Source organism: Lissotriton vulgaris, unplaced genomic scaffold (genome assembly GCF_964263255.1).
Source record: "Lissotriton vulgaris unplaced genomic scaffold, aLisVul1.2 SCAFFOLD_781, whole genome shotgun sequence".
In the NCBI taxonomy this organism is placed as follows: domain Eukaryota; kingdom Metazoa; phylum Chordata; class Amphibia; order Caudata; family Salamandridae; genus Lissotriton; species Lissotriton vulgaris.
In genome coordinates, this window is record NW_028252768.1 from 4,746 (window position 1) to 148,924 (window position 144,179).

Consider the following 144,179-nt stretch of genomic DNA (forward strand, 5'->3'; position numbering starts at 1 on the left):
GAAAGGCAGCGGCTTCTCTCAGCGCGTCGAGGAAGGAGGGGTGACAGCGTCTGCGGGCAGCTGGGCTGGATGTCTTCGCAGAGGACGGCTGCACGGCTCCTCAAGCGTACTGCACCATAGGTCGCGCTGTAGCGGCGATAATGGTAATCAGTAGCTTCACCACCACAGGATAGCAGGCTGCAGCGACAGAGTGCTAGTTTTTACCAACACGGGGTCATGCAGGCAGCTGGCATCAGCAACATGTTCGCTCTCAGCTAACAGCTCACAGCTTCGCATTGCTTAAGGCAACGTTGGTAATATTTATACCTGACAGGTGCCGGGTTTGACGCAAGTTTGCTGGACATAAGACGTCAATTAAAGATGTCACTAGGAAGTGATAGTTATCAGTTGCTCATTAGAGTTCCATTACTAATCAAAACATAGCAAGCGGGGATTTCCAGGTTTGCTAAGTTTTTATCTTGTTGAAGAACTCGGAGTGTTATCTAGGAATATCAGATAGTGACTGCTGCTCTGTCATTGCACTAATTGGTCGCAAAGGAAGTAGCAGAGAGTCATGCTGGAATGTGGCTCTGTGGCTCTGCTCGTGTGAGGCCAGAGATGACTTTACAGAAAATCGCACTTGAACGGTTATGCCAATATAGGGAATAAATGGATTTATAGCCGAATAGGGGCATAAGGTCACAGTATCGATCAGGAACCTAGATAAGCACGCAACACCCACTCCACGTATACATGTCCATCAAAATTACTAAAACTAAGCAATTAGATGTATGTGTAACATTGCCCACCCCAAAATACATAAATGCATTCGAAATAGGCGTACTTGTAATTCATGGAATTTAGGTACTGTACGTTTCTTAAAGCATAGTAATCATTCAAAGAATTATTGCATTTGAAATTAATGAACGATTATGCAAAAGGAATTACACATGAAGTATCTCTGACAGAAGAAATGCGAGATAAATCATCACATAAAAATGCATTGTAATAACATGTGTGCTAGAGGCTGGTGTTATGTTGTTATGTCTCTAGATGTGTTTAGAAAAAGAAGTGTGAAGCTTCTGTTCTCTAAGAATAGTTTTTACGTTAAGCAAAGAATTGTTCGTGCCAAAGGGAAAGGGTCAATATTTTTTTTTAAAAATTGTCCAATTCAAAGAAAAAATCAGTTTACCAAAGCTCCTGGCAGTTTTATGTTGATCAAAACTGAAGGCCGAATTCAGAGTTCATGGGAACGCTGTGTGTCGGAAAGCTTCTCAAAAGTTATTGTTTCTCTGTGGGTGAGAACATCGTATCAGACAGGCTCGCAAAGAATTGGTCTACAAAATCAGGTGATAGTTCAACCAAATTAGATAGCGCTGTAACTTGGCAGGTGTGAGAATGATTGCTGTCATCGAAGGCAGAACCAGCAATGCTCACAGAACGTTGTACCTGGATGATGTTGCTTTTGTCACTCGCTCCACTGTTACCACTTGGCTGTAGTACAGGAGTCTCCACGAATGCCGTCATCAGGATTGGTAGCCGCTGGGGACAACACAATGCGTGAGCCGTTATTGGACTGAGCAAAGTATCGACGTCCATTGGTACTGCTGATGGAAGTGAAAGACAGATGTCCAACACGCATTCATCGCCGCAAAGCATACACCGTAGCACAGGTAAAATGCAATTTTGCCATATTGGTCTGAATGAAAGGAACCAGGTCATGTTTAGATCTCTCAGCCTGGCCAATCCGAGGACGTTAGTTATCCTGTCCCTGTAGCGCATTGCTAGGATTGTCTCTTCCATTCCCATGGGAGCTATGTCTGAGCCGAGGCTTGCCATAACGTAGCAGGATGGTCAAAAATAGAATCCCTGCGATGAGTCCAAAAAATAGTGGAATGCCGCCAAAAATGGAGTGCACAAAATTAGGAAAGATTCCCAAAATTGCCTGGAAGGGTGTTAGCAGTCCCGTAAAGACTGTCTTAAATATGCCTGGGATGCTTGTAGCACTAGACATGTTAAGGAGTTGGTCGAGCATTTGTACGAAATGCACGGGGCAATTTGTTGATAAAAGGTCATGGACCTCAGTAGCCGTCCTTGCGACTAGAAGATCATACGTCTCTTTAGATGACGTTATAGGCACTGTTGTCTGTAAAAGCACAGATTTCATTTTGCTTAATGTATCAATTCGTATAGAATAGAGATTCAGACGAGGCCAGAGGGGAGTCACTAAGTCTGGAGGCCCGCTCGGGAACAATGCTTGCATGCAACATTTGACCATGGACGTTACTTGTACTAGATAACTTTTTCCGGGCGCGAGGCCACAGCACCTGTGATCCGTTCTTAGAATGTAACTCCCGTTTGCGAGTTGCATAAAGAAGGGCTCTATCTGAGTTGCAGGTGTGACTAGCTGGTGGCATGAAAGGTTGTTTGAATTTCCATCACATGCTCCGTGTAAATTAATACCCTGACACAAAAGTATACCGCTTAGTGAGTGTTTACAGTTGTCACCACTAAGAAATACATTTTTGTCGCTGTCACTATAGCAAGAATGAGTGTACGGTAATTTCCATTCGGATTTAACATATCCCTTACCCAATTGTTCATATTGGCCAGCAGGTATTTACTCAAGGCACTTTTTAAAGCGGAAAGTTGTTATCGGAATTGTGATAATTCCGTGTATTATCCATTCAATGACAGGACTCTCTGACATTGTCAATGGTAATCTCTCGAGTTTCTCGATGCTCAAGATTGTATAGTCTGCTCCTTTCTGTGCCAAACTGATCTGTTTATCAGTAAGGTTAAAAATGGAAAATAATGACGTTGTGTTTATCAGACGCCAAGGCACATAGCCTGAACGAAGATTTTGCAGCGTCCAGCCTAGTTCTATAATAGAGCGTAATTGAGACTGGCCATGTTGTAACATTAGCAAATCTCTGTCTATCACATCAAAGGCAGAGGATACAATATTGTCCAAAGAATATATTCTGGAAGACAGAGTCATTAACCCATTGTCTACTACAGAAAGTGATTTTTCCAAATTAATACGATCAATTTCTCGTATCTTTTCAGCAGTTTCAATTTGCTTTACTTTCCAAGCCTCGTTGTAAGCAGCATAGATGCTGGTCGCTATGAAACGCTTTTGACGCTGTTTGCGTGGTCCAAGAATGAAATCGCGCAAATCAGCACCATCTTTTAATAAAGACAAGTGTTGCTTAATTTCAGCCAGTGTGGATGTAGTTAGCCATTCTAGGCAGAGTTTCCCTACACTGTATGTGGTTATAATCCCTGGATGTTGTCTCTGGGAATATCTTGAGTCTAATCTGGTCATTTTTAAACCCTGTGTTTTATTCAGGAATCTATCTTGACAGCTATTTGTGTCTGTAGGCCAGATTAACCACTTTTTCCAATCAGGATGTGTTCTGTTGAAATGTAAAATGTGTGACACGTCTAATTCAATATCAGCTGTTGCATTTTCAGGTATTGGCTTTGGTATAGACGGTGTTTTCAGGTCTTTGTTCTTGGCTAGGCCAAGACAAGATGTTTGGTGTACAGTGTCATTTAAAAATAACATTTGTTCTGGTATCATGCAGGTTCTAAATAGTGCTTCAATGCCTTGCACCTGCCAATCTTTTGTACCCCAAATTGTTTTTGTTTCAATATTATTTTTCCAATAATCAAAACCAAATGTCATCATTTTGTCATAAAATGCTTCTGAATATATAAATTTAGAATTTGTCAGCATTGTTTTCATGCCTGTTTTATCTAACAGTTTATAATAGAACGTTTCTGCATCACTGGTGTTAAACCCTGAAAAATATTTGAATTTCTCAAAAAATGCTTTAGAACTGCTTTTAGGTGGTGTAGAACAATGTTCCCATTGATTATACATAAAAACATTTCTAGGCTGTGCAGATTTATGCAAGTAATGATCCCCATAGTGGGTGTAACAGAATAACTGCTCATAACTAGATGAACCTTGTAAATAATCATGATCTGTGAATCTAGCTGACATTACTAAATCAGACATCATGTCATTAATACTGTTAAAGTCCCAATCATCAGAGAATGTACTTGGTGTCAAAAAGTCACTTAAGGAAACCTTTAGTTGATGAGGATACTTCAGGATTTCGACCGGACCATAGATCTCATAGTCTGTTTTCTCCCATACTACCCCACCAGGTATTGGAATTGCTGTGACATTTACTGTTGACAGTTCTCTTTTCTTCACGTGGGATGATCTGTGTGGTTTCAGGACTAGGTTGATGTTCTGACTTGCTGTGTCCATTGTAATATATTTTCCTTCAATGAATTTTCCCAAACATAGTACCATGATGAGCCAAAGCAGGAGGAAAAATACACCTAGACCGAACCAGAACTCTAGCCAAGGGGAAATTAGGTAGATTTCCTTCAGTTGATGAAAGAGTTCCGTTGCTTTTTCTTTAAAAGACTTTTTTGTTTCTGGCATCACTTCCGGGTCATTTAAATCTTCAGAGAAGTTGTCGAAGTTGATGAAATAACCAGAGGCAGTTCTGTCAATTGATGGGATTGTTTTTTCAATCTGTCTCTCGGTAGCACTTTCTGATGCCACATCATTGTAGACTGGTGTTGTTTCTTGACGAACTGTTTCAATCTGTGTTTCAAGAGGCACGAGTTCCATGGCTGTATTGCATAGTCCTTCATTGTGCACTGCAGGCTGATCGAATGTGATGAGTCTTTCAGTTTGAACCTCTTGGATTGTTGCAAGTTTGGGTATTCTGTTGTTTCTTGGGAGTCCACTGGGCCTACTGTTGATTATAGGCCACATGCTTGTGGTTTTACCAGATCGATAGACACAACTCTGTTCTCCTTTTTACCAGCAAGGGGCGGTAGCACAACTGATCTTGTTCCGGTGACTGCCAAGACAGGTACTGCTTTTCTGTAAGAAGGCCCAAATTCCTTCTTACCCGCGATCTTTTCTCTGACTAGATCCCCAATCTTTGGAATCCAGACAGGCCTTGCTGGGGCTGTTGCGGGTGGTGCCTCGTCAGTGGTACTTGGCTGTTGCTTTAACTTTATGTTGCTTAATGATTTTCTTGTTTCATTCAGTTCCTGTAAAACAGCCAAACGGTCTTTTACTTCAAACTGCTTTGTTTCTTCTTGTACCACTGACATCTGACTATCGAGGTCCTGAACGTTCATTCTAATTCCGAACAATAGTTCGTATGGGCTGAAACCTTTTAGAGAATTTCTTGGCATGTTGTTAAGACTAGTCTGGACACTTATTAAATGTTTGACCCACCCAGCGCCTGAACCTAATACCTTCGCTGTTATAGATTGCTTTATGTCACGGTTTTTTCTTTCTACCACACTATTCCCTTCGGGATGCGACGGACAAGAATACCGCAACCCAATTCCCATGCTGGCCATGGCCTCCTTATAGGCTCGAGAGCTGAAAGCAGGACCCTGGTCAGAATGGAACGTGGTAATTGCGTATGTGCCGATATGGACTCGCAAATCTTTTATAACCGTTCTAGCGTCAGCCGAGCGCTGGAGGCCTCATTTTTTAAGTGCTTTTCGTCTTAATGGTGTACACTGGGACGCGCTTCTCTTCTTTGATTGCGCAGATAGACCGCCTTATGCTGTCTAGAAGGGATCCTGAAACTACACTGGCCTGTTCATTTCTGCGATCTCGGTTGCAGTTTTCACAATTTTGAGCAAAACATTGAATATCTATACTCATTCCTGGCCACCAGTACTCTGATTGCAATTCTTTCAGAGAGGCTTTGATTGTTTGGTGTTTCAGACCCAACCCCATGTGTGCTTCCAGTAGGAGGAAGCCCCTCCTGCTCCTGTTTGGAATTACTCTGTCCCCCACTCCAGGGATTCGAGCAAAAGGAACGGAGTTTGCATCGATTATGTATGCATAATTGAGTGGATAGTTTACGGGTAGTGCTGCACAGTCGCCTTTTACGGTCGTTTTTACTGCCAGCATGGTTTCCCCGTCTATGTACTTATCTGTACGTTTTTTTGTGGCTACGGAAGCCGGGTTAGTTGCTTCCGTGGTGGCTGTATTAGCCAATGAATTCCCTGCAACGTGAACGCCATCACGTTGAAGACTCTGTGCGTGAATCACGTGAGTCTTTTGTAGTTCTTTGTGTAAAAGAGCTACCTCGTTCCAGAGCTTTTTATGCTTTATTGTGGCACCTGTGTCATCTTTGTAGTCGTTTTCGATCCAACTCTGCAGCTTATTGTTGTAAGAGTTGACGCAAAAATGAGAATCGCACACGATAAGTGTGGGGAATTCGCGTTCTGCATTTTCGAGCGCCATCTTTAAAGATCTGATTTCAGTTCTCTGAACCGAACAGTTTCTTACAGATTCAGTTTTTGTTACTTTCGGTCTGAATTTACCGCACAGCCAACGACCTTTAATGATCGCACATGCTGCATTGTAGGATTTACTCTCTACATTAAAATGCTGTACAAAGCTATCTGTATAGATTATACATGTATATTGTGGGAGAGGCAGGATTTCGATTGGCAGAGGATATTCTTCTTCATATTCTAAATCATTCAGTTCTTCGTATTGCGGGGCGAAATAGTATTTCACGTCTTCCGCTCCTAGAGAATCTATGCACTGTATCCATTTTGGATCCAGTGACACTGTAGGCAGGTTTACTGGGCTGAATAGCGCCTCGAAGGCGGATTTCGCTGTAAGGATATTAATCCGTTTACCGTGTGCTAGTTCTCTTTCATTTGCTAATGCGATTTGCACTGCGTTCACAGTTCTTTCTGTGCGACTGAATGTTTTTTCTGCTTGTGTGTACAAGTGAGACTTAATTGAAATTGGTACCTTTTCTCCCTCATTAGAGGTTAGGTACGTAAATCCGCATCTTCCTGGGATGACTCGGATTACAAGATCGATCGTGTTGTCACGTGTATCTAATTTTGTTTTTGCTAACATGTCTGTTTGCAGTGATCTCAAAATTTCTGTGTGTTTTTGAGTCCAATTGATTTGTTTTAAATCAGGTTTAATTAGTTCGTAGAGAGGTTTAACCCTCTCTGCGTAATTTAGGATGTAAGTTCTTCCGAAATTCAGAAAACCTAGTATTGATTGTAAATTCTTCAGCGTTTTTGGAGCTTGGAGTACAGCGCACTTTTCTAAGAAGTTGTCCGCTAGGCTTTTCCCTTCACTTGATAATTCGTACCCTAAGAATAGTACTGTCAGATGGGCAATTCGGGACTTTTTAAAGTTGAATTTGTAACCCTCTGCTGCGAACCCAAGTATAATGGTGTTCACTCTTTTCAAGTGAGCATCCAAGTCGTCGTCTGTGAGATAAATATCATCTACGTAAGACAATGCTTCATCATCATAGATTTGTAGTAACTCTGTTACCCTAGCTGAGAATAGTCCTGGGCTGTTCTTGAACCCTTGTGGGAGACGACAGAATTTTTTCTGTGACCCAAATGCGGAGAAAGCGGTCAAGTATCTGCTTTCTGGTGCAATGTTTTGACAAAAGAAACCATTAGAAATGTCTAATGTCGTTTTGTATTTTTTCCTAACTATGTTATTCATTAGGGCTGCACTATGCGAGTTTTGTACTGCAAAAGTTTTGCAACATGTATTAAGATGTCTGTAGTCCAAAACTAGACGATATGAATTGTCTGGCTTGGAGACAGGAAACAAAGGATTGTTCATTTGAGAGGTGCAGGTTTCAATCACCCCCTGATACTCAAGTTGATCTAAGATCTCCCTGACCTGTTTTTTAGCTTCTTGCTTTATGGGATACTGCCGTTGGGCAGTTGGTTCACTTTTTAGTTGGATTTTGTGAGGCGGTGAATCCTCATCCCATCCTACATGATTTTTATACAATGCAGGTGCCTGGGCTACAGCCCATTTCCTTGCATATGTGTATTTTTTGTGAATCGGTATGTGATTCGAGAAGGCAGGCATAATCACTTCTTCGCCACGAGGGCACTCCCTGACAAACTCCGGGGGCCAATCTTTTTCAGCTAACAGAATATCATAGCCTTTTGAGAGCTTATCCCAAAATAGACCCTTAATTTTCCTAGTCTTATCACCCTCCATACGCAATGTTATTTCGTATATTTTATGGGGCTCGCTAAGTCTGGCGTCGGCAGTTTCAACCTGAATGTATTCATTCGTGTCCACTGTCTCCAGATGACTCATCAAGATCTTGCGCGCTATACTGATTTCTGCTGCACTGTCCAACATTGTCAATGCCCACTCCCCGTTTTTCAACTGTGTCCTCAGTATTCTCGGCATGGTTGATTACTCTAATACTGGCTACCTTCTTTTTCTGAAATTGAGATTTCTTATTTTGAGCAGGTTCCTTGTCTTTGGACTTGGTGTGCTCTCCTGGGTCTGACCGTCCTCTTCTTTCCGAATTCTGTGGAAAAGATCGAGAGGGACGTGTATCAATACTTTGATATCTATCAGGTTTTTTTATATTATCCCTATTTCTAAGGTTATATCTTTTCTCAGAGGGCTCCCTCTGGGGAGACTGGCGTTCTCGAGTCGGAGTTCTTTCCCTCCGTCGAGGAGACCTTCCTCTAGACTGGAAAACTTTTTCCTTGGGAGTGGATTGTTTATTTCCATCCCAGCTCTTTTTAGGAGTGTTTAAATTATTTTTAATAAATAATTTTTCTGGATTTTCGAGCAGTTGGGGCTTAACTGGTTTCCCACCCAAGCTGTCTCTACCTAATTCTTCATAGCATTTTTCTATGATTTTGGCAAGCTCAACAGGATCTTTTATATCTGTTTCCCTCAACTTCTGGCGAATCGCCACAGATGCTGCTTCTCCCTTTACATTGGCTAATAATATAGCCGTGACCTGCTTGAAATCTTTCAGTAGTTTCATACCTAGATTTAAAGCTGGTTCTGGACCGAATTCATTTTGAATCTGTTTTAGCACGTCTGGTATTACCGCCATAGACGGAACACCGTGTGTTTTTGTGTAAATGGAAGCAAAGACTGTACCCCAAGTGTCACAGTCCTCCACGTGTGGTGCGATTCCCATAGGAAGGCAGATGGTCAAGATTCTGTGTTTCTCAATAGGGGTAGTATCAGGAAATACTGCCTCTATTTGAGTGATTTTCTGGGCTAACCAGAAAGGAATTTGTTCCCGTTTTACGGGTGTTTTACCAAGACATGACTGTATGTTCTGTGGTGTAATTTTATTTGTGTTCCCCTGATGAGGGGTCAGCTGTGGTGTATTAACAGCTGGCTGGACTGTTGCAGTCCGTATTACATATTGGACTAATTGCCTATGTATTTTTATTAATGTGTTTAGCTGTGCTAACAGCTCTTCTCTAGACATTTTTGCAATGTCAGGATGTGGTGTGTAGCTGGCTAGAACCGGCCACGTGGCTCCTGGTCTACCTAGTGGACCGAGCCTAGTTATGTGATCATTGTGTTTTAGGGCGCCATTAAACCAGAGCAGGTGCTCTTGAAATTTAAGTGGGATTTCAACCTCCTCGAAAGGAGCGTACTCTCCCGGAGGTTCCTCTATTTTGTAATAGTGAAACTCTTGTGTTATAGCGTTTACCGCTGGAAAGTTTATCCATGAATAGAATACCTCTGTCTGCCGATACTCGTGAGCCTCTATCACGAAAATTACTGTACCACCTTGAGGTGGCAGTCCGTTTTCTATAAGTTTTAAAGTTATAGATCTTCTTAACTGGACCGGGATGATAATAGCATCCGGGTCTGTGTATTCGGGACCTTGCTGAGTCGCATCTGCTGCGGCCCCAGTGGTGCCGTTGTTTTCTACTGACATTGTATAAATGCAGTTTTTGCAGAGTAGGTCTCCAAGGAGACAAAGATTAGATGCACAATATTTTGGAACACTGTATCCTTCAACGTTGAATAAACCAGAGCTTTACATAGGAATCTCTTCCTACTAAGGTCGGGCGGATTTTAACCTTTCACCCACTCCAGACGTCTATTGGAGTATTTACGGGAGAAAGGGGTGTGAAATATGCACGACTTAGTTACTCTACAAGTCTTACGTTAGTTTATCGCCTTACCAAACGTTAGGGCGCCATGTAGTGTAGTTCCTAGTTTCCCACTAGGCCCTGCGCATTGGAATAACATAAACAGTAGTATCGACGTGGAACTGCGGATATTCCAGGCCTCCACTGACTATGCTAAACTTAATTGGGTTGTGTTACCAACTAGCTCAGAGGTCACTGGAAACTTTCTTCTCTGCATAGGAAGTGATCAGCTTCCTTGGCACAGACAAGAAGGGATTCAGCTTTCCAACAACCGTGCAACATGACAACTTTGCTCCTCAGATCAAGAGTCGATCTCTAGGGTCGTGTGAAACAATAGACATAGATTTCACTCAGTCAGTCTAGTGCAGTTTACTTTCACAGTATGTAGAGAATAGAGAGACGGGCTTGTATCAATAAAGGTTAACATTTATTGAACAGTCTTTCTTCTCATACAAGAGAAATGTATTGCCACAATTGCAATAACTGTTATTATAAAAAGTACGTACAGTAAGATAAGAATAGCGAAATAGAACTGTAAAAGCATTGATATGGTTTCTTAGCCATACAATGGTTTAAAAGTAATAAAACATATATACAGTCATATATACATTAGGCTAACATACTCAACTGGTGCTTCTAACTAAGCCTACCCCAGTGTGCCTGACCTAAGCCTAACACGTGAGAAGGGGGAGTAAGTAAGTAGCTTAAGTTAAGTTGGTTTTGCCAAGGTTTGTTTCAAGAATTCTCGTCTAAGGGTTTAGTCAACACCATACCTCTGAATAGAATGATGGAGGATTGGTATCTCCTTCAGGGGTCTCTCTCGATATCCCAGTCACCTGCGAGGGTAAACTGGAAGCGCCGGGACTGGATTTCTATGCACGAGAAAGGCAGCGGCTTCTCTCAGCGCGTCGAGGAAGGAGGGGTGACAGCGTCTGCGGGCAGCTGGGCTGGATGTCTTCGCAGAGGACGGCTGCACGGCTCCTCAAGCGTACTGCACCATAGGTCGCGCTGTAGCGGCGATAATGGTAATCAGTAGCTTCACCACCACAGGATAGCAGGCTGCAGCGACAGAGTGCTAGTTTTTACCAACACGGGGTCATGCAGGCAGCTGGCATCAGCAACATGTTCGCTCTCAGCTAACAGCTCACAGCTTCGCATTGCTTAAGGCAACGTTGGTAATATTTATACCTGACAGGTGCCGGGTTTGACGCAAGTTTGCTGGACATAAGACGTCAATTAAAGATGTCACTAGGAAGTGATAGTTATCAGTTGCTCATTAGAGTTCCATTACTAATCAAAACATAGCAAGCGGGGATTTCCAGGTTTGCTAAGTTTTTATCTTGTTGAAGAACTCGGAGTGTTATCTAGGAATATCAGATAGTGACTGCTGCTCTGTCATTGCACTAATTGGTCGCAAAGGAAGTAGCAGAGAGTCATGCTGGAATGTGGCTCTGTGGCTCTGCTCGTGTGAGGCCAGAGATGACTTTACAGAAAATCGCACTTGAACGGTTATGCCAATATAGGGAATAAATGGATTTATAGCCGAATAGGGGCATAAGGTCACAGTATCGATCAGGAACCTAGATAAGCACGCAACAACCTACCCACCCAACCTTCTGCAAGACCTCCTCCCCCCTTGAACATCCTCAACGACTGGAACCCAATCTCCACTGAGGACACCATCCGCCTGATGAACTCCATCCACTCAGGATCCCCAACTGACCCATGCCCTCACCACATCTTCAACAAAGCAGACTCCATCATAGCACCACGCCTCCGAGACGTCATCAACTGCTCCCTCAACTCCGCCACCTTCCCGGAAAGCTGGAAACACGCAGAACTCAGCGCCCTTCTGAAAAAACCCACAGCTGACCCCAACGAACTCAAAAACTACCGCCCCATCTCGCTCCTTCCTTTCCCGGCCAAAGTCATCGAGAAAGCTGTCAACAACCAGCTTGCCGCCTTTCTCGAAAGCAACAAATCCCTCGACCCCTCACAGTCCGGATTCTGAGCCAAACACAGTACTGAGACCGCACTCATCGCAGCAACAGATGACATTTGAACCCTACTGGACAATGGAGAAACAGTCGCCCTCATCCTCCTTGACCTCTCCGCAGCCTTCGACACAGTCTGCCATAGCACCCTATTACAGCGCCTCAGTAACATCGGAATCCAAGGAAAAGCACTGGAATGGATCACCTCGTTCCTCACCGGAAGAACTCAGAGAGTCCACCTCCCTCCATTCAAATCAGAGGCCTCTGAAGTCATCTGCGGCGTGCCGCAAGGATCGTCACTCAGCCCCACCCTCTTCAACGTGTACATGAGCCCCCTCGCAGCCATCGTTCGCCAACACAATCTCAACATCATCTCCTACGCTGACGACACCCAACTGATCCTCTCACTCACCAAGAACCCCAACACCGCCAAAAACAACTTACACGAAGGAATGAAAGAAGTAGCCGAGTGGATGAAGCACAGCCGTCTGAAACTGAATTCAGACAAAACAGAAGTCCTTATCTTGGGTACCTCCCCCTCCGCCTGGGACGACTCTTGGTGGCCAGAGGCCCTGGGAACAGCACCCATCCCGACGGACCACGCACGGAACCTGGGCGTCATCCTGGACTCCTCACTCTCAATGACCAGACAAGTCAACGCTGTCTCATCATCCTGCTTCAACATTCTTCGCGTGCTCAAAAAAACATTTCGCTGGATCCCCACCGAAACTAGAAAAACGGTCACTCACGCACTGGTCACGAGTCGCCTGGACTACGGAAACACCCTATACGCCGGTTCCACCGCAAAACTCCAGAAAAAACTCCAACGCATCCAGAACGTCTCAGCCAGACTCATACTTGATATCCCGAGTAAAGAACACATCTCTGGTCACCTGAAAAACCTCCACTGGCTCCCCGTAAATAAGAGGATTACCTTCCGCCTCTTAACCCACGCACACAAAGCACTTTACGAACTTGGACCCGAATGCCTCAACACACGACTGTCCTTCTACACCCCCTCCCGTCAGCTACGATCCTCCAACCAAGCCCTTGCCACTGTTCCTCGCATCAACAAGGCCACCATGGGAGGTAGATCCTTCTCCTACCTGGGAGCCAAAACCTGGAACTCTCTTCCCACTCACCTTCACCTTACCCAGAACCACCTAGCATTCAGAAAGCAACTTAAAACTTGGATATTCGACAAGTAATTTCCCCCCTTCCTCAAGCGCCTTGAGACCCTATGGGTATGTAGCGCGCTATATAAATTTCTGACTTGACTTGACTTGACTTGACAGATCGAAGGTTCCATCCAAACCAGAAACACTAAACATATATCTTTACTTTCAGCTTTAAAAAAATATATCCACTGCGGTAAACGCAACGTGGATCCATAGCACTGCGGTCTTGATGTATGAATAATATTTTCAAGAGACAGAAATTCACTAAAATAACGTCACTGGAACTTCACACTCCAGGAAACACTAGACTGCGACAAAGGTTTCTGACGCTTTTTGAATTGAAATAGCACCGGCATCACTTACCTTCATCACAAGCACTGAAATAACCACTTCCTTCTCGGCCACGAAAGGTGTCCAAATACAGCTGTTCCTCGTGGTTGACGGTGAATAATTCATCAAGGTTAGTATTATCTGTTGTACAAAACATAAAAGTATACTTTACTATCACATAAACTTACTTCTCTTCTGTTTTTGGCCCCAAATGTCATTATACGCCTTCCCACCACCTGTTTCCAGTAGTCGCTCTCTCGGACAGAATTGTAGGGATATTGAAACGTACTCAACATCAGCCGGCATCTTGAAGAGCATGTTCTCTTAAGCAGCTTACTGGTCTATTTACAAAGACAGATATTCACATATAGATGTATTCATGTACCTATTTACTACGACACCCTAGAGTAACTCTACACTTCTTCGCTAATCACCGTTCCTAAATGAAGATGTACACCTAAGTCTAGACCTACAAATGTCCAACCCTTCAAGGCAGGGTGTAGAACCACCTACAGCAAGATTTATGAATATATGGTTATTTCTAATAACTTTGAACGTAGGTGAAACTTACGCCATTATGGCATAGATTTCTCTTTTGGAAGATTTTGGAAAACATATTGAAGTTTATCATTAGTTTTTTTGTAAATATAAAAAATATTTTAATGCATAATATAAATGTAAACTAATTTTAAATATTTACTATTAACCTTGAACTAATAGAATAAAATATTAGAGAACATTAACTCATCAATGTTGATTAAATAGTTAATTAATTTAAATATAAATATATACATTTAATTTATGAATAACTTCAATCAATAAACAAAGAATTTTGGGTAGCTGTGCGCCTTATACATTTAAAATTAATAATAATAATACAAGTTTAAAAGTGTTAATATTTTTTTAATTAATTTCTTTATTGAATGTATTAAAAAATTAGAATAATTAATTATATATACTTTTTAATACAAAAAATATATTTAATTTTTCCTATTAACCGCTTAGGTTTTTAAACCCACTGTGGCGGGATCGATGGAAACACGAACTCGGTGGGTGTTGGTAAGGTTGGCTTTATTGTTTTTAACAAGCGCTTGCGCCGCGTTATGTTTCTGTAATAGGGTAGTGGAGGTTCGGAGACTCGACGAGCTGGGGAACTCCTCTCCTTCCTGTGATCTCCGCCTGGTTTTCCTCCCTCCCGTGAACTTCTGGGGGCTGTAGGCGCGTCCGTTTTACCTGCCGGTCTCGGTTACATGAAAAAAAAGAGAAAAGGGCTCTGGTTCACTGAGAGCGTTAGGGAAAGGGTGTGAGGGCTGCACTCGTGCACACAGGTATCTACGACGTGTCGGTGGTGAAGTAGGGAAGGGGTTCAGTGATGGGTTGACGATGGCGGGTGCTCTACGGAGGTTTAAAACCTCTTCTACCCGCCCAGCCCACGATACGGTTCCGTACCTGGCTGAGCCACACTTCCCTTGAAGTGCGGCTGGGCGAAGCGCCTTGTCGTTGGCCTCCTGGCTCTGCAACAGCTGGACTCGCCTCCGCCTTCGCTCCTTCTTTCGTCTCACTCTTGTCACCGCTTCCTATGTCTCCTTCTCTCCTCGACTCCTCGACTCCTCCGGGTGATGAACACCCCTTCCTCTCGGAAGACTCGGCCTTTAGTTCCGGTGTCCCAGCTGACCAGGGGGTGTGGTCGGGCTCGAACTCCGTCCAGTTAAAGAAACAGCGCCCTTCCTCGTCACGTTTTTTAGATGAGTCCCAAGGCGCTGCCCCGTTCCAGACCTCGGGCTGCTGTAGGGATGAGAAAGAGGGGAACAGACATCGAGGGGGTGTTGGAGAAGGGGTAAGCCACTCCGCCCCCTGGTCACACCCACATTCTCAGCCCTTTTTAAAATAAGCATTAAAAACATAAGGGTAGTCATGGTTAGGTCAGAGTTTTCATAGGGAAGGCTTTGTTTCTAAGTAACTTTGGTGTCCACTGACTAATCCACACAAAACCTTTCAATAAAAGTACCTACACTTTGGGTTCTTCATGGCAAGTTTTGTCCAAATCTATGAAGCAGGAACCACAAAAAGGGGTGCGGAGTCCCAAAACGGCCCTTTTGTATTTTGATTTCCATAAGATTCTTTGCTCTTTGATACAGAAACACGGCCGAACGGAGTTACACTTAGGGATTGATTACGACATTGGCGCAGCTGCAATGGTGCAATGCCACCTCCGCTGCTCCAAAGCAGCGCAAGCACAAACAAGTGTATTACCAGGTAAAAATGCGTAACTCGTAATACGGCAGGCGGTCCTTTGCTATTCCCTTGTCAGTGCCTGGAAAACAGGCACCGCAATGGGAACAGCAAAAAAGTTCCAGCACGACATGGATGTGGACGTCCATGCCATGCTAGAACCTTTAGGGGGTACAGACATGCTGTGCCCCTTGAATGGATTTCCCATGGCAGGGGGGCCTTTTGCTCCTGCACCGACAGCCTGAAAAGGCTGGCGGTCCGGGAACTCGTAATATGCTGAGAGGGACGGCACCACTCCCCGCTCAGCTTGTTGCGTTGCGGCACTCCTGAGCCATCGCCAATTAATGACTGTTCCCTGGCACAGCTGATGGTCCAACGCCGCAGTGACTTTAGAAGTCATAATAGGGGGGTCGGTGGACTGCCACTGCTGCGCCACCACGAGTCTGGCGGTCCAAAGTCCGCCAGACATGTAATCAGGTCCTAAGTTTGGCTCAAAAGTAGAAACGAACTCAAGAGTCCCCTTTCTTGGTTTAGTGATGGTCACAGGGTTGGACTAGACAGGAAGAGGTTACCTTTTAAAGATATCTGAACCATTCATTTGCAGAGGATGTAGTCACCACGCACCTCAGTAGATCCACAATTAAAGGATACATGGGTCTCATCAGCCAAGGAAGCAACATTGGAAGAAGAGGTTGAGCGCCTTTAAAGGATTCAGGGACTCAGTCCGCACATCTTGAAAATCAATAAAAAGGCACAAAGAAGGCAAGGTGCGCGCACATGCTAAACACTGAGCCCATGCAGTCAAATATGGCGGGGGGATTATTTGTGGATCTTCCTGCACTCTCAGAGTAACCTACATGCTAACGCGGAACCAGCCTTAAATATGTGGTACCTGCAAGATTCTTGTGCCTGGTGTGATCAAACCTGGGCAGTCTTCAAGGGCCTTCAAAGGCTGAATGACGCCAGTCAGACAGTCGCAGGAGGGTGGGGTGCACAGAGGTGTCAAACGTCCTACCCTCACAGTGCACAGCCAACGGCGTGCATAGTGGAGGCGGACACATGCAAAGTGTGGTGGGCAAGGCCTTTGCCCGACTTCTGCTGTGCATGGCAGACGGCTGAGCGCAGTGGGGTCTAATACTCGGAGGGGGGTGTGGCGCACAGTTGGATCAGATGCCTCGAGCAGCAGTGGTCACACACCCAAACCCAGCTGTGCGCAGCCAAAGGTCACATGCAGATAGAGGATGGGGTGAAGGGCCTGAAGACCAAAGCCCGTGCGCAGAGGGATTTGGCTGCCCCACCCCGTTACACAAGGCCAAAGGTCATGAACAAAAGGGGTCAGGCGCTTGAAAAGGGTGAGGAGCAAGGTCTGGCCAGAAGCCAGGCCCTGCACCTCAAACCCACTGTGAGCAGCAGCAAGTTTTAGACACACTAGCGGGTGGAGCATGTTCAGACAAGGCCTTACACTTCACCCGCTGTACAAGGTCAAAGGTTTTCTCTTCACAAAGTGTCTTTTTCTGCCACCAAATTAAGGATGCCTCTTTCGATCTGCAATTTCCTGGTTATTCCTGCCATATTTCACCTCCTCACCTCTGTTCCTTCTCATTGAGGATTCTTTATTCACTGTGCTGTGGTGCCCTAGGGTTCACTGACAGAATATCGGCCCCAAAATATCGCCTTATCAAAATACCGTGATCAAAATATCGATGTTAAAAATATAGTCATCTTATACTTATAGTGAGTGGTAGGTACAAATATATCAGAAAAAAAGTATAGTAATCAATATTATTGTATTAAATAACATTAAATTAAAAAAATAAAATAGATGTAATATATAGTGTAACAAACATAAGAACTAAACTTATTTAAAACTAAGGTAAACATATATAATAATTAATATATAATTACATTTATCTACTCAAAAAACAATTAAACTAAACAATTTTATATTTTTGAAAAAACAAAAACAATAATATAAATGATAACAATATAAAATAACATCTAAAATTCACAATTTAATACATACACTATTCCCACTACAATTTATACCAAACTATTATGGTAAATATATACAAAATGTACTACTCCCACTTCATAAACGCAAAAATAAAAAAACTGTTAAAAATTTACAAATTTCCCTCCACTACATGCAACAGTAGGGAAAGTGCTGTATTGTGGAGGGGTAAAATGTACTATTCCCACTGTAGTCAAAACAACAGTAGGGAAAGTGTTGGATTGAGGAGGGGTAACATTTACTATTCCCAAACCAATAAGTGCAACTGTAGGGAAAGTGTTAGATTCCAGAGGGGTCAAATTAACTATTCCCACTCCAGGCAGTACAACAGTAGGGGAAGTGTTGTGTTGGGGAGGGGTAAAATTGAATATTACCACTCCAGTCAGTGCAACATTAAAACCAAACAAAATACCTTGAACAAAATACAATTATTTTAAAAACAAAGTTAAAGAAATAAAAAAAATATGTAAAAAAACTACAGATGTAGTTAATATTAACAAATACATTTAAAAAAAGACATTTCAATGTTAAATACATATCACAAACAACTACAAATAATATTATAAATAAAATACTAAAATAATTTTCATACAGATACATTTTTTATTCAGAAATTATAAAGAAAAACATATTTAATACATACATTTTATTTAGTTACACCCCACATTATAACCCGACAAAGTTCACAACCTGCACCTAAAACTTAACTTTGAAAAGCAAAATATTGACACTATTAATAAAAATATCAACAAACTAATTAACATTAATTAAATATTAATGATCAATTAATTATAATTATTACTTTCCCACAATATACCACCACAAAACACTAACCCCACTCATAATATTTTACAGAAAATTATTTAGACACTTAACATAATTAATTATCAATTTGATCATTAATATTAATTACAAAATTATTAATTACTTAAAATTCATTTACTTCCCACTCCATACCATAAACAAACCCAAATTTAAAATCCCCCTAAAGAAATCTATTGTACAATTAACAAAATGTATTGTCAAATAAATATTACTAATTAACAGCTATGGCCTTCATTACCCCAACACCGTTTCAGTGAGGTAACTGCCCAGCCATAGGTCGGCGGTTCCGCACACCGAATTAGGATGCGACCGCACATGGTGCGTGTGCATCTTCCATTTTTCAATGGCAGCTTGTGCTGAAACCGCCTGTAGCACACGCTCCCATTGACAAATGGAAGTTATTGCACATCCCTGTACCGTGTGGCAGCTGCCATACGGTGCAGGGATGTGAAGGGGGGCACTATAGGTGCCCCTGAGGACCACAACCGGAGGGCCAGAAGCGAAAGGGGGCCCTGTATCGGGAAACGCCATCCGTTAGGGATTATGAGGCCCTTCTGACTGGCCGACGGGCTCCTTGAGCCCGTCGAAACCGAGTCAAATTAACCGGCCAGTTTACACTCCAACCGCCGACATTGTAATTCGGCAGTTGGAATGTAAACCTACCTTGTAGGTCGGTAAGCTTCCTATGAGCGGGTGGAGGCTTACCGACCAACAACAAAGTTAAGCCCTAAATAAAATTCATAAGCAATTAACATAATTAATACAAAATAAATTAATTCCCACCCTTTACTCCTATAAACCCCACAACCTGCACCTAAAAAGAAAAAAAATAACAATTAACATAATTATCAATTAATTAATATTACCAACAAGTTATTAACTTAAAATAAATTACTTCCCACCCTTTACCCCGATAAGCCGGACAATCTGTACATAAAAAATGAATTACACAATTAACATAATTATCAACTAATTAATATTAATTAACAATGAATTATTCGTTAATTGGTAATGAATTACTTCCCACCCTTTACCCCTATAAGCCCCACAACCTGCACCTCAAAAAAACCTTCATTACATAATTAACATAATTAATTATCAACTAATTAATTTATATTAACAACTAATTCTTCATTAATTCAAATACATTACTTCCCTCCCTTTACCCCTATAAACCCCACAACCTGCACATAAAATGTACATAAAAAAATTAATAGCACAATTAACATAACTAAATATCAATTAAACAAATAATATAAAATAAAAAATAATCATTAATGTATTATAATTCAATTACTTCCCACCCTATACCCCTGCAAAACCACAACCCGCTACGGCACTAAAATCATGAAAAATGATTACATTAAATTTAATAACTACTAAAAATGTAACAAATATATTAAAAAACGTAAACAATACTTGTACAAACAATTTAAATCATATACATGTAAAATATATACTAAAATAAATACCAATAAAACGTTATTTTAAACAACTATATTTTGGCAAATAATATTAATTACTTTGATGTTTTAAAAATCGATATTACTTACCAAAAAATCTATATTCTTGACAACGATATTCCTGCTGACGATATCTCCATATCACAATATTTTGGACACAATATTTTGGTGTGGCGATATTTTTGCTTCGATATTTTATCTGATTACCGTGTACTAGATCTCCCAGCATTGAAAATGACGAAGGCTGTTTAAAGGCCTGCCTTAGGTTTTTCCGCTGCACCAACGCTAAGTCTCTCACCCAATCTCACTAAAGTAGTGATATGTGGGTTTTGTGTGTGTCATTATGGCAATATGAGTCTCTGGGTTGGTGTACACACATCTTTGTGCCCCGGTATGAGTATGCGCTAGCCCTGGGTAGATAGTAGGTCTTACTGTCTGATCACCTTGGATGCACCTCCTGCATGGGGAAACAGATGTTCTGTGCCGTTTGTCAATGTCCTGGTTGAGACTGAAGCACATATGTTCTTTTTCTTTAGCCTTTAATGTGTAGACTGTGGTGGCAATAAGAGGACCTATAAATAAAAAGAAAACAGAGGTTTAACTTTCAGCGATCCTTGTGGCACATCCCGGGTGTCAACTTGGAAAGCCACCACAATTCATTCAATTAGCAGATACACCAGGAGTAGCAATGTGAAGACAAGAAAGGTATACAATTACAATGTTCCTGTGCACACATATAATCAATATTTCGGCACGTAAGTTTGGTATATGAGACAGTATCAAAACAAAATCAAACAATGATCTCCGACTCTTCAGGGTTCGAGTCACAATGGACGTAGTAAATACAGGTGGTCACAGATCACCAGGTAGGTATCAATCACATCAAAGTCTTAATGCGTGGACCCCGCGTCACGGCGAATTCAAGTCACTTCCGCTTTGACTTGAATTCGCCGAGACGCGGGGCCCACGCAGTTCCAATATTGTAAGGACACATACACGTGTCATTCAAGACCGGATACTACCTCTTCGGTCTTTGACGTATTTTCGAAGGAATTACCCTTTCCCATTGACCCCTTATGGGCTTTGGTGCCGCACATTAAGACTTTGATGTGATTGATACTTACCTGGTGATCTGTTACCACCCTTCATGGAATTTACATAGAACCCAACCGGGTTGGAATTATCACTGGTTTAGGGAATATTTACTACGTCCATTGTGACTCGAGCCCTGAAGAGTCGGAGATCATTTTATCTCAGACGAAAAACGTGTCGGCTGGCTGTTTTCTGTGCCAACACGAATTAAAGGAACAGAGAAAAACCACAAACGGATTTTGTTTTGATGCTGTCTCATATACCAAGCTTACGTTGTGAAATATTGATTATATGTGTGCACAGGGACATTGTAATTATTGTATGTGGTTGTCCTACAATCATAAAGTAAGGGGTTAACAGGGTGACCCCTTTCCTGTCAGCACCATTAGGATTAGGAACTGTGCCGGTCTGACTACCGTAAACTTTGCTGGGTGCCTCCAACTCCTCTATACTAAAACCCCAGCTCCTAGCACCAAGAAAGGTACACACATCAGAGTTGTGGGTAGCATTACAGAATGAGATAAATGTATGGGGAACAGTTCACAAATACGTTTGAATATTACCCTAGTAGGTTTTCAACTGAGGGCCCCAATATGATGGCAGGCGGACACCGTAACTGAAAATGGGACCTATCGCCAGAGGTGCGGCAGTCCCACGAGGCCAATTAGGATGCGCCCGCCACCCTGGCGGGCGCATTCTTGCCTTTAACATTGCGGCGGGCGGTGCTGTAAACAGCACCTGCAGCAATGTTAAAGAGGTATGTTGTGCATTGCAATTCACATCGTGACAGGCACCGCGCGGTGCCTGCCACCTTGTGTGTGGCAATGTAGGGGGATACCATAGGTACCCCCAAGTGCAGCCCCCCACCCCTGGGGCCTGTAACGGGCCCCCAATGCAATTCCCGCTGGCCTTTCCCAAGGGCAGCCCCCCCCGGCTCGTAACGGGTCCCCAGTGCAATTCCCGCCACCACCGTATAGTGCCCCAGATCCGCACAATAGGCAATTGTAAAGATTGCCTGCCGGCGAAAAAGCGGCAGACGGTCTTTCCATGCGCTGCGGTACCCCCCGCCATATTAATATGGCGGGGTTAAATCACGTACAGATGGCGGCGGGCGGATCGCCAATGCCAGGCCGGCGGTGGCGATCCGCCCGACATCATAATAGGCCCATTTATTGGGTAAAAATATCAGAAATGTTGGAATTCACAAAAAATTCCCAGGTTACACCAGAAAACATATGTCAATTGCATGTGCCAAGAATTGTCCTAGAAACAATTTGATGACTATGCAGAGGTCTATTTACTCTTGCCAGGATTCTACAAGGAATACTCCCTCTGTCTAGTACGGCCACAGTTGTTCCAGTCAATCTCAATGGGCCTTTCCTCTTCCAATCCGATTTTCTTAAATGCAGGACTATTTCTTTTTTTTAACTTTATTTCCATTTTGTATACAAACACATATCCATTGATCATTGCATTAGATACAGCGGCAGCAGTAAAAATTCAAAATGTATATATTAGAATCCGTCCAGACAGTTACAACAGAATGAATGCTTTCCACTTTGAATTTACACTGGTGGGGGGCAGTATCATTATACATTCAAGCACTACACATCAGTTCTCACTATAGGGGGACCTATCGCAACCCCTCCCCTCAAATGTTTGGACAGCCCAACTCAAAAGGCAGCACCACAGACAGGGCCTCGCTGCAACCCCACAGGATCCTCACCACTTCAGCCAATCCCTGACCTGTCATGTTCCTCCCCCTCCTCGTCTACAGTGGAATTGTGGGCCAGATATGCCCGAAATGGTTCACAAAAATGTGTTGGTTTGAGCGAGTGGGCATAAGCGCCTTCAAATGTTCTGAGCCCATGTTGGAGCGGGATAAATCTGCCACCATTCCTCTATTGTGGGCGTGGGGCCTTTCTTCCATCTGAGAGCAATCCTGTGCTTTGCTATTAGGACGCACAAAGGTAACAATTTGCGTGTGTCTTTGGGGTACTCCTTGGTGTAACCTAGCAACGCCTCCAGGGGAGTCAGGCTATATCATGCAATGCGGCCTGCACCCTCTCCCAGAACCTCTGAATCCCTGGACAGGTCCAAGCTAAATGCGTGATATTTGCCTCAGCCACCCCACGTCTCACGCAGTTATCATCTCTGCAGAAATGTGTAGTGTATTAAGCGATGTCTGCCGTTTAGGGATATAGTCTTCGTGTCTCTGCAGCAATAGACCCATTGCTCGTCAGTGACGTCGAACTGTAACTTCCTGCAGTGATTTTGAGGCAGGCGGACAATATCGGAAACATGTGTTGTGAGGTTCATGAACTAAGCAAGTACGTGGGAGGAGTAAACTCAGGTGGCCCAGAATGTCCTCCCCTGGTGCTGTCTGAAGTGCATGCCTTGCTATTAGGGAGGCGTTTGGGTATCCGTGGCCAGCGGGTCCCAGTGCTTGATTGTTCCATCTAGGGAAAAAATCACCTATGGTGTTCTTGCCTAGTGCATGCATGGCAGAGATAAAGTCCCTCTCCTCTCAATGGCAACAACCAGCACATTTCTAATGACAGTTTGGGAGAGTATAGAAGGGTAACACCCCGCATGCCCGCCAACCTCCAGAGTAGGTTTCTCGTACACTCAACTGGATGTATCACGTGATGGTGCCTCTTCGGTGTCTCGAAAGATCCTGTGGTAATGCATAGGGTTCCACGGCTGCTTATTCAATGTATATCTGTGGGCTATCAGAGGCACCATGCAGCCAATGAAATGTATGCATCTGTTGTGCAGCACAGTCATACAGTTCGAAATTGGGAGCTCCAAGTCCACCTGCTGAATATATTTTGTAAGTATCTCCCATCGACCCTCGGTTGCGTCCCAACCCACACCAAGCGGAGCAGAAGGGAACATAAAGGGCTGAAGAAAGACTTTGGCAGTATGATAGAAACATGGCAAAAAGGAGCAGAAAACGTGGGAGCACTATCATTTTCAGGGATGATCTGCGCCCCCACAAAGACAGAGGCAGGTGTATCCATTTCTCAATGGATTCTGACAGTTTGGTTATCGCTCTACCGTAATTCCCACGAACCACAACTTCCGGATCGGGGTGGATCTGAATTCCCAAGTAGTGAGCAGATTCCGTGGACCATATGACAGGGTAATCAACCGCAACATGAACTGTGCCTGAGGTGAGAGGGAACGCCGTAGACTAAGTCCAATTGATGCGTAACCCTGAATGTTGACCGAATCTTTCCACTTCCTGCAGTAAAGGCGTTAAGTTCCGTTAGGGCTCTCTGACATATAGAAGTGTGTCATATGCATAAGCTGGGACCACCAAGTTATACTGGGGAAACCTTAAGCCCCGGTGACCGTGGTATTTGCGCAGTGCGCACGCCAAGGGCTTCGCTGCAAGCGTATACAGGAGACGAGACAGAGGGCACCCTTGCCTTGTACCTCTTGTAATGTATATGGGCTCTAAAAGCAACCCGTTAACTCATACCCGTGCTGTAGAACTTTCATATAGAACTTCTATTAACTTGATAAGACCTCTCCCACTCCAACCGCTCTCAGTACAGCCTTCAAGAAGCGCCATTCAATGGAATCGAAGGCCTTCTCTGCATCTAGAAAGACCGCTGCAGCCTGAGTCTCTGGGTTAATTCTAGCCATCACGCTAAATAGAGTGCGCAGATTACTTGTCAGCGAACGAGTTGGCACAAAGCCGGATTGTTCTGGTGCCACCACGATTGGGAGTAACGGAGAACGACGGTCAGCCAGAATCTTAGCAAATATTTTAGTATCTGTATTGAGCAGCGAGAGAGGCCTATAGGAGGATGTGGGGATATTTCTAATTGGACCCAGAGCAATCAATCCAACTGCCTAAATCACCTTCAGCCTTCGGGGTGAATCTGTTAAACGGACTTATAGCCGTCTGAGGCCAATTAGAGTGGCTCTTACTTCACACAAATCCAATTACATTTGCTGAATACGCTTGTCTGAAAAAGATCACCGGTGCTGTGTTGGAGAAATAAAGCAATGCCTATTCAAGATATCCCCAGCGTGGAAAAATTATAAAAAGAAAATAAGAATGTTGGCTCTAGGGGCAAAATCCCCCAATGCCCCTGGTGTGGCCACTGGAAGAAGTACTTGATGGAATGCGCATTGCCGGATGAACAGTATATGAAGGAATGACAACAAAGCAATGGAAGAATTGTCGATGTATGGAAGCTCTATAGGTAATGAACAGCCAAAAGTTTTGAAGTCATACTTTCAATATTCTTGATGGAAAATGAATAAAAAGAGTTAAAACAACAACCGATTGGTTGGAAGTCTGCAACCTTTTCGTGCTGGCATTGAGGCCCAGGAATATCATGCGCAGCCACAAAGTGTTGAAAAAAGGGATGTCTTCCTGGTAAAACACCACGCATACCACAATAGCTTCTACTACATCACAATGGCTACTTGACCTATACACATATTGAAGAATGTATCGTTAGGACTGAGGGAAAGATGGAACTCATCATCCTTTAAGAAAGGCCCATTGTAGAATATCAAAACATATGCTGAGAATCCAGACGTGAAAGACAGCCATTGCCTGAGAAGCATGTTCTGGAGTCCTAGAGTGAGTGATCTTCGATGTATCGGGACACATATTGGAATGTCTGTGGAAGGGAGGTCGTAGGGTGACATGCTCAGACACCGAATTCTCCTAGTTAAGTTGGAGTTGGTTGTAGCCTAAAAAGACATTACACCGAAATGGGGTAGCCCTGGTCGACGGGACATCAAATTCTGGTGAAAGAACAAGACTGGTGTGTGGTGTCACAGAGGGTGCGTCACAAGAGCGAGTGGGGGTGTCTGCAAAAAATGGGGTCCATGGATTGACCACTTTGGCTTTTGAAGGGCTCAGTGATCACACAGACTCGCTGGCCTTCACTTACAGTTCTCGTGGTCACAGAGGGATGATGGAACTACAGCAGTGTGTTTCTGGGCAAGTGCTAAACTCACCTTTGGGGTGACATTTTCAATACTACGTAGATCAGGTACTGCCTAGATCAGTTTTCTTATTGTATAAAACACTGAGTACCTGATACTGTTTCATTTACCTGAAAACCAAATAAAAAATATATTAAAAGAAAGAACGTAGCTTTACCAAGTGAGATTAGGGCTTGGTGTATTTCCTTCATCACATTCCTGTAAAGTTCCTTCTGCCATTCCTGCAGCAGTGTCCACTCCTCTTGGGAAAAACAAGCAGACGGATCATGGAACGCCACCTGCGTCTGAAACAGAAGAAGTAGCTCACTAAGAACACAATTTATTGAGCTGAAGTTGCTAATATAAACCCATTCTCCATAAATAAAATCCCTCTTTTCTTATTAGCACCACCCCCTAGCTCCAGGGTACAAATGTTGAAGATATAAGCTTCTAGAGAGACATGTAACACAATTCTCACAGTTCATGAATGTAGGTTAAACAGCACATAGAACACACAATTGGGTACAAGCATTTCTAGCAGAAATATCCACACATTTTAGAAAATTAAACTGAATTACCAAATATTAATCTCTCCAAGCCCATTTCCAATATCTGAGATTAGCACTCGCTAGGGAGCTGTACGCTTGTATAAACGCATGTGCGGCCTTACTACATTCCCTCCATGAATGCACTGCCAAAATCATGGGAAAGGGGATTTTGAAGCGGCTGTCGCTATGACTAGAAAATGTTATGTTATTAGCGATTTGAAGTACGGGTTCTGGCAAGGGAGAGGCACCTTGGATCAATGTACAAACTTGAGCCTGGTGATTGGGAAGTATGCCATAGCAAAGAGGGGCACACTGCACGTGGGATTCATGGACCTAACGTCAGCTTTTGATCAAGTAAACTGATCAAAGCTGTGGCGGATTCTGGGGAATTGGGCATGGAACCAAGTCTGGTATCCTTTTTACACTATGCCCATAATAATACAACCGTGGCAGTAAGATTTGAAGACGGTGGCAGTCTAACGGATCTCTGGGAGGTTAAGTGAGGGGTACGACAGGGGTGCATCATGGCACACCTATTGTTCACACTTTACATAAATAAACTAAGAGACCACCTCACAGGCAGTGCTCAAGACATCCCAAGAGCTGGGTCCAAATTGGTCCCAGCATTACTCTATGCAGATGATGCAGTGTTGTTCGCAAGGGCCGCCATAGGTCTCCAAAATCTCTTAAATACTTTTATTGATTTTATGGAGTCTCTTGATTTAGCGACTAATTTTACCAAATCACACACAATGACAATGGGCAGTACGAAGGCCGCTAAGACAATGTTTTTTGTAGGGGTGGGTGGAATTGTTGAAAGTGTCCACTTTTCCGTATTTGGTTTTTTTTTTACGATAACGGGTCCTTGGCTGCACAAAGACAATTAAAAAGAACACTTTGGAGGGTGGGGGGGGGGTTGCATGTTTGATTACATCCTGTGGCAATATCTCTTGGGGGGGTGTTAATGGATATTCATTGTTATAAATGTGACTACAGATATAGCTGATGCAGTGATGGTGGCATTTGTCTCTGGGTGACAGAGATGTGCATAATATATGAGTTCACACAATAAAATCTGTTTTAAAAAAAAAAAAAGAACACTTTGGCCTGAGCAGTCGGCCCGTTTGGGATTTTGCTTAAAGATTGGGGTCGAAACCAATACCTGCCCTACTTAAGGTTTATAAAGAGAAATGTATCTTTTTGGCGACATATGGGTGCGACGTATGGGATCACAAGGACGTGGGGGACATCCAGGGAGTCAACAACAAATGTATGCGTGGCCTCCTAGCTCTCCCTCTAGCACCCGCCTTTATTTCACATGAGGACCTTGGCTTGAGGTACATCTCGGATCATATTGCCGTTGCACCTCTGATGTGTTGGTTGAGGATCTGGTCAAGCGTTTCTCCCACTCTGAATCAGATGGTCATCATGGATTGCATTGCCCTTGATGGAGATCTACAAATTCCTTGGTTAAAATACATCAGGGAGCAATGGACGCTGCTGCGCGGTCCAGATATGTACAGTAAACCAAGATGGTTAGGACCGGCAGCAATCAAGGACATTAAAATAAAGTTTTTCATTCGACAGCAGGTGACCAGGGAGGGACTTGAACGTGTCAAGCCCATGGTGAGGAGGTATGTTATCCTCAGTTCGACCCCCCCCCCCCACAGCTACAGCCCTATTTGTCACGAGTAACAAACATACAACATCGTTTTGTTTTAAATAGATTCCAGCTGAATCAGGTATCCTGGTTTTTAGCCTTTCCAAAGGGGGTTTCATGGCCAGGTACCTTAAACCGTGCCCCTGTGATCATTTTTCGGAACAGGACACTTTACATTTTATCTTCTTCTGTGGATTTTATAGCCCCCTTCGCAAGAAATGTATATTGCCGCTACTGAGAGAGGCAAATTTTGTTCAAGTAAGGTCTGCCCTGTTATTTTTACAAATGCGACCTTCCCTGTGGTGAGCTTTGGGGTTGCAAGCTTTCTGTTAGGGGCAATGAGATCCAGGAAGATGTCCCTGCAGTAATTGCATAACAACCATTTTAAATAAGTTTTTGAAATGATATATTCTTTTTTGCATTTTTTAAATACTTAATCATGGAGACATTTCTTTAGCATTTATTTGCTATGGTATTTTATTGGTCGAGTTTTTAAATACACTAATATTTGGATGACTCTTTACAATGTGTTTTACTCAATTTGACCGATGTGATTAATTGTTGTGTATAAAATAGATGTACGATGGGGACCTTTGCAACAGATATGTATATCGCTCCTTTCCTTTTAATTTATTGATAGTCCTTTCAATTTTGTTGTATGTTTTAACTCTGTGCTTTTATGGCTTTTGGTAGCCGAATAAAGTATTTTGACTGACTGAATGCACTGATCCTCAGACTCATATTTTGTGTTCGCCCCAGAATTTTGTTTTGTTTTGATCTGCTCCCCCTTGTTTAATTCGATGAAATGCAAACCTGTCTCATTCCAAAGCATATTTATGATCAGAAACAAAAGCAATCCATTCCATGCTTCTTCATCCCACACAATCAGGACATGCTTTACTGACACATTCTGTCAGACGCTGGTCTTCATCAAGATCTTAAGTAACATTGGTTTTATATTGATAATCCAGCATATTTTGTCCTCTCTATGAAATCTTCTGGTAGAGGTTCAGAGGGTTTCCATGGGGATGGAAAACCCTACTCCAAAAATAAGTGATGGGAGAGTTTTGATGAATAAATGAAAAGATGTCTAGACAGAGTGTCCTTGCGCTAGAGCCGACCAGGGTCACATTGCCATATCAAAGCTTATGCCAACTCAAACAGACAAGTCTTAGGAACCTTCCAAAATAGGAGTTCAGGAGAGATATTCTTCATGGAATGAGGCAGTACATGCCACTCCTTACAAACGGGAACTGAAAAAGAGCGCCCCCGGCCTCTGACTCTCCACAAGAGTGGCACTCTAACTTGGAGGGCTGACGAGGTCTTATCTCCTTGAACAGCTGACATCTGATATGATTCACTGATGTACTTCTTTTATATAAAGTACAGTTCTACTAAGAGATTTAACAAGAAGGTGTTAACACAGTGTACATAGAAGAACTTGAGAGAAGAGTACTCTCTTTACAGTGAATCCATGGGATAAACAAGAAACTGTACACAATTAGGCCTGAGAAGGTGACTCCGGATCTCTTGTTCTTAACAGAGACCTGGCTCAAGGCAGACTCCCTTCCCAACGTTTTAGCCGCACTCCCTCCCTCATATTCCATCATTCGAGCGGATCGCCCGGAGGGCAGGAGAGACGGCGGAGTAGCCTTGATAACACATACTGACTCCCACTTTCAAATACTCCCCTCTCCTCCTATCCCTGAGGTAGACTGCCTAATAATTCGTGCTAGTTCTCATTCGACCCCCCTTACTGCTGTTCTCATTTATCGACCCCCTCACGCAACTTCCAACTTTGTCTCTTGCCTTCAGGACATCCTCGCCACACTGGTTATTAACAACTCTTCAGTGTTGGTGTTGTGTGACTTCAACTTTTGGCCTAACGATCCCGCCGAAAGCCCCCTCTCTAAAGAATTTACCAGTCTTATGACCAGTCTCAACTTTTCTCCCCTTGTCCACAGCCCCACCCATGTTCATGGCCATTCGCTTGACCAGGTTTGGACCCTAAATATCCCTACTACTCCCCCTGTCATCTCCCCCTGCTCCTGGTCGGACCATTTTTTAATCTCCTTCTCTCTCGCGTTGGCCCCAGCGCCTAAACCTCCTCTCCCCAAGAACACCTGGGCTAGAAAATGGGGTAAGGCAGACATGCCATCTTTCTGCTCATCCCTAGCCAACTCCTGCCCTGACCTCTCAGGCCTCGCCGCCCCGGACCAGCTGACTACCATCGATGGCTGGTTGACCCGGGCAGGCGACGACTCTGCTCCCCTGAGACGGATCACGGTGAAGCGTGCCCATGCTGCCAATCGCTGGTTTACCCCCGACCTTAAGGAGAAGAAATTAGCCGCACGCACAGCAGAGCGTGCATGGAGAAGAGAATATTGCCCCGCCAAAAAAACTATCTACCTTTCTGTGCTCAAAGCATATAAACAAAGCATACTTGATGCCAAGACCCTGTTTTATTCAAACAGGATACTAGCAGCTGAATCTCAATCTAAAGAGATTTTTGCCACAGTACATGAACTTGCCTCATCCAACAGAGCCACAGCCTCGATCCGCCCTTCTCAACCGCTCTGCGACTCACTCAACGATTTCTTCGTTGATAAGGTCGCAAAGATCAAGGCTAATATCTCTCCCCCTTCCCCTACCTTCATCAATCCCTCCCCTCCCGTCATCACTTCCAAATTCACTTCCTTCCCCCCTTTGACCATAGCTACACTTTCTCCCCTGCTCCAAAAGGTAAAGTCAGGTTCCCCCCTAGACTTTGCCCCTGCTCGCAAGAAGTCTTCCTACACTGTCCTACCCCTCCCCTCACACTTTTAAACGACTCACTCAAATCCGGAGTGGTCCCCACTGCCCATAAATTTGCGGCAGTCATCCCCATCCTAAAAAAAACCGGTGCCGACCCTTCATCCCCTTCCAATTACCGTCCCATCTCCCTTCTACCCTACTTGGCCATGGTTCTAGAGACCCATGTAACCAGCACCCTGAGTACCTACGTGGAAACCAACCACTGCCTCTCCCCCCGGCAGGCGGGCTTTCGCCCCCTCCACTCAACGGAGAAGGTAGTGATCTCAGTGATGGACAGCCTACGCGAGGGCATTGATACCAACCTCCCCCAGGCCCTCATTCTTTTAGATCTATCCGCCGCTTTTGACACGGTGGACCACTCCATCCTCCTCACCCGTGTCAAGGCGGCGGGCATAGAGGGCCTGGCCCTCGCCTGGCTTAAGTCCTTCCTGAGTGATAGGGCTCAGGCAGTCCACCTTGCTGGTTTCACTGCTGCCTCTCGTAAGGTTGCATGCGGAGTCCCCCAAGGTTCCTCCCTTTTCCCTCTTTTGTTTAATTTATACATTTACCCCCTTATTTTTATGTTACAGCAGCTCGAGGTCACGGTGTTCAATTACGCCGATGACCTCCAGCTAATTTTTAACCTTTCCCACTCTTCCTCCTCCGCTTCAAATGTCCAATCCGTCATGTTGTTCATCCAGGATTGGATGAACTGCAACCACCTCAAACTCAACCCGGACAAGACGGAGTTAGTCTTGACCAGAGGTGGTTGCAGTCCCTGGTCCCCTTCTCACTGGCCCTCCTCACTTGGTGTTCCCCCGCTCCCAGTTCCCAGGGTCAAGACCCTTGGCATCTTCCTGGATCCCTCACTTTCCGTTCACTCTCAGGTCAATTCGGTTGTTTCCTCCTGTTTCTTTTCCCTCCGAATCATCAGGAAGATCTCTCGTTTTTTTTCTTTACCCGCCCTAAAAATTATAGTGATGGCCATGGTGCTTTCGCGCCTCGATTATGGGAACATCATTTATAATGGCGCTCCAGCTTACGCCATTTGCCGCTTGCAGCTAGTGCAGAACCAGGCTGCTCGCCTGATTCACGGCCTGCCTAAATACCATCGAGCCACCCCCCTACTGCAGGCCTTGCACTGGCTGCCGGTGAAAGAGCGTGCCCTGTTTAAGCTTGGTTGCACCACTTTTCAGGCTAAAATGGGCACCGCCCCGGAATTTATTTGTTCTGCCATCACTCCCTACACACCTGGACGAGAGCTTAGGTCCACTCATCAGGCTCTGTTAACCATCCCCCGCTTCAGCAAGAAAAAGACTGGCGGTACGAAATTCGCAGTGCTTGCTCCTGCGTTTTGGAATTCCCTTCCCTCGGAACTCCGTATGTCATCTTCCTATATCGAGTTCCGGAAGGGTCTCAAAACTCTTCTTTTTTCCCGAGCCTACAATGCTTAAATCCCCCTCCGCTCCTGCCTGCTTCCTCACAATCCAACAGCGCCAAGAAACCGCATGGTAAAAGCGCGCTATAGAAATGTTTTTAAATTCAAATTCAAATTCAAGGCGGAAAACAAAGGAAGAACCGAGCAAAATAGAAGGAGCTAAGGGTGAAGAAAGATGGGCTGTAAGTAGAACATACGAGATTGTTAAGTGAAGGATGGATAGGGGAGTCAAGGGGGTAGAGATAGCGGGGAACATCGGAGATAACAAATTGAATGATTGAGGAGAGGAGGATTAAGTAGCAAACTGAAAGAGGGCATCAGGGAAGTGCACAGGAGAAAGACAGGTGAAGAGAAATGAGTCACTTGTTGAAATAAAGTAAAAATAGATGTGTTTTTTTATGTCACATAGCCAGGTCCCTAATGCAACTCAAGTCTTCCAGCAGGCAGCTTCAGAAATCTCTGCGACATATGGTAAACCTTTTCATGGTAGAATATCTCTAGATCTTTTTTGAGCTTACACAACTATCCTTCTTTTTTGTTAAAACAGAAAATACCAGCATTGGCACCTTCCCAAATACAGGACTGAAGAACAAGCCCACCTTTAACCCACCTTTACATCTGGTCCCACCAGACATGACGACATTTGAGAAAGCAGTACTTGAAGACTTTGTTTCCATAAATGGCCTGAGTTTGTTAAAGTCTATGGTTCTAGATCAAGCGCCAGGATGCCCTTTGGGTGACAGGTTTTGCGCTCTACAAATATACTAAATAAATAAATACATAAATAAATAAGAAAAAACACACCAAACAACCTTTCTTCAACCTCTCTCAAGATGAGATGCGTTGCCTGAAGAAACTGGGCTCTGACAAAGAAATTGCCATTAAACCTGCAGACAAAGGTGGAGCTACCGTAATCCTAGATACCCAAACCTACCAAGAGAATGCCTATGACAACTGAGTAACTACAGCACCGAAACCGCCCTCATTGCAGAGACTGACGACATCCGAGCACTCCTGGATAACGGAGAAACAGTGGTCCTCATCCTACTCGACCTATCCGCCGCTTTCGACACAGTCTGCCACAGCACCCTTATACATCGCCTCAGCAACATCGGCATACAAGGAAAAGCCTTGGACTGGATCATCTCATTCCTCGCCGGGAGAACTCAAAGAGTCCGACTTCCCCCATTCTACTCAGAAGCCACCGAAGTCATCTGCGGCGTACCACAAGGATCATCACTCAGTCCCACTCTCTTCAACGTTTACATGAGTCACCTCGCATCCATCGCGCGACAACACAACCTCAACATCATCTCTTACGCCGACGACACCCAGTTAATCCTTTCCCTCACCAAAGACCCCAACACCGCCAAAACCAATCTTCACGAAGGCATGAAAGAAGTAGCCGAATAGATGAAACATAGCCGCCTTAAACTCAACTCAGACAAAACGGAGGTGCTCATCCTAGGATCTTCCCCCTCAGCTTGGGACGACTCGTGGTGGCCTTCCGCTCTGGGCACAGCACCCACACCCACAGACCATGCACGTAACCTTGGCTTCATCCTAGACTCCTCTCTCTCGATGTCCAGACAAGTCAACGCCGTCTCGTCCTCCTGCTTCAACGTACTTCGCATTCTCAAAAAGATCTTCCGTTGGATCCCCCTCGAGACAAGAAAGACTGTCACCCACGCACTGGTTACGAGTCGACTGGATTATGGTAACACACTATACGCCGGAATCACAGCAAAATTACAGAAAAAACTCCAGCGCATCCAAAACGCGTCAGCGAGACTCATATTAGACATCCCGCGCCAAGATCACATCACCGGACATCTAAAAGACCTTCACTGGCTTCCCGTCAACAAAAGAATTACTTTCCGCCTTCTCACCCACGCTCACAAGGCCCTCTACAATCTAGGACCCGAATGCCTCAACACTCGACTGTCCTTCTACAAACCCCCCCGCCAACTAAGATCGTCCAATCAAGCCCTCGCCGCAGTCCCGCGCATCCGGAAATCCACCATGGGTGGCAGATCCTTCTCCTTCCTGGCTGCCAAGACCTGGAACTCACTCCCCACCCACCTCCGCATTACTCAGAATCACATCTCCTTCAGAAAAGAACTTAAAACCTGGCTATTCGACAAATAATGAACCCCTAACCCCTTCCCCTAGGGCCTTGAGACCCTCTGGGTGAGTAGTGCATTATACAAATGCCCGAACTTGAACTTAGTAATATCAAATACTATGAACCTATACAAAAGGATTCAACTCCTAGATTACAAAAAGAATCATTGACCTAGTAAACAGAGGCAAAGAATCATGGTGGATCACAAAAAGCGAAGCTCAATTTCTTGTTAACACCCATCCAAGAATTTCAGCTATTTATGTTCTACCAAACATGCACAAACAACAGACACCTCCACCAGGTAGGCCCATTGTCTCTGGCATTGAGTCTCTTTTAGAACCTCTTTCACAATTTGTGGATTGGTTATTAAGACCATTAATAACTAAGATGCAATCAAACTTACAGGATACCAAACACATCTTATCCTTTCTCTCAACAGTTCCAATTTGATCCAGAGTTACATTTTCTAGTGTCATATGATGTTGAGGCATTATACACGAATATAGCACAAGACGACACTCTAAAAACAGTGAAACTTCTGTTGGAACAACGAACTAGAGATGATCTGAACCTGACTTAATTTGTAATGGAATGTACCTCGATCGCCAAGAAAGAATTTTTTTCTCCTTCCAAAATCAACTCCATCGGCAAGCAAACGGGATGCTTTATTTACCCCTGCTACATGTGTATAAATACTGTATGTGTGGATGTATGTCATTGACTCCTACTACATGTGTGCTGGATATCAGGGATATTCCTATCATACGCCATTTAACTCTCTTGCTCACCAAAGAATGTTTATGTTATAACACTGACCAACTGTTTTCTTTTTTGTAAAGGTTTTATTTTGAAAATGCAAATAAATAAAGTTTTAAAAAAAAATTATGTATTTATGGATATTAGAGATTCATCTGTTAAAGGAGCTATGTTGTTTGTGTCATGTTAACATCAGGCAAGTGGAGAAGGAGAGAAGCTGGGCAGAATCTCAGCATGCACAGGAGGGAAGGCAACCAGTGAGTACGTACTACAAGACAATGCATGATCTTTTTTAAAATATGAATACTGCTTGGCGAAAATGGTGCCTGACGCCCTCCAAGGTGGTGTAGGAAAGGGTGTGGAATACCTAGATTTGTGTGCATCTGTAATGTGTTCTTCTTGTGCTGAGATATGCCCTACTTCCAATTACATTCTCTCGATAGCTGCCAAGTTTCCCAGGTCCAGGCAGGACGAGCTATGTCAGTTATTCTTAGAATTCTGGTACTTTTAGTTAACCCAGTATAAAACCAGGAACTACAAGTCCTAGAATTCTAAGAAAAAAACAGGGCCGGACTAACTAGTCATGCATGGACTTAGAAAACTTGGCAACCATGTTTCTTTTTCTTGAGTTCCGGACAGATGTCTTGTCTTGAATTATAAAAGGATCATGAGCTGGAAAAAAGTTGCATAAGGCTGCTTGAGCTTCAAGAAATCATTTGCTACAATCTTTGTTTCTCAATGGCCACTGGAGAAAATTAGCTTTTGGCAGTGCAAGTCCTGCCGGTCAAACTGTTGAAAAAATTATCTATTTAGCAAGCAATTATCATAAAAAACAAGAGTGACCCCTATGCCCTTGTGAACTGGGTATTGCTATTCGAGCAGAAACAATGTTCACAAGGAACTCATTTGAACCAATTAATAACATTTTTGCAAGGAGTAGTACTTCTCACATGCTTTAAACAGAGAAAACATAAAATGGATAATCAAACCATATTTCAATTAGGTGTATCACTTTTGTAAAAAAAAAAACGTTTGTAGAAAGCCCACAGAGAAAACTATTTTTGCTGAACCCACTTCAGCAAAGTGAGTGTTATTTATTTTGCATTGACAATATTTAGAGTAGAAAGACATAAATCTAATTTCGAATTGTGTATTTACACTATATACATTTCCACATTGGGACGTGACTTTCTGACCCAGGTGAAGTAACCATAACCAGAACAGTGCAATATACGTAGTGCTAATAAGAAAGGAGGCGATGGTTATTGGTAATTAAAGGGAGCCCTTTGTATATCTAATACCATAATTTGTTCATAAGCAACTTCTAGTTTGCCGGGGCTGTACCTTCGCAGTTATCGACGAAGTTTCGACCCTCTTGTGATATGGGTCTCTTCAGGACAGGTATTCTGGGGACCAGCGGCACTATGAAAGTGCCGGAGGTGGAAGAATCAATCTTACAGAGGTAAAACTGGTACCCTGACAAATATTAGGCCAGTGGGCGGGAAAATAGCAGGAATTCTGTAGTATTCAGCCAGCAGGTGAGCAAAAGGAAGGCAAAGCTCAGAATATATGTATGGATGTATTTAGGAAATGGAGGAAACAGCAGAGATTCTATACTATTCAGCCAGCTGCCACAACACAGGCAGAGAAATGTCACTATTTACCTACGGGCTGGGGAAATAAATATCAGAAATTCTGTATTATACAACTGTCAATGTATTTTTGTATTTGTTATGGACATGTTCTGCTTTATTGTAATAATTGTATGTAGTGCATGCCTGCATTACATAAAATGACTAAAATAAAATAAATAATAAAATAAACACGCCTTTGCAATGCAATAGGACTCACATTTACGCGAGTTTGAGCTATTGACATTGCAAATGATAATGCCTTTTATTTTTGTTTTTAAAACATAAATAAAAGGCATTGTCATTTACAATGCCAATAGCTTAAACTTGTGTAAATTTGTGACCTATTGCAATGCAAATGCTTGTTTTTTTCCATATGATTCAGACACGAATTTTTGCTGTTGAGATCTGTACATAATGAGTATGGTGGTGGATTATGGGGCAAGTAAATAGGATGCCTAATAACAAGGAAAAACCTGCAGTCGCAGAATCAATGAATTCCAGGGGCCCTGGATAGGGGGTGGTAGCACAGCTGTACTGCTTCTTGTAATGACTGACCTTTTTATACGAGTGACAAGATAACCCTCCACTCCGGTATTAAGCAAGCGCTGTTAAAATCAAATAGATGATAACATTTTCAACTATCACAACAACTCAAATCACTTAACAGCTTGCAAAAACACACATTTTAGACAATACAGAAACACGGTTAGGTCAACAACACACAACCAGATAGTAAATTGTTAATCTATTGTCATTTTAAGACAGCAGGTGCAGCAAAGCGCAATGCATGTGTAAATTAACAAAATACATGTTAATGGGAGTCATTCGGTGTCTTTGACAGGCTGGTCCTTCGAGGTCGCAGAAACGGAAGAGCAGGAATCTCGCAGGACTCCATGACATTGGAGATTTTTAAAAAAATGGGGGAATGCTTTTCCCCCCTTGACATACATTGAAGCAGAGGCAATACTATGCGGGAGTTAAGTGAAAGAAAGTAATTTTTTACTAACAAAATCAGGAGATTCCTGCATGAATCGGCTCTCTAGACATGGATGATATAGTTAAAGAATTTTTTTACAAAAAAAATCAGGAGATTCCCGCATGAATCGATTATCTTTACATGTTTGATATAGTGCAGCCTGTCTGTTAACAGGTGCATAATGCTGTTAACAGGCGCTACTAGGGCACAACTCCAACTCAGTGTATGGAGCTCGAAAGACAAAGTATGAGCGACTCCGCCTAAGACCTCCAGATTACACAAAGATTTCTGCAGAGAGGCGGCATGAAGTACCACCGTGACAATATTTCAGCTAGTCAAACTCGCCACAAATTGGCGCGAGAAGGAACATGACTTCATATTCTGACTGGAAAAAGAATATTTCCCCTTTGAAATGTCTGCATGAAGTGCATGGGCTGATTCCAGTCCTGTCTGCTGCAAGCCGCTCTCTGTGGTCCCTCAGGGGCCTGGGTCGGAGTCATGAGGGTATGCAAATTAGAGTACTGCAACCTCTTTCCTGTAAGGCAGGAGGGCGGTAGCTGAGTAGCTTTCGATATACCGATGATGGGAGCAGAGCCTCGAGTAGGGCAGACTGCAAAGCGTCTGTCCTGCTTTCTCAGACTGTCCTGTGCTTGCTGTGAATCTGCCGATCGGTCTGAGTAAGTCAGTAGTTTCCAGCCATGCCCTCGGGCAGCCAGCATTTAAACTGCACTTATTTGGAGAATTCATTGTGCCCGCCTTCATGAGAGATATATTTACCGGTCCTTTTAGTTAAGAGAACTGCCACACTGCCTTGATTTAAGACTTGCACACATGCACGTTTTCAAGCCGACATAAATCTGAGTGTGCATCGAGCCAGACCTGTTTCCCACGCCAAACAAGCATTTGCAATGCAATAAGACCTGCATCTACACGAAACCTATTGCATTGCAAACGAGAGGGGTGCGAGAAGGCACGAACAACGGTAGTGGGGAGGCGGGAGAGAAGGCACGGACAGCAGGAGAGGGGAGTATGGGGGGTGACGGGAAGAAATTGTGCTCATGAAACACGAAGTAAAGGGGGTAGTAGCCGTGGAAGGATACAAATGACAACATGGCCGTTATAAGGAGGGACTAGCCACCTATAAACCAATCGGAAGGCAGCATTTAGAAAAGACAAAGACACAAGCCACTGAAAAAGTAGACGGGAGTGTGCGGGGTTTCCCTTATGTAGTCAACTACCACAGATCATACCCAGAGCAGCGCTTGCGCGCCGGCTCAGGGCTCGACCTAAAAAAGGAGTGTACCCTGAAAATAGATTGTGCTAAGAATCTGTAGATCCTCAGGTGCTTCCAGACAAAAACCTGCTGAGCACGGATCTTACCTCGTCTGGCTCCTGCTGGGACATCCTCCCCAGTGACAGGGGGTGTGTCCTTCTCCAGGGATCTCTGTCTGTGAGCCCTGGCTTTGAGCAGCTGCAGTTCAGCGGTGATCCACTGTGGAGACCAGATACTCTGCAGGTGTGATCTATGGAGGTGAGCAGGTGCAGGCCAGGGGTGATCCCTGGGGGGTGCTGGACAGGTGTGGTCCTCGCAGTCGAAGCAGGAAGGAGAAGGTTTACTGAGAAAATCCCAGAGATCCGCCTGCCCCTGCCTACAAGGTGGGATGTACCTCAGAGAGGGCAGGGATGGAAGGATTTATTTATTTATTTTATTTTATTTATGCAATTTTATATAGCGCGGACTTTACCCGAAGGTGTCAGAGCGCTTCACAATAGGAACAGAAAAGATACAAACTGAGAACGTTACACGAGCAACAGATTGCAGAGGCATTCGTTATGTTACATACGGTAAAGTGATAATTGTGAGCAACCAAGAATACATGAGGTAGTAAAAATTGTGAGAAACCAAAAATACATGAGGTAGACAAGGTAATTGTGACACTTGTGAGCAAACAAAATACATGAGGTAGTAAAAATGTGGGCTACCAAAAATACATGAGGTAGTAAAAAGTGCTCAGGAGGGAAAAGTGACAAGTGTGCAGGCTACAAGAGAAAATAGAGTATAATTTGTGGTATAATACTGCAGTATATGTTACACACTCAAGCACAAGAACAAACGATTACGTAGGCAAAAGTAGCACTTGTGCAAGTATCAAAGGTAAAAAACCTGTGAGAGGAAGCAACCGTGTGTTACAGGGGCAAAGTGGTGAGTGCAAGTTGCAAGAGGGTACCAAACACAAGTACATGGATAATACTGCAATAAAAGGCAAACACTCTAACCGCAAGAACACACTGGGAAGGCACTTCCATGGACATGAGAAGTAGAAATTATCAGTAGTGGGAGATCTTCCTACAGACAGAAGAGAGTTACTTTTGGAGGTGTCTCTGGAGGAGGAGAGCTTTGAGGTCCCTTTTAAAGGCCTGGAGGATGCCCCCACTGCGCGTGCGCGGAAACAAGATACTAATCACCGGCGCCTGTTTGAAACAGCAGCATATTTCAGGGAAACGGAGACAGTTCGTAGGCAAGACTCGACAACACTAACATGTTGGGAAACGAAGCATGTTCACATACAAGACACGACTCAGGCGCTCACACAAAAGACATGAGGACACCTCCTAGTAGTGTCTGTACTCTGCGCATGCGCACGCCAAGGATCTTTTTCATGTTCCCGGGCCCGCTAAACACATGCGCACTAGACTCACATGGGAGTCATTTTCTCTATACGGTTTTTAAGTTACCGTTTACAGTATCTGTGCTCTGAGCATGCGCAATACTAGGAGTGTCTCTAAGCTCAAGCGATAGTAAGGAGTCAGTGTACTGAGCATGCGCAGTCAGTGTTTGCAGATCCGCGTGTACAAGGGCATACGCAGCAGTCGGTGTCTGTGCTGTGAGCGTGCGCAGTGTGAGTGTCAGTCACGCGGCCGTTGGTGTCTGTACTCTGAGCATGCGCGGTGTCCTCTCGGAGGCAGCCGCCCGGGTCTCGCCTCGTGCACGCTTCCGGTCGTCGGTGTCCGTCGGAGGAGCGGCCCCGCCCCGCCCCGCTCTTCGTGCCCAGCGCGCCCTTCACCCGGGCCTGGTGCCAGGCGGACTGCTGTGGAGAGGTACAGACCGGGAAGAGGCTTGGAGGAGAGCCTGGGGAGGGGCCCCGGGTTCGAGCCCCCCCCCCCCCCCAGAGCCCCCCTCGCCTCGTTATTGTGTCTTTCGTTTCTTGTCTCCGCTGACGGGCGCCGGCCTGGTGTGTCACTGAGTCTGACCCAGAGCTGCGCCCTGGGCAGGAAGGCATGTGGCCCCCCCTCGCTGCTGGGGAATAACATGAGGCAGCGGAGCAGGGGCCCCACTGTGGCCAGAGTCCAGCCCCGGCTGGAGGCATTGGAGCGGGGCCCGGCCTCTGAGCACCCCCAGAGCTCCTCTCTGCACCCCCCCCCGACACTCAGTCGAGCCTCAGCACCCCTGTGCACCCCCAGAGCTCCTCTCTGCACCCCCCACTCTCAGCCTGGCCTCTGCACCCCCACTCTCAGCCTGGCCTCTGAGCACCCCCTGAACTCCTCTCTGCAACCCCCACACTCAGCCTAGCCACTGAGCGCATCTCTGCACCCTCAGAGCTCCTCTATGCACCCCCACTCTCAGCCTGGCCTCTGAGCACCCCCTGAACTCCTCTCTGCAACCCCCACACTCAGCCTAGCCACTGAGCGCCTCTCTGCACCCTCAGAGCTCCTCTATGCACCCCCACTCTCAGCCTGGCCTCTGAGCACCCCCTGAACTCCTCTCTGCAACCCCCACACTCAGCCTAGCCACTGAGCGCCTCTCTGCACCCTCAGAGCTCCTCTATGCACCCCCACTCTCAGCCTGGCCTCTGAGCACCCCTGAACTCCTCTCTGCAGCCCCCACACTCAGCCTAGCCACTGAGCGCCTCTCTGCACCCCCAGAGCTCCTCTCTGCACCCCCACACTCAGCCTGGCCTCTGAGCACCCCAGAGCTCCTCTCTACACCCCAACACTCAGCCTGGCCTCTGAGCACCCCTCTGCACCCCCAGAGCTCCTCTCTACACCCCAACACTCAGCCTGGCCTCTGAGCACCCCTCTGCACCCCCAGAGCTCCTCTATACACCCCAACACTCAGCCTGGCCTCTGAGCACCCCTCTGCACCCCCCAGAGCTACTCTCTGCACCCACACACTCAGCCTGGCCTCTGAGCACCCCTCTGCACCCCCAGAGCTCCTCTCTACACCCCAACACTCAGCCTGGCCTCTGAGCACCCATCTCTACGCCCACTTGAGTGTGTTGTTGTCCTTTGTGCACTAGCTTTTCAATTTCCTGCACCAGAACATTACTCTCACATAAGTTGTTTGTTTATGTGAGAGTTACTGATACAGACCAGTGCTGCTATGTTTGTTTTTTCCCCCATGTGCATCTTTAGAAAATCGTGCTTGCTCTCTTTTTATGGTGAGCGTTATTGCCCCTGTCAACTCGTCGCAAATTTTTATATATTTTTAAAGTTTTTTGGTTATTTTTCTCTGATTATATTTTCCTCAAATCTGTGTTGTGTTATTCTGCTCTTGCTTTCCTATTGTTTGTGCATCAAGTGTGTTTCCTTACTGGTTTATCCGTTAATGTTGCTCCTTTGAGAGCATTCCCTCCCTCGCCTTCCTTCTTGGTGACAGTGTAGGACTAGAAGTAATGCCATTATCAGTAAGTAATGGACGCATTTCCTATTAGCCTTTCTGTTGTTGGCCATACCCAGTCATGAATGCCCGCCCTCATAAAAACTCTTGCCCACTGCAGGTGTTTTTTCTTTCCTTGGCCTCGCAACTCAAGGCTGCTCCCATTTATGGGGGCCCATGTTCAAGGCTGCTCCCATTTATGGGACCCATGTTAATGTGGGAGTTTCTTCTGCATCCTCTTAACTCTAGGATGTGACCACTTGAGTGTGTTACTCTCTTTTGTGCACTTGCTCTTCAACTTCCTGCAACAGACCTGCACTATCACATTAGTTGTTTTTATGTGAGCGTTACTGAGGTAGACCGAGGCTGCAACGTTTGAACGTACAATGCAACTAGCTCCCAGCAGGGCTGGAGTTGCACATTTTTGTGCCTGGATGTTGTGGGTTGAGGTGTGGCCTTGTTACAATGCTCTACCACCGTCGGATTGTGAGGCATCTAACAGAGCATAGTAACCTTTCTTTGTGCCCAATATGCCACCTTCTCCATCCCAAGCCTCTCCCTTTTTAGGTTTCGCCTATTATCATTCGCTTGTGAATGTAATAGGTGAAAATTCAAGTGCTCGATCGACTAGTCAAACCACTGCAGTTTCTTCACAGTGCATGTGAGTCACCACGAGAATCGCGTGACCAAAAGCCTCTCGTGAACCAGCCCAGCCTCCCTCACTCAGCTTCTCCCAGCCATATGGTCGTTCGAGTTGCCCACCCCCTCCCTCTCCAGCGCCTGCCTTCCGTGACTCGCATTAGATCATCAGAGGCAGCCCACCTACTCCCTCTCCAGCGCCTGCCTTCTCTCTCGCATCCCCTCACTGGCCCGTTTGTTACTTGTTTGGAAGGATAGTCATATGGGAAGGGCTGCCTGCCGTTTGCGGTTAAGGTATACAAGGGTTTAACACGTATTTTGTCGTCTGAAGCATTTTTTCACCAATGTCCTCTTAGTTGCAACACACATCCTGCTATCACCGAGTCCGCAGCAGGCTGTGTTCTCCCAGGATGAAACCGAAATAAGACACCCCAGACAAGCCACCCATTGTCATAAGCAAACACAGCCTCGGTCTTTGCAGGCACAAAACAAGGGCCGTTTGCGAAACAGGGCTGTTCCTTTGTAGAGCTGCCAGGGCTCCCCTACACAACACATTCCCGCTAAGCCACAGGAAGGAGAGGACGCCGCTGACAGAGGCCTGACAGGCAAGGCTTTTGGAAAATAAAGATTCCCTCTTCTAGCCTGAGTGTTGGAAGATATGATGCTCTGGTTACTATGCTCACTGGTAATTTGTATTACGCTGAACTTAGAATCCGACCCATTCAGGCACATAATAATATGGACATCAAGTGACTCGGGACAATGTCAGCCTCTTCCTCCCAAGCATTTGCAATGCAATAGGTCTCGCATTTACGAGAGTTTGAGCTATTGACATTGTAAATGACAATGCCCTTTATTTATGTGTTGTTTTTAAAACAGATAAATGAAAGGCATTGTCATTTACGATGCCAATAGCTTAAACATTCGCAAATGTGATACCTTTTGCATTGCATCTGCGTTTGGCACCCGCGCTATAAAGATATAAGAGATTTTTGTAAATGACATTTTATATTTATATATCGTTATTGGCATTGTCAATAACAATATATAAATATAAAATGTCATTTACAAAACCAATAGCTCCAACTTTCCAAATGCGAAACCTATTGGCAACGCGAGTGCTTGTTCTATCCTTCTCTCACTTCGAGCTACCTCGCTCGCCTTAATCCCTATCTCATTTATTCTTTGATGCGCAGTCCCTTTTCTTCAGATGCAGGGGTGTCCGTGCTTACAGAGTTTTATCGTGATTCACTGTCTTTCAGCACTGGTAGTTCAGTGCTCTGTCACGTTATACTGCTTAATAGTGTCAGATGATTCCATTTAGTTTTAGATGCTCTTGGATGAGTGAAGTTGATCAGTAAAGTTGCACTCTTGAAGGTTTAGGAACTTTGGTGCACTGGACATTAGACATAAAGCAATAAAAAGCAGTGCCCGACCAGATCTGTATTTTGTTGAAAAAAGAGATCTTTATTAACATGATCTGTAAGCCAAATAGTAAAAATAACAGATGCCAAAGAAAACCTGAACGTACTTTTATCTTCAGGGGCCAATAGACGGCCCTAAATGTAATTCGAGGGTTTGCATGTGGAGGCACAATGACAAAGTAACGTTGAATCGTCCAGCCTATGCTAAGTGTGCAGAAAGGCTGATCAATTAATAGTCTCTGCAGAGTTCCTGCAGTCCCTGGCTGTTTACAAAAAAGCATTCATAACCTCAATCGTTCTTGTGGGACTAAGGCTATAGTGTCAATGTTTTTTTTCAAGGCACATGCGTCATTGAATGTATCCCTATTACCATTGAGATTCTACATCAGGTTCTGTAAGGAGCACAGATCAGAAGGGAATTGTGACATTAGATACAGACAAGTTCCTACATAGAATAGGATGTTTCCCACCCAATTAGAAAGAGTGAATGCTTAAGAGGGTATGTTGCATCCACTGGGCGTTGTCTAGCACACCACAGAGACACAGACTCAGACGTCCAAGTATCTGACCATAGGAGGCAGCTGTAGATGCAAACAGAACTTATTGACAGAAGTGAGCTCACCAAACAGACGTTATCCTCTTGGCGTCCATTGGAGGACGAAACACACACTATTTAAATGAGGGTCTAAGGGCTAATTTAATGACTCTGTACTGGACACATGCCCCCAAAAACAGAACTAATTACAACAAAAGGTATCCATGAGTCACAACCATGTTTTTGTTCTTAGACTGACCACCATACGACCAACAGATTAAATTGTGAGTTAAATACAGTTGTATGTAAACACCATTCAAACACTCATACATATAACATGCAATCAAGGTAGGAATTTTTCCAATCAGTTGTCGTTCTGTACCACCACTATTACATCATTTGGGTTCTCCTTACCCAGGAGTTAGTATGAAAGCAGTCACACTAGTTGGAGAGTGAGGACTGTGTGAGTAAGGAGACTGATGTTAGTTTTTTACTCGGTGGTGTCAGTATGGTGTTGGTGTGATATTTACAACTGAAAAAAAGCAGTGCAAGTGAAAGTGAGTGAAGTGAGTAAAATTAGGTTGGAACTGAGTAGAATAGGTATTTTTAATGTTTTCTCTCAGACCCTCAAGTTTAAAAACAAGTGAAAAGTGAAAGAAAGTAGATTTAACATAATATCTACTCAGCAAGTGGTCAAGTCACTTGCTGAGTAGATATTATGTTAAATCTACTTTCTTTCACTGTTGTCTCAGATGTGTCCTCGTGAGCGCACTTTTGCTGCTGGCTGCTTGCTGTGTGTGCGCTGTTTACAAAACAGTGTGGGTCAGAAAGTGGCGTCATGCTATGCTAGGCAGACAGACACTCGCGTACACACACCCTCCATCCCCCCCTCCCCCCACCACCACCAACCAGTCATTGGTCTCTTTTAACACACACACACGCATACATACACACGCATACACACACGCGCACACAGACACACGCGCGCACACATCCCCCTCACACCCCACTCACCAGGTTCTTGTCGTGTGTCCCTCGGCAGCCAGTGGGTCTTTCCGGTTAACAGGCGGGGGCTCTCCACGAGCAAGGGAGCCCCGCTAGCTGAGACGGAAATCTTCCGGCGGGCACAGGAGCGCGGGGTAGGCTCCAGTCTGCTTCCTGTATTTGTCCGGCCCGCCCCAACAAAGGTTGCCTGGCTTCCTGTTGAAGCCGGGCTAGGGCGGTGAGTTTGAAGGGTTCAGCATTCTGTTGTAGTTTATTTATTGTATTGCTTTGGATTATGCTTTTAATAGAACCTTTTATGAATTTATTTATCCAAAATAAACTTTGATTTGTTGACCGATTAAAACCAAATAATGTCTACTGTGCAAAGCCCTGAATGCAATAAACACCAGTACACTGGTCTATGGCTGAAGAAAATTAGCATATCTCACCTCATCAGCAGTTTGGCAGCTTCTTCTGAGGTAGCCGGGTCCAGCCCGCTGCTTCTGGGAAAAGAAGCCACACAGTCCAACGCAGAAGACCAGAGCGTGCCGATAAAAGAGGGGTCAAGCAGGAATAGAGAGCCGCCATTAAAAGGCGGGAGTTCCCATGCCTCAACCATTAAGCGGGGAGTCCGGAAAGCTGTTCTTCAAATGTCGGGTTTAGAGTTGGTGTCTTCCCAGGCTGCTCCTTTGTGTAGTGAAGGTTAGGAGCAGGGAGCCTGCTTTTTTAAATGAGAACAGAAGCAGCAACCACTTCCCAGTATATTGGAGCCGTGTGGAGCGGGATTTAGGGCGGGCCGGAATAACAGGCGTGGAGGCCGTATGAAGTGCGCTATGATTAGCGAAAACTTTATTGTTCACATAAACGAAACATAGGTCGTGGAATGAAAAGGGTCCGGTGTCGTAGAGATGAGGTATCCGAGGTCCGGGAGGGTTCCGTGGGGATGGTTACGGCTGGGCTGTGGTCGTCTTTTCGTCGTCGGGTAGAAGTGGTGCGTCCCTCGGAGGAAAAAGAGAACGGAAACAGGGCGGTTAGTTCAGAGGTCACAAAACTTCTCTCAGTTCTATCACCAGCACCTGGGTCGTGAATGGAAGGGATTGGAAAGGACGTGATGGGGTTGGGGTTGCGGGAAGAGGTGAAAGGGTAGGGGTGAGCATAGGCGTGAACGAGACGGGAAATAGTGCGAAGTACTATACAGAGTCGGTGCACGTTTATACAGTGAAAAGTGCTTCAGGGCGCTATTTACACTATGTACACCTCTACCAGTGGAAATAGGGGAAAATGGTAACGAGTTACTCACATGCCCCGCCGTAACTCTCCTGTGAGTTACGGCCGCTCTCCAGCCACCTCCTGAGGACGCCACCAGTCCTCACACCAAACGTCTTCCTCGTCTGCTTCTTCGTTCCGGTCCTTCGGTCTTTCTGCTGCTGGTTCTCCGGGGTCTGCTAACTCCTGCCACGAGCTCGCTGTTGGGAACCCCGAGTCGTTTGGATCGCCGGCTTTTCTACTCTCTTGCCTGTATCCGGTCGAAGAACTTCCGGGGTTAGGCGGGTTCACTTCCGGTCCTTCGCTAGGGACCCAACTTCCGGGGTCATGGAGGGACGTTTCCAATCTGTCCCGATTCGGAGTTATCGGTGGAGCCTGTGGGAAGACAGAGAGACGAGTAGTTCCGGAGGGGTAAGAGTCCATAGCGTTCCGTTGTGCCCCCGATGTAGGGACCAACCCTTCACATTCCCTTCCCCTAGGAGTGTTTCTTGTAGGGCTGGTAGGTGGCGGATATCGGGACAAATAGTCTGCGTTGCCCTGTTCCAGGCCTTTCCGATGTAGTGTTCGGAAACGAAAAGGCTGGAGGGAAAGAAACCAACGAAGCACTCGGTCATTGTGTCCTCTATTGCGAGCCATCCATTCAAGGGGAGCGTGATCAGTATACAAAATGAATTCTCTACCGTCAAGGTAGTAGCGAAGGCTTTCCACGGCCCACTTGATAGCGAGTGCTTCTTTTTCGACAACGGAGTAGTTGATTTCTCTGGGAAATAGCTTTCTGCTAAGATACAGAATGGGTTTCTCCGCACCTTCCGAATCCTTTTGGGACAGAACAGCCCCTAAACCTTGGTCCGATGCATCAGTTTGCAAAATAAAAGGCTGACTATAGTCGGGGCTCATCAATACAGGCTCAGAAGTCAAAGCATTCTTTAGAACATTGAAGGCTTGCTGAAGTACAGGAGATGGTTGTTGGAGGATTTCTTCTGTTTTTGCAGTCTTTTTGAGGAGGTCTGTAAGGGGAGCTGCTACTTGGGAAAAGTTGGGGATAAACCTCCTGTAATAGCCCAACATACCCAAGAAGGCACGGAGATCTTTTCGGGTTTTTGGAAATGGTATAGCCTGTATTGTTTTGACTTTGCTCTCTTGGGGCCGAATATGTCCTTCACCCAACAAATAACCAAGATATTTAACACTTTGTGCTGCTAATGTGGTTTTGGCTGGGTTAATGGTAAACCCGTACTTGCCCAAAGAGGAGACCACTGAATACAAGTGAGAAAGGTGTTGCTCCCAAGTGTCACTATAAATGACAATGTCATCAAGATAGGCGCCCGCATACGAAACATGGGGACGTAGGACTTGATTCATGGCCCTTTGAAAGGTCGCCGGGGCGCCGTGTAAGCCGAAGGGCATTACTTTGAACTGAAACAGGCCTTCAGGGGTGGAGAAGGCGGTCTTGTGCTTGTCCTCAGCTTTCAGTGGGATCTGCCAATAGCCTTTGCAGAGGTCAGAGAGTGCTAATGTACTTTGCTTTGCCTATACGCTCAATCATCTCGTCCACACGGGGAAGAGGATAGGAATTAAAGGCGGAGATCTTATTCACCTCCCGGAAATCAATGCAAAATCGTGTAGAACCATCGGGTTTAGGGACCAAAACAATGGGCGAATTCCAGCTACTACTCGATGGTTCAATGATATTCATTTTAAGCATTTGATTCGTTTCTTCTTTGATAACAGCCCTACGGGCTTCTGGAATACGGTACGGTCGTTGCCGGACCGTTTCCCCTGGCTCGGTGTGAATGGCGTGTTCCACCACAGTGGTATGCCCCGGCAGGGTTGAAAAGACTGCTTGTAGGGGTACAAGTGAATGACAAAGTTCCCGTTTTTGGTGTTCCGTCAACCCAGTATCGAAACAACCTTCAAACAGGAAGGGTTCGTGGCCCGCTAAAACAGGGCGTGGTCCCTCCCACTTTTTTAGGAGGTTGATGTGATAGATTTGATTGGTTCCCCTGGTGGCATCTATTTCCACCTCGTAAGTGACTGGAGTCACTTGTCTCAGTACCGTAAACGGACCCTGCCACTGACCTAATAGCTTATGTTCTGAAGAGGGAATTAGTAGGAGTACCTGGTCTCCTGGGACAAACGTTCTGGGTTTGGTCCCCTTATCGTACTGGGTTTTCTGAGTGGACTGTGCGGCTACAAGATTCTGTTTGACAATTTCACGGATCTCACCCAAATGAGTCTTTAAATTTTCAATGTATTCTGGAAGAGGGCGGGTCCGATCCGGCTCGGCTTCCCAAGCTTCACGAGCCATGTCCAATAGCGTTCGGGGCGCCCTGCCATACAAGAGTTCATATGGGGAGTATCCTGTACTACTTTGTACTTTACAGCGAATAGCGAAAAGAGCAAGGGGCAGCATTTCCTCCCATCGTTTACTCTCTAAGCCCAACAGTTTTTTTAGAGTGGTTTTTAAGGTGGCATTATAACGCTCGACTAAACCGTCGGTTTGTGGATGGTAAGCCGACGTTCTTATCTGCTTGATTCCCAAGGTAGAACAGACCTGGCGCATTAGCGAGGAAACAAAGGGGGTGCCCTGGTCGGTTAAAATCTCTCGGGGAAAACCTACTCTAGAAAAAATGGCAATAAGGGCTTTGGCTATATTCTGTGTTGTGGGTTGTCTGAGGGGAACTGCTTCGGGAAAGCGAGTGGCGTAGTCCACTAGCACTAGAGCGTACCTGTACCCACTTTTGGACGGCAACAGGGGTCCTATAAGATCCATTCCCACTCTAGAGAAAGGAACATCAATCAATGGTAGGGGTTGGAGAGGAACTCTTGGGGGTCGATACCGACTAGTCTTTTGGCATACCGGGCATTCTCTACAGTATCTTTTAATGTCGGCATACACTCCAGGCCAATAAAACTTCTCTAGAATAGCTTCCCCCGTTTTCTCGTCACTAAAGTGCCCTCCCAGTAAATGACTATGGGCCAAAAAGAGTACCTTCTCTCTAAATAGTCCTGGAATGATTAACTGGGCATTTTTCTGAGGACCCCCTTTTCTATACAGCAGTCCATTCTTTATGAAAAAATAAGGACCTACTTGTAATGGATCCTCGTTGGGAAGAGCCCGACCCCATGCATCTTGGAGAACCGGATCTTCCTGTTGAGCGGCCCGGAATTCTCTGTCGGTCTCCCAGGGATGAGTTTCCGGTTGTGCAGGACAAGCCAAGGAATATTCCCTTCTCTCTTTTTTCTTTTGGGTTTTGGACTTCAAAGGTTTTCCTGACTGTTCGATAGCAGGGGAGACTCCGGAAAAAGGTGCTTCAGCCCACCACTTCTTTAGGGAGTCCGTGGTATCCTGTAACAGGTGAGGCAGACCACTATAATCACTGCCTAATATCGTTTCCTCAGGAAGATTTGGAACCAGACCAACAGTTAAAGAGCTACCACTAGTACTGGGGTGTTGTACATATACTTTGGCGGTTGGATAGCATTTCGTGTCTCCGTGGACACACTTGATGGCTACAGTTCCTGTCACCGGTTCCGGGGAGTGGGGGAGGTCTTGAGGTCTTAATACGCTATGTCTGCATCCTGTATCAGCAAGTGCCATCATTTTGTGTCCATTGATTTGTACAGGACAATGAAAGGGCGGGGGAGCGGAATCAGCACTGAGACACACATAGTTTTTAGCCACACCTATTTCCATCGGCTCTTCTTTTTGGGGGCATATACGAGCAATATGACCATACCCTCCACAATGATAACACTGTGGACCGGGAGGTGGCGCTCTTGGCATCACGGGATATGGCATTGGAGGTATCGTCTCCGGTTTACGAACTACAGGTGAAGGTCTTGGTGGCCGTACATGGTTGCCATGACTCGGCCTGGCAGGATGTTCTTCTTTTGCTCGTTGAGATTCTTGTGCTCGGTTGTACGCACTAGCAATTTCGACTGCGGTGTCCAGAGTAAGCCGGGCGTGTTGCCGAACCCACTTTTGGGTAGCAGGGTGTAGGGAGGTAAGGAACTGTTCCAAATAAATTTTGGCCATTATCTCATCTTTACTGGACGTGGCTGGTTTTAGCCACCGGTTAGCCAAATCTTTTATTCGGAAAGACAACGCCCGGGGATTTTCTTGTGGACCTTCCTTAGCTTGACGAAGACGAAGTCTATACGTCTCATCGTCAATTCCAAGCCGTTCTAGTATACAAGTCTTAATATCGTCATATGGGGTCGCACCCTGAATGTTTACCTGTTGATACGCAGCTTGTAACTCCCCAGTGAGCAGGGGACCAAGGTAATGACCCCACCGGTCAGCGGGCCATGCGGCGACCTGAGCCAAGCGTTCAAAGTTTGTGAAGAAGAAGTCTGGGTCTTCTCCAGCTACGTATTTCTGTAGTACAACAGAGGGAAGAGAGGCTAGTGGTTTTTGTTGGCCCATGACTGTTGCAAGTTTTTCAAGAGTCTTATCCTGAGCAGTACCCTGGCCTTTTAGAACATCATACAATTGTCCTCGGTCATCTTCAGCGGTTTTCAGGAATTGTTCCATCAGTTTTCCTAGGTGTTCCTGGCCCTCCGCCAGTTGTTTGACCGCGGCCTCCATGCTTCCGGACGATCCCACTTCTGACACCAACTGTGGAGCGGGATTTAGGGCGGGCCGGAATAACAGGCGTGGAGGCCGTATGAAGTGCGCTATGATTAGCGAAAACTTTATTGTTCACATAAACGAAACATAGGTCGTGGAATGAAAAGGGTCCGGTGTCGTAGAGATGAGGTATCCGAGGTCCGGGAGGGTTCCGTGGGGATGGTTACGGCTGGGCTGTGGTCGTCTTTTCGTCGTCGGGTAGAAGTGGTGCGTCCCTCGGAGGAAAAAGAGAACGGAAACAGGGCGGTTAGTTCAGAGGTCACAAAACTTCTCTCAGTTCTATCACCAGCACCTGGGTCGTGAATGGAAGGGATTGGAAAGGACGTGATGGGGTTGGGGTTGCGGGAAGAGGTGAAAGGGTAGGGGTGAGCATAGGCGTGAACGAGACGGGAAATAGTGCGAAGTACTATACAGAGTCGGTGCACGTTTATACAGTGAAAAGTGCTTCAGGGCGCTATTTACACTATGTACACCTCTACCAGTGGAAATAGGGGAAAATGGTAACGAGTTACTCACATGCCCCGCCGTAACTCTCCTGTGAGTTACGGCCGCTCTCCAGCCACCTCCTGAGGACGCCACCAGTCCTCACACCAAACGTCTTTCTGCTGCTGGTTCTCCGGGGTCTGCTAACTCCTGCCACGAGCTCGCTGTTGGGAACCCCGAGTCGTTTGGATCGCCGGCTTTTCTACTCTCTTGCCTGTATCCGGTCGAAGAACTTCCGGGGTTAGGCGGGTTCACTTCCGGTCCTTCGCTAGGGACCCAACTTCCGGGGTCATGGAGGGACGTTTCCAATCTGTCCCGATTCGGAGTTATCGGTGGAGCCTGTGGGAAGACAGAGAGACGAGTAGTTCCGGAGGGGTAAGAGTCCATAGCGTTCCGTTGTGCCCCCGATGTAGGGACCAACCCTTCACAAGCCGTCATAATGGGAATCATCTGTAGCCTTTTAAAGGGAGGAGTTTCTCTACAAAATGCATTCTCTACAAAATGCATGGTGGAAAGGGCAACAGGAAATGTTCGTTTGTGTGTGCTGCAATCAGTGAATTAGAGAGCACGAAAAATCGATAAGTGGAATGCTAGAATTATTCTCTGCCACTGTAAATCACTCGGGCGGCATTCCAGTCAATCCTTTTTTCAATGAATAACGTTAATTTAGACTTTATCAACTAAGCGATGCAGGTGTGATGGCCTCATACCTGAAAAATCTCCCAGCAAACCTCAATTTGTCTCCTAACTATTATATGCCAGTACTGCTACACACATTGTTTTACTTGAACAAATCAACCATGGGTACCAGAATTATTTACTAAATATGTTGTGGAAAAGATATCCAATTTTAGCAAATGTAATTAGAGGACCATGGCATGGAGCAAATATTTTACATTATGTGTAAAACTTCCATAAAATAGGCTTTCTGGTTTCAGCAGATATTGCACTCTCTCATAGCCTCCAGCATAAGTTTTCTCACATTGCCTCACAGGGCAATCCAGAGATTGTGCCTTTGATTGTTGCCCAGTGAGGCAAAATGTGGAATCTCGTGTGGTAGTCTGCCAGAATTTTTGAGCCTGCTGTTGGTGTCTTTAACATCACATGCTTCAGCGGTGGAGGGTCTTGGGACTGAACCTTTTACTTGTGATGCTTTATTCACTCAATCGAGGTCTGGAACGCCTGCTGTTATGAATTATTTCACGGAGAACGCGGTGCAAGTTTTTGCAGAAACGTTGGAAGCTTTGCATTTAATGTTCTACTTAATATTACCTTCTCTAGCAAAAGAATTACATGACTGACACTATTTTAGAAGGTGGGTTAATAATATTAAAAACAAGCATTTACAATGCAACGGTCTCGCCTTTGCCAAAGTTAGAGCTATTGGTATTGTAAATGCCAACATTTTTATTTATGTGTCTATCTATCGCATCACCAGAGCATCACTCAGCACCACCACAGCATCACTATGGGGCACCACAACATCACTATGCGCTACCACAGCATCACTCGTCGTCACCACAGCATCACTCGTCACCACAGCATCACTCGTCACCACAGCATCACTCGTCATCACCACAGCATCACTCGTCATCACCACAGCATCACTCTTCACCACAGCATCACTCGTCATCACCACAGCATCACTCGTCGCCACCACAGCATCACTCGTCGCCACCACAGCATCAATCTGTGCAACAATTCAACAACAACTGGTTCAAATATGTTCTCGAAATGTTTCAAGCTTTATTTCAAATGTCACAAAAAAATGTGAATATTTCACTTCTGTTCTTGGATTTTCGTCACAATAAAATACACTGAGCATAATCTTCACAAAAGTTATTTACAAAAGTTTAAGCTATTGCCATTGTAAATTAAAATAACTTTTATTTAAGTATTATTTAAAAAAAAACAAAAGCAATTGTTATTTGTAATATCAATACATCTAAGTCACGTAAATACAACACATATTGCATTACAAAGGCTATAGGTGTCACATTTGCGAAAGGTAAACTATTGGCATTGTAAATGACAAAGCTATTAATTTAGCTATTTTCAAAACCAGCACATAAATACAAAATGTGACATTTACAATACCAATAACTCAAACTTTCCTAATGCGAGACCTATTGCATTGCAAATGCTTGTTCTGTCTCTTTCCTGCAGTTACTACCTCTCTCCTGTACCGGTTATTAGAAACTGATCATATTTCACCTCGAGGGTTAGTAGACTCATTGCCATTGTGCTGTGAAAAGGACTTTTCCATATAAATAACTTCAGTCTTCCAATCACACTGTCTCCCCATGCATGGCCTGTTGAGTTGGCAGTAGCCATTTCCAGTAAGAATAGAGGTATACTTGGGTGTTGCCTCCAGTCTAATAGAGTCTAAAACTAGGGAACTATTAGCGGAAGTAATATCAGAATTTGGCCCCTCGTCTGACTTTCTCCTACCTCCTTCTCTTCTCTCTTTTCTTTATTATCCTTGCGTTCTTCCTATCTCCTTGCCTTCTTCATAACTTTAGCACCACAATTCTCCTACCTAACCTGAACATGAAAGACCACTTCAACGCCTCAGCAATAAGTGCCTCCTACACGCTAAAACACCTTAAAAACAAAAAAAATTTAGTCCTCTAGAAGACCGTAACACGCTGTTTACACAATCCCGGTTAACCCCTTCTGTGCTGATGACGAGCCCAGGCTCGTCATGCAGCACGGTGCTCGTGACGAGCCTGGGCTCGTCATGAGCCGTGGAACGCTCACACGCAGGGATAATTCCCCCGCTGTGCTGAACGTTTCATTGCGCGGGCGGGCTCATGACGAGCCCAGGCTCGTCACCAGCACAAGAGCACCGTGCTTCATGACAAGCCTGGGCTCGTCATATGCATCTTGTGTATTTTTTGTAGCCACTACTACGGTATTTCGTAGAGATTCAAAAACACTGTTATCAGTATTAAGTCTGCTCATGATGTTGTTGTCAATTTGAGTACAAACACCCTAGGCAGTCAATATACTTCAATCAATGGCTATTTATAACAACAACATATTCAAATGGGAACTCAGTGCACATAATACCTATATTAAAACCATATATACATTTTATTTAATTTAAAGTACAAAATATATATCTAAAATAGTACAAAAGATGCAACATGATTTCAATGAATAACGCAAGAATACATTACACAACTGATAGACAAACATTTATACAAAACATTGTATGGTGACACAAACTTAATTACATATAGTTAGAAAAGGTGGTGGCAGTGACAGATCTTCTGAACGCTCTTTTCGAAGCTAAAAAGCACCTTCATCAGGAGAGCCACGTTTTTTTCCTTTCTATATAATCAAGAATTCACTGATACAATGTTGAGAGTAGATGCAAATATTAAAATGACGTTTAAACTGAATGATGGACCCATACGGGGGACAATTACCACCGAATCCGGGGTGGTGGAGCTCTAAAATGGTTCACTCGGTAAAGTGCTGAATGTGACTTCCAGATATGGAAAAAAAGATTTAGAAGTTGAGTCCCGGTGTCAGCTCTCTTGATACTCCGAGCCCGATCGTGGTAGGAGTAAATGAGCTAGCTAGTTTTCACCAGGAGACTTGTTAGGAAATACAGCTTCCAGCTGGTCAAACTTCTCGGCAAGTCGGAAAGGAAAATCATCCTGTTCCTGGGGACGCTTGCCCAGCACAGCGTTGACCATAAATAGGACTGAGCTTCATTCCGCCCTGTCCAGCAGCAAGCGCCGCACCACCCGGGGCCCCACCCGGGAGATTACGGGTAATGTATTGCACTAACGACCTAATCACGCTAATTGCGACTACATGTAGTCGTCTGATTTCAGCCACGGCGCATGCTCCGTGCAAAGGATGAGGTGTAAATCCAGCCAAGACAGGCCAAGTTGCGCCTGGAATGGACAAAGGACCTAACCTCGGAGCTGATAATGAATGGGGAGGGCGCCATTAAATCAAACACGGTACTGCCAAGTATCAATAGGTATTTCCTGTGCCCTAAACGGAGTATACTCATTTGGCACAGCAGTGGGAGTGTACGTATTGAACACACCTGAAGCTCTGTCCACAGCCGGGAAGATCACCCACGAATAATCTACAGCTGAAGCACTGAATACACTGCATAATACAGCACGGAAGTGAGTGTATAGTCCAGGGGTCTCCAACCGGTCGATCGCGAGCTACCGGTAGCTCGCCGAGGCCCCATGAGTAGCTCACGATGGCATTTACATTTTTCAGCCCATTATAGTCTTTATCGTCTTTTGGGCCTTTTTTAAGAGCCGTTGCCGCCCTCACCCGTACCAGCTCCTCTGATAGGCCTAAAATTAGCTGGGGCGGGCTGAAGAGGATGACGTTATTCGTATCTGAGTCATCCGCTCCCCCTCTCTCTTTGAGAGCCTGGCACCGTGATTTTCATTGTGTGCAACGTGTGCGCTTCTGGAATGGAGCTGTTCCCGCTGCCTTTACGAGCCTTGCACAGAGCTCACATCCTGCGCAACATGTGCACTGCTGGTGCGGAGCACAAGGGCCTGAAAAGCATGTTGGTGTGCAAGTGGCGTGGCACAGGAAGTATTGATCTTCTACAGCCCTATCAGTGCCTGCACTACTTGCCTTTTCCAGTCCGAGTCTTTTGATAGGCAAGTCCTGTCCTGATTTATTTGCTGCGCCAAGGCCACTGAATTAAATAGTAAATAAGTTAGTCCCTGCCCTAGCCAGAGGGTGGTTAATTGTTTTTCCATGTGTTAAATTGTGTTTCTGGCTCTGCTTAGCATACGTTTTCAGAGTTTTTACGAAGGGATTTTAGTGTGCAATGGTATTCCAATTTGGTTTGGTTGGGCTGACGCTGCGATGAGCAGAAGGTGAAAAGTGTATTGGGCCAGTCTGTAATCAAGGAGATTTTGAGCATCAGCTCCCAGCCCTCTTTTCACGCAAGTTGCAGGTGAAGTGATTGGACTGACCCCAGGGTCTCCTGAATAGGATTCCCTCCTCCCCTTAAGTTTAAGGTCAGCTGATCTTATTCTTATGCTGGTAGGGATTAGTCGTGCTTGTTCCCAGGCTCTTATTGGTTCTCACAGCTACGATGTCTGTTTGGTTCAGGGCTTTGGCTCCTCTTGATTACCACTGTATGGTTTTTTTTGGCCTTCAGGGCTTAGGGTTTGGGCTCCAGTAGGATTTCTATGGGCGTTTACAGCTTGGGCTGTAATGATTAAGGTAACCTCATCAGAGTTATTTGTGTTTTTGAAGAGCAGCAGAGAGCGGGAGCTCTATATGTGAGGGGAAGGGAAAGATAAACACGAGCCTATGTGAGATGTAGGGAACACACTGATAGTGCAAATGTGGGGCACAGGAAAGGGGTCAATTAAGAAGCTGCACTTAAGGAGCTGGCACACATGATTACAAGCAGAGATGACACTGCTTATGGGGTGCAGGAAACAAAAGTATATGACAGTGAATGTGAGGTGCAGGCACAGAGGCTGTACATGTGCAAAGCGGGGAGGCATACATGAAGCTGTGCATTTGAAGTGCAAGGACAAGCTGGCATGATGCTTTGCGTGTGAGGAGCAGGGAGCAAACAGACGATGTAAGTAGATATGGGGAACAAACGTATGATATTGCATGTGAGATGCAGGGAGCAGGCACCACACTCTGCTTTGTTTGTGGCTGAACTGGAGGGTGTACCGCTTGATTGCGAGGGTGACTTGTGATGTTTTAGTAATCGAAGATGGGATGAGTACTATGGAATCATTGAAATAAAGCAGACTTTTTATTAAGCGTTTCACGAGCCCTAGTGTAAAATTTGCCATATGAACATATACTCTAGGGAACTATAAATATTTTGTTCAAACCACAGTTGAAAAAAGTGCGCATTGCTTTGCCTTTAGTAGCTCACAACGATTTTCACTGATCAGGAGTAGCTCTCAATACAAGAAAGGTTGGAGACCCCTGGTATAGTCAAATCAATGCAATCCACAAAGTGACAGCAAATGTAATGAAGCATAGCTAACACATGAGGTACCTTGGGGAGACCAGGAGTTACAATCACCTTGCATGCAACCCCACACTTGAAACTGGTGCCACTGGTAGTTGTCCCAGTTCAGTGACCTAGTATGGACAGACCCACATTAAGGATCTGCTCTTATGATGTTTTAATTATCAGATATAGACCCCCACTTGGCCCCCTCCCCTTTTAATTTAATTTCATATCTATGGAGCAACAGGTAAGCCCCTGATCCCTTACTACAAATCCGTGCTGCTACCCTAAGTCGTGCCCTGGAAGTTCATGCCCACACCCTCCCGCGCACATAAATGTTTCAGAACGTAGGCAGCAATGACACACGTAGGGAGGGGAATCAGGTGTTGCTTCATCACGTTACATTGAGCCCTGTTTTTTTTGTTTGTTCCGCGCAGTATTATCTGCCTTCCCAGTTAGTAGATAAACACATGGGGCCTTATTTATGAAGGACTTGCGCCGCCGGTGCGTCACTTTTTCCCATGTTAAAAGTGACGCACCGGCGGCGCAAGTCCTTCATAAATAAGGCCCATGGATGTTAGGATATACATGCCACCAGGACGTTGGCACAGACCTGAGCTAAATATGGGACACTAGTGAATACCAAGAGTGTAATGTAAAATTTTCAAAAATTACCGGTGTCCACAATCAGTAGGCAACTGTTCACCAAGAACAAACATCAAACAGTCCAGCAGGCTGCAATGTATGTTCAGGCAAAGAAAATGTAACCGTCTGGAATGACAAATGTGTTCATCGGATTTGTTTTTGACAAATAATTACACACCAGATTTAAACAAAAAAATGGTAGTGTGGAATAAATAATGTTACCAACATTCTACACTTGATCAAATGTTGAAGAATAAAGTTCAACCTCTGGGTCCGAACATTACATAGGGGAGGGGCAGGTCAATCTCAGTAGAACAGATTTAGTATATATAAGCTGTATTATCGAATACCTTTTTTTTTCTCTCACATATTTTCCCATGTTGTTCTACTCTTCACCTCTCCCAGTTACTTCCTTTTCTTTTTTTATTTGACAAGGCTATGTAACATTGAAAAAAACTTTTTTTTTCTAGATTGAGAAATGGAAGAATCAAGTTTGACGTGTTGGCAAGAATAGATGAACAAAGAGCAGAGCGGACAATTGACAGATCACCAGTCAACAGACGCTAGCTCTTGATGGAGGGCCTGAAGACTCAGCATGGTGTCGTATCACCTAAGGATTGAATGGAGACCACGGAACAGATGAAGAGAGACAAAGGAGGTGATTTATCGGCTAGGGATTGTGAGGACTCGATGGACTGGGCAAAGATTGAGATCGAGAAGGATGCCTCTAGCATAGATAACCACCTCTCCACGGCCTTGGACAACAGATCTGTCTGCACTTCACTCTTCACCAATGATACCCAGAACTCAATAGACTTGTTGAGGTAGAGACAGGACCCTCTACCTCTGATGATCAACACTCCACAGACGCAGGGAAAAAGGAGACTGGGCTTTCTACCATGGACCTGATTAGGACTGAGGGTGAAAGAGAGTCTTCCCCCAGGGATAACCAAGGCCCCATCAAATGGGCGTATATTAAGGTTGAGACAGATCTTTTTATCGGTGATGACCAGAACTCTGGAAAGTTGGTGAAGATGGATGATGCAAGTGAGTTATCTTCTGAGAGCGATCAGAATTTCACTGAACTTGTAAAGTTGGAAGCTGGAGAGGAAACCTGTTCAGAGGAATGCCAGGACTCGAGTTGCCACAGCACATTTGCAGATGAGGAGGATTCCTTGGCCAGGGATTGTTTGGGAGAAATGGACCAAGTGAAGACTGAAGGAGGCGAGGAACTGTCTCATAATAGATCTCCTGGCTTAAAAAAGTGGGCGATATTAAAAACTGCAATGGTACCCTTTCCCAGCGACCCTCAGGACTGTGAAGGAGGGAGCAATGAAAATTCTGCGGCAGGTAATGACTAAAATATGTAAACCACAATATACCGTTCAGTTATATATCATGATTTAACCATCAGACGATGTAAAGAAAAAACAAATAAAACCAGGGAATATTCCGAACAAAACGCTACATATACTCCAGTAGGCTTTGACCGAATCACCAAAAAATAGACATTCAGGTGTTTTTGAGTTTCCCTGGGGAAATATGGGTGCAAATCCTTGCAGCCACTTTCTGCTCCAAGATGACACCACATTTTGTCAGGATTTGGTTGGTCCAGACAAGTTCAGGCATTTTTTACATTTTGTAAAAAGTCCTGTCATAGGGTGGCCTGGTGGCTGGACAAGACACACTTGCAACGCGATACTTAACGCTTTACTCGCGTAATTTACAGCGTTTTAACGCGTTTTAATTACCCGTTCTTGTATATAATTTTCTTTTGATTTGCATTTCCCCTGTTTTTAAATTGCTGCCTCTTGCCAACTTACTTGCACCCTAATTTTGTTGCTACACCGCTGTTTTGGCGGGTCCGGTCCCGGGGATCTGCCTGGACGCTCGCCATCTTGGGAGCGAAGGGACGCTTTAGGGCGCCATCCTCGAGTGGTCTAGTGCTCCTGAAGCTCGTCATTCGCCTACTTAAGGCGATCGCAATGTAGTGGTCAGTCTGGACAAGACACACTTGCAACGCGGTACTTAGCGCTTTACTCGCGTAATTTACAGCGTTTTAACGCTTTTTAATTACCCTTTCTTGTATATAATTTTCATTTGATTTGCATTTCCCCTGTTTTTAAATTGCTGCCTCTTGCCCACTTACTTGCACCTTAATTTTGTTGCTACACCGCTGTTTTGGGTGGTCCGGTCCCGGGGATCTGCCTGGACGCTCGCCATCTTGGGAGCGAAGGGGACGCTTTAGGGCGCCATCCTCGAGCGGTCTAGTGCTCCTGAAGCGCGTCATCCGCCTACTTAAGGCCGCTCTTTCCAGCGCGCAGCGGTGACGTGCAGCTGGCGCGCCCTCCCTGGCCCGAGTCTCGCCAGAGTCCTGCCCGTCTGCGCCCGTCTGCGCCCGTCTGCGCCCGTCTGCGCCCGTCTGCGCCCATCCGCGCCCGTCCGCGCTAAGTACGTGCTAAAGGGCCTGAGACTCTGGCCTTTCGGTGTATCCGTCATGCCTCCCTTAGCTGGTCCCCTATATTCCTACCAGGATTTTGCTCGTCTGAGACCTGCTCGGCTTCCATGCCATTATACCCGCTCGCCAGACATCCTGCAGGATGCTTTTTATTTTACATGTCTTAATATGCATGGTAAGTCGACAACAACCCGCCATGTCGGGCCCCTTCCTATTACCACTTCCCCGCTGCCCCCTTTGAGAGAATCTGGCTATCTTATCAATACTAGATCTTTAGTTAAAAATAATATTGCCTTTCGCGATTTTGTTTCAGCCCACCAGCCTACCTGGGTTTTCCTTACCGAAACCTGGGCAACCGAGTCCTCAGGACCGGACCTGGTTGAGGCTGTGCCGGAGGGTTATTCCTTAACTAGACTGGACAGAGTGGGGCGCAGAGGAGGTGGCCTTGGAATTCTTTATTAGACCTCTCACACCTGCCACACTACTCAACTTTCCAGGCCCTCCGACCTCTTTCAAGCCTTACATTTCCTTATAAAATCCCCCGTGACCACTCCCTTTGCCGGCATCTTGGTTTATAGACCCCCTGGGTCCAGAATAGACTTTAGCTTGTCTCTTCTCAATATTCTGGAGCCCTACTTTGGTGCTGCCAATCTGACAGTTTTGGGTGACCTAAACTTTCATCTGGACAACCCTGATGCTAAAGACTCGATAGATCTTCTTGATTCTCTATCCGCATGTGACCTAGTGCAACTGGATAAACACCCCATGCACCAGGCAGGTCACACACTGGATGCAGTCTTCTCCAATGATGACAGGCTCAAAATAGAAGTCCCTATCCCACTGTCTTGGTCGGACCACTTTGCGGTTCCTTTGGAACTTGTGGTCGCCTCGAAGCCCATTGAGATTGACGCCCTCAATCACACTAAGCTCAGGAGGAACCTGAAGATTATTACAAACACCTCAATAGCCCCTCTAATGGAAAACTACAATTCTAACCAGTATGAGGATATTAATTCGGCGGCCTCGAAGCTGTCTAAAACCATTGGTGCGGGCGTGTGAGCCGGGAGCCGCGAGACCTCCGGGCTTCGGCACCTGACGGAGCGCTCTGCCCCCTGTGAGAGGCCCGCTGCAGTGCCTGTGCTATCGGAGTGGGAGTCGACGGCGACTCCGCGAGCGAAGCGGAGCCGGCCAGCGGTGGATGCAGGGAGCGGAGTTGAGCGGAGGAGATAGGCGGAGGCGGAGCCGGCATCGAACTGCTACGCTGGTCCGTGGTTTGAAGAGGCTCGTCCTGAGAGGTCTCTCCGGCCGGTCGTTGGTGGTGGAGTAGTGGCATTGTGCTCCTGGAGCAGATCCTTCCCCGGGATTGCGGATCCCGGCGACCATCGCCTCGTGAGTCTGCCTACCGGCTGGATTTCTCGCTACCGGACTCGAGCGGAGGATAGGCCTTCCATCTTGGGCGTTGGCCTGTTGATATTCCAGGGCGGCCATTTTGTGCACCCCGGCCTGGCGGCTCGGCCTTCCTGGTGCTCTTTGTGTGGCGCTGCCCCCGCCTGGTGTATAGCTGCGAAGGCACGGCTGCCCTCTTTGCCGGACGGAAAACCTCGACGTCCCCTACACAGCTGAAATGTCGAACGCTAGAGGCCAGAGAAGGGGTGACCGGGCCTTGCCGGACATGCTGGGGCGCGGCGCCCTGCATAGTGGAGGAACTCAGCCCACCACGACCTCCCCGGCCCCGGCCAGGGGTGCAGATGGCGGAGAACCCCCGGTGACAAGATCATTTCTTGAGTCACTCTTCAGTTCCCTGCGGGAGGACTTTCAAACGCTGAAGCATGAAGTGGCCGGGGAGGTCCGTGAAGTACGGAGAGAGATGGACTGCCTGGGGGAGCGTGTCAACACTGTGGAGGAAGCAGGCCACTCTAGAGACGAAGAGATCACCCATTTGCAGCAGGAGGTCCTGCGGCTGCGGGAACAACAGAAACCGATCCAGGCGGAATAACATCAGGGCCCGTGGCGTGCCGTCCGGTGAGGAGGGTGAAGACGTGACTGCATACCTGGTGGCCCTCTTTCGTGCGATTCTGGGAGAGTCGGAAGACTTTCGGATCCGTATAGACCGGGCACACCGGGTGGGTCGCCCCCGCAGAGCCACGGCGCCCGCCCCGGACATTCTGGCCTTCCTCCCGGACTTCCCCCTGAAGGAGCGGATCCTCCGCGAAGCGCGTGGGCAGCAGCCTTTCCGCTTCCGAGATCACCCTGTGGCCCTGTATCAGGATCTATCTACGGTCACGCTGCAAAAGAGAAAATCGTTCAAGATCGCTACCGACTTCCTCCGGGAGCAAGGGACACGGTACTCTTGGGGGCATCCTTTCCGACTGATTTTTCGATGGAACGGTACTTTGCACCAGCTCCGGTCCCTCCAGGATGTCTGCGCGGTGTTGGGCCTCACAGCATCTGATACGGACACCCCGGCACCGCGTCGCAGACGAAGCACTCGTGACGGATGGCAGCAGGTGGGAGAGAGGAGCTCTCCGCCGTCGGAACGACCGGGCTCGCCCACGATCCGGGCAGACATGGCGGCCGCCATCCAGGAGGCCTCCAGAGTGGCGGCGAATGGCGAAGTGGCCCTGACGGCCTGAACTTACTCCGGGGGGAGTCTGCTCTAGCTTTTTCTTCTTGCAGGTGCGGGGATTCGGAGGGAGGGCAGGGAGGAATGGCGAGTGCTGGAGGTGGTGGCTGGACGTCCACTAGACTGATTTACCACGGCCTTGTCCGATAAGGACCGGACTGGGACAATGTCTTTTTTGCAAAGTTTGAGAAGTGGGGTACGGGAACGGGACCGGCGGGGGGATGTTTTGAATTTGGGGACTAGCGGGGGGTTTGTTGTTGGGAATGGTATGGATGTGGATGTGTGGGGTCCCGAGGGGAGGGGGGGGGCTTTTCCAGTTGCGGGGTGTTGGGGTTTGGGGACTGTACTGTGCCGAGGGGATGTTCGTAGTTGCTCTGTGCTGAGACCTCGTGTGGTGCCTTCCATGTTTGCCCGCTGGGCTTTGCCTCTTGATGTGTGCTCCAGTGATTCCCCTCCTTGATGGCTCTTAAAGTGATTACTTTAAATGTGAAAGGGCTGAATAACCCGGTTAAAAGGCGGGCTGTGTTATCTTTGTTAGAGAACTCCCAGGCGGATGTCTGCCTGCTGCAGGAGACCCATTTGCTGGCTAAGGACTGCTCTAGGATGCGTACCCCCAAGTTCCCCACGCAGCTGTTCTCCTCTAGCGCTTCTAAAACGGCAGGGGTGGCGATCCTGTTCTTCAGGGGGTTCAGAGGAGAGGTATTGCACAAAATAGCGGAACAGAAAGGGAGACTTCTGGCATATAGGATCAAGGTGGGGGGTTTAGTACTGACTGTTGGCACTCTCTACAGCCCCAATGACCACCAGGACCAATTCTTGCACAGGGCACTAGAAGACGTGGCGTCCACCTCTGATAGGCACATAGTCTTAGGGGGTGATTTGAATCTAGTTTACGATGCGGCAATGGACAGGTCTGTGCAGTGGCGCCACCAGTTGGGTGAGCTTTCGGGCTCGATTCGCACTCGACTTGAGGAGCTGGACTTGCATGACATGTGGCGCCACCTTCACCCCACCACCCGCGCATACTCCTACTTTTCACATGCTCACAGGTCCTATGCGCGACTGAACCATCTACTCGTGTCGGGTCCAATGCTCCTTTTGGCTTCTAGCGCGGATATGGGGGTCCTCTCTCTTTCCGACCACGCGCCGGTGGAGGGTGCTTTCACTCTGCCACCGATGGTTCGGCCGAGAGGGGTCTGGCGGCTCCGAGGCACGCTATTGCATAGGCGGTCGACGGTGGACCAGATCCGCGCGGCCATTTTGGATTACCAGAGTGTGAACGATAACACCTCTCGCGCGACACAGTGGGCAGCCCTGAAGGCTGTGCTCCGGGGCGAATTTATAGCTATCTCCTCGGCTGAGAATAAGGATCGACAGCTCAAGAGGGACGAGCTTACCCGGCAGGTGAAGGAGCTGGAACAGGTTCATCATAGGACGGGGGCCCCCAGGGTTTGGAGGCAGCTGAAGGCAGCCAGAAAACTTTTGGCTGCCCTGGACATGGACCGGGCGGAGTATGCGATGCTTCGCCTGAAGCACAAGTATTACACGGGGGGGGGATCGGTGCGGGCGGCTCTTGGCCAACAAACTCAGGGTGCAGCACCAACAGCACCGAGTGAAGGAACTGGTTGACTCGGCAGGAGGTTCGGTCACGGCTGATGAGCAAATAGCAGACGTCTTTCGCAGCTTTTACGCCGACCTCTACACTGGAGAGGCCTCCTCTGCCCAGGCTGAGGTGGACTATCTAGACTCGGTGCCGCTCCCGTCGTTAACGCCAGATCAGGCTCAGTATTTGGAACGTGACATCCGGGTCGAGGAGGTGATCACAGCGATATCCCGGCTCAAACCGGGCAAGGCCCCAGGACCGGATGGCTTTATCCCTCTGTTTTATAAGACCTTCCGTCAGGAGTTGGCGCCTCTGCTGACCCGCCTTTTCAACACCTTTGCGGAACCGGGTGCCATCCCCTCATAATTTCTTCAGGCCACGGTCTCCGTGATCCCGAAACCGGGCAAGGACAGGACCGCCTGTGGGCCCTACCGCCCTATCTCGCTGCTGAACACGGATTTGAAAGTGTTCACCAGCATATTAGCGGCACGCCTGGCACTGCATCTCCCAGGCATGGTTGATTCGGATCAAGCGGGCTTTGTCCCTGGCAGGCAAACAGTAGACAATACAAAGAGGGTGACCCACATTCTTGAGAAGGCCTCTAGGATCCCAGGGGAGAGGATGCTCTTGTCTATAGACGCGGAGAAGGCTTTCGACAGGGTGCACTGGCCCTACCTAGAGAAGGTCCTGGGCAAGTTCGGGATAGGTGAGAAGTTCCGTCATCTGATCTTCAATTGTTACCGGTTCCCATCTGCAGTGGTCCGAGTGAACGGAGGCAGCTCTCGGCCCTTTCCCATTGAACGGGGTACGAGACAGGGGTGCCCACTGTCCCCTTTGCTCTTTGCCCTATACATGGAGCCATTTGCTCAAAGGGTTAGGCAGAACCCCGACATTGTCGGAGTCAAGATGGGCGAATTCCATCATGCGATTAGCCTGTACGCAGATGATGTCATTCTGATATTAGACGACCCGCGGAGGTCGCTACCGGCTTGCATTGCGGAATTGGACCTATTCACCGAAGTGGCGGGCTTCAAGGTGAACTTAGGGAAGTCAGCCGCCCTTGACATTTCGCTTGCTAGCACCACCAGAGCGGAACTACAGAGGCTTTACCCTCTGAACTGGTCCAAGGACCGGATTCCATATTTAGGGATCCTGTTGGCGCCTTCCCTCCCGGCGATGGTCACGGCCAATTATGCGGCTTTGAGCACGAAAATAAGAGAGGAGCTTGGCCGGTGGGATAAGGGCACGTTGTCGCTGCTAGGCAGGGTGGCCGCGGTGAAGATGACCCTCCTGCCTCAGGTGCTTTACCTCTTCAGGGCGTTGCCGCTCCAGCCCCCCGCGGGGTGGCTCGCGGAGACCCAATCGGCCATCGCACGGTTTGTATGGCAGGGCCGTAGGCCGCGGATTAAGAGGAGCATCGCTACGTTGGCGCCCGATTCTGGGGGGCTGGGGATACTGGACTTGCGGAAATATTTCCAGGCCGCCCAACTCCGCTATCTAGTGGAATGGAGCCGGTGGGAGTCTGATAAGCACTGGCTGTTCCAGGACCAGGCGGTGGCGGGTAGGACGCTACAGGAAGTACCATTCTTGAAGCGGGCCCATCGGCCTCCTAACCTCTACGCGTCTTTGGTGACGCGGGTCCCGCTTCGGACGTGGGACTCGGTGGCCGTTAGGCATGAGCTTACTATCTTCCCCTCTCCCTTTACGCCGCTCATTGGCAACCCGGACTTCGGCCCCGGGATGGAACACGGAGCTTATGAGCGCTGGCGGGCGGCCCGCTGCTGCACCTTGTATCATTTGTACAGCCCTGAGGGAGTTGTCCCCTTCCAGGATTTGCGGCGGGATTACGGCCTCCCTGAGACGGAGCGCATGCGATATATGCAGGTGCGTCACTGGGCGCTTCAACCCCAGGTGCGCGATACGGCAAACCGGGAGATCACGGTATATGAGCGCTGGTTAATCACTCGCACGTCGGACGCTAAACTGATCTCAGATCTGTATAAAATGCTGCAGCCCCCCTCCTTTCATATTCACAACCCCGGCCGGGAACGATGGGAGCGGGAGCTCGGGCGAGTGTTGAGCCACAAGGAATGGGAACACATCTCCTTCCGCGCACGCCACTCGGCCTATCACACGGGTCTTACGGAGACCTTCACCAAAATCTCGACCTATTGGTACCGCACCCCGGAGAAACTGCACGAGATGGACAGGGCAATACCAGGGACGTGCTGGCGCAACTGGCAATACTGGTACACTTACACACATACTGTGGGAATGCCCCCTTCTGGCTCCTTATTGGGAGGAGGTCCTGGGTGAGGTGGACAAATGTTTTGAGATAGAGCTGCCGAGGTTCCCTGCCTATGTTCTACTGGGATTGCCAAACGGGTTGATGTATCCCCTCAGGTCCAAGAGGGGTAGACAGATTGCGATTGCTCTGGGGTCAGCGGTGCAAAATATTCTCATACATTGGCGCTCTACCACACTTCCCTCTGTAGTTGGCTGGCTGCATAGATTATGGCATGTCCTTGGAATGGAAAAGATGTCCTTAGTAGCCCTGGGAGACACTGATACTTTTGAGGAACTGTGGGCGCCCTTTCATAGCCTGTTGTGCTCTGAGTTTCGGGAGATTACCTGCCCCAGATATCTTAGGTTGCTACGGCTGACGCCGCCACCAGAACCGCCTGTCTGATCGGACGGGGCTGGCATTGTATAGCGGGGATGACTGGAGGGTTGATATGAAGAGAGAACTGAAGGTAATGGCACAGTACAGGGGGTGGGTTGGGGTATGGTAGTTGGGGGGGTTCTGTATGGTTAGGTAGGTTTTTGGAGCGGGGATGCTTCTCTACCCTTCCCCCCCCCCCTTATTTTCCTTTTCTTTGCCCCCCTATTTTTCTCTTCCTTTCCCCTCCCCCGTCCTTCCTCCCCCCCCCCCCTTGTTATTCGTATGTGACCACAGGCGCGAAAGCTGTGTTCCTGAGTCGAATGAAGCCTATTGAAAAGATGTAACTGTTTTGCTGTATTTGCTGTATCATACGCACCGATTGTGTAGATCCTGTGGTTTATCCCCCTTTTTTTTTTCTCACCCTGTTGTTTCCTACCCCACCCTGCTTCAATAAAATACTTTAAACATAAAACCATTGGTGCAGCAGTTGATGTGCTGGCTCCTCTCGCTACCTGCTACTCCGCGAGAAAGAAACCTTCTGCACCCTGGTTCTCGGAGCCCCTTAGGCTCATGAGACAAGGATGCAGGAAGCAGGAAAGGCTTTGGCGAACAAGCCGGAATCTGAAGGAGAGGGATAAACACAGGTTACTCCTTAAGGAGTACAAGTTGGAGATAATCAGAATTAAGCAAGAGTACTTTGCTAATCTGACTATGACTCTTTCCTCTACCAGAGATCTTTTTAAAATTGTGGATTCGCTCTGTTCGTTACAGACACAGGACCCTGTTGTAGGCTCTCAGGAATTCTGTGACAAGATCGCTGGATTCTTTCATTCCAAGATTGCAGATATCTACCAGAACCTGGAAGTACAAAGATCGGTTACTTCTCCCCCTCCGGTCCCCCTTACTCCGCTTCTGAAGGAGGTCTCTTCCATCACCCCTAAGAGTCTGGTTGATTTCCCGCCTTTGTCCTATCAGGAGCTTGACCTGCTTTTAAGTAAGATAAGGTCGGGATCCCCACTGGATCCTTGTTCCATTTGGGTCCTGAAGGAATGTAGAGACTCCCTGCTCCCTCCTCTACTTGACATCATGAATAGGGCCATGAGAGAGGGCATTTTTCCATCTGAATGGAAAAATGCGGTAGCCAAGCCTCTATTAAAGAAACCAACTCTTGATCCTGAGGTGCTCAAGAATTATCGCCCCATTTCTTTGCTCCCAGCACCTGCTAAAATGCTGGAGACTCATCTCAATCAACATCTGGCAGCATTTCTTGACTCCTCTGATCTTTTGGATCAATCCCAGCATGGATTTAGGAAACACCACAGTACCGAGTCTGCTTTGACAGTCGTACTGGATAACATCCGTATGGAGATAGACCAGGGACACTCCACCGTCCTGGTCCTTCTAGATCTCACGGCCGCCTTCGACACCCTGTCCCCCTCGGTGTTAACATCTCGCTTGAGGGAGATAGGGGTGGAGGGAGCATCCCTGAGTCTGCTGGCCTCCTTTCTTGACCAGAGGGTACAGAGGGTGAAGCTGGGAGACTTTTTATCTCCATCCCTACCTGTGCAATGTGGGGTCCCTCAGGGGTCGGCATTAAGTCCAACCCTATTTAACATCTACGTGACCCCACTTGCCAAGTTGGTTAGATCTTTTGGGATGGAGGTAGTCTCCTATGCAGATGACACGCAGATTCTGGTGTCCCTCTCTCACCCTGATGGCTCGTCCCCGTGCAACTTTAGGAACTGCATGGAAGCAGTATCACAATGGATGATTTACAATTCATTGAAGTTGAACGGGGAGAAAATGGAAATTCTGGTGTTCGGCTCCAACAATAACATCTGGTCACCTGAATGGTGGCCATCTTCGCTGAGGTCTTGTCCTACCCCCAGGGAGTCAGCGCGAAATCTTGGAGTAATGATCGAACCGACCCTCTCCATGACTTTGCAGGGCAATAGAACTGTCGCTACCTGCTTGGGGATCATCAAAATACTTAGGAAAATAAATCATTACCTGTCCCCCCTGGCGAGGAAGCAAGTTGTAGTTGCTCTTGTCACCTCGCGACTCGACTATTGCAACGCCCTATACATCGGCATGAACAAGAGCCTAACACAGCATCTCCAGACCGCCCAGAATGCGGCTGCTAAATTCGTTCTGGACGCTCCTAGATTAGCGTCTTCAACTGCTGCCAGGAAAGCCTTACATTGGCTTCCTATCGATGCGAGGATCACTTTTAAGGTGTTCTGCCTGACCCATAGTATACTCTCTGGCAATGGTCCTGTAGGGGTCAAGAAACTGCTGTCTCCCTACATTTCAGGCAGACTTCTACGTTCTTCCTCAAAGAATTTGTTGGTGGTACCTCGTTTCCGCAAGAGCAGATGGGGCGGTAGGGCTTTTTCTAAAATTGCTCCAAAACTATGGAATTCCCTCCCAGGTGAAATTAAAAATCAGCCCTCTGTTCTGTGTTTCCAAAAACCGTTAAAAACCTAGCTGTTTGCAAGGGCGTACTTGTAGTTATTTTCATTTGATTTTCTGAACTTTTCTGTTAGGTTCCTTGATGTCTTCGGACTAAGTCGCGCGATATAAAATCCCTTTCATTCATTCATATCTCGAGCATACCAGTGTTTCATTTATTTCAGCAGCTATGTAGGGGAAGGCAGATCTTAGATGGGCTGTATTGTTTTTAAACACAGCCCTTCACTGCTTTGTAGCTTTTTATATAAAGAGTATCTTATTTGAGCTATTTGGTGCATTATAGGCAAAGTGCAAAGACTACTGTCTGCTAAGTAGAACCAGGTGGTAGTTATTATATTATAATTTCAGCACCTGAAAGCTTGTAAAAACACAACGGTCTACAATAGATTACAGTGTTATTTACAGCATTGCAACATAGGGGGCATTAGGTTGGTAAAACAAATTCGATTTTTTTGTATTTTTATTTCATATCTGCAGCTCTGTAGTTAAACTAAAGGCCTACCCTCTGCTGTGTAACATGGACAGCAGGCTGTTCACTCTGCATATAGTACCAGAGGGATTTAAAGGGTTTCTTTCTGCCTCTTGTATCAGGCAGTTGTCTCTTTGGTACGTCTACAGAGCTGTAGATGGTGTAGGGCGAATCAGCTCTGCTCTGTGGGGCCTGTCCACTCTGATGCTTTTCTGATTTTGCTGTCTGCAGTAAGTGATGATGGTTGATATCGATGCTAACTGGGTGCAGGGATGAACTGCAGCCCTGCTCTTTCAATGGGAGCATGCATTCCGTTCGGCATGCGTGCTCCCATTGAAAGGTATAGGTACGCGAACGAACAGGGTTTGGTCGTATCCTACTTGCAGGTCTGTAACCGACAACAGGAGGTCGTTCGGTTATAGTTACTATGACATTTATCTTCTGTAGAGGGGCCTTCCAGGGTTGAAGAAAATAGGTTCTCTTTACCTCTACCTACATTGCTACCAGTCGCCAGCAATAGCCTTTCTAGAATCTTCCTTTGATTAATGATGTCTACTTGGGTTTTAAGACACAGTTTAACATCTTTCATTAGATCTTTGTGCTTCACCCTGATCTCCAGAGTAGTGTGTTCACTGCTACCGACGCTTCCTCACATCACCTGCCAACCTTAGCACAGTTGTCACAATCTGTGGTGTGGATGATACTTGGCATATGATGTGTGTCTCCCTCGTGTTCAGTGAGCTGTCACAAAGGCATCTGGCTGGCAAGGCAGCCGCTTATGAAACTGTTTAGTCCCATAAGAATTACTATTGTGTATAGATCCTTTTTTGTTTATAATTCGAGGCCCATCTTTTAACTCGAGTATAATGGATTAGCCTGTTTTTCATTGATTTTATGTCCTGTCCGTAGCCATCTTTGCCAAACCTAATAGATTGACTCAGTTGCCTCTGCAAGTCAGTATGACTATATATGATTGATTTCATATAAAGGCTTCCTAATATTTTGAATCCTGTGAAATGAAAGTTAAGATGTTAAATAAATGGATCATTTAAAACAAACATTTCTTGTGAGATTGTGTTAATGCGCACATTTTTAAATACTGAAAAAAACTGGGAATCTTATTTTTACACTGCAGTGATGATTGGACTTTCTACCAAGGAGAAGGATGCACCAGGAGCTGCTGTCGAACCCGTCGATCTCGGACACCCCAGTACTGTGTTCTCCGGAGATTGCAATGGTGTGGCGAGGATAATCATGCTGAAGCCTGGTATGTGAGGTTCTATCCTGCAGCTGAAGCCAGTTGTCATTTCCTAAACCACAAGTGGGGTTCCTTGTAGTAAATGTGTGGTTCAGCTGCATACCAAATAGTTACTAAAGTATGCACAAGAAGTGAAATATTTGTTTTAAATATATAATGTTCACATCTAGATAGAGGTTGTATTGCTTAAAAGGCAACAAAACTTGTAAGTGGTTCCATCTTTTCTCTTTTTTCCATGTGAGCCCATTAGTCATAACAAATTCATATGAAACGCAGTTTCTTACATTTTCTCAAATGAACATTTCGTAATGTGTGTGCATTCCTTAAATATTATGGTGCCTTGGACATTTTTCACTGGGTAGTAACAACCAAAAGGTGAGAATAAAAATACACAACAAAGGGGGGTCAAAGCAAGGCATAAAGGGCAGCTCTGAAGATACCCCGTTTAAACATCAATGTTATCAAACACTCGGACAAAGGGGGAATGTGGTTGTAATGTCCAAGGAGATGCATTTCAGAAAGTACTTGGAAAAGTCAATAATGACAAATATTACCTGAAAGTAAAAAGAACAAACTATGTTGCTTTAATTTAATATTGACATAAACTCAACAATTGGGAATCCAGTGGTTTTCCAGTGATTAAAGAGTACAGATGTCTGTAAAATGGTTTTCCTAAACTCCCAGTATCCTATGTAATTCCTTAAATACACAAAAAAAACTGACAGAAAAAAACACCAGGGAAGCCAATAGCACTAGTCAAAGAAAGTTTGCATGAGAGCACATCCCTCTATGTAGACACTTCCCGCAGGTTTTTTGTAAGTACCCTACCTTTGTATGTAAAGAACATTAAAGACTTTCTTAAAAAATAGAGGTTATTTAGGAGAAGGAATTCAGGCTCATTGCGTTAGACATAGCCACACTCTACATTAATATATCATATGAGGCATGGGCATGTAAAAAAAATGTGAGTGCATGTTCCATATACTCTTGGTTTGATTTGATTTGGGATTTATAAAGCGCACGAATGCCCATGGGCGTCTTGGCGCTATGTGATAAGAAGACCTGCTAGCTTCTGTTGCGGTTTAAAGACTTGCAGTGAACAACCAAGTCTTTATCTCTTTTCTGGAGGGGGTTTTTTTAATTGATATTGGGAGCAGGTTCCAGATCCGGGCTGCATGCAGTCTGAAACTCCCCCTCCCCCTCCCCCCTTCGAACCTGATTGAATCTAGGTACCTGAATCATTTTCCGATGGCTAGATCCCCTCTCACCCCCTAAAAACTATCTCAAACCCCTCTCACCCCCTAAAAACTATCTCAAACCCCTCCCACCCCCTAAAAACTATCTCAAACCCCTCCCACCCCCTAAAAACTAACACAAACCCTCCCACCCCCTAAAAACTAACACTAACACCATCACAAACCCCTCCCACCCCCAGAAAACTAGCACAACCCCCCCCCCCCCCACACCCCGAACCCCTCTTACTTTTTGCTGTCCAACGCTCCTCTGAACTCTGCGCTGCCTAAACACTAATCTGACTTAGCCTTAACCAAGTACATGCTTTGCTGCCCATTTGTGGGGTGGTGGGGGAGGGTTTGGACAAACCGCCCTCATCGCAGGTACAGACTACATCCGAACGCTACTGGACAACGGAGAAACAGCTGCCCTCATCCTACTTGACCTCTCCGCCGCCTTCGACACAGTCTGTCATAGCACCCTCATACAACGTCGGAACACAAGGAAAAGCTTTGGACTGGATCATCTCGTTCCTCGCCGGAAGAACTCAGAGAGTCCGCCTCCCCCCATTCAAATCAGAGGCCACCAAAGTCATCTGCGGCGTACCACAAGGATCATCACTCAGTCCCACCCTCTTCAACGTTTACATGAGTCCCCTCGCATCCATCGCGCGAGAACACAACCTCATCTCCTATGCAGACGACACCCAGCTGATCCTCTCCCTCACCAAAGACCCAAACACCACCAAAACCAATCTACACGAAGGAATGAAAGAAGTAGCCAAATGGATGAAGAACAGCCGTTTAAAACTAAACTCGGACAAAACGGAAGTCCTCATCTTAGGATCATCCCCCTCTGCCTGGGACGACTCATGGTGGCCACCGGCCCTGGGCACAGCACCCATACCTACAGATCACGCACGTAACCTGGGCTTCATCCTAGAGTCCTCCCTCTCGATGACCAGACAAGTCAACGCCGTCTCATCTTCATGCTTCAACATCCTACGCATGCTCAAAAAAATCTTCCGTTGGATCCCCACCGAAACAAGAAAGACAGTCACCCACGCACTGGTCACTAGCCGACTGGATTATGGAAATACCCTTTACGCCGGAACCACAGCCAAACTACAGAAAAAACTCCAACGCATCCAAAACTCCTCAGCCAGACTCATACTGGACATCCCCCGTCCAGCTCACATTTCCGATCACCTGAAAGACCTCCACTGACTCCTCGTCAATAAGAGAATAACGTCCCGTCTCCTCACCCACGCACACAAGGCCCTCCACGACCTAGGACCCGAATGCCTCAACACTCGACTGTCCTTCTACACACCCACCCGCCAACTACGATCATCCAATCAAGCCCTCGCCGCAATTCCATTCCATAGATCCACCATGGGAGGAAGATCCTTCTCCTACTTAGCGGCCAAAACCTGGAATTCTCTCCCTACTCACCTCCGCCTTACACAGAACCACCTCTCCTTCATAAAACAGTTAAAACCTGGCTATTCGATAAGTAAAGCCCCCCCCCCTCCCTCAAGTGCCTTGAGACCCTCTGGATGAGTAGTGCGCTATACAAATTTCTGAACTTGAACTTGACCTAGATGCAGGCCTGGCCCTGCGGCTAACGCCACACTGCACACCGTCTTTTGCCATGCGCGACGGGGGTTGGCTGCCCAAGGCTGGTTGGGCTCTGGGCCTTACTGCAGGCGGAGGGGGCTGGGGTTTACATATGGTAATAAAATATTATTTTACATTAAAAATAAAACTCAGAAATTCACTGAAAAACACAAAGGGTAAAGTGACATTCAGGGGTGGGGGAATCCTATCGCCCGACGCCCGAGCCATGTTGTTTTTTGTGACGGGCAAGAAGATTTATTGTCTCCTTCGTCCGATGGACAAGTAGACATTAAATCACGTAAGTAATACAGGCCCAGAGTACCCACAGCCAATCAGAAAGGCTGGTAGAGAGCCAGAGACCCGTCAGAGCCCTCTGATTGGCTAGCAGCCCATGCCTGGGCTCCAGCCTAGCCAGTGATTGGCTGGGGGAGTCACTCAGAAAGTGGTAGCTAGTAGCCGGCTGCCGTCGTGAAACCTTACATTTCGCTGTATTGAAAATAAGCGCTGGCATAGTGACCTCAAAGAAGGTGTATTTTCTGGTAACCAACTTGCTCTAAAATTAATAAAAATGTACTGCCTGTTGCGATGGAAAGCGTCGAGTGGTGCGTCCTTGTGGCTGCAGGATGGGCGGGTGCAAATTTACCTAATCGCTGCTATTAGAGCAGTGCCGTAGCCGTGCTGACTGCACCTTTTAATTGGTTGGCGCAGAGCAGATTCAAACGCCCCTTTCGCGCCAGGCGTGCTGCAACAAACTTGACGAAAGGAAGGCTGGTGAGACAGTGCCTTTGAGCAGGTCGGTGTGCAGTGCTTCTCCCGGTGTCATGGCGAGTGACTGCAGCACTTAAGAAGAGCAGCTGAGGAGACCGGCAGTGTGTGTGCGCTCTGCAACACTGCCTATGAATGCTGGTGTACAGACTACAAGCATCGCCAGCCCGTGTCCAGCACCTTAGTGTGACATTTCCTCAGCAGCGGGATGTCCTGCCTGTGCATCACGTCATCAGTGCTTTTCAGAGCCGTTCTTGAATTAAGGTATTGTAACAAGATTAAGAGACTTTAATGTTGCCTGCATCGTTTTGATTCTTTGGCTTTCTACTTTTGTTTGTTCCATTCCTGTAACAGTTCTCTCATGTAACGTAACTGGTTCTGTTTCTATTGTACAGTGCTCTGACACCTTCGGGTAAAGTCTGCTCTTCATAAATATGCTTTAAATAAATAACTGTATGTGGGTGCAAGGGTTATCTTCCTCGCCATATCTGCACTTGCCCTTCCCCTACCCCCACTATTTTACTAAGAGGATTCCAGTCCTGCCTCGTCACTCCCCTTCTCCACCCCTCTCCTCTGAAATGAAAGATAAGAGAAGCTGTCGGTAGTGACATGTCACCCCGTGACCTAAAGACCTGAAAAGCAGTCAAACTGACATCACGCACAGCAGTGGTGATTAGCAACACAGCGGCATCCCTGGGGGGGGGGGGGGGGTTAGGGGGGGGGGGCTAATTACTGCAAGCCAGTCAGTGGAGGCAAAATGCAAAGCTCACAAATGGGCCCCAAAGCCTGCACACACCTCAGTGGTTAAACCCAGCATAGAACGGACTAAAATGCATCACAGGGCATAGGTAAGGTGACCAGATGACTCCACACCATGATGCAATTTTTCCAGTTCTAAGTTTTGACTTAAAATATCGGTGCATTCTAGGAGCTGTAGTATAATTTTAATTGGACTTACACACATGTTAACTAGGATAAATAAAAAGTAAAACCCATGAATAGAAACGTCGTGTTGAAGTGACATCTGGTCACACTTGACACAAGCTACTTGGCAGCTTGGAGTAAGGGCAGTCGCGTATTAATAGGCTGACTCTACCCACCATAGTATTAGGAAAGGTTATTCGCTCCTATTTGCCCCTCTGTCCTCTGGTGCCCCATCTCCCGTGAGCTCTAGTCCTGGTACTTCTATTTCATTCCTGCCAAGGAACAGATGTCTTTTTTCACGAATTAAAGTTCCTTCCCATTATTCCAAGGAAGCAAGCGTCCGTGCTTAATTTGAGGCGGGGTTACAGGCTGGCTCAGATTGGCAAGGCGGGAAATTGGAAATGGGCGATGGGCCTGTTACAGGGGCCAGTTGGTGGGTCGTTTTAGGGTGGACTAAGCAGTCCAATCAGCCAGGGCAATCATGGTCTCTACTGCAAGTGCACACCTTAAACGGCTGTTATTACAGGGTTCACAAACATACTGAGGCTGACCCACCCCAGGCGGCTAATTGTCAGAGGCAGAAGATGAACAATAGATTCTCCTTCTGTCACAGCATGAGGTGTCCCCGCCTCCTAGCTCCCTCCAGGTGTGACAGAGGCCTCAAGGCGCTGCTGATGGGAAGCCATAAGCACTCGCTTTTCAGAGGACACAGGTTTGGAGGAGTTCTGGAAAGTTAGGGTGGTTGGCGGCTGTTTAGAGCTGGCGTGGGAGCTGAGCTCCTTGGGTTATTTGTGTCCCTCTCCCCTCATGAAAAAAGTACGGGGGTGGTGGAGGGGGGCAGATGAGAGTTCACACTGTATAAAACTGCAAAAGTATATTAACGATTTTGGAATGTGGAAAATCTTTCAGGACTGCCCGGGCCTAACTGTGATCCCAATTCAACACTGGTGGCAAGTGGCCCCACCGCACCCATTTTTGGAGATTGTTCTTATTTTTCCTCCTATTTTTCCTCCTAAGACTTTCACACACAGCAAGTGAGGATAAAACATAAAAAGACAAAGATGAAGAAAACAGTGAACAAGTAACAACTGTTGGAAAGGACCATGGAAGAGTGAAATAATGGGGACCCAGAGTGACAGTGGTGAATGAAAGGGGGCGGGCGTGAGGTGGATTCAAGACCTGGCACCCTTGGTATTAGCCTTGGGCACCCCGACTTGCGATAACGCCCGGCACCGGCTTCTGAACAGCACCTTGGGCCCCTGCACTTATCCTATCACAAATTAAGCACTGGGAAGGGCCTACCGTAGTGATGCTCATTGCAAGCAAGAAGTGGTTGGCTGAGTGGGTTCAAGTAAACAGGCCCTCTCCCGTAGCTAATCCCATGTGTTACAAGCTTCCGCCTGCTAACCCGCTCCACTTCCAGTGGCGCTCTTGTTGGGCCTTGGCACACTAGTGCAAACACCCCTACCTCCCTAGACTCGTCCCAAGCCAGGCTGTAGAGAGGACACCCCGACATAATAACTGCCACAGTCTTTCAAAAGTGGGGCTCCAGCTCAAACAGTGACACCTCAGTGGCATTTCTCACACACCCTTCCCATCTCACTCTATGGGTGTGAGGTTTAACACTCGCCCAGCCTAGAGGCGGCTCACCACCTTGGCAAACCCTGGCAGCTGATTGCCGCTGGAATAAGGTTACCGTATGGCTATCAGTACCACCAGCGAGTCTAAGCTCTAGTCCTGGTCTCTCATTTAACAGCCCGTTGCATTCTGGGGGCTGGGGGCCAATTTGCATCAATAGTGACCCAATATGCCTAAAGATTACAAGGGTTATAAAAGGGATAATATCACTTGTCAAGTTTTACTTTATCATTATTATAAAGCGTATAATTGTTTATTGATTAATAAATCAAAAATATATTAAATGTTCTCTGTCGGCCCTTACAATTGATGTAGGGACGGGAGTAGGTGGGACAAGTAGATTTTACAGGGCATGTAGATCTCAGTGGCATTTTGTCCCTTGGCCAAGTAGATTATTTTAAAAATTCCACACCCCTGGACATTGCTATAATGTCACTTTAACCTTTAGTTTTATCAGTGACTTTCTGTGTTTTTTTAATTCAAAGTAAGATATTATTTACCATACCTAGCTATAACTTCACTAAAGCCTTGTTTTTTAGTGAAATCAATATATACGTATTTATTTATTTCACTAAAAAAACAAGGCTTAAGTGAAGTTAAAGCTAGGTATGTTAAATAATATCTTTGAATTAAAAAAAAAACACAGAAATAGATAGATAGATATACATATATATATAGAGAGAGAGAGTATGTGCCAAGTGAAATATGCTATTAACATTTCTGGAGTGTCAATGACTCACAAGAGGTAAAGCTTTAAGTGTATCATGATGCCTCTCTCCACCATCAGAAAGAAATTGTGTATTAAAATCTTTGCATCTGCTTATGCGGTGAATTCCAAGGCATCTTTCAAGTGCATTTGTTTACAAAAAATGTATTTAACCAAAACCAGGATGCAGGGGGCTACTTTTGTGCAGTGCGGCAAAATGACTTTGACGAGGTTGCTCTCTATATTATGAGAGCTGTTTCCACATAAAATAATTGCAATATGCCATTTAGGAGGCACTAAACAGTATTTTTGTCACGTCAAATTCACACCACTGCAGTAATAAGCTGGTATTTGACTTTTTCACCGTAGTAATAAATGTGTGAATGTGTGTTTATTGGTACACGGCATTGGCCATCTTTTATTTTCATTGCAATGGTGAAGCTTCAAGTGAGCCATGATGCTTCTCACCTCGACAATTGTAATAAATAGAATTTTACACTTTGTATATGTATGTATATATATGTAATATGTTATATTTACGCAGGAAGATAAAATGAGACTGAAGACACCTTGTTACTATTTGGAGAGTTGTTTCTCTGTGTAAAGTAGTTGTTACATGGACTCTGTGAGGTATTAAACAGTGATTTGCCGTGTGAATTTCACCGTACTGGCTTAATAATAAAAAACTGGAATTTGACCTTTGCTCTAAATTAACCCCTTGGGCGCGGACAGAATTTTGCAGTGGTGCGGCAACTTTCCACGCGTGCGTAGCGGTGTTGGACAGCCGGGGGCCTTCCAACGCATGCATGGGGTTAATACTTGAATGTACACTTATTAGTATATTTGATCTATTTGGCCACATTCATTGGGGGGGGGGGGGATAGCGCGTTTGTGTGCACGTGCGATTTTGTGTGTGTGTGTTTGCATGTGTGAATGTTTGCATTTAAGTGTGCTTGCGTGTATGTGTGTGTGTGTGTGTTTAAGCCCCGGCAGTTTTAATGTGGCTAATAAAGCATTGGAATGACATCCAAGAGTTCAGACAGAAGTGATCTTATAGGTTTCCCGTTTCTTTACTAGATCAGCCGGTTGCGTCAGTGATTGCAGCTGGAGATGAGCGGCAGCCTTTGACGCTTTCCCAGGGCAGTGAAAGAATTGATGAACTTGGTGCAGGTCAGGATCTCTTGTTAACATACTATAGAGACCTCGTGTAGAATCCCATCTCTTAGAAATAGTGTGGTGGGCCATCTGCTCTACAAGTCCCACACTCCACAAAAACAGACTGCAGAGCACAGATACTGCCAAAGGAAGCTTACAGGAGTCAGCAACTCTCTTTAGAGGAGCAGCTTGCTTGATGCCCAGCTCAACAGTGCACCCGCAGCATTGGGCACGCTCTTATTCTTATTTCATTGCACTAGTGACTATTTCAGGTGTTTCTATCTTCCGCTTCCATCATGGCATCTTCCTTAATAGTCTTCTATACAATAGTGGCACCTATGGGCAGATGTTTTTTTCTTCGTAAAAAACATTTTAAAATAAAACCTATTTTTCAGAGTATAATTCTGCCACTCGCAATTTTGATGTCGCTTTGTCCCTGGATGTATTAGGTTTATAAACTTTGGACCTGAGAATTTCATGCCTGCCGACACCGGGTCCGGTTTCAATGGGTGCAGATGCGCATCTGGTGTATACACTACAGTGGACGGGAGCTCAGTGCCCATTCTCAGCCGCAGTAGTATTGCAAGGGGAACACACAAAGCCCCATGTCTGCAGTTTTGGTTCCAAGCCCACCTTTTTGCCCCACCCCAGCAGAAAGGTCGAGGCGAGGATGCACCCAGCTATATGTGGAGCCTAGGCCTCCCTCTCCCACGAAACACTGACATCCCTTGGCTCCTTTCAGTGCCGGAGATGCATGTCCCCTTACCGCCAAGAGGCAGTTACAGCACCAGGCTTAGCGCTGTATCCAGGCTTGCATGCCCACTCCCTTTGGCTCAGAATATACAGATCTGGGGCATTAGTAGTGTCGGGGACTGTAGCCGCCCCACTTCCCCGGCACATACTGCACAGCCCCAGTGGCAGCTCCCAGGCTTGACCGACACCACATTCCCCGCTTAAAACACAACAGAAGGGAGTATACTATTCCCCCTCCACCGGCCCGACCCGTTCATAAAGAACGCTACCCCAGTCTCTCCCTTAAAGAACGGATAGCCCATGCATTGTCATAACTGGAGGCTTTGTGCATTCTTCTTCACTCCTACTCCTGCAGAGAAGATCTTGTGGGAGAGCTGAACATGATCTTACTGTCTTTGTATCAGTGACCTGCCCCTTCCTCAGGACACCACCCCCATCAGCCCTCATGCTGAGATTATCTTCTTGCTCCGAGCCAGCGGAAAATAACAGTGGGATTGTCCCTGCAACCAGGGAAAAACACCCAGCAAAGGACCCTGCTTTCCTGTATCTGTGTTGGTATTCTCCATTCCGCGGAAAAGACACTTGCGCCCCCACCTTGCACGGTGTTGTCATCACTGATGTTATTTCAGATGTCATTAGTGATGTTGTCAATGATGTCATAGAACGTCATGAGTGATGTAATATATGAGGTCATAAGCGGTGCATGGCGAGGGCGCGACTTATAGTTACTTTACTTAACTATAAAAGGTGAATTTCAGTGCTTTTTTGAGTTTAAAATGTTAAGTTTTAACTGACATTTTGACCTAACTATAACACCATGTTAACCTTTTGGTTTTGTCAGTACATTGTTTTTTTTAACGTTATGTGATAGTTTATTACCATACCTTACTACACCAACCCTGCTCCGAATGCCCTGCATCCAAACCCCTATAGGGGGGCAACCACCAAGGTCCTTGGACAACCCAAGGCCCCCAAAATTTATTTTTATTTTTTCGCGGTACTGTGGTACTTTTATGAATTTTCACAGTGGCTGCGCTAGGTGTCATGGTAGTACCGTGGCAAAAAAAAAAAATTCAATTTGACCTTAGGGCGTCCCTCTGGCACCTCCTCCCCCCACAAGGCCTACCCTACCCCCTTATCCTTATTTTTTGCATAAAATTGCAGCCACAACAACATTCTACGGATTGCGACCAGCCAATAAGCTCACCTATTTTGAGCATTCGCTACTGTAGTATTTTGCGGTAGTTCCATGAAGCTACTGCTTCACTATATATAAATCCCTTTTGAATCTTAAGTTACAGCAAATAACAGAAATACATGCTTTCTGCATCAAGATGGATGTTTCTGCCAAATTAAGTTTAATTCTGTTCAGGAGTTTTTGCTGTATTGCTGTTCAATTTTACTATAGAAAATTACATGGGGTAAACCTGTTTTGGGCTCCCCCTTTTCTCGGCCCCTGCTTGTTGGATCACTCTGAAACTTTCCAGGAAGGAGCTGAGCCGACTTAACTTCTTTTGTGGAACTTTTTGTGAAGATTCCTCAAATGGCGCTAAAGTTAATAGCAAACCAACAAATCCATTTCCAATTGAAACCCGTTCCTAACTATAGCTACACAGTGGCGACTTCCAAGGTACTCCTGTGTAAAGTTGCATACATTGAACCTATACCTACCTATATAAACTAATCTTGTCAGATATTTTAAACCTCGTTATTCGGGTGCTATACCTCAGTGGTATCACAAAACAAGCTTGAGGGGTCGGTATGGTTGCCATTACACCAACCTGGCCGTATGTACTCTCTCAGTGGTTATTCACTTTAGTCCCATCATTAGAGGAAATTAATTCAGTAGGGAGCCGTAAGGAGGAACGGGCACATAAATATGCAGCCACATTTTTAGGTCCCTTGTTGTATTGCTCCAGCCTTTTTTTAAATAGTTTGATCGTGGTAAAGATGCCAAAGCATGTCCGAACTGTATGGAGAAAAAAAATAGTCTGAGGTGGGCACTTTGTCATGGTGCATTGGGGGTGTAGGGGAGGGATCACGAGTCCCTTATAAACCAAAACATGTGTTTGAAAGAAAAACAACTTGCAACGTCAGGAGTGTGCAAAGCATGTGATTATACATGGACTATTAATCAACAGTTAGAGCCAAGTACTTATCATATTCTATTTGGGTTAACAAACATGTAATTTTATGTGGAAAATGGAATTCTGCTGACTGATCAGATATGGGTGTTTCTGTTGATTCAGGGCTTGAGACAGCCACAGCAGTAGTACCAGTCAAAATTAAAGAAGAGGACGAGCCCCATCCGGTAACTTATCCATACACCGAGGATACGCAACACATTCACAGTCCAGCAAGTGGTAAATATCTTTATCTTCCTGGTGCAAAATGTAACCCTGTGGACTTCCCACAGATTAGAATGTGTCTTGGACCTTCTAGTGCTGTCTGGTCTCTGGTATCATCTGACCCCTAGATTGTCGCCAGACCCTCTCGCCTTTCCTTTCCACCTCTTAGTATTGTCTCCCATCACTCATCTTCCACTCTGTCATTAGTAGCCTTCTCTACCTCCGCTTTGCAGGGTCTTTGCGCTTTCTCATAGGTACAACTTTTCCCAGTGTTAGTATGGTGGAACTCGTCCTGTGTAGGGGTGGACTTCAACTGTTTCTGGACAACCTTTCAAATTGTTGAACAAATGACATAATGTTATACAATAATCAATTAGCATCCTTTTGAGACATTCAGTGATTGTGGGCTGCAAATCTCAGTGCACCCTCCAATGAGGGTTGCAGAGGCCACTTGAATTATTATAAGCTGCTCACTTGTCTTTGCTTATCATCTTTCTCTTCTGTTGACATGCCTTCTCTCCAGGAAATAGAAGAAACTGTGCATTCTGCTTTGTGTTCATAATATTACTCTGTTAACCCTAAGAACTAAGGGATACGTTTTGAAAGTAGGTATCCCTGGAGAATAATCTAGATTATCTGGACACTGGAATAATCAAATGCGCCTAGGTTGTAAGTATCGGTGTCCTGCAGTTGGTTTCTCTCACATAAACCAGGTCTCCAGGTCCTAAAGGTTGCTGTCCCTTCCACTTTAAAGGTTGCATTACAGAATGAGTGATGTTATGTAGTAGGTCGACAGGGTTTATGGCTGCTCAGACAGTATGCTCACATTTGGATGTTTTTGTTGAATCAGGGCTTGAGACGTCCAGTGAACTGATATCAGTCATCATCAAAGATGAAGAAGAGGAAGACCCCCAACTGGAAGCTTATGAGGACCTCGAGGACACAAATGACATTCACCCACACGAAGGTGAGCTACAATCTGTACATTTGTTTCTTGGCATCTGGAGGGCCACAGTGTGTGCTGTCGGACCCTCGCTGAGTTTCCAGGTTTGATAGTTACACCGCTGTGGATCCGATAGATGGATGCGAACACTCTTTTCCCTAATAAACCTGTTGAAATTCATGAGGTTTCAAGTTCACAGGCGACAAGCTGACTGCAGAGGACTCCAGGACCATATACATTTTTGTTGCTCTTTCTCACCTCAGAGTGTAGCATGGTTGTATGGTACTACAGTGAGTAATTGGAGATTAAAGTTGTTTCCCCTCTCTCCCTCTGATTTGAAACAGTCAGGAAGTGGTGTGTTCCTGTTTTTGTAACCCAATCTGCACTGGTTTCATGCACAGCAGCACTGCTGGTTGAGCACATGAAGTAAAGTAAGCATGCAGGCACCTTTCAGTGAGGAGGCTGAAGCCAGGTACAGGAAGCTAGAAAGTGTACCAGGCATACACCTTCCTTGTATATCTGGAATCCCACTGCTGGTCAAAGGCGTCATCATTTGGCTCTGCCTGTGGAATCAAAGGCTGCACCTTTGGGAAGAACAGTGAGCGACCCATACGTTTGTTGGTTCCGCTCTTGTGTACATATTTCTTGAATTTTTGACAATTTTTTATTGTAGATTTTAAGCATACAAGATGGTTTAAAGAGAATCACTGTGATTCATAATTCAATTGAATAAAAGTGCATTTGAGATCTGTTTAATCAGAGGAGTTTGTCATTATTTAAAACTACAGATGAATTGACTCTTGATAACCGAGTACAACCCCAATGAATATTTCATAATTTATGTAATCTTGGGATGGCAGAGAGAAGGGGAACCTTTTGCAGCTGGGTTCTAACCAGGTATGCAACTATTTTTCGAAACAGGCAAAAAAAAGGAAGAGGAAGCGATTTGTGAGTTGATGATAATTGCCACATCAGCTGACTCTAGATTGATCACAGAATCTTAAAACGTTATCCTGGACCACCACACCACCCCTGCGTTCAAGGCCACGTGGCTGTCCATTGGGCAACAGATACATTAACCCATTAAGAAACAGCCCAAGAGGAAAACCTGCTCCTCGCAAATCAGATACCAGGCCCTTGAGGTGTTGGTATTTTATCAGTGGTTCTGCAATAGCAAATGTTGTAACAGTGATACCGTCCATGTAAAAACGTGGGTCTTCTCGACTTTTGGATATCATGTAATCCTACTAGTAATTCAGGATTTTGCAGAGTGAGAACCCCACTGTAGTATCCCGCTTATTTTAGAGGTGGGGAACCACTGATTGTGTTATGACCCATGTTTTAATGGTGCACCATAAGTACATTTTCCTCCATTTTGCTGAGATTCAAATAGGGAATTGTAAGAAAATGGGGTCCGTTTGCAGTACCCCCGCCCCCACACACCTCACTTTTTGCCTGGCTTTTGATGCAACTTTGACTGAAGTGTACTGAGACCCTGATGTCCAGGTTCCCAGTACCAGTGCTCTAACCCTAAACTGTACCACAATAGGCCCTTCATGTAAGTCCATAGTAAATGGTACCTAGGGCATGGGGACTGAAGAGGGTCCCCTTGGGACCCCTCACTTAGGTCTACCACTGCAGCATGCATGGCCTGGTGCTGACAAAACGATAAAGTCAACATGGCTCACTACCTGTGTTCCATGCCAGCTAACACTGCTAAGGTATAAGTAAGGCACCCTCTAGAAGGCCTTACAGCCCTAAGGCAGGGTGCACGTTGCCACAGGTGTGGGCATATCTGCATGTATTCTTCCCCTACAATATTTAAGTCCATTCTTGGATATTGTAAATGCTTGGGAAAGCTATTGAGAGTAAATGGGCTGGAAACTCGACAACTCGAGTTCCCCAGTACCATGAAGGCTTTTCTGAAACTAAACTACTGCTTTCACTAAACCCACACTGATGCCAGTGTGGGATTTATTGAAACAATTACTACCGACCCTGGTGTGGTCACAGACTGCCTTTAGACAGCCTGCAATCACCAGCCTTGTTTCTGGACTCCTGGATTAAGAGCCTCTGCTCTCTAGGACCAGAGACAAAGCACATCCTGGTTGGAGGTGTCACACCTCCTCTCCCAGGATGGGCAAAGTGGTCAAGAGGGAAGCTTTGAATGCCTGCCGCCTTTGTAATGCGACCCCCAGCCTCTGCTTCCAGCAGCAGATGGCAGCCCCCGGTTAACACCCCTACTTTGCGTGGGAAAACCTAGCAAGAATAGGAGGTGTGGCCACCGTTGCCAACTCCACCCCTAAGATGGGGAGGCAAGGTGAAGCACATCTTTCAGTCCCCGCCATCTTGAAAATGGGGAGATCCCTCCCATCAGGGCTAGGACTATACCACCTCCCACAGGAGGGTGGCATAATTTAGTGTGTAGACACCCGAGGTAAGGTGCACATTGGCACCACCCTAAAACACCTTTAAATGTAATATTTAGGTGTCTCCCCCAGACCCTGAAACTAGTCCTGGTAACTAAAGATGAAAAAGGACAAAAAAGACGCCATGCAGAAGAAGACTGAAGACACCTACTGACTTGGCCCCAGACCTACCGGTATTTCTACAGTCCTCGAAAATGCTGCAAAGAAATTATGCCTGTCAAGCAGTCAGCGACTTCAACAAACCCTGGGTGGACTTCCTACCTCTGAAGAAGACCAGAACTCCAGGGGACAGCGGGTTTGTCCACAAAGAAAACAACACCTCTGGCCTCTGTCCAGGTCCAGGTGGCCCACCAATCCAGAAAAGGTTTCCCAGTGATCCTGAGTCCATGTCTAGTGTTGGCTTACCCCCTTCTGGACTCCACGGCGACGCCTGCAGACTGCATCCAGAGGCTTCCCCGACCGCAACCAGCTCCGATAAGAAGACTCTGATGTCAAAGGACACTGCTACACCAAATCCCCTGGGCCTTGGTGGTCTAAACCAATTCTGCCCCTATCACTCTCAACACCCAATGCTGTATTTGCACCCTGCACCTGATCGCCCCAAGCCGCATGTGGTGTATGTTTGGTGCTGCCTTGTGCCCCCCGTGCTTGCTCTAAACTCCAAAGCTTGGCCACTGCAACCTATTTACCTACCTGCAAGCAGTGTGGCTCCAAGCACGCTCAGTCTGCATTGAATCGCATTGGGCAATCTCCAAATTTGACCTCTGCACCCGGCCGCCCCTGTGCCGCTGGTAGTGCAGTCTTTGTACTTACCTGAACCTTGCCCTCTGCTGATCTTGAAGACTGGGACTGTAAGTTGGGACCTCCCTGTGAAACCGCATTACTATTTTCCTCCATAGGATACCATTGAACAGTTTAAAAATTGCCCCAAGTATCGACTTATTAAAGACTAAAGTATTATTCCTGAAAAAATGTACTTACCTTTTTGCAAAGATCTTGGGCCTAAAATAAAATTCAATCAGAGCTTATTTTTATAAAATTGGTGTGGATCTACTTTTTTGAGTCGTGTGTCAGTTATTGGCCAATGTGTGTGCAATACATTTCTTACACTCCTCTGTGATAGGCCTAAGACTACTCGCCCACACTACCACTAATAGAGCATTTTGCGTGCACATTGAGCCCTGTACACGTCTGGGGGAATCTCTAGACTCTGTGCATACCATATACAGAGCCAGCTTCCTACAGGAATCCTGCCTTATTCATGTGCCAGAGGCATGATGCTTTATGTGCATCCTATTGAAAGTCCATTTTGTGCTGCAACAGATTAGTACATTTGCTGCAGCTCAAAATAAACTCTGTCACTAACCAGTGAGTGTGCCAGGACAAGGACTGCTGGTCTCTTGGTCTGGAATACATCAGACCCTAAGCGGTTAGTGAAGGGTGTGCTCCGAGAAAGGGAAACCTTGGGAAGTGGGGGCCAGTTGGGCTCTCCTAAGACCTGTAAGTCAAAGAAGCCTTGAAAGAAGTGGACTTAGAAAATATTGTTCCTAGACGTTGAAACCAGGGCGTGCTAGACTTTTCTAATTTTGTATGATCTTGTCGGAGGACCTGATTTAGATCTTGGCAGACGGGTTACTCCATCACAGCAGTGACAATAGCCCGTCCACCGAAATATGAATCCCATAGGATATAACGGGATATTTATTGAGGCAGACCGGATATCCATGACCGATGTGATGGAGTAACCTGTCTGCCAAGATCTAAATCCGGTCCAGAGTGTCTTTGAAGGGCCACTCAGATTACTGAAACATTTGAGCAGGAAACCTTTTGGAAGACGTGGAATACTTTTCAGCAAGAGTTTGATGCTTTGAAAAATGCTTCTTGTAGCTGTATCGACAAACGATTGCATGAGTCAGGTTTTAATTTACATGAGATAATCAATACACTGTGATTCTTGATCTGGAACAGGATTTCCTGACGTTTACCCATTGCAGGGCTAACTCAGGCTACTTTGTACCAGAGAAACGGAAAATGTGACACCGTCCTTTCGTTAAAAAACCCAGCATTCTTCTGTCATAGGATAGAACCCTTTCGACATGAAGCATTGCAACCTTGAGCTGATTTCAAAGTTTATTATTACTCGTACATAATCATTCATGTTTATTTCATTCCACAGCACACCAATCGGAGACAGTAAATATGAAAGTGAATGAGCCCCATCCCTTCAGTCAAAGCATGAAAAAGATTTCCAAGAGCATCACCCGAAAAAGACACCAACAAATTCCCAAGATTCGAAGAGCCTTTGTCTGCGGTGAGTGTGAGAAAAGGTTTTTTAATGAGGAACAGCTTGCAGTCCATCAAAGAAGACACACAGGGCTGAGACGTTTTCCCTGCAGTAAGTGTGAAAAGATATTTCATGAAAGGAGAAACCTTCACCGTCATGAAAGAAGACACAAAGGTGAGAGGCTTTTTCCCTGCACCGAGTGTGGGAAGAGTTTTACTGAAAAGACAAATCTTCTACAGCACCAAAGAATACACTCAGGAGTGAAGCCTTTTAAATGCACTGAGTGTGAGAAGAGTTTCAATCAAAAGTCAAACCTATTACAACATCAAAGCATACACACAGGAGTGAGACCCTTTCATTGCACTGGGTGTGAGAAAAGCTTTGGTTATAAGTCACATCTATTAAAACACCAACAAAAGCACACAGGAGAGAAACCATTTCACTGCACACAGTGTGAGAAACGATTCACTCGAAAGGAAACTCTGCAGACTCATCAAAGAATCCACGCAGGGGTGAAGCCTTTTCAATGCACGGAGTGTGAGAAGTGTTTCACTGAAAAGAAGAATCTTCTAACTCACGTAAGAACACATACAGGAGAGAAACCATTTCACTGCCCGATGTGTGTGAAAAGCTTTACTAAAAAGTCCTTCCTTCTACGGCATCTGAGTGTCCACAAGATTGAGACATTCACTGTAAGCTGAATGGGCAGATTTACTAGCACATTGCACCTGGTTTGCATCACAGGATGGAAGCAAACCGGCATGAAGTGTGTGTTTGGGATGGAGGTTGGACTCTGGAAAGTAGCACAAAAGTAATGCTTAGCATGAAGGAGTGTCCCATGGTTGGTACATGGGCATTCCTGTGCAATCATCCATTGGTTTTAACACAAATCAATATCTTCTCAAAACTGTTGACCGAGATTTGTTTCTTGAGGTATGTGTAAAGTTGGAGAAATGTTTTAATTTCACCAAACTTTCCCAACTTGCCATGTGTACTGCTCTGTACAACACAAACACATGTGGGGAACTTTTTTAAGTTAGTCGAAGAATATTTTTGTACTGAAAGAGTACCCTTCCAGGACAAAACATATGCTAGATATGACGCACAACTCATGCACCATGGCACACAGCTGTATCCGTGACGCTAGGCGGGGAGTTTGTGCGCCAGCGTTGGGAGCAGCAGATCTTTGCAAATATCATCTTTCCCACTTATATCGCGTACACGCAATGCAGTCACTTTGGGCCAGATGTACTAAAAAGCAGCACAGCAAGCAAACGTCTGCTTTGCGATATACCGAGTGCATGCATCCAGGAATAGGCTTTTCCTGGAATGAAAGAGCTTTGTTATGAAATAATCCAAATTATCCCCACCAAGACCACAGAATTTCCCTTCCCAAGGAAGAGGGCTTACTCAGAAGACACATTTATACAAAACCACAATTTCCTTCTACCTTAAACAGTCTGCACACAGATTAGGTGAAAAGGAAATGCACAGGTACGTTCCCAATAATGGGGCAAAGTGATTTTGCACTATTTTAATTGTAGAAGCAATAGCAAATCGAGCAAAAGGCTGTACTAGTACTTGCTTCGGCTGTAGTGAAGTTTCAGTTTGGAACCAATTCTGTTTGCTACATGACATGTGTCAAAATGGAACATTGTGGATTTGCTCCATTTTCGAAGCAGTGCAAACATTAATAGTTGCACCAGCGTTGCTACTCTTAGGTGACCTACTACTGTGAACTCATGTGACCATCATTTGAAGAGAAAGATTTAAACAACTATCTCCAATGTGCGAATGTAGCGTTTATGAAGAACAAAAGCAGAACTTTCAAAGCATCCTTCTTCAAGAACTAGAGAGCAAAAAAGAACTGAAACAAAGTTTACACAACCTTTGCAACAGATCACACAGGAGAAGTAAATCAAGACCAATGAGAAGAACAAAAAATAGAAAGAAATTCACAATAGAATACATCTAAACTCAGTACTACAAATGCCCTTAATTTAGGTAACAACATAACAGTAAAGAACCAGCTTCCGCTTCATATCCAGCCTCAAGACACAGCTGTAGACTCAGCACAAAATGATTTAACCAAGACTGATGTAAAAAGAAATTTAAAAAGAATTCCGCTGCTCAGCAGTTTCTTAACAGCCGATGCATACAGATAGCATTTGTGGAAGGAGGAAACATGAACCTTATAGTCTGGTGCAGGTGGCTGCAGAGCAGTTCACTACTGGTAATAATCAGCGCTCACCTGATTTAGTGCCCCAAACCTCAGATACATCAACAGAAATAACAAGCAGCATCGATCAGCCTTAATGTCCAGATTGTATGTGCGAAGTGTCAAACTGTATAAGGTTAGAAATCCTCCCATCAAGTGTTGAGATCTTCCGTCCAAACCATGGGATGTAGTACCGGTGGATAAGGGAACGTCTTAACTATTTACTTGTGCTGGTTGATCAGTTCTCTCTTTAGACAGAGATTGGGGTTGTCAATGGAATTGAAACCAAGAGGATCATAGATTTTTTAAGTGATATTTTTAACCGAGAAGGTTTGCTCTATGCCATCTTGACCAACAATTGTCTTCAGTTTGTGTCAGCCGAAAAGGGGGAATTTTTACATATGTAAGTTATAAAGTACAGAAGGTGTTCATTACACTATCCCGAAAGGAATGCTACAAGTGAGAAGTTCAATAGAGCAATAAAGGAATGTATTCAGTTGGAAGTGAGTGCAGGAATGAGCTGGGAGGGTCTCCACACAAAACCACAGGTGAGGTCTCTGTTGAAGTTTTTAAAGGAAGGAATTTCACCTGGCTGTTTATATTGAGAACAAGGTGAAAGTGTGTCGTGAGAATCAATAAAAGGTAGTAGTGAAAAAGAAATGAGGTGTGTGAAAAACTGAAAGATGAATTATATCAGGAAGGTTGTGAAGAAGACTGATGTGCCTTTTGATGATCTGGTAATGGTGCACAAACCAGTGTTGTCAAGGGGGGGGGGGGGGTCAAATTCATGGGTCCACAGTGCATTGTCAAATGTTTCTTCAATGCCGTGAACTTGGAAGATGGCAGCAGAATCTGGAAACTTAATAGAGTGGTAGCGTACAAAGGAAATGACCCAGAGTAATGGGCTACCCTCCATGAACAATTGCCTGGAAATGTTATAGTCTCCATGATTTTTGTATTTCTTTGGTGTCTTGTTCAGTTTACATAAGTTTTAGTTTAAATTTTGAGTTCTAGGATTTAACCTTTTTTGTTCTTCTCTTGTGTTGTTTGTAAAGGAGGAGGGTGTGTGCGGTCTAATAATAGTATCATACAAATGTAGAATGTAAAAGTGTCTCAGCTGGGGGATGGCATGTTGGATGATTCTATGAGTTTAGTCACAGCGTGAACTAGATGAGACCGGGTGCTCTCTAACAAAGAATCTACTCACATCTCCAGTTGAGTTTTTCACCTTCGTGAAACTTACGTCTTGGGGTATATTGTTCCAGAGAGCAGGTCCGTGGGCCCTAAATGCACTGCCACACCCTTCGCTGTAGTCAGTAGAGTACTATGAAATTTGCCTTCATGCTTGAACTTCAGTTTCTGGTGCATAAATATTTCTTGAATTTTGTACTAAAACTGTTGGTGTGGATTCATTGTAGATTTTAAACATCATACCAGATGCTTTACAGAGACCCATTGTGACGTGTAATGAAGTGCTTTTGAGATATTCTAAAGCAGAGGACCTCTTTGTTATCTGTCTCCACAGAATGTTTATGAACTCTTAATGTCTCAGTAGCCGAGTGCAGCCCCATTGATTATTCTTCTCTATTTTATAACTTATGTTAGCTTGAGATAGCAGCTGGGTTTTAACAGGGTGTGCACCTATTAAAACAAATGAAAAAATATTAGAGGGAATTATTTGTATCGTGAGAATTGCTACTTCTGCTAACTGTAGATTCATCACAGCAATCGTAAAGTGCAATCCTAGGCTACATCATCCCCAAGGTTACATGTGGATTTCCAAAGAGCTCCCCAATACCAACTCACATTTTCAACATATAGATTAAACACCCAACGGACTGCAAAAGGGGATGACCTGCACTTACCAGGCCCTTAAGGTGTTGGTATTTTATCAGTGGTTTTGTACAGCACTTGCTGCAACAGTGATACCCTCCATTGCGTATCCCAAATAGAAGAGAGAAGCTCCTTTCACGCCCCTTCCAATTTACAATTTGTATTAGGACCCTTATTGTCATATTTGTTATTCATAGCGTCTGTAAACATTTGGGTCATGTCTACTTTTGGAGATTATCTAACACTACTGAAAGAATGCAGCGGAGTTATTTAGGATTTGGCAGAGTATGAAGCTCACTGTGGTCTCTCACCCCTTTCAGCGATGGAGAACCTCTGGTTGAGATATGACTGATGTTTCAATGGTGCACAATAATTGCCTGTTAGCGGTCTCCTAACTGGATGCTCCATTTATTGCACCAAAAAGAATTTCTATAGAATGCACATTTTCCCTGCCTGGGTTCAACATGTGAACCATGGTGGACCCATACAGGAAAAGCTGACACCCTCTCCTCCAGTGGAGGGAGAAAACTCCTAGTATGTGGAGGACATTTTTTTTTTTTTTAGGAAACAAACACCTGTTTTGCAGATTTCTTTTTGAAAAATGTAATAGAATGCCAAGTGGGTCACTATAGCATGGTGGCCTCCCTGCAATAATTTCTGACAAAAGTGCTCTCGGGCTGCTGGAGCACTTTGTCCAAAATGAACCACCCAGCCTCCACCCACCCTAAATAGGTGTGAGCGGAGGCTAGGCCTCTGCGCCCCAGTGGACTTGGACAGCCCACATGGAGCTAAATAATCAACAATACCTACCTTTCAATTGCACTCAGTTCATGCTGACTCTCTGTAAACCATCCAGTATGATGTTTTATTCTTTTAATTTGAACAAGTTTTAAGATGACTATAAGTAGATGTAATTTCAAGATTAATATTTGTCAGAAGATGCCCACATTTTATATATGTACTTAAAAGATACATGGGAAATTAAATTTCTTTGAAAATTGGACTATTTTAAAAAGCAAGGCAAACAATCTGAGATGTTAATCTTTTTATCATATTAATTGGTTTTTATGTACATTCTTGTCTGGAGGCCGGCCTTGCAGTTGGCATACTGCTCCAAACATGCCCGCGCTGAGTGCATTTAATAAGCAGAGAGGTTGACTGTATGCATCAAGTGTAGGTTTACCTGACTTTAGTCTTCATGTTCATGGAGTTATCAGTAAGCATGGCCAGAAGACCATGAATGCAAATGCTACTTACCAGTATGCATCTGTTCTTGGCATGTAGGGCTGCTGACATTCATATCTGTGCATAGACCGCCACCTAGTGTTGGGTCCGGATGATTGCACATTGTTGTCCTGGAAGAGTCTTCGAAGTATCACGAGATAGGTGGCTCCTCCCCTGGACTACAGTGCGCATGGGCATCGCCTCCATCCCCAGATTGTTTTTAGCCATTGGCAGAGATGGAGTGAAGAATGTGAGTGATGACCATGCTATGAGCATATGTGTTTGTATGAATAAATACTGCAGCTGCTACAGGCGCCGGGGAGGAGGGTGGGCGATATGAATGTCAGCAGCCCTACATGCCAAGAACAGATGCATACTGGTAAGTAGCATTTGCAGTTCGAGGCATGTGGGCTGCTGAATTCATATCTGTGCATAGAATACATAGCAGTCCCTCCATTAACGGCGGCCGCCCGTGCCAGCTGCAGCAGTCTGAAAAAGCGTTTTTAGAACAGCCTGACCAACAGCTGCCTGCTGTTTGGAATGCACGTCTACACAGTAGTGCTTAGTGAAAGTATGTGTGGTAGACCATGTGGCTGCTCTACAGATATCTTCTAAGGGAATGTTACCTAGGAAAGCCGTAGAGGCCCCTAACTTCCTAGTGGAGTGGGCCCTTGGTGGGATAGTGAGAGTGCGCTTAGCTTTAGCGTAGCAGATCTGAATGCACTTTACTATCCATCTAGCAATCCCCGCCTTGGAGATAGCGTTTCCCTTGTGTTGTGTGGCAAAAGCAACAAAAAGCTGTTTGGTTTTGCGGAAATCTTTAGTCCTGTCCACATAGTACATCAAGGCCCTTTTCACATCAAGGGTGTGGAGCATGCGCTCCGCCAGCGTCTCTGGGTTTTGGAAAAACACCGGCAATTCAATTGTTTGGTTAATGTGGAATTGTGAGACTACTTTGGGTAAGAATTTAGGGTTAGTGCGGAGCACCACCCTGTTAGCATGTACTTGGAAAAAGGGTTCTTGGATGGTGAGTGCCTGCAACTCACTAACCCTCCGTAGCGATGTAATTGCTACTAAGAAAGCCACCTTCCAAGTCAAAAACTGAAGCTCACAAGAGTGCAGTGGCTCAAAAGGAGGACCCATCAGCCTTGTAAGAACCACGTTGAGGTTCCATTCCGGAGCTGGTGGAGTCCTTGGTGGAATGACCCTTTTGAGTCCCTCCAGAAAGGCCTTGATAGCAGGGACCTTAAAGAGTGACAGGTGCTGCCTGTTTTGGAGGTATGCTGCCATAGCAGACAGGTGAATGCGGATGGAAGAGTACGCTAGATTACATCGATACAGGTGAAAAAGGTAACAGATGATGTTTTGAATGGAAGCATCTAGCGGGTCAATGTCGTGGTTCCCACAGTAGATGACAAACCTCTTCCATTTAGCCGCATAACAAGCTCTAGTAGTGGGCTTCCTTGCCTCCCGAATGATGTCCATGCAATTGGGAGGAAGATTGAGGTAGCCAAACTCTAGGACTTCAGGAGCCAGATCGCCAGGTTGAGCTGTTGCGGATCTGGGTGCTGAATGTCGCCATGGCTCTGCGTCAGAAGGCTGGGAGTGAGATGAAGCCTTTGATGCGGTACCACGGAGAGTTCCAGAAACGTGGTGTACCATGGTTGGCGAGCCCACGTTGGAGCAACCAGGATGAGCGTCATCGAGTGTTGCCTGAGCTTGCGTGCCACCAGCGGTATCAGAGGTGCTGGGGGGAAAGCGTACGCAAATCTGCCTGACCAGTTCATCCACATCGCATTGCCCTGTGATTGGGGGTGTGGGAACCTGGCGGCGAAGCTTTGGCATTTTGCGTTCTCCTTTGTGGCGAATAGGTCTATCTCTGGATGACCCCACATTTGGAAGTACGGTTGGAGTACCGATGGATGTATCTCCCACTCGTGCATTTGATGGCTGTGCCTGCTGAGGAGGTTCGCCATCTGATTGTCCTTGCCCGGGAGGTGCTCTGCCATGAGGGAGATGTTCCTCTGAATGGCCCACTTCCACATGCTCTGAGCCAGATGAGACAGCTGTGGAGAGTGTGTGCCCCCCTGTTTCTGGATGTAGTACATGGCCGTCATGTTGTCCGTCCGGATCAACACGACCTTGTTGCACAGATGTACTTTGAACGCCTTTAAGGCCATGAAGATTGCCATCAGTTCCAACACATTGATGTGCATCCTCCTCTGCTGTAGTGTCCATAGTCCCTGCACAGTGTAATGGAGTACATGCGCTCCCCATCCCTGGAGAGAGGCGTCCGTCGTCAGGGTAATCTGTGGGACAGGCTCTTGGAATGGTCGGCCTTTGCAAAGGTTTTGTGGATTCCACCAATGCAGAGAGTTGTATGCCCGACCGCTCACCAACACTAGGTCTGTCAGTTGCCCATGAGCCTGAGTCCTCTGACGTGCTAAGCACTCCTGAAGCGGACGCATATGTAGTCTCGCTATCAACTGCATGAACACCTTCGCTGGAAGCGAGTGTTGGGGTCTGAACCGTTGGATCAGCGCCTGGATACTGGCGATTCTCACTGAATTTGGCTGCGCAGTGGCCGCCAGAGTGTTGATCGTCGCGCCCAAATACTGTCGCACGTGGGCGGGCTGGAGATGGGACTTGGGGTAGTTCAGTGAGAAGCCCAGATCGTGCAGGAGATGAATGGTGCGTGACACATGGTCTGCGCACTGTTGTTCTGTTCTTGCCTGAATGAGCCAGTCGTCCAGGTAAGGATAGACGTGGACGTTTTGGCGACGGAGATGCGCCGCCACAGTCGCTAGGCACTTCGTAAATACCCTTGGTGCCGTGGTGACCCCGAACGGCAGGACCCTGAACTGGTAATGCTGGTCTAAGAGCGTGAATCTGAGATACCTCCTGTGGGAAGGATGTAGGGGGATATGAAAATAGGCATCTTTCAGATCCAGTGTAGCCAGAAAATCCCCCTGCTGAAGCAGGGGAAGCACTTGCTGCAACGTGAGCATATGGAAGTGCTCCGAGAGTATGTACCAGTTTAGGGGCCTGAGGTCCAGGATAGGCCTGAGGGATCCGTCCTTCTTGGGAATCAGGAAATAGAGGGAGTAAACCCCTGTCCCCGCTCTCGCAATGGAACGAGCTCTATTGCCCCTTTTTGCAGCATAACTAGAACTTCCTGCTGCAATAAGGTCAAATGCTCGGCTGACATAGGACGGCTTCTTGGGGGTATGTCTGGTGGAATGGAAGTAAGCTCTAGACAGTACCCGTACTGGATAAGGGACCTCACCCACCTGTCCGTGGTGATGTTCTTCCACGCCGGCAGGAACTGCTGAAGTCTCCCCCCAACCAGTGTTGCATGGTTGGGGGGCAGTGACAAGACGTCACTGCTTGTTGGTGGTGGTGGACCTGGAGCCATTGTTTCCACGTCCCCTGCCTTTGGTATTATTGCCTCTGTAACCGCCTCTACCCTTGTTGTTATACGAGGGCTGGGTGTTACCCTGGTAGTATTGTGCGGACTGGGATGCCTGTCCCCGGGAGGTGCCTTTTGAATTTGAACGGCGAAAGGAACCACCCCGAAACTGCTGACTTTGTAAAGCCCCCATCGACTTTGCAGTTTCGGTATCCTTTTTCATTTTTTCTAGTGAGGCGTCCACTTCAGGGCCAAACAGATGGTCAGGGTTAACTGTTTGCCCTAAAATAGTGGTTTGGATGTCGGGCTTGAACCCCGAAATACGAAGCCAGGCATGACGTCTAAGTAACACACTTGTATTGATGGCTCTAGAGGCCGTATCCGCCACGTCTAGAGCACATTTGATGGATGCATTTGTAATGAGTTTACCCTCCTGAATGAGCATCTCTCCTGCCTCCTTGTATTGGTCAGGCAAGTGTTGCAGAATGGCCTCTAATGTGTCATAATGGGCCCTATCATAACGTGCAAGCAGGGCTTGGGTGTTAGATATTCTCCAGATGTTAGCTGCCTGTGCAGCAATACGTTTGCCCGAGGCCTCAAAGATCTTGGACTCTTTGTCTGGGGGAGGAGCGTCACCAGTAGTTTGAGAATTCGCCCTTTTTCGAGCGTTGGAAACAACCAGAGAGTCCAATGGAAAGTGTCCCTTGATATAGGTGGGATCCGTGGGTGCCGCCTTATATTTCCTGTCGATGCGAGGGTTGACCACCCGCGCCCGGGTGGGCTCTCTGAAAACCTCCGGTGCATGCTTAAGCACCCCCTTAAGCATCGGTAGCGTTTTGACTTGCTTTTCGGCTACCGAGAAGGTGTCGAATAAGAAGTCCACATCCACGGGGTCTGAGTGCATCTCGACGTCGTGGTTCGCCGCGGCTCTCTCAATCAAAGCATTGAAGGCCGCCGAGTCCTCCGTCGGGGACGTCTTGGCGGTGAAAAGTTGAGTGTCCTGACCCGACTGCGGGTCATCTGGGTCGCCTCCCCCGGCCCAGGGCACATGCTCCTCCTCCGGATCAGAGTACTCAGGATAGGTGTACTCGGCATCTTCCTCGTCCGCATCGGCCGCGGGGAATGCGTCGGCGAGTGTTCCAAGGCCTGTGGGGACACAGGTTCCACCAGAGCCGAAGAGTCCGCAGAGTACCTTTTATTCTTGAGCGGGATTTTAAAAGGTTCCAACGCCGGCTCCGACGTGATCTTTCGTTTGAGGAGCGACAGTTTCCCGGTGTTGGCGTCGATAATGACCTCACGACGCTCTTCTACCGCAAGCGGCTGGAGCCGAAGCTTCGATACCACCAAGGCAGCTTTCGGCGTTAACACCTCCCCTGAATGTCCGCCCTGTTTCGGCGCGAAGGCCTTCGGCGCCGACTTGGGTGGAAGGACGAAACGAATAGGCGTTTTCTCTTTAGTAGGCTTAGGCGTGAGCGTAGGCACTACAGTGTCCTGAGTGGGAACCACCGTGGTCTTTCGGATCCGCTGTAAGGATTCCTCCACTTTCTTTGTAAGGGTTGCCGAGGGTTGCACCTGCTCGAGCGACCCCTCATCTTCGAGAGCCTGATCGCCGGTAGGCTTCTTCTTCGGGGCCGACGCCCCATGCCTAGGCGCGTCGTCGCCCTGACGCTTCTTCGAAACCGTCTTCGGGTCCCCGACCCCTTTCGGTGCCGACGCGGTCGCGTCGGAGACCTTCGCCTTTGGCGTCGACCCAGAGGGCTTCGGGTCGGCCATCTTGGCGTGGCTCTTGGAGTCGGCCATTTTGGATTTCTTGGAAGTTGACGCCTCCAGAACCTTCTTCACCAACGCAACTTTCAGTTTCGGTTTCGCATCCGAGGGTGCGTGACCAGTTGGTTTCACTTTTGTTTTCTTCAACAGAAGAGATGGCTTAGAAATGTCCGTGACCGGGCCCGGAGGCGGGGACGTAGGACTGATGGGCAGATCTTGGGTAAGGCCCGAAGGCGATCCCTCGACCTGGGCCGTATGAAGGGGAATAGCCCCTGAGTCCGACTGGGGATGCTCGTCCTCTGAGCTATCTCCCATCGTGGCACAAGCCTGATCGTCGTCCCCTACCTCGTCGGAGACTTCGTCAAGGTCCGCGTCACCCGCGTCGTAGTTTTCCTCTTCGGACGCGGGGCCAGAGTCCGACTCCCGCACGTCGTCTTCTCCCTCGACAGATTCCTGGAAAATGTCATCTGGTGGGGGCGCCGAAGCCGACAATTGAGCCTGGAGCCGATTGGCCCGGCGAATCTTTAAAGTCTTCTTGCTTCGGAACTTCGAACACGCCATGCAGGTGTCTTCGCGGTGATCCGGCGACAAGCAGGTATTGCACACAGGGTGCACGTCGAGGTGAGAATATTTGGAGTGACACAGCGGACACTTTTTGAATGGAGTCCGCTCCATAGCAAAAGTTGTAGTGTAGGCCCGTCCGCGCCGAAGGCACGTGGAAGGGCAGCAAGAGATAGGAGCTGAGAGTCAGAAAGAAACCCGTACGCAACTATACCGACGCCCAGCCTAAAGACCTTTTGGTCTCGAGTAGAAGTTGAACAACTATCGGTTCCGACAGAGGGAACCGAAACACATCCGAACCCAATGGCGGAAAAAAACAATCTGGGGATGGAGGCGATGCCCATGCGCACTGTAGTCCAGGGGAGGAGCCACCTATCTCGTGATACTTCGAAGACTCTTCCAGGACAACAATGTGCAATCATCCGGACCCAACACTAGGTGGCGGTCTATGCACAGATATGAATTCAGCAGCCCACATGCCTCGAACCTATGTTTACTACAGGCCCCTAACTCTTACAAAAGTTGAAGATGTTGGCGTCCATCATCCGTCAGGCTTACCTGATAGTAGTGGTAGTATACCGTCCACCCCGGTCAACACCTCTGTTCAATGATCTGCTCACCGAAGGCCCTTCAATGGTGTGTTTATTTATTATTTTTGTTTATTTTAATTTTAATTATGTAGCTATTGCATCGTGATAAATAGGCAAGTAATTTGTACCTATCATTGACATTAATAGGTTTGCAGTCCCCCCCCCCCCCCCCCCCCCCCCCCCCCCAACGTCCTGATGAAGACCCCGCTGCAAGGGTTTTACTGATTCCTGCACTATCTGGGGGTCGAAACGTCGACAGCTCTCCCTCTTGCTCCAGCCCCCTATCCACCAATGTTACATACAGTATATTACTGTGGGGCATGGGATTGATGAAATTATGTGTTTGGATCATTGACCGCTGTGAGAAGTTGGCCTGATATGTAGTGTTTCCAATTCTGGAACCACTGGGTATCAGTCCAAACAAACCCCAAAGATGTCAGGTTGTAAGTCAACCTTGTGGACAAGCTATCCTAATGGTAGCATGGACTAAGCAGCCTTAAAGGCTTAACTCAAGAGGTCGTGTTAAGCGAGCTGTTTTACCACATACAATCCTGTAATCAAATGAAAGGACACCACACAAGTATATATTGTAAAAATATATGTATTTATTTCTAAATTACTCCCCAGTACTCTTTATGAGGAAAGGGGCACAAGCGTTAAATCAAAAAGCACAGTAAAACATATAAAGTTGCACAGTTATGGATGAGGGCGGGTGGCCACTCAAACCATATATTAAAAAAGTGGTATAAGGAACACTTATCGAACAATGGTTAGGCCTAGGGCCTAGAGATTCGCTGGGAGCAGTCAGGACTAGCAATGCTGAAGTCGGGAGTAGCCCACAGGAGACGGGTGCAGCACGGAAAGTGCGGCTCGCACCAATGCAAAGTCAATGGTGCGTAAAAGTTGGATAAAGTGAATTAAAAGATACTTCCGCTGAACCTAGGAACACAAAACTTTAGACACAGACCCTAGAGGTGTGTACCAGTGTTAGGACACCGGCGTTGCAAAGTTACCTCACCCACAGGCCGTGGGTGCACAGGGTCGAAGTGGCGTCGGGTTCTGTCACGCAGGTTCTTGGTGCTTGGAGCTGTTGCAGCTGCAGGCGCTGTGAAGCAGAAGTGTCCGGTGCGATCCAAGGGTGGATCGAAGTAGAAAAGTACCTGAAAGCAGAGGGGACAGAGTCTGGGTCACTCAGCAGTGACCAGGGTGGAACCAGGACGGAACCAGGCAATGTCGGGCGCAATCAGGCGGTTGTCGATAGGCTTCTCTCCGCTGTCACGTGGGCTCTGGGGCATCTGCGACGTCCAGGAGCAGGTCACGATCTGTCCCACGTAGGCTCTCGCCGTCAGCACCGTCGGCTTCAAGATTGCAGCAAACAGCACTTGGCAAAAGCAATCCACGCAGAACCGGGAGATTGCTTATCACTCGAACCAGGAGGGTCAGAGTGGGGGCTCCTTTTCACAGGAGCTGGTGCAGATCTGGAGCAACCAGAAAAGCAAGTCGTATTTCAGTTTTCGTCGGCACAGGGGCCACAAGCCAGCTGGCAAGTGACCGGGCCAACGCGTCGAGCCAACACAGGCAGAAGGGCCCCACGCAGCACTCGTCGAGTGTGGAGGGGTGAGCTTTGGTGCAAGTGGAGCTCGGGGCTGGGGCTTCTCAAACCCCGGTGTACAGCTTCGAGGGTCACTCGTGGGCTGCACGGTCAGCGTCTCGTGGCCTTTTCAAGATGGCGTGCCCCACGCTTCCGGTCGCCTCCACGGGTCTCAGCTCTGCAGGGACTGTGGATCGGGCAGGTAGAAGGCAGGCAAGCTTGATCTCGTCGATCTCTGTCGCTCGAGTTCCGGCGGGAACTGCAACAAAGCAAGGGTCGAGGGCTGGATGGTACCTGTTTGCACAGGGTGGTCACTCCTTGACCACAAGGGAGATTCTTCAGTCTTCTCACGTCGTGTAGAAAGTCGAAGGGTCCAGAATTCGTTTCTTATGTTTCTTCAGGATGATCTGAGTTGCATTGGCACTGCTCCCCCTCTTATTCGAATCTGGGGGGTTGGACATCCTGCTAGGTCCCCTCCTATGGGTGGGACCCAGGAAGGGGGTGGTTACACCCCTTTCCTTTGATCCAGGCCGCGCTGGGACAGGGGCTGGGAGGCCCCAGAACCGGTTTGGCCGGATTATGCAAGGGGCAGCCTTGTGCTCCCCAGGCAGTGTCTGGTTTCTTTGAAACCTCCCTACTACAATCCACTATCTCCTGTCTGGGGTGGTTTGACACCGCCCTGCGACAGGAAACCCTTTGTCCAGGCCACCATATGCTGAGTTTCGGTCAGCAGCAGGAGGCAAGACCCGTGTCTGTGGCAGGGGCATCCATTTTGTGGATCTGAGGCTCATTTTAAATCAACCGCGTTTCAGTAAAGTAACATGTCTTCTCCCTCTAGAAGGGTGGAATGCTACCCCCGTCGCCAGAACTGGCGAGGGGGTAGTATTCCAATTCGTATGACACCTTACACGACATGTTTTGATAAAGCCAAACCAAAGTTGCTATATAACCGCGAGGATTATAAGGCGCTTAAGAGTATATGGTATGGCATTATCCCGGATCAGCTTAGGGAGTTGTTCCCGACAGCTGCAGACAGGCTCAGCTCATGCCAGAGCTCCATCTCACATAAAACCACGCACTCTGCCTCCAGGATTGATGAGGCCTTCCATAGGAGTGGCTCACAGGCTATATATGTGTCCAGATATAGGTTTAGATATAGGTATACTATATCTAAGCAAGGGGTGATTACACCCACTTGCCCCAGCTGAGTGATCAGCCAGTTGTGTCAATTTAAGAACCAGCCAGGGGTGGCAAAAGCTATGCTTCAGCCCCTGGTAGGCCTTGGTGGCACCTATGCCCTGAGCACCTATAGTGCATGGTACAGGGGCTGACAAGGAGTCCATTTCCAATTGTGGTATGTACCTATAGCACATGTATTATAAATTTAGAGAGAGAACAGCAGGCTGGGGGTCTGATTAGCAGGCCCACAGCCTCAGTAAGTCGAAAACCAGTGAAGCAAAAAGCAAAAATTGGGGTGACCATAGGATAGCAGACCCTACGCTCCTACAACCGCTTTGTACATTGACAATTGAATTTCAAATGTATCAGATACATATCTGATTTTAATGTCACTATTCCCTACCTGCACTACCCTCACTTTATCACCCTCCCCCCACCTTCAGGGGCACTATTCAACCTTTTCAATTTAGTAATGTTGGATACTATATCCTGGTTTGTCTAGAATGTGATTCAAACATTGTAGACTCATTAAATGTTTTCTGATTTGATCTAATTTGCATAGAATTATTTAATTCTCACTGGGACCCCTTCCCTTTCAGCATCAATATGACCCAGGTCCCAGTGACTTGTTCTGGGTAAACCCCCTTTTGGATACTCTACTTCGTGCAGACACCTGTCTGCGAGGTTCATTTTCAATTTAGATTTATTACCCCTTGGTATCAACACACCATGGTCGAACGAGAATTACTCTCCTACTCTGAAGAATATATTGAGAAACTCCTGGACAATCCTGATAACATTTTTCTATCAACCAATATACCCACCATAGACTTCACCCTCCAGGATAAAATTCAGCGTTTAGAACGGCTTGAAAAGAAACTGGTCCGTACCCGCTGGCACGGTCATCTCCTCACGAGATACCTCAAGGAGAATATTATCCCAATTGGTTTACAGATCAAAATCGAACCAGCTATCTTCGTGGAAGTACCCAAATACAAGGAAGGGTTCAGCCATGTGGCGAACAACTGTTCTCGCCACTGGATGGTGTTAGGCGTGGAGACTGCCGCTGAACAGATTCAATTGATTGCCACTGAAATTAAGACACTTAAAGCAGAAATCGCGGCTGATGCGAACTTCGCTAGTGCAAAGGAAACTCTCAACAATCTGGAGGCATCATTAAAAGACTTTGATCTGACCACACAAAACCGTAAATTAGAGAAGCTCGCCAGGGACATCAGGCTATACGATAAAAAGAAAACATATCCGTAGCTCCAAGAAGACTATTACCGACCAGACCACCAAGGTCGGTTCACCAACAGAGGATGTGGGAGCTTTCGGGGTAGAAGGAACTTCACCACCTTCTCCGATTTTTCTTACAGCTCAGAGGGAGAACAAGATCAGGCAGGTCCTAGCCACTCCTACAACTATCAAGAATACGGATATCAACCCCCCCCAACACATTCCATTTTTAGGACAACGACAAGGACCATGGCGACCCCCAAGAGGAAGAGCAACTACACTACCAGAGGCCAGCAACGCGGACAATATCGGAATACCAGCAATTGGGAATCTGGACATGGCCAAGCTCAGAAGCAGGTCCACTTCCAACAAGAGCAACATGGCGAGAGAGTGACGCGCAACAAAACGTACCGGTGGTAACTAATTCATCCACCACTAATCCTGTAGTTAATATCTCGCAATACTCTCTCAATGATCATGAACTACGAGTACTCAGCAAAGGATTATCTTATGTCCCAACGAATAGACCAGATCCTTTCACAGTACGTACAGAAATTTTCAAATTTTTCCGAAAAATCAGGTTGAAATATTTCTTCAGAAACACTGGTCCATACATCAATCCATCCTACGCAGGTCTTCGAATTCCCTCTACTTTTGTCCCGCCTTCTTGCACTATGTCCAACAAAATTCTTGCTTATGAGGCGGTGGTATGGAGAGATGTCAACAAAGTACTGCTAGAGAAATCCTTCACCAAGTATAACACCAGCAGGGCTGAGAAAGCTGCTCTCCAATCATTGGCCAACAATTCGCAGGTTGTTATCAAACCAGCTGATAAAGGCGGGGCGATTGTCATCCAAGACGTTTTGAAATATGAATCTGAGATTAATCGCCAACTGATGGACGGTATCAGCTATCAACACCTAAGATCTGATCCATCCAAAGCCATAGCTCGAGAAATTTTGGAACTAACCCAAGAAGGTTACGAACAAGGCTGAGTTTGATTACCTAAACCAACAACACCCACGGTTAGCTACCATTTACACACTCCCAAAGATCCACAAAAGTATGTTGGACCCACCCGGACGTCCTATCGTCTTGGGGTGTGGATCAATACTCGAACCCATGGGCAGATATATCGATTTCTTTTTGAAACCTTTGGCAGAAGGAACACAGACGTACCTTAGGGACACTCTCCAAACGATTAACATTGTGGAAAATCAACCATTTGACCCGCGATAGCAAATTCTTGCTACGTGTGATGTAGTATCCCTCTACACATGTATCCCCCAAGAGGAAGCTCTTGCAGTTATCACCAGATGTTTACAAACAAGACCGGCACCCATGCAAGTTCCGACTCAATTTATCGTTGCCCTCCTCCGTATAGCGATGACCAAAAATTTCTTTGTTTAAAAATCAGTTCTTTCTACAGACCTAAGGTGTGGCGATGGGGGCCCCTTTCGCCCCGGATGTAGCCATTCTATACATGGCAGCATTTGAGGACAGCACTGTGCTTAATGCACACAATCCATTCAGAGATCAGCTTCATCTCTGGATGCGCTACATAGATGATATTCTGCTAATCTTGAATGGTGCTTCAGTTCAACTGTCATCTTTTCACACCTGGCTCAACGAGCAGCTACCTCACCTCCAATTCACCATCCAGTCGGACAACAAGACTGTCGACTTTCTTGATATCACTATATATGAAGATCAAGGGCGATTACTAACAACACTATATAGGAAGTCCACAGAGAGAAACTCTTTACTCCAATATAGTAGTCACCACCCGAGAGCATTACGTGACAATCTACCTTTTGGACAGTTCCTCCGGATCCGCAGGAATTGTTCAAACAAAGAACATTATCAACAACAGTCTGAGGATCTGTCCATTCGCTTACAACAACGGGTGTATCCTAGAAGACTGGTCACCAAAGCACGCAAAAGAGCATGGTTTTATCCCCGGGAAGAACTCTTGACCCAAAAAGACTCCAACACCAAGGAACAAGACCGCCTAGTCTGTGACACCACCTTCTCGACCAAGAGCAATAAAATCAAACAGACTGTAAATCACCACTGGAAACTCATTTCGGATGACCTCAATCACATAGACACTCCACTACATGCTTTTAAGAAAGCTAAAAGTGTGAAAGACCACGTGGTACGATCTCTGCTTCCCACTCCTCAGGAATCCACCATAACATCACTATGGAATCTTCCACCTACAATTGGTCATTTCAGGTGCGGCCACTGTAAAGCTTGTGAGACGACTATTCAGACAAAAGAATTTCAACATAATCAACTAAAGGTACAACTAAAAACACTGACTAACTGTAACACCGCAAACATTATCTATGCTATACTATGCCCGTGTAATTTAATTTACATCGGTCAAACACAACAAAAAGCGAAGATGCGCATCCTACAGCATATGAGCAGAATCAGATGTCAGGTGCAAGGGGCGCCTTTGGTAGACCACTTCAGAGCATTCCCCTGAAAGTCTCTAATGGGTCATACTTGAAAAGGCCAATCTAGAACCCCGTGGGGGCAATATTGCCACAATCCTAAATATCCGCGAGCTTAAGTGGATGTTTTTCTTTAATTCTATACAATCAGGCCTCAATGAACATGATAGTTCATTCTCCCAGTTAACCACCTTACCCTGATACTATGTATAGTAATCATTCCATTCTTACTGATATCTGTATGCCTGTAGTTATCACTGTTATGACAATTATTCTGACATTTGTGCTCTTTTCCAATATACTCCTCATATGGGTAATAACTGAATGCATCTACCAGGTTTTACCGTCCTGTGACAGGTACACTTGGGACCAGTTTCTTCTTTCTGTTTAATCATACTGGTTAACCACACATGAGTGATGTAATTTACATACACCCTACATACTGTATACATTAGTGAGAATGAAGTATGGCCTTTACCATCATGAGATAGGTACGCCATTACATACTGTGATCATCATGTAATTCCTGATGGGGTAGGTTACTAGAGTTATACCCACATACTGGGTGTAAGTGGTGTCAAGACAATATGGCCTCACCACCATGCGATATTTGATCGACATTTACGGCCTTTAATGTCAGACTATGGTGTCCCCAATTTGACATGAACTGTCTTTCATTGTATTATCCAGTTGCCTTAGGTCATCTGGTAATGACTCGTAACAATATTCCTATATTCCACTTTTTGATCGATTCACTCGCCATAATTGCCATCCTTTAAGATTCTGGCTCATCCTGACCTTTCCTATCCCCCAATGTTAATTTTAAGTTTTGTTTACATCCGATCCGAGGACCCACCTCTTTCCGACTCATTCTGAGTCTGTCTACTACCTCCACTCGTAATCACGTGCCTCGGTTTCCCGGGTTACGGACACAAATAGGAAGCGAGGCCTCCGGTCCCGACCCCGCCGAGAAGACGCCGGCTATATTCTCTATTCGGTAAGCCTGCTCGCCATGACGGCGATTCACCTACCACGCGTGTTATTTTGAGTAATTACAATCGGAGCACAACACTAATCTGTTGCTCCATTCTTTCATTTCCCAGCGGGCGACTCCCGATTTATACGGAGCTCCGTGACTCGATGGGGACAAACTTTACTTGATTAATAAACTCTGGTAAGCCAGCACTTCCTTGCTCATATATCAATAATTCAGCCAGCCCTCTTTATACAAGTAATAACATAACCCCTTACCCATTCAGATACCTCGTCTGATTTCCAGTGCCCAGCGTCCCCGGGCCAGCTTTCGAATCTTGCCTTAAATGCCAGTATCTACAAACAAAGTGTAAGTCTTTTAATTTTGAATTTCTGATTCTCTATTATGGTTCCGACGCACTTAATTTGCACATGTGGACCATTTTCCATAATAATTTATACAGTATTTGGATTCACCGCAGGACGCCATGGTATTCTCGCGGAGGCTTTAAATGTAATCACATGACAGAGTGCACCGAATAATTAGGTAGGCCCTTCAATGGTGTGTTTATTATTTTTGTGTATTTTAATTTTAATTACGTAGCTATTGCATCGTGATAAATAGGCAAGTAATTTGTACCGATCATTGACATTAATAGGTTGCTAGTCCCCCCCCTCCCAACGTCCTGATGAAGACCCCGCCGCAAGGGTTTTACTGATTCCTGCACTATCTGGGGGTCGAAACGTCGACAGCTCTCCCTCTTGCTCCAGCCCCCTATCCACCAATGTTACATACAGTGTATTACTGTGGGGCATGGGATTGATAAAATAATGTGTTTGGATCATTGACCGCTTTGTACATTGACAATTGAATTTCAAATGTATCAGATACATATCTGATTTTAATGTCACTATTCCCTACCTGCACTACCCTCACTTTATCACCCTCCCCCCACCTTCAGGGGCACTATTCAACCTTTTCAATTTAGTAATGTTGGATACTATATCCTGGTTTGTCTAGAATGTGATTCAAACATTGTAGACTCATTAAATGTTTTCTGATTTAATCTAATTTTGCATAGAATTATTTAATTCTCACTGGGACCCCTTCCCTTTCAGCACCGAAGGGGTCAGCAATCTTTGCTCTAGATATCAGCAGATTTTAGTGTTGGGGGACTTTAACTATCACTGGGACCAGGCACCCAGAGATCCCGTGACTAGCAGGTTCGGAGAGGTAATGACCACGTTGGGGTTGAAACAAATTGTGAAGACCCCCACCCATGAGAAGGGCCACTCCCTAGATCTCATCTAGACTACGCTGCCCAACTAATAAGAGTGTAGTCAAAGCGGCTGGGCAGATCACTTTCTGATCAGTTTTTTGATCCCTCTGCCCAGTCCACCAAAGTACCTACCCCCAGTCTGGAGGACAGTACAGAGCTGGCATAAAATAGAGGAAGCCAGTCTGAGTGAGGCGCTGTTTGAGACAACGTACCCAAGGAGACGGACAGGGGACCCAGATCCGGATTACGAGAGGCTTAGAAGCCGAATGAGGAAAGCCATTCATAAGGTGGCCCCCGCACAGAGGGAACGGGTAATAAACCGAGTGAAGGGCGCCCCATGGTATACGGAGGAATTAGGAAGAAAAAAACAGGCCTTACACCAGTGTGAAAGGCAATGGCGGAAAGCACACGTTCTGAAGCCCCGGTAGGAAAATATAGCCGAGGGTCGTTTATATTCACTTGAGACATGCAAGCGTATGCTCTCACTATGTGTACGTCCAGTGTCATCTGTGATTTGCTCTAGACGGCATTAAAGGTAAATGTTGCCTTTTAGCAATAAATTCAGTCATGACAAGCTTCTTCAGAATAAAGATATTAGGGAATTATCAATATATGTAGATAAAGGTTGAAAAGCACAGCTAGTCCTACAGCACAACTATGGGTCTCCGATGGGGTTTATGTGCATTTTTAATGACATGAGCATACTATGCATTGCGCCAAAATGGTTGAACAATTAGTACCGAGCTATTATCTGATGCTCTCCCTAATCCAGCTCTTGTCCTGCACTGCATGCGGTACAGAGCTCACCTGAGCTAGGCAGCCTGGTTTCTCCGTAGTGTCAGACTTCAACATAAAAGCCGAATATCTCAAGTTGATGTAACATTTAGTCATCTGTATTTCTGGCTGGGTCACAGTCTTGCCTGGTGCTGCAAGGCTATAATAATGACATCAATTCCCGTGTGAAATTATTTTATTTGATTAAATGTATCTGACACAATATTTTCTTTCATTCAAGCCTTGATAAATTGTATCTCCCCTGTGAGTTCTCTGGCACTACATTAGATTGATTTTTGTATCTGGAGATTTACAAAGCCATGATATGGTTTCCAAGCAGCTGGAAGGTTTCACAGAAATGAGAAGGTTTTCCTCTTGTGTGACTTCTCTCATGCTGAGTAATTTGTTGCTTCTGAATGAAGCTTTTATAACATTCAGAGCATTGAAGATGTTCTTCTCCTGTGTGGAGTCTTGCATGCTGAGTAAGTTGCTGCTTTTTAACAAAGCAATTTTGTCATTCAGAGCTCTGATAAGGTTTTTCTGCTGTGGGAATCCTTGCACATCAACAGATCTCTTTTGCCAGGGAATCGTTAATAACCTACCGAGCAAAGATAGGGGGTTTCTCCATTGTGGGTTCTCCTATTTTCAGTACCAGTTTGTTTCTTACTGAAAAGTTTCTGACATTCAGAGCACGGATAAGGTTTTTCTCCTATGTGAGTTCCATCATGTAGAGTAAGACTGTTTTTATTACTGAAGTGTTTCCGACATTCAGATCTCTGATAATGTTTTTCTCCTGTGTGAGTTCTCTCATGTTGAGTAGAATGCTTTTTGTGACTGAAGCATTTCAAATGTATAGCATTTTGTGACTGAAGTGTTTCTCACATATAGCGGGTTCTCCTATGCTGAGTAAGATTATTTTTGACCCACTGACTTTAGTGGGTGGGAGTGATTGCTTCGCCGTTCTGTCTTAGATGTGGTTCAGGAGATGGCACGTTTAACCACACAGTGTAGAGCTGCCTTGAACTGAGCCGATGCTGGAGCGGAGTGGTGGCCTGTGTAAGTAGAGTTTTGTCATAGCAGATCCCGATGGCCCCGAAACTCACCCTCCTCCTCCTACACATCACCGACGATCGGGGTGGCACTTGATAAAAATTAACCCTCTTGTTGTTAGGCCTTATAATAGCTAAACAGGATGTAGCATTGGAGTGGAAGGCTGTGTGGAAAAGGGGGATAAACCACTATATGGGCATGGAAGTACCAGTTTACAAAGTGAGGGGCTGCCCCCAGAAACACCCCAATATTTGGCAGACTTAAGCAGATTATCGGGGCTTAGCTTTGGAACAAGGTCCGCCCCTCAACACCACCTGATTTATGATGAAATCCAGTCATTCAAGGGATAGGGGCGGATCAGGGGGGTGTGGGACGAACAATTTATTAATTAATTTTGTTTTATGTTTTATGGTGGTCTGTGGGTGGAGGGTGGGATGGGAAAAGGTACGCAAGTATTTGATTTTGTATTTTCTTCACTGTTGAAATTTCTATTTTACATTTGGGCTCGTCGGGCCACGTTGTACATCTCAACTTCAAAACAAATAAAATATGCCTAAAATAAAAAATATATATTGTTTGTTTACCAAAGCTGATGTGACATTCAAAAAACGCATACGTTTTTTTCTCCTAGGCAGATTCTCAAATGTGTAAGATCTTGCTTCCGACCTATAGATTTTCTGGCCTCTGAGCACTCATATCTTTTGTTTTGCCCATGTGAGTTCTCTCATGAGGAATTAGATGATGTTTCAGAGTTTCAGAGTGAACTTTTTCTGACATTAAGAGTACTGATAATTTGTTTCTCCTATGTGGGTTCTGTCATGATTAGTAGAAAATTGTTTCTGACTCAAGGTTTTCCGATATTCGGGACACTGATACAGTTTTTCTCCCCTGTGCCTTCTTTCTTGTAACGCTATACTGATTTTACACTTGAAGTTTTTCTGACCATGAGCACTGTGAAAATGTTTGTTTTCCATGGGTTCGGTTACATGTTTTAAGATGGGTTGTGTAATTAAAGCTGTTTTCATGATTACTATTCTGTTGTTTTGTTCTCTTTTATGCATGGCGTGACAGATCTTCATTCAAGAAACAGCACCAGTTTAAGTAATAATTAACATTTAGACAGAAGTTGGCCTAACCACTAGGGTGGTCAACCTCAAATCTGGGGAACTGGGTTTGAGTCTCGGCAGTGACGCTGAACATCCTGTGATTCAGGGCAAATCATTTAATCTCGTGCCTAACAAAAATGAATGTGTCCTCATGTAATGCAACTGATGCTATTTAAAGCGCTACGATACCCGATTCGGGTCAAGTTTGCGCTATATAAAACTCTGTAAAAAAAAAAAAAAAACATTATTGTCTCAAATATGTCCCAATGTGCACCCTAAACTAGAGTGGAAGGGAGGAACATGCTAGAGATCTGTAAGCAAGTGACACGCCTGGGGAAGGGGAGAGTGGGGTGATGTTGGGGGAAAGGTGTTTTAAATCCAGAATGAGGACACATACAGCAGGTCCAGAATCGAGCGTTGATTGCCTTGTAGGTATTGGGGTGCTAAGAGCGAAGTGATAAATTACGAGAAATGTGGTACCCATTATTCTGATTCCCTACTACTGCATCATGTGTGTAATGCAGAGGTCTTCAAACTTTAGGATGCCGAGACCCCCTGTCAACATTTTCAGACGTAAGGACCCTCTCCTGACAAAAATGTCTAAACGTAAAGGCAGGGCTACTGGAATTATGAGGCAGGCGAGCACTAAATAACGCGACAGGCGAGACCAAATTGTGTGGGAAGAAAATTTAAATAGTATGTGATGACGTGAATTTTGAGTTAGCATTGCTCCATTATTTTTACACACAGTAACACTAAGAAACAATTGTACCCTGTCAGTACCAGTTTATTACCAAAATACAGCAATTAACATCAGAAAGATGTCGATTTAATCTTTGTGATGGGCCTTTCACTCCACAGGAATACGTGATGCCACATTAGAAGCTCACCTGGCCCTGGCCGGGACCAGCAGGGGTCCCTTAAAACCCTGGCGGTCTTGTGTAGAATTAAGCAGTTAACAGTGGCGTAACGAAACTTGAGGGCCCCCCCTGCCAAGTATATGGAGGGGCCACATCCACGCTCAGTCAGGAGCTCTCATGCCAGGGTTCTGTGCTGAGGGCCCCACCTGGAGCTTGCCCCTTCTACCCCCACACCGTTGGGGCTTCAGGGGTGTATGTTACGGCACTGCTGGACATGAAACACGACTGTATTGATTGAGTTCTGGTTTCAGGGGTTAGAAAGCAAAATATCATGTTTATTTATTAGTGGAGAGGACAATTATATTATCTCTTATCCTTCAGCCTAGGATCCTTTTTCTTTTATCCAAATGAACCATTAATCGATTTTGCATACTTGTAGGTCTTCGTTCAATCAAATGCCTCTAGACAATTCTACAGTGAGTAGCTTAGGCTTCCTCTATCACTGTTGCAACTTCCCATGCGGAAAGATGAAGGTGTCGGCCCTAATATCTTAGTTGCAGTAGGTTTAACTATTATAACCTTTATTTACTGGAATTCATCATGCTATTCTTTTTTTTTTTTTGCATTTCCCTTCTCCAGCTACTGAACAAATGAATGTTGAACGTTCTTATCATTTGTTTTATGGAGAAAGAGTCATCGGGCCCCGTCTTCTTTATTTTTCAGTTCACTTGGGCCCCGCACACAATACTCCAAAAACCTTTTGTCACGAATTCTCACCCTCTCGGTGCTTGTATGTGTACAATACCTCCAGAGAATTCACTGAAGACACACATTACTCCGCAGTGCAATATTAGAATGTGGGTAAGACTCACAATGGGTCTTGAGTGAAAAGACCAACCCCACAGCGTTCTTGGGTTCTCCATCTTAAACACTTTACATCCACCTATCATTTCCAATAGCTCTACATTCCTATCTATCAGTGTGAGCATGGCTAGTGTGCCCAACATCAAAGTTAAAACGACCTGCTTTCTGTATATTTGCCAGAGTCCCAAATGACCCCCAACTAGTGTCAGAGCATCCTTATGCTCGATAGCATCTCGAACAAATCATTATTAGTATCCCTGGAGTCCCCCATGGTCCGTGGCAGCATCATTTAGATTCCAGCAACAAAGTCCCCATGTCTTCTGTCATTCAAGGGTATTATTGCCAGCAGCTCCAGTTTGTGTCAGTATTCTCACAGTCCCATGGATCAGCTCCTGCATCATCTAGAGGCAATGCTTAGTACTTGCCATGGCATCAGTGCCAAAACATAGTGGTGTCTCCATAATCCGCTCCGGCAACTCACACATTACCTTTGGTCTGAGAAAATATCTCCAGTACTTTCAGCATTAGTGGTTGCACATTCCAAGAGATTATTGCCAGATTAACCCCCCCCCCCCCACTCCTAAAATAAATCCAGTGGCCATATCAGAGTTTTTCATTGGACTAACAGTGTTATTGGATACTGAGAGTGCAAGGTGCTAATAACAGTTGATCTAACATAACACAGCCAAAGCAGTATCCTCCATGCCTATCCAAATAGTGCCATTGCCAGACGGAAGCTAAAGAGATGATACGAACCAGCTGCAAAGCGTTTTATTGACTGTCACCACTAGAAATAGTCAATCAGGGATTGAGCCCTTCAGTGGACGGCTACACCACACTGGGGATACCCAATAATCCCTCCGGAGACTGGGTAAATACTATGTAACACAGCCCTCTGGAGCAGTTCCTGGACATTTTACTGCAATGGACTCATTCTCTAACCAGACTAGTAGAACTAATATTCAGTATCACAACAGTGAGATAGAAATACTGCTGAGAAATATCAAAAATCTGAAAAATACTTTATTCAAGCAAAGGCTGCATGTTTTAACCGTAGGAATCAAATGTCGGAAGAGGGCTGAGCTACAAACCCTTAGTGTATTTTTATTTCATTTATGCACGAGTTCTGGGCCGGCCCACAGCTGAATCTGCCTTGTAGTGTGACGTAAAAAGGAGCGAAGCATGTTTTTAAGGGGTCATGAACTTTGGTTGGTTCTTGCAAAATGGAGTGTTTTTGGGAAAGTGCAGTGTAACCATCACATCTGGCTTCTGCACTGAGAGTACCAAATGTCCTTTACTACTGAAAAAAAATCAATAACTTCCCTTAGTATGCTGACATTCCCTCCAACAAACACATTTGGAGAATGCACAGTTTCTGAAAACAGGCGTCCACACAGAGAGGGTGAGAAATACTTCTTGCTTGGGGAAGGCAAGAGGGGGTAATGCCACCCACGGCCCACTACTAGGCTCGGACGCATTCGCAGACTCACCTGACCTGAGGGCTGGGCCTGGCCTGCAGCTTCAGAGGTAGGCGCGAGCGCACCATTTAATTAATGATAAGCCTCTGAAGCTCAGCCATTTAATTTATGATGAGGTGAGGGGGCATCTGGAGAGCGGGGCCCCCCACAAAGTGGGGCTGCGAGGGCCTGTGTTAAGCACCTGGCAGTTTACCTATGCCGCTGTCCTCTCACCCCCTCTCCTATCCTAATACCGGATCCCTCTCTCACTTTGCAGGCCATTTTTACTATCCTTTATACAATTTCTGAACTCTTCCCATTCAATCTCTCATTTCACCTTTAACCACCTTCTGCCATTCTGTCTTTCTTTTCACTGCCTCATCTCTAACAGTCTCTCGCATTTATCTCATGGCCTCTCTGGCCCAGTCACCTCCTGTGCCCCTCAGCACTTCTCATTCACCTCAAGTCTCTCCATTCAAGTTTTTGTCTATTTGTATCTCACACATATTGACTCCGCCCATTCATCTTCCACAACTTCTTGAACCAACATCCCTCTCCCCTGTTACCTCAGCACCGGTGCCTAATTTGAGCAGGTGGTTTCCAGTGCTCGGCACTGGCACTATGACAGTCTGCCAAATGGTGGCTCTGTCTAATTTGTCTAATTAGAGATGAGCAGAACAGCTATTTATTAATTCAATATACATTAAAAATGATAAACTCCTGACACCCATGCCATTCTTATAGCTTTGGAGGTTTGAAATAGTCTGAATAGTCACACGTGTACAAGTGTTATGGTTCGTAGTTGCATAGGTATTGTCTTTGGCCGGGCAGGCAAGGCAATGGGTGGGTGGTTAAAATTGCTGAGGTCTACTGGTGAGGGCCCTGACACATGTTTTATTACAAATTAATCACTGCTCAGCACCCACCCCAGTACTCTCTCTCTTCCCTTATCACTGCTGTCTCGCACACAGTCCTATGATTAGGGTTGTTGCCTGCTCATTCTTTTTATGTCCCAGATGGTACAAAAATAAGCAGACACCTAAAACTGTATTTTCAGCACTTATCTGTACATACTTAGAACAGCAAATATAAATAGGAAGCACTTTTAATTGTGTTCTAGGGCTGCCTGAATGATCCATGACTGATAATTAAAGGGCACTAATCATAAATTGACCCAGTCCTGAAGGCAATAAATTAATGTAGAACTGTAAACAGCTATAGTTTGTCAACTGATCCTTCTAATCATACCTCTAATTATAGAGATTATTGCTCTGTTTCAGTCTGTTGCCATAAATAAAAATAGCCCATCTCTGATAAACAAATAACCAAACAACACAGTACAGACATCCACTGGAAGGACAACATTTGAAAAAGAGTGTGAATAGCTAGATGACACCTCACGGGCGCACCACCAATGGGACCCCTGGTTGGTACTCACCAGGATGGCCCTGTTCTCATCATTGGTGTCAAATAGCTTAACGTAAACGTGTCCAAAAACCCAAAGTAAAGGGAAAGACAGTGAATGGTGCAGTGTACGCAAAACATATATGTGACAAGGACTAACAACGTTCAACATATAACACACAAGATACTGCGCAACAAGATATAACTACCTTTTTATTTATATTTTCTTGTTGCTTACAGTAAACATGTAATATAAAAAGAAGGGTACGAATACTACCTATCGATTCGTACTCAACCCACAGCCGACATGTTTCATTGCCTTAGGTCTTTTATCAGGCAATTTCTTCAGGGCCAACGAAAATTAGGGTGCCACTGCCAGCGGTACTGTGCTTTAAATGCTGTAAATCAAAAAAAAGGGAAGAACACATATATATATATATATATATATATATATATATATGTAAAAGACTGCCGGTAGCTTTACTGCGTAGTTAACACTACATTGTATCCATGCATTGCACCCAGTAATAGACAATAATGCTGGTTACCTGGGGGGCACCTTTAGCTTTCATACCGTTACCAATATGGCTATATAAAATCCTGGACCCATTTCCAACCGGTAAGTATGGTCTTGCCTCCCTTCTATTTTCATCTGACGGGAAACAAAGAGAGGAAGGCGCCGTACGGGCGCACGTTAAAAACGGCCATTCTAGTCTCACCGTGTCAAAATTATATGGTCCGGGAACAGCGCGTTTACCAGTGGAGGAACTTCAATCCGCGTCTTCTCGGCACCGGAGCGCCGAGTGTCTGAAGCGCGGTCTATTTACCTTTTCGGCATCAATGCTGCTTGGCTCTGATTGAACCGAGCTGTCACGTGTGCAGATCGCCTCTGATTGGTCCCACAGATCACGTGGCTATTCTAGCCAACGAGTGCGGGCTTCTACTAATATTTACACTTCGTATTTTATTTACATGTTATCAATAATCGCATTTTCTAAGTCGGAAAGAGCATGATTAAAGTCAAACATCCTCCTAACGACAAAAGGCATATATAACACGTGACGGGGATTCAATAGAATAAGGTGGGCGCCATCTTGGGACGGTGCTGCTTTACATAGTAAAATTTCAATTACAATGTTTCCATGAGAAACAGCTATAAACCCTCAGATCAAATATGAAGTGAGTATCTAGGGTAATAGTTTACGGGAAACACCTTGCAATATATAGAATAATGAGAATGGATAGTTTCAATATTTACAACATTTACAATATGATAAGTGTGTCATCGGACTTTAGATTGTTGAGCCAAGGAACAACTATTTCATCGTAACTTATTCCATTCCAGTAATTCATTTAGTCCTTGCTCAGTAGACACCAGTCAATTCTGGAACCTTTGTCCCAGTTCTCAGATTATTATCTTCGCGAATCAGTAGTAACCCAAGCCTCGTACGTCAAAGACACTGCGGATATTTTAAATGTTCTAGACTCTATGACTTACAACCCAGCTACTGAGTATATTGTGACCATAGACATCGAGTTATACTCGTGTATCACTCAAAAAGCGGCCCTAGTAGCAACAGCCAAAGCACTCAGAAAGCAAGAATGGTTTTATGATGCGCCACAGAGTTTTATCCTACAATGTGTAGAATTGGCCCTTACAAAAAATTTCTTTGGCTACAAAAACGAGCTCTTCCTCCAAGTGACGGGGACATCAATGGGGGCTACGATGGCACCGAGTGTAGCATGTATTTATGTGGGGCAGTTTGAGGAGCACGTCATCGACACAGACAACAATCCTTTCAAAGACCATCTACGTCTGTGGAGACGGTATATCGATGACGTGCTCCTCATCTGCTCAGGAGAAGAAGATTCCCTCCTCCAGTTCCTTAACTGGTTAAACACGCAAGACAGGAGTCTGCGTTTCACTTGGAAATACCATCGGACAAGTGCAGTGTACCTAGATTTGGATATCGAGGCTTCTGAAGGAAAGTTTGCTACTAGTGTACACCAAAAACCTACAGATAGAAATTCGCTACTGGCTTATCAATCTTACCACCCTAGAGCACTTAGGGACAATCTCCCAGTGGGCCAATTTATGAGGTATAGGAGGAATTGCTCCACGACTGAGGTCTATAAGGAACAAGCTAAAGATTTAAGTAGCAGGTTACAAGCCCAGAACTACCCATGTAAAATAATCCGTCAAGCGAATAAGAGAGCGTTGAATACACCAAGGACAGCACTCTTAGAATCACATAAAAAAGAAAAATCAGAGTGTCTACCAGTGGTAATGACCTTTGACCCGCTGGCCTCGAAGATTCGACAAGCTATCAGAAAACATTGGCCAATCCTTAGCACGCAAGATCATAAGATGCCGCCACCCCGTTTTGCTTTCCGAAGGGCCCCCAATCTAAAGGACAAATTGGTTCACACTAGGATGATCGAGAAAAAACCGGCAGAAACATCTACGGTACCAAATAGCCACTATCCCTGTGGAAATTGTTCTGTGTGCCATATCACGAGCAAATGCAACACCATTTTGCTAAAATCCGGAAAGATCTGGACGCTAAACCGTTTCAGCAACTGCAACACTACGAATGTAGTCTATAGATTGAGTTGTGAGTGCGGCCTTGAGTACATCGGCCTTACGACACGTAAAATCAAGCTTCGGATCCAAGAACACCCAAGTACGATACGACAGGGCAGACTGACTACAAAGTTAGTGCAACATTGTCATCGTAATAAACACTCCTTCACTTGGGTTGTGCTGGAAAGAGTGGTGGGCGAGGCACAGTCTATGGAAAAGCGCCTGGCAACTAAAGAGGCACGCTGGATATACCAGGAATCTAGCGAACAGCAAGGACTAAATGAATTACTGGCATGGAATAAGTTACGATGATATAGTTGTTCCTTGGCTCAACAATCTAAAGTCCGATGACACACTTATCATATTGTAAATGTTGTAAATATTGAAACTATCCATTCTCATTATTCTATATATTGCAAGGTGCTTCCCGTAAACTATTACCCTAGATACTCACTTCATATTTGATCTGAGGGTTTATAGCTGTTCCTCATGGAAACATTGTAATTGAAATTTTACTATGTAAAGCAGCACCGTCCCAAGATGGCGCCCACCTTATTCTACTGAATCCCCGTCACGTGTTATATATGCCTTTTGTCGTTAGGAGGATGTTTGACTTTAATCATGCTCTTTCCGACTTAGAAAATGCGATTATTGATAACATGTAAATAAAATACGAAGTGTAAATATTAGTAGAAGCCCGCACTTGTTGGCTAGAATAGCCACGTGATCTGTGGGACCAATCAGAGGCGATCTGCACACGTGACAGCTCGGTTCAATCAGAGCCAAGCAGCATTGATGCCGAAAAGGTAAATAGACCGCGCTTCAGACACTCGGCGCTCCGGTGCCGAGAAGACGCGGATTGAAGTTCCTCCACTGGTAAACGCGCTGTTCCCGGACCATATAATTTTGACACTGTGAGACTAGAATGGCCGTTTTTAACGTGCGCCCGTACGGCGCCTTCCTCTCTTTGTTTCCCGTCAGATGAAAATAGAAGGGAGGCAAGACCATACTTACCGGTTGGAAGTGGGTCCAGGATTTTATATAGCCATATTGGTAACGGTATGAAAGCTAAAGGTGCCCCCCAGGTAACCAGCATTATTGTCTATTACTGGGTGCAATCCATGGATACAATGTAGTGTTAACTACACAGTAAAGCTACCGGCAGTCTTTTACATATATATATATATATATATATATATATATATATATATATATATATATATATATATATGTGTTCTTCTTTTTTTTGATTTACAGCATTTAAAGCACAGTACCGGGGGCGTGGCCAAGATGGCGGCGTGAGCAGACGTGCTTTGTCGGAGCTCCCGCCGCCGGCCGTTATCCACAGCGTTTCTTTTAGCAGAAAGCCCGGACCCGAGCACTTCCCCGGCGGGCTGAGGCCGGCATTGCTGCGGGGGACTGCTGGACAGCTGTGTGGGCGATTCCCGGCGCAGAACCCCGGCTGGGCCCGGCCCGGTGGTCTGGCGGCACTGACGGCCTGAGGGGAGCGCGGAACGACAGCGAGGCCGCGAGGGGCGGAGCCTGCGGGCCGAGTCGCGGGCGTCTGTGCCCGGCAGCTGCTGAACTGGTGAGCCCGGCCCGCGCGACCGAGCGCGAGGCCCCCGTGACCATCTGCCGGGGGCTTCTGCGGGCTCGCCACGCGGACCTGCTGCTACCCGGAGTGCCTGGCTGGTAGCGACTGACGGCGGACTCGGCCTGGGTCGAGTGGAAGACCCTGATCACGGAGGTGAGGAGAGGCGGTGAGGGAGGCCCCCACCCCCCAGCCCAGCAGACCCCCTTCCACGTGGGATCACCGGGAGTCGGCGGGGACCGGCAGACACCCCCACGGTCCCGTCCACTGGCAGCGGGACACGAAGGCAGGCCGGGACAATAGCGAGCACACTCGGCCGACGCGGGGTCTGTTGGCAAGGCCCCCAGCAGTCGCCCATCCCTGCCCGCGGCACTGCCCGGTCCCTAGCTACATCTGCGCACCTGGGCACTCGTCGGGGGAGGTGGTGGCCGGTCGGTGCGGAGAGGAGCCATAGGAGCCGCGCACGTGGTGAGACAGCGCGAGGGCCCTCATCCTGAGCGGACATTGAAAGACGCCCACACGTGCAGCCAAACCCCCCCGACCACGACCCCCACGGAGGTGAGCGGACCCCCCTCACCGCGAGGAGGCCTCGACGACCACTCTGGGCTCTCGCCCCCGGGACAATACACCGTGGGGTGCCGCGGGCGCCATCTTGGGCGACCTCCCGCCCGGCCCGTCCGGCGCTCCCCGCCCTGCCCTCCACAGCCGGCGCTCCTGCACCCGTCACGCGGCCCCCCTGAACCCGGCTACAGACTTGGGGAGCGTCACACGGCCCCTCCTGAACCCGGCTACAGACTTGTGGAGAGGCCACGTCGCACTGCTCCCCCGGAGTGGAGGACGACTGAGAGGATCACGGGGGAGCCACTCACGCTGCGCTGGTTGTCCCGGGGCCGGAGCAGTGCCCACCAAGATTGAAGAACGGTCTGCGGCCAGCTGAAGGTGATACCGGCGGACGCGGCTGGGGTCTCAGAGACGGTATGTCCGGCGGAAGGCCCAGGAAGGATCGCACCATCAAGGATCTCTTCACCCCCCCCACCGTGGGGAAGCAGAATGGCCCCGGGGGGTCAAACCCCCGAGGAGACACGGACAAGCAGGCGGTGGACCCATCACCCCCTGGGGGAGCGGATCCCGAGGCCCCAGTCACGCGGTCCTTTCTGGAGTCCCTGTTCACGTGGCTGAGGGAAGACATCCACGCCCTGAAGAAGGAGCTCCAGGACGAGATCAAGGAGGTCCGCCGCGACACCGACGCCATAGGGGAGAGGGTGGCAGACCTGGAAACGAAGAGCGACACCCGGGACGCCGAAATAGAGGCCCTAAGGCAGGAGTTGGCCCGCATCCATGACCAGCAGGTGGATCTCCAGACTCATGCCGAGGATTTGGAGAACCGCTCCCGGCGGCATAATATCAGGATCCGAGGAGTGAAAATGGCCCCGGACACGGAGGACCTCTTTCGGTTCACGCAGGGCCTCTTCAACCACATCTTGGGCCGACAGGCGGATGCCCCCCTGCAACTGGACAGAGCCCACCGAACGGGCCCGCCGAGAGCCGATGCAACGCACCCCCCAGACATCTTGGTGTGCGTGCAGGACTTCAGGACGAAAGAGGAGATCCTGAACAAGGCACGCCGCATGGAGAGGATCATCTTCGGCGACCATGCACCGGCGCTCTACCAGGATCTGGCTGCACTTACCCTCGAGAAACTGCGCATCTTTCGGCCAGTGACGGCGGAACTGAGACTGCGCAACATTACCTACAGCTGGGGGCACCCCTTCCGCTTGGTTTTTCGGCTCGGCAATGTCCTTCATCAGCCACGCACCCTCAGGGACGCTTGCCGCGTGCTGGGCCTGGAGGAGCCGGTGGTCGACGATGGGTCACCGGGAGAAAAGACTTCTACTGAGACTGGCCCGGGCCGCTGGCAGCAGCAACGACGCAGACGCAGGCCGAAACGCCCCGCGGCAACCGAGATAGAAGAGGGCCAGAGGGCTGCGGTGGAGACGGTGGCGCAGGGCCTGGCGCCGACGAACAATAACTGAGCGCTGGGAGAGCGACGCACTGGTTCCACAAGCCATGATGGGTTCGGGCTAAACTAGTCCGGCGGCGGGGGCGCGTGCAGAGCGCTCCTGGGTCTTCCCTGATGGTGACTCTGTCTTTTCGTCTGTGGCGGAGTGCTTCGAGCAGGCCGACCTGCTTGCGACGCCGCCACGGCCCCCATTCTACGGACTTACCTTACCACGGGTCCAGTGGCCATGAGTCTGGACCTGGGACAATATTGGACCATATTTCTTTGCCAGTTGGGGAGGGGGATGGGGTAGGGGGGTGGGCACGGGGAGTTGGATGGGAAATGTTTGCACTAAGTGAGGGGGGGTTCCAGGTGGGGGGGTTGCTCCAATTGCTCCGGTTGAGCGGGGACCTGGGGGGACAGCTTGGGTTGGGGGGGGTCTTGGGGAGTGAGGGGGGAGGGGTGGGAGGGTTCTCCTTGTCCAGAAGGTTCGGTCGCCGAGGGTTGCCCTACCGCGGCCCCTAGCGCAGCGTCTTCCACGACCCGCGGGCCCACACTCACGGCCACCGGGCAGGCTTGGCTTTACTCGTACGATCCCAGATATGCCACGACACCTCATAGTGCTTACGCTTAACGTTCGGGGTCTCAACAGCCCGAACAAACGCAGGGCGATCTTATCCTATCTCGAGCGCTCTAAGGCGGACATCTGCCTCCTCCAGGAAACACACCTTGTGCGCAGCGACCAGCATAGACTCAAATCCCGCGCGTTCCCGTGGCAGTTCTTTTCCTCTTCCCCGAAGAAGTCTGCAGGGGTGGCGATCCTAGTGGCTAAGTCCTTTGAGGGGAAAGTCCTCCAAAAAGAAGCCGAAGTTAGAGGGCGGCTCCTACTCTATAGCTTCCAACTCGCGGGTCACACCTTGCTTGTGGGCTCAGTTTACGGTCCGAATGAGGGCCAAGAAAAGTTCCTGCACACAGCCCTGGAGACCGTCACAGCCACCACACACACTCACTTGCTGCTAGGGGGGGACCTTAACATAGTCTTTCATAACACGGCGGATCGCTCGGGTCAGAGATCAGGTCAAGTAGGGGCGCTCACAGCGGCAGGTCACGCACACCTGGCGGACCTGGGCCTCATCGACCTCTGGCGGCACACGCACCCCCAAACCACCGCCTACACGTACTACTCGGCTGCTCATAAGACATATGCGAGGCTAGACTATTTCTTGGGCTCTTCGCAGCTAGCGCTACATGTAGAGAGCGTGGAGATACTACCGGCCTCGCTCTCAGACCACTCCCCAGTGGCGGCGACGCTTCGGGTGGGTGCCATGCCAGCACCACAACGGCACTGGAGACTGCGGGACGGTCTCTTACAGCTGCCTGACACCCAGACCCGGCTCACGTTGGCGATCGAGCGCTTTCTGGAGCACAACGCCAATGACGACACCACCAAGGCGACCCAGTGGGCGGCCCTTAAAGCGGTCCTGCGCGGGGAAATTATTTCCATTGCCACGGCCAACAACAAGGAGAGGGAGCTGAAACGAGCCGAGCTCTCCCAACGCGTGGCGGAATTAGAACAGATGCACCAGCGCACGGGGGCGTCCAGAGCATGGCGTCAACTGTGCGCCGAGCGGAAAATGCTAGCGGCCTTGGACCAAGATGTGGCGGAATACGCCGCGATGCGCCTCAAACACGTTTACTACACCGGCGGCGACCGTTGCGGGAGACTGCTGGCGAGTAGACTTCGGGCGCAGACTCAGAGGCAACAAGTGAGCTCTCTCCGGTTGCCCAGTGGCGACCTGGTCACAGAGAACGCAGCGATTGCGACGGCGTTTGGCGATTACTATGCGGCGCTCTACGACGCGGATCACCTGGACCCTGACGCCGGTCCAGCCTATTTGCGAGGCGCGGACCTCCCCGCCCTTACCCAAGCCCAGGCGGACTTCCTGGAGCGGCCCATAGGCCTGGAAGAGGTCATTTCGGCCATTGCCCGCCTAAAAGTCGGGAAATCCCCGGGACCCGACGGCTATACTGCGGCGTTCTACAAGACCTTTTGCCAGCAACTTGCCCCCCTCCTGCGCGACCTATTCAATACATTTGACACACCTGGCGCCATACATCCGGATCTGCTGGAGGCGTCTATCTCTGTTATTCCCAAACCGGGTCGTGACCCGGCAGTCTGCGGCTCTTACAGACCCATATCGCTACTGAACGTAGACCTGAAGCTCTACACTGGCATACTCGCGAGCCGCATCGCCCCCTATATGCAACAACTGATAGACCCCGACCAAGCGGGCTTTATCCCCCAACGGCAGACCAGCGACAACACTAAGCGGGTGCTACACCTCATTGAGGCCGGATCACGCACTAAACCCGGCTGCATGCTGCTCACCATCGATGCGGAGAAAGCCTTCGACAGAGTACACTGGCCGTACCTTGATCAGGCCCTCCGCCACTTCGGCTTTGGGGAGAAACTTCGCCACCGCATCTTCAACTGCTATCGCCGGCCCAACGCCGCGGTACGGGTGAACGGTCATACCTCCCCGAGGTTCGACATTGGCAGAGGCACGCGCCAGGGCTGCCCGCTGTCACCACTCCTATTCGCATTGTACATGGAGCCGATGGCTCAGAGGGTGCGGCAACATGCTCTCATTTCCGGTATTAAATTTGGGGCCGACACGCACAAGATCAGCCTGTACGCCGATGACGTCCTGCTGTCCCTCACTGACCCGATGCGATCCCTGCGCGCTCTCTTTGTGGAGCTGCACACCTTCGCCCTGGCCTCGGGCTTCAAAATCAACGAAGCCAAATCTGAGGCCTTGAACGTCTCACTAAGCCCGGAGGTGGTGGACGAGATTAAATCGGAATTCCAATTCCAATGGTCGGACGCTACCGTCCCATATCTGGGCGTTCGCCTAGCTCCTACTGTCCGTGGCACCGCGCGGGCCAATTATGAGGCCCTCACCCGCAAACTCCGGGAGCAACTCCGGCGTTGGAAGCCACTTACGCTGTCGTGGTTGGGCAGAATTGCCGCAGTCAAAATGACACTGCTACCGCAGATTCTGTACCTGTTCCAGACTCTTCCTCTGAACCCCCCGGCGGGCTGGCTCCAACAAACTCAGTCGGAACTGTCACGGTTCATCTGGAGCGGCCGGCGACCCAGATTCAAGCATACTCTCGCCACCCTACCCCCCGCGAACGGGGGCGTCGGCGTGCCTGACCTTACTTTGTACTTCCAGGCGGCACAGCTACGCACCTTTGTGGAGTGGTTCCAGCTGGAGTCCGGTAAGCACTGGCTCTTCCTGGACCAGGCAGTGGCCGGCCGCACCCTTCAAGGCGTGCCCTTCATTCCACGTCGACACCGTCCCCCTAACCTGTACGCCTCTGAAATCACCAGCACCGCCCTGCGAGTGTGGGATAGGGTAGCCGTGGCTAAGGGGCTGACCACCTTCCCCTCGCCCATGACTCCCATCTTTGAGAACCCAGACTTCACACCGGGCTTGGACACCGGCGCGTTCACGACGTGGCGGACGACACCCTGTCGCGCGGCAGGACACATGTTCGACACCAAGGGCATTCTGCCGTTCCGGCAGGTCAAGGCAGATTACGGCGTGGCCGAATCGGAACGCTTGCAGTACCTGCAGGTGCGCCACTGGGTGCTCCACCCCTCGATCTAACCCGGAGCCCAACGGCCCCTCACACCTTACGAACGATGGCTGCTGACGCGCACCTCGGATAAGAAGTTGATATCGGACCTCTATCAGCAGCTGCTCCTCACGCAAGCACACACCTACAATGCGGGCCAAGTCCGGTGGGAGAGGGACCTGGGGAGGCAGCTCACTAGGAAGGAATGGGAGGGGGTGTACCATAGAGCCAGACACTCGGCGCACCACACCGGCCTTACCGAGACTTTAACTAAGGTAGCAACATACTGGTACCACACCCCTGAGAGACTACACCACTGGGATGCCCGGATCAGTGACAGATGCTGGAGGGGATGTGGGGAACTAGGGACGCTGGAACACCTGCTATGGAGCTGTAAGGCGCTGCGCCCCTACTGGGACCCTATCCTGGACCTTATAGATGCTCATCTAGACACACAACTGCCGCGCTTCCCAGCGTACATCCTACTAGGCCTCCCAAACGCACTCATGTATCCTCTGAAATCCTGGCGCGGGCGCCTGATTGCACTTGCGCTTGGGGCTGCGGTCCAAAACATTGTGGCACATTGGAGGGCGACCCAAGCTCCGCAACAACTGGGGTGGCTTCACAGACTGTGGGCGATCCTGGGAATGGAGAAACTATCGCTGGCAGCGTCAGGGAGGGGGGCGGACTTTGCGGAACTCTGGCGACCATTCCTCGCCTTGCTCACCGGGGAGTTTCGGGAGGTGAGCTGCCCGCGCTACCTGCGTCTGCTACGCTTAGCCGAAACACCTCTCCCGGATCCCAAAACACATACCCGTAAGCGCACGGACCCCACGCGAGTGGCGTCCACTGACTGTTGAGAGTGGCTCGCGACCTAGAGCTGGATTCCGGACATGGACAAGGAGAAGGGAGGGCTGGGGTGGGGTGGGTGGTGGGGTTGTTTACAGTTCTTTGTTTCTCGTGTTTTCTCATAATGCACTAGCACTGACCAGCTTGCACCGTTGTAGCACCTCTTAAGACGCGGCCGGCCCATTGGGTTGTAGGCGGCTTGCTGTGTTAATAAGATGATGTACCCGCTGGCCCTATGATGGGTATCCGCGGGGTCGCTGACCCCGGCCTCCCTAGAACGGTGGCGGCCCTTACAGAAGTACCTGAGGTGCATTTTTTTGCCTATGCTCAATAAAATATTTAATACATAAAGCACAGTACCGCTGGCAGTGGCACCCTAATTTTCTTTGGCCCTGAAGAAATTGCCTGATAAAAGACCTAAGGCAATGAAACATGTCGGCTGTGGGTTGAGTACGAATCGATAGGTAGTATTCGTACCCTTCTTTTTATATTACATGTTTACTGTAAGCAACAAGAAAATAAAAATAAAAAAGTAGTTATATCTTGTTGCGCAGTATCTTGTGTGTTATATGTTGAACGTTGTTAGTCCTTGTCACATATATGTTTTGCGTACACTGCACCATTCACTGTCTTTCTCTTTACTTTGGGTTTTTGGACACGTTTACGTTAAGCTATTTGACACCAATGATGAGAACAGGGCCATCCTGGTGAGTACCAACCAGGGGTCCCATTGGTGGTGCGCCCGTGAGGTGTCATCTAGCTATTCACACTCTTTTTCAAATGTTGTCCTTCTAGTGGATGTCTGTACTGTGTTGTTTGGTTATTTGTTTATCAGAGATGGGCTATTTTTATTTATGGCAACAGACTGAAACAGAGCAATAATCTCTATAATTAGAGGTATGATTAGAAGGATCAGTTGACAAACTATAGCTGTTTACAGTTCTACATTAATTTATTGCCTTCAGGACTGGGTCAATTTATGATTAGTGCTTGATTGAGTGGAGGGCGACCTAGTCCTTTATGTCCCTATTGACTCCTACTATCTGGATATATGATAATTAAAGGGAACAAAGACCGAAAAGTCCCATAACAAATGAATACATATTTTTTTTATTTATAACTCTATTTAGTGTCAAGAGGACGTCTTTGCAGGCTCTTTAAACAACACAGGGCTGGCATTTTCTTTAGGCAACCCTACTTTATATTCCTTTTCATGAAATGTATCCTCACACGACCCCAGTAAATGTAAAATGCAAATGTAAGGAATAGGCAGAGTGGGCGCCCAGGGGGTACTGGAACTAAGAAAAAAAACGAAAGCTTCTGTAACCAGTTTACAAAAGGTACGTAAATATGCTAATGGTCTTTAATGACCTGTGAAAAACTCGGGTGTGCCGGAGATAAGACTCCAGACACTGCCCAGCGGAGCCTCGAGCAGCTCCAGCTGCACTGCAGCAGCCCGGGCTGAGACACATGAGGGAAAGGAGGGGAGCTGGAGCTATGGGCCTGGGCAGAAGTGTGATTGGGAATGCGGGCCCCCTTTCTATCACTCCACGGCCCCCCTTGGGGTCGCGCCCCACAGTTTGAATGCCCCTGGTGTAATGACTTGGTCAATTATGATCCTTATCAATTATGGTTACGTTGTACAAATAATGCCAGCAATTTATTGTAAAACCCAATAAAGTTTGTTTTAAAAAAAATGGATTGTCTCAATTATGTTGCAGTACTCCACTGAAAAACCGATGTCTGCTTCTGTCCTCCGTGGGTAGGCTATCTACGCTGTCCTGTGAATATTTGCAGAACACCAGATGAACTGTCACACAAGCACTCCTCACCAGCAGGCTGAAATACGGCATCACTGTATGCCAGATTCTACAAATAACTCATATACAGACTCCAGACCATCCAGAACACCAACAGCAAGACTCATACTCAGCCTCCCACACCGCTACCACTTAACACTGCACCTCTGGAGGCTTCACTGGCTCCCCATTCACAAGCACAGCCAATTAAAACTTCTCACATGCAAAGCCATACACAATAAGTAGCGGCTGTTATCAGACAGGGGTGGTGAGGCGCGGCATAGAGGAGATAAGAGGGATAAAAAAAGACTTACCTATTACGGCCAGCGGTCGCCTTTCCTCCGTCCTCGGTCCTCTTCATCTTCCTGTCTCCAGTTCCGGCTGGCAGCAGGAAGCACCCGAGCACACAGGCTCCCCTGAGCCAATAACAATGTTGCAATGCAGCTGCAGGGTTGTGATTGCTCTAAATGCCATGTTTAGGTGCCCAGACTGGGACATGAAGCTTGTAGATGTTCCTTACCAGGATGTGTAACGCATCCCGGTGGGGAACATACAAAGTGAACATGACTATTTGGCCGGCCCAAAAGGGCCAGCCAAAATGTCATGCGCACTTAGGAAGTGCCTACCACTCCTCGCCCTGCTCTGGCCAGCCCAGCCCAGCCCATCCCCGCCACTGACTGCAGTAGAAAAATTAAATTACAATAACGTTACAGTATTAGCATTTAGTTTTTCCTTTAGAGCAGTGGGGCAATGCACCTCTGCCTTAGCGGAGGAGCTGCCACTGTACACTACACAGGATCAGAATACTTGAATGAACAGTTGCACACACTTTCACAACTCACTAGACACCTATGCTCTGCCTCACTTACACGCACTCCCGGCATACGCAAAAGCAAAACTGGAGGTCCCTCAGTCTCCTATATCGCACCGAAGACATGGAACAACAGACCTTCCTCTACACATCAGAGTCTCCGCCACACTTCTGGAGTTCTGCAAGAAGCTAAAGACTGTTGTTCGTATAAGTATCTTGGGGACCACAAACCTACACACTTGCCCAAGCGCTTGGATACCCCCTCTGGTGATTAGTACGCTATACAGATCAACATAACATAACAAAGATGGAGAAGGCCTGCTGCTTCAATAATGAATTTCCTGAACTTCTGAGAGGAATGGCCGCTTCTAAGGCGGCTCCGTCCGAGCATGTCCGTTCCAAGATAAATCAGCATTCACACCTATCCGGTAACTGGCTGGAAATGGTGTGGTGAAGCACCGGAATACGCCGTGAGTCGAAGGAGCCGGGTGACAGCCGATTCCAGCTAGCAGTTCCGGCCATCGGCCCAACGACCCACTTCGCGGCCCATCGGTGGAACTGGCATCACGTAGCAAGGAGTAATCTGAGCCACTGACTGGGGCTCCGGTTCGCAAGGCTGATCCTGCTGGAGGCGGCCATGTCTCTGTTTCCCTGCGGAGCGGGGTATTGTTTGGAGCCAGGGTGGCATCCACGGGGGAAAGATTGCAGCGAGTAAGGCCAGCCGAGACAGGAGGCGCACATTCAGGGACTGGTGATTGCATGGGCCTTGGAGCTTCGGAGGCCCCGGAACGAACAGCAATGTGCGCCCGGCATTGATTGCCATGGCGCCCCCTGCAGCGCCGTGTGCCGCAGTTGACCGAGGAGAATTGCATTCCATTGCACTAAAGTACACAGTTGTCTGCTGCCCGCTGTCCCGAAGTAGAGGCCCTGGGACCATCTGCAGGGCTCCAAGGTAGGACAGATTGACGAGTGCCCCCGGGCAGGCCTGTTCAGTCCTGGGTGCTGCCTGCCAGTGAGGAGAGGAAAAGGGTGGAGTGCCGCGGCCCCTTGGAACACCTTGACTCAAGGGCCCTGCTTTCTGTCTCCCCGACCGAACACGGCCCTACTCAGTGGTTCTAGTTGGTACTGGGGAGGCCACCACCAGAAGCTGTGCAAAGGAGGGGCTCACCCCCCATGGAGTAGCAAAGCAAACTGCCGGGAGGCCATGCGGCCTGATGGTGATCTGAGCGGGTGGCAAAGGGACGTTGAAAGGAGAGGCCTGGCCACCATCACCTTTACCGCACAGTTGCCATGCTCGATAATTTGTCAAGACGGGGGCTGTCGGCCTGCGGACCAGTGGTGGGCTTGAGATCTCACTCCTGGGGGTGCAGTGATCTGGCCTGTAATCAGAGCCTGGACCTCGGTGGCTCACGACCCACAGCACCACACCCTGTCCCGTGGGAGCAGCACTATTGACACTTGGTACCTATCCCTAGTGGTGCAGAACAGGCTTGCTCTTTTCCCGGAAGAAACACTACCCGAGACGTCTTCATCATGGCTGGGGGTCGTAGTTCCAAAACGGCAGTCCAGGCCAAGCTGAATAAATTTACATGGGACTGGGGCCCTGAGGCAAGCCCGAAGGGAGGAGCCGCGGCATTGGAGAAGCAACAGTCTGGCGAGGAACCGACGCTGCACAACATTCTCACAGCCATCACGACCGTTCGTACATCGCTGGAGTCACGGATCGATTCTATGTCCAAAGAAGTATCCCTCGTTCAGGCAGATATTCGCTCTATGAACACGCGCCTAAAAGAGGTAGAAATCAAAGCTAGCTCCTTGGTCAACGACAACTCTGAATTGCAACGCAGGATGGACGACCTTCAGGCCCACACCACCAAACTAGAATCAAAACTGGATGACTATAAAGGGCGCTCTAGGCGTAACAACATCCGCATCCTTGGAGTTCCGGAAAGGGCAGAAGGGCCGGCAGCAGACTTGTTCGTAGAAGAACTTATCCCCTCCTACCTCAAGCCAAGCGGGCTCTCCAATTTCTTCTCTGTAGAAAGAGCGCACCGAGTGCCTGGCAGCCGACCGAAGCTGGGGGCCCCCGCGGCCCTTACTGGCTAGGATTTTTTACTTCTGAGACAGGGACATCATCCTGTAGACAGCTCTGTCTGTGCCCCCATTGGAATTCCAAAACAGCTGAATCACCTTTTTCCTGGACTTCACTCTCAAGGTGCAGCGAGAGTGACGCGGCTTCCTCAATGTCAAAAAGGCACTTTGTGAGAGTGATCTAAAATATGCCATGCTTTTCCCGGCCAAGTTGAGGGTGGAGTCGGACGGAAAGGCTTGGTTCTTCGCCACCTCCGAGGAGGTCTGGGACTGGTTAGACGGTTTGCGAACGGCAGGCATGAGGAGCAACCGCGGCCGGGGTCGAGAGTTGAGAAGGACACTGAGGAATCCAGCGGAGGCTCCCCGATCAGCGAACAGGATGCGGCGACAGGAGGGTCTGAATAACTGGTCTGTAAGTTGCTCTTATCTTGGGGGGTCTACCTATTTGCTGATTGACTGAAATGGGGTCCCGGCCCTCTTAGGTATTAAATATGCTACTGATCTGTGGTTCTGGGACTTCATCATGATGGACACACTGTGATTTGGACATTGAATTGTAGTCAAATGCCTATTTTTGATCCAATTATATGTTTACCAGTTGTCTTACTCTTTGGGACAGATGTCCGGTTGGACGCACGCACCCACAAGTTTAAGGGGTGGGCGATAGGCACTCTGCAAGTTCAGGTGGGCGGGAGGTTCTGACACCGCCATGCAGGGAGGCAGGGATGGGGGTTCTCTTTTTTTGTTTTTGGGATGTTGGGTTCCTGTGCCATGTGTCAATCTGTTGTGCCCTGCTGTCAGATCGTTACTCTGTTGGCCCTTTCTGGCGCAGGAGAGGAAGGTGGGGAGGGAGGGGGGTGGTCAGTTCAGTTTTGTTTTGTATTTTGTAGATATCCCAAACTTGAATCCACTTGAGCATCGATAACACTGTGCAAATGTTTTGTGCTGTTGAGCCAGGTAGAGGAGGGGGGGTCTAAGGTTCAGATTCAGCCCAAAAATACGTAGGGAAGGTGTCCCCTCGTTCATGCTTCCAGACCTTAGACAGTGGGTGGCAAGGCAGCTTGACCAGGGCTCAAATTGGTGTATTGGAACGTTAATGAACTGGGAGACAAGATCAACCGCGTATGGTTCTGCAGTTCCTCAAGCGTCACTCCCCAGATGTGGTCCTCTTACAGGAAACACACCAGCAAGGCAATGTATGTAAAGCCATGACCAGATGGGGTTTCAAATTGGTGGCTCACTCAGCGTTTGGGTCTGGCTCCCGGGAAGTGGGCGTGATGGTGCGGAAATCGTTTCTCTTGATGATGGATAAGGTCCGCACAGATAACCTCGGCAGGTTCGCTGTCATAACTGGGACTTGGGAGGGGGAAACACTGAACCTCCTCTCTGTCTATTTTCCACTGTGTCTGCAGGTGTAGGATTTTAGGGACCTACTAGAACTCCTGGCAGAGGGTAGAGTAAGGATTGGGGTGACTTTAGTTCGATTGTCTCGGACTCGTTTGATCATTGGCCCCAGAGAGCTCGACTGCCTTCTCAAACACAGATCCACAGCTTCTTGGGGGCCCTGGGCCTGGTCGATGTATGGAGGAGAATGCACCCCAGTGAGCAACAATACATGTACTATTCAGGTGCCCACCGGAATAGATTATATCCTGACACTAGAACACCAAGTTGTCAGTGTCAAAGAGATTCAACACTTAGCCAGAGGCATTTCTGACCACTCTCCGATCCTCTGTCGCATAGTGGTTGGGGAACCTATGGTAGGCTGAACAGCCCTGATTAATCCCTGGTACCTCAAGAATCCCAGAGTCAGCGACAAAATACTGAGTGACTCCGATCTATATTTCCAGGAAAATTAGGGATCTGTCGATTCACTAGTGGTACTATGGAAGGCCTACAAAACCGCAATCCGGGGGGGCAAGGCCTATCCCAAATAGCTGGCTTGCGGAAGGAGAAGAGTGCCGATTTGACCCGACTGGAGGGGGAAATCTTGCAGCTGGAGGAGGCACTCGGGGAATGGGATGAGGGGGAGGTGCATCAGCAACTCCATATCATAATGAAGGAGTACACTGACCTGGCAACAGAGGCAGCCAAACTGTATCATAGATTCTCGCTTAGCAGAATATATGATGTCTGTGACAAGGCTGGTAAGTTGCTGGCTTAGTTAGACCGGAAGGAGCAGGCACATCGGGTGGTGGTCAAGGTTGAGGTGGACTCTGACACCCACCTTACTGCTCCACAAGACATAGCAGATTGTTTTGGGCAATATTATCCGTCCATCTCCACAACACAAACTCCGCACTCGGAGGAGGAGGCTGCCTCCTTTCTCTAAGATGTCTCCTTGCCGTCACTTACAGAGGAGGAGTGCCTTGAACTCGACCTACATATCACTAACATCGAGGTGGGGAAAGCTATCTAGGACTTGCAGGGAGGGAAGGCGGCGGGCCATAGCGGCATTACCGATCGCTCTATTTAAACTCACTAAGTAAAATCGCACCGTACATCACTGACATGTTCATAGCAAACAAGGAGCAGGGATTTCTGCCGGCGGACCTACGGCTAGCTAACATAGTTATTCACAAAGAGGGCAAGCCCAAGCACAAGTGCTCCTCCTATAGACCAATTTCGTTACTGAATGGAGAAGCTAAGATCTTGTTGAAAGTCCTGGCCTCCCGATTACTAAGGGTCATTACCCGCCTGGTCCACTCGGACCAGTCTGGTTTTATGCCCACAAGAAACACCGCCCTCAACCTGCGCCAACTCCATGGAGTGCTCAGCCTAGTGGAAACAATAAATGAGGATGCAGTACTGGTGTCGCTGGACGCTGCTGCAGCATTTGACACCATAGAATAGCCATTTATGTCTGTGGTGCTTCGTAAACTGGGAATGGGCCCAGAATTCATTGGCTGGGTCTGACTCCTCTACCATAAACCTCTGGCCTGAGTAGTAGTCAACAATAGGGCTTCCTTGGAAAGACCCACAGGCCAATCTGTGGCGGCATGGAAAAATGGTTTAGACTTTTGTATGGGATTGGAACAGCCGATCTTTGTTTACAGGGGGTGCCCGCGAAAACACTATAAAATATGGAAATGCTGGGAAGACTATCAGGCCTGTGGCTGGAGCCTCCTGCTGTAACAGAATATCTTCCAGGGAAGTGACTGATGGGTCGTGTGGCGATGGCTTGGTTTGGTGTGGTGTGGGGCGATCTGGGGGGCGGGTGTTCGTATGCAGCTATTTTTCTGAGCTATAGTGGTTATTTGTAGGTTGGACTCTGTGGACCTGATGCGACTCCGGGGGGGAGGGTGTGGGGAGTTGGGGGGTGTGGGGCTCTTTGGGGGGACCAATAGTTTCATATGCATAGCTATGTCATTTCATTCCTCATTTCATGGTACCAATCCATAGTTATAGTTTGGTATGCACACCCAGGCATGCTCCCTAGAGTAGTGTCGCCCCTTTTAACAGACATTTTCTAAATCAATTTAAAAACTCAATAATAACAAAGTCCGAAAAGTACAGCAGTAGAAAATAAATCATTTGACAGAAAGAAGATAACAACAAGTAAGTTGAGAGTGTTAAATAGAAGATTTATAGACTTTTAATTCACAGAAAAGAAGGCAATATGAATATTGTTTTCCATTGAGAGTTTAACCCAGAGTAGTTTCAGAAGAATGAGATTATTCTAAGGAAAAGATTACAGTCAACCGCTTATGAGAAGAATTTTAAGAGCGAAGCGAATTCCTCAGGAGTTTTGGGTAACAAGAGTAGAAGGCAATGTGATAGGCAGTGTGAGCGAATGAAGTGTGCGTAAGGAAAGAATAACTAAAACTGTGCACATTTGTAATTTAAATATAAGGTCAGTGTCGAACTCCCAGCCCACCGGTGAAACAAAGAAGTGGTGACAGTTGGGGTCTGAAGAATACATAGCTGACTCCGAGGCAGTCTCTCTTCTTATCCCAATCCCCTTCCCCCAGTGCCAACTTGCAGGGTGAGTTAAAAAATTCCTTTGCAGGTTAATACCGAGGGGATTTGTGGAACGCCTATCTGCTCCTGTGGTTCTCGGCACTAGGTTAGTGATGTTCTTTCTGACAGATTGAAAAGCCTAAAAAACAAAAAGACACTACCCAAGCAGATATGGCTGAAGGATTGGATTTAAAGAATTTAACAGCGTTATTAGAAAAAATGCAAGAACAATTAAATCAAACTATGGAAGAGAATACAAATTTGAGGGAAGAAATTGAAAGGTCACATCAAGAGTCTCAACTCTTGTTTCAAAGATTAAGGGCCCGATTCACAGAACTAACTTAAGACAAAATCCTAAACTTACTACTTTTGGTATTCACAGAAGTTAGAATTTGGTCTTAAGTTTGTCTTAAGACAAACTTAAGACAAAATCCTAACTTCTGTGAATACCAAAAGTAGTAAATTTAGGATATTTTCTTAAGTTAGTTCTGTGAATCGGCCCCTAGATGTTCTATCAGCAGGGTCTTCTTTGGTGCCTAAGAAGATTAATCCAAGGGTTATAACCGCATCCACAGCAGCCACAGAATTATCTACTTAGCCTACACATGCTGTCTCCCCGATCAATCCTCTAGCTCATTCTGAACGTTTTAGTGGGGATCCTCATAAGGCCCAAATATTTTTAACACATTGTTCCCTCTATTTTCTGTGTCGACGTATAGTTTTACTTAGGACCAATCCAAGGTCGTTTTCATATTGTCATATATGAGTGGTGATGCAGCCGCATGGTCAATGCCATTGGTTAGCCATAACGACCCCGCCCTATATGATTATGAGCAGTTTAAGACGGAGTTTCTATGCATTTTGACAGGAGATCAGCTACTCAAACCACATACAAACAATTGCTGGATTTAAAGCAAGGAAATCAAGATTTAATTGCTTACTTGGCCCAATTAATAAACTAATTTTTTTTTTTTATTTAAATTTTTGAAAACCTTTATTCGGAATCAGGACACACAGCTATTTAGCCTAACATCCCGGAGGCAAGGCAGCATAAGCAAAGGAGGGCATTAGCGTCCAACATTAGGAACATACTCATCAAAGGTTAATTTTATTTTTTATAGAAAAACAACAACTGGCGCCCGTGGGCGCGAAAGTGGCAGTACGTAAAGCATGACGCTGTGTGTCGGGGACGGGTAGGGAATAGGGCAGGAATACGATCAAAAAAGGAAGAGTTCAGGACGGGAGGGAGGGAGGAGGGGAAGGGCATCAGGAGAAAGAAGCACTTCGAAGTTCAGTTGGCGTCACAGGTCAGGGGAACGCAGCCTCCTGTTGGTCAATTGGTGCAGGTGGTTGGCAAATATCCCCCCTATATTCGTTCCATGCTCCCCAGATCTTCGTCCAGTTCTGCGGCCTCCCCCTGGCTACATAGACCGTCTTCTCCCGAACCATACACCAGTCCATGTTGGCCTTCCACTGCACCAGTAGAGGGGCCGCAGTCGCACCCCATCGCTGGGCTATGTCCCTCTTCGCCACCATGTTCCCAAGGGTGACCCACCTAGTCTGTGCAACATTATGATCGGACGGTTCCCAGACATTTAGGAGGCACCGACGGGCCTCCACATGGGCGGCCACGCCAGTAACTTCCGCCATCACGCGGTGGATCCTCCTCCAATAGGAGGCGATCACCGGGCAATCCCAGAGGATATGTAGGAAGGTGGCAGGAGCCCCACACCCCCTGCGGCAAAGCCCATCTGAGGAGAAACCCATGCGCATCAATCGGGGCCCAGTCACGTACACTCGGTGGAGAATCTTAAACTGCACAAGGCGGAGACGGGAAGAGATGGCAACCTCCTTAGGAGAGGAAACCGCACACTGCCAATCCTCGTCGTCCAGCTCAAGGCCATCCGCCACCCACCGCTCTCTCAGGTCAAGGAGGAGGTCTGCGCGTGCATTTATCAGTTTCTTGTACGAGAGGGAAATCGCACTGTCTGGCACATGCCCATCCAGGATCCTATCTTCCAGCGGGGAACTTTCCGGAATGGCGCCGTCCGGCGGGGAGGCCGAAATCAGCGCATGTCTCAACTGTGCATAGCGGAAGAACTCCGCCGCGCCCAGCTGATATTCAGCCTGTAACTGGGAGAAGGTCTTAATCACGCCCCTAGCAAGCATATCCTCAACCCTGCTGATGCCAATGAGGTCCCACTTGTCAAAGCCCTTGGTGTGCCACAGTCTACCCAGGATGTCGGAATCAAAGAGGGGAGTGAACCTCGTGAGTCTGCCCTGCCATCCCTGCGCCTTGGTAACTGCTTTCCAGATACGAACCGCCGTTAGAGTGGGGCCCGTCAGTTTGCGGTCAAGGGACTTGGAGTATAGGGCACGGTAGTAATTACCGCCTCCCATCAGCCATCTGTCCATGGCGTATCCAGGGTTCTCCACTGGGCCGTAGAATCCATGGTTCAGGGCAGCGAGCTGGGATGACCAATAGTACCGGCGCACGTCGGGGAGGGCTATGCCCCCATCGTACCAGGGGAGCGTGAGTTTGTGGAGGGCCACACGAGGGCGGCCCTCCCAGAGGAGATTACGGAGAAGGCCGTCAACGTCGCGAAAGTAGCGGGCAGGGACAGGGTCTTGCGAATTCTGTAGTGCATAAAGGAACCTGGGAAGAGCCATCATCTTAAAAAGGGCCGCGCGGCCTAGGAGGGAAAGCGGCAGGTGGCGCCAGCTATCGACGTCACGCCGCAGCCGCTGAAGTGGAGGGAGCAGATTGTTATCATATCTGAGCTTGGCATTACCGGATATGTATATACCCAGATATTTGAAGCCGCGCGAGGCGATCTGGATACCGCAGCCCCCCGGGAGGCGCGGGGTATCCCCTTTAAGGACATAGAGGGAAGACTTGGCCCAGTTAATGACCAGGCCGGAGTATCGCCCAAATAGTCTGATGACATCACAGGCCACAATAAGGGAACTACACGGCGAAGACATGTACAGCAGTATGTCATCAGCGTAGAGGGAGACCCTGTCCTCAAATCCGGGGGCCCATTCGATACCTCTCAAGTCGGGATGGGACCGTAACTGCGCCGCAAGGGGTTCGAGAGCCAGGGCAAACAACAGAGGGGACAAGGGGCAACCCTGTCTGGTGCCACGGCGCAGGGGGAAGGATGCCGACAGGCGCCCATTGACCGTCACATTGGCCATCGGGTCCGCATAGAGGAGTTTCACCCAGCCAATGAAGATCGGACCGAACCCAAGTTTAGCCAGAACCGCCCATAAATAAGGCCATTCCAGGGAGTCAAAGGCCATGGTAGCGTCCAGGGACGCCAACACCGCCGGGTCCTTAAGAGTGTGGGCCCGGGCCATAACCCCGTGGAGGCGACGCAGATTCAGGGCAGTGTTGCGGTGTGGGATGAATCCCGATTGATCGGGGTGGACAAGGTCACTAATCACTCCAACCAACCGATTAGCCAGCAGTTTGGCAAGGATCTTAGGTTCCACGTTAAGGAGGGAGATGGGACGGTAGGAGCGACAAACGTCCCGTGGTTTGCCCTCCTTGTGGATGACCACGATGGTAGCAAGTCGCTGGTCAGGGGGAAGGGAGCCTCTCTCAAAGGATTCAAGGAACATCTTGCGGAGATGCGGGGAAACCGCATCCGATCGGATTTTGTATAATTCCACTGGAATACCATTGGGCCCAGAGGCCTTGCCCGAATTAAGGGAGCGAATCGCAAGGTCGATCTCATCCGCTGTAATGTCCCTATCCAGGTCCTCCCTCTCCTCCTCGGAGAGACTAGGCAGGTCTATGTCAGCGAGGAAGGTCGTATTATCCGCCTCCGAGAACTCCGAGACAGACTCATAGATACCACGGAAGTAGTCCGCGAAAGAGTCAACAATGGCGCTGGGGTCAGTAAGGAGCGTACCGTCGTTTCCGAGGAGCTCCGGCACCACTCGACTGGCCATCTCCCTCCTGTCGAGCCAAGCCAACAGTTTCCCGGCCTTGTCGCCCACATCATAGATGCGGCCCTGCTGTTCTTTGGCGAGAACAAGGGCGGCATTAGTGGCCAAGTCATGATACTCCGCTTGTTTCAGCGAAAGAGTATGGAGGGCCAGGGGGTCCGAATCGGAACGCAGCTGGGCCTCGAGGTGTAGCACCTCCTGTTCAATGGCCAGCATAGCCGAGTCTCTATCCCGGCGGGTGGCCGCGATGAGTGCCTGGGCCTCACCACGGAGCACCGTCTTAAAAGCTTCCCACAGTGTAACGGCCGACTCCACCGAGCCCACATTTTCGGTAAAATATAGGTCAATAGACTTGGCCAAAAGGGTGCGGGACTTAAAATCTCGAAAGTACCAGGGATTGATCGCTGCCGGGCGGTCCGACAGAGTCACGCCAAAGTCGAAAGAGACCCACAACGGGGAATGATCAGAAATCCCTCGGGCAAGGAAGCGGGCCTCCGACACAGCTAGGGCATCCGAGGCCAGCGTGAGAACATAGTCAAGGCGCGAGAGACTTCCGTGCGCACCCGACAGAAAAGAAAATTGGCGAAGCGTGGGGTGCAAAAGCCGCCACGTGTCCACCAGCCCAGTAGAGTCAAGGAAGGACGGCAACCACATCTGTGGTCCACTCAGGTCGCGAGGCGGTTGGCGGTCGAGGAGGCCAGAGCAAACCGCATTAAAGTCACCCCCCACGATCAGACGACCAGCCGGCATAGACAAAATGGCAACACCAAGGTCCTGGAAAGTACTGGATCGAAGCCCTGGAGGGACGTACACAGACAACAGCGTGAGGGAACGCCCTTCCCATCTCCCGGATACGGCTGCGTACCTCCCCCTATCATCTATCAAGGTGGTCCCTATCTCTAAGGGAAGGGATGCGCGCACAAGAATCCCCGCCCCCCTGGAGCCGGAAGAGAACCCCGAATGAGCCACCATTTTGTAACCTTTGCGATTCAGGGCTTTACAGGCATTGCCCACCAAGTGTGTTTCTTGAAGAAGTACAACATCCGGCATATGCCGCTTAACCAGCTGAATAACCACCCCTCTCTTGATACGATCACCCAACCCGTTAACATTCCAACTGAGAATGTTCAACGCCCTACCCCTCATCCCTCCACCACCCACCCCATCCATCACCCAAAGACACGTGCATCAGGAAAAGTCCAGGATCGCCATTGTCCGTGTGCCACAATACGGGGAAAAAGAGAAACAAAACACAAACCAAAAATGTACCCAACCAACCCCCCACCCTGCACCCCTGCGTTAGACTAGAAAGCCCCCCCAACTTGCAGTGTGCCTGTCGCCCCATTAACTACTCTACCGAAGACCCAGAGGAGGAAGGAATCCCCGTGGAGTCGTCCCGCCACCCACCTTCAAAAGAAAGGAGAGAGTAATCACACCAAAACAGTAGTCCGACGGTCCTTCGAGGCAGGGGCAGCCCCGGCGCCCAGTTCATTCCTGCCGCTCCGCTCCGCCCGAGGCCCCTCCAACATCTTCCTCACGCTCCTCCCGTTCTGGTGTGACAGTGTCCAGCCACTCGCTCACGTTGTCCGGGTAATCAAAGAAGTAGGCACGGCCCTTGAATTCCACGCGGAGCTTCGCAGGGAATTGCATAGAGTATTTGAGTCCCATATCTCTGAGGCGTCTCTTGACCCCCGCGTAGCTCAGTCTTTGGCGTTGCACCAGCCTGGTGAAATCCGGGTAAAAATGAACCTCCGCGTTCTGATATTGTAGTGGCCCTTGCGATCTGGACGCCTGAAGGATCGCATCTCGATCTCTGAAGTTAAGAAGGCGCGCCACAATGGGTCGCGGCGTCGCCCCTGTTTTAGGTGGACCCCCGGGCACACGGTGGGCACGCTCCACCGAAAAGAAGTTGCTCAGCCCAGAGGGCGCCAGATGTGTCTTAACCAGTTCCTCAACAAAAAGGTCCGCTGCGCCATCCTCGGACCCTTCCGGAACCCCCACTATGCGGACGTTCTGCCGCCTGGCTCGCCCCTCAAAATCCTCCAGCCTTTTAGAGAACTGATCGGCGGTCGCTCTCAAGTTCCGGACCTCCGTTTGTAGTTCGGAGACATCCGAGGTCAGACTAGTGGTCTTAATGTCCAGCGCTCTCACACGGTCATTTGTCTTCCCCAGGTCAGTCCTGATCAAAGCAATATCAATGGCCATGGAGTCCACCTTGTGGGACAGAACCTCATGTTGGTGTTGTCCGTCAGTACGGAGGCTGGTGATGGCGCCCATAATGTCCACCAGGGTAGGATCCGAGCCGTCCGGCGGGGCAGTCACTGGGGTTCCCTTGGGGCCAGCACCCGACGCAGGTGGCGAGTTGAGATTGACATACCGCTCCATACGGTTGTTCTGCGTTTGCGGTTTGCCCCGAGTTCCTTTATTCGATGCCCTCTCCGGAGCGCCCCTGCCCGCCATGTTGGGTCCCCAAGAACAAAGGACCGGTGGTCGCAAGTCAGGGTCCACAGCCAGGAGTCAATCAGGTCAGAAAGACAATCAGGTCGACCAGGGCAGGGTTAGATCACCGCGTCTTCACCAGGGAGGTGGCAATCAAGGCCCTCGCAGCACGATCGAGCGAAGTGGCGAAGTGACGAAGTCCGGATGGACAATGGCACCGGTACGGAGCGGAGTTCAGCTCGACGTAACTTCGCTCAGGAGCCACCGATTCGGGAACCGATTGCAGCCCCCGCCTCAGCAGGCCGCCAGCTTTACAGTGCCACCAACGTGGACCAGGATTTCAAGCAGGATAATTGCGGTGGATCGGACGGTCCACGGAGCTCCGAGCTTACGCGGCCATCTTGGTCGCCCGCGAAGCTCCTCCTCCCAATATAAACTAATTTTTGAGCCCGAATGGCCTGAGTCAAAAAGAGTAGCCATTTTTTATAGAGCGCTATAAGAAGAATTGAAGGATGCGTTGGCACAAATTCCGGATCGACCAACTAAAGTTTCTACGCTCATAGATTTGACACTAAAAATAGATCAGAGGCTGAGCAAACGCAAATCAAAGAAGAGGAGAGATTTTCGTGTAATACATCCTCGGTTTGATACAGCCAAAACAGACCCAGGTAAAACTTCTAACACAGTCTCTTCGGAAGAACCAATGCAGATTTGGAGCATTCGAGGTCCATTAACAAAAGAAGAAAAATAAAGAATTCATTCTGTGAACCTGTGCTTGTACTGTGGTAACTCCGGCCTTTATGTGAAGGAGTGTCCCAAAAAACCAAAGAACAACCAACTGTTAAAAGAGAGGCCCCATTAATAAGAGCAGTTGATGGTGCGGCAGAGTTTGAGGCGGTGGAGGTGCCGGCTCTGTTGACGATGTGGTGTGGGCAGGGGTCCGAGGGTAATCCTGAGTGGATGCTCTTCATGATCTTGAGGGTGTCGTCTGTGGTGATGGGAGTCCAACTGATTAGGGTCTGCTGGGGTCCGGTGTAGATGGG

General features: G+C 47.3%; 2 protein-coding genes across 3 annotated transcripts; one reads left to right on the forward strand and one right to left on the reverse strand.

Moving 5' to 3' along the window:
• Positions 1-13,507: 13,507 nt before the first annotated feature.
• On the reverse strand, positions 13,508-39,615 carry LOC147662021 (zinc finger protein 14 homolog; the record flags this gene model as incomplete). The annotated part of the gene is made up of 4 exons (XM_086951174.1): positions 39,364-39,615; positions 26,232-26,358; positions 20,449-20,577; positions 13,508-13,615 (listed from the first exon to the last, which is right to left on the reverse strand). Coding segments are annotated over exons 1-4 (388 nt in total), but the record flags the coding sequence as incomplete, so codon positions are not given.
• A 1,301-nt stretch (positions 39,616-40,916) lies between these two features.
• LOC147662022 (uncharacterized) lies at positions 40,917-91,531 on the forward strand. Of its 2 annotated transcripts, XM_086951177.1 has the most exons (7): positions 40,935-41,082; positions 59,706-60,585; positions 72,658-72,789; positions 80,743-80,835; positions 83,823-83,936; positions 84,772-84,888; positions 89,470-91,531. In XM_086951177.1, the coding sequence occupies exons 2-7, from the start codon at positions 60,135-60,137 to the stop codon at positions 90,276-90,278; spliced, it is 1,716 nt and encodes a 571-aa protein (XP_086807303.1). In that variant the 5' UTR covers positions 40,935-41,082; positions 59,706-60,134; the 3' UTR covers positions 90,279-91,531. The 2 variants fall into 2 exon arrangements, with proteins under 2 accessions (XP_086807304.1, XP_086807303.1); XM_086951178.1 differs by lacking the exon at positions 80,743-80,835 and having other exon boundaries at positions 40,917-41,082.
• The last annotated feature ends 52,648 nt before the right edge of the window (positions 91,532-144,179 follow it).

Coding starts and splice junctions, on each gene's coding strand:
- LOC147662022 (XM_086951177.1), top strand. CDS start 60,135: ATGGACCTGATTAGGACTGAGGGTGAAAGAGAGTCTTCCCCCAGGGAT. Junction 72,790..80,742: donor GATAATCATGCTGAAGCCTG/GTATGTGAGGTT, acceptor TTTCTTTACTAG/ATCAGCCGGTTGCGTCAGTG. Junction 84,889..89,469: donor TGACATTCACCCACACGAAG/GTGAGCTACAAT, acceptor TTCATTCCACAG/CACACCAATCGGAGACAGTA.